Consider the following 137,382-nt stretch of genomic DNA (forward strand, 5'->3'; position numbering starts at 1 on the left):
AAGGGTGTGGCCAGGACAGCAGGGCCAGTTCAAAGTTAATGGCATTCAGAGATTTATGGGTAAAAATATGAGGTTCCTGGTTTATAGTGTGAGGTTGGTAGGTGGTGGTTCATAGTGCGAGGTTGGTAGGTGGTGGTTCATAGTGCGAGGTTGGTAGGTGGTGGTTCATAGTGTGAGGTTGGTAGGTGGTGGTTCATAGTGTGAGGTTGGTAGGTGGTGGTTCATAGTGCGAGGTTGGTAGGTGGTGGTTCATAGTGCGAGGTTGGTAGGTGGTGGTTCATAGTGTGAGGTTGGTAGGTGGTGGTTCATAGTGTGAGGTTGGTAGGTGGTGGTTCAGACCAGGGGGGGGATTTGCAGAGACCACAGGCCTTTTGTCCAAGTAGCTGTGACTTCCAGCTCTATGGTTAGGACTGTGTGGCAGCCAGGTAAGTGGGAGGGGCTCAGTGTATTTCTAGGCACAGGGTGATGATGTAAGCAGGGCTGTAACCTCCAGTGCCTGCTGAACTGTATCAGTGTGCAGACAGGAAGCTGGCTCAGTTCAGCAGGAACAGGAGTGGAGTCTAATGGTGTGTCATTACCTCATCACCTGCCAATCAGCATGCAGCAAGCCTGAAGGAATTCCATTGCATCATCAGTAACCAATCAGCATAAAGCAAGCCCAGTTGTATGAGTTCAGGAGAAGGGACCTTAATACCAGGCTCAGGGGACCATAATTCAGTCAGTGGTTTACATTACATTACATTACATTTATTTGGCAGACGCTTTTATCCAAAGCGACGTACAAAAGTGCATTTCATGGTCATAGACAACTGCTAAACACAGGTTCAGTAAGGTACAATACTTATTTTGTACAGCTATTTCTAGCCAAGAACACAGTTTAGTTCACACAGTGAACACTATTCAGACCTAACCTCTACAAAGCCAACTAAGCAGAAGAATAAGCTACAGTATTAGGACAAATATAAATTACCAAAAAGTGCTGGGATGGGGCAACATGTAACAAGTGTCGTGAAAAAAAAGGGGGGGGGGATTTAGGGTGAAATATACAGCGTGGTGGTGGTTAGTCTAGGTATAGTCTGAAGAGATGAGTCTTCAGGCCACGGCGGAAGATGGGTAGTGAGGGGGAGGTTCGGAGAGGGACAGGGAGTTTGTTCCACCACTGGGGAGCTAGGGTGGAGAAGCTCTGTGATCCCTTTGGGCGGGTGGGAGGGGTTACAAGGCGCCCTGCTGCCGCAGAGCGGAGTGGTCGAGCAGGCACATAGAATCGAGCCATGTCCTGCAAGTAGATGGGGGCTGTCCTGTTGGCAGCAGTGTAGGCAAGGGTCAGGGCTTTGAACCGGATCCTGGCAGCGACCAGTAGCCAGTGGCATGTGCATGCCAGAGCAAGATGGATGCTTGATATGGATTATTCATTATTTTACAGCAATAGTTACATATTCCAACCCACAGTTGCCTGTCCATTTTGTTGGATACTAAAATTTTTATTATGCATAATACTTTTGCCATTAATATTCCGTTAGATGCATCGTTCATGGGCAAAAACATCAAAGTTTGTCCATGTTCATGTTGCAGGGGAATGTTTGTGCAAATATGACTGTGAAGGAAAAAAAATAATTATGTATTTCTCCAGATTAAAGGAGTCAGGAGTGGACATCTTTTGCAATTTTGTAGCTTATATTTCCTTCATACAGAGCCTCGGTGGAGATAAAGCACTGGCTGCAGTTGTGACATTAGTCTTGAGTTCTAACTCAGGAATCACTGAATCGTAAATTCCATATCACTGGAACTTAAGTGTTGAGGTACGAGTCCAATCATGTAAAACATGGAGCAGAGCTCCTCTGGGATCAGGATGATAAACCGCGTCCATGTGCACATCAGTGGGGACTGGAGCACTGAGGACTGGAGGACTGGGGACTGAGGCCTGGAGAACTGGGGACTGAGGACTGGGGACTGAGGCCTGGAGGCCTGGAGGACTGGGGACTGAGGACTGGAGGACTGGGGACTGAGGACTGGAGGACTGTGGACTGGGGACTGAGGCCTGGAGGACTGGGGACTGAGGCCTGTAGGACTGGGGACTGAGGCCTGGAGAACTGGGGACTGAGGACTGGAGGACTGGGGACTGAGGCCTGGAGGACTGGGGACTGGGGACTGGAGGACTGGGGACTGAGGACTGGAGGACTGGAGGACTGGGGACTGGAGGACTGGGGACTGAGGACTGGGGACTGAGGACTGGAGGACTGGGGACTGAGGACTGGAGCACTGAGGACTGAGGACTGGAGGACTGGGGACTGAGGACTGGAGGACTGGGGACTGAGGACTGAGGACTTGAGGCCTGGAGGACTGAGGCCTGGAGGACTGGGGACTGAGGACTGGAGGACTGGGGACTGAGGACTGGAGGACTGTGGACTGGGGACTGGAGGACTGAGGCCTGGAGGACTGGAGGCCTGGAGGACTAGGGACTGGGGACTGGTACTCCAGACAAAAACTAAAGATGACAGACCCTTCTCTGTGAAGGCTCCCAAGCTCCCTGTTAACATTAGGAAAGCAGAGACAGTTGACAGTTGTTAGTCACTTTTGAAAAAGCATTTTTTTAGATTGACTTTAGGGTTATATTTAATGTTATTATTGTTTTACTTAATTGTGCATTTCACAGAACCTGGATCCCTGCCCCAGAGTACTCTCACAGAACCTGTATCCCTGCCCCAGAGTACTCTCACAATTTTTACGACCAGGCTTGATATGGTGTTAGATACTATCTAGTCTGTAGGTAATCAGAGCACTAGGTACAATGGTGAGCATTGTTGGGCTGAATGGCCTGTTCTCGTCATTATGTTATGCTATGCTATATTATGCTATGCTGTGATATGTTATGCTATGTTAGTAGAGTAGCATAAGGCTAATGGAATTAGGCTGGCATTTCCTCAGGTGATGTTCGATTCCCAGGTGTGCCATTTTAGCCTTAAGCAATGTAATTAACTTCATCTGTCTCAGTGGATGTCCACCTCTATAAATGGACTGCATGTGTACAAAACGGTAAACTGTACATTTGAGTGGGGTAATCTGAATAGCCCACGACTGACGAGCCCGATTGTGTCATTTCTTTGTCTGCCACTAGAGGCCGTTCTGCGCTCACAGGTGCGAGATGATTATCTCACACAATGCAACGGAAACAACCGAAGCAAGGGCCGTGCAGGGTGCACAACAAGGGCCTGTCCCTTCTAGCGTTTGTGCCCACTTCTGCTCTTATCATTAAATTAGCTCAATCATATTTTGAGCTGGTATTTGTATAAGCACCAGCTGCAGCCGCAGACTGCAAAGTGTATCCGAAAGTATTTACAGTGCTCACGTACAGAAGTGAACCAGCTTATAAAACTAAAGTAATTGATGGGAACAAAACCAGCGCACAGCCTGACCCTCAGGACCAGAGTTCTGCAAGCCTGGCATAAAAAAAATAAATTAAAAAAAAACACATTTTAACTGATTGTATATTTTCATGAGCTTTTCCATCAATATTGTTTAAATAGTTCTGATTCTCATCGTTGGAGCAAATGTTTACAGGAAAGACATCACCAAACGTCCACAATGTACCAGATCGTATAACATATGGAATAAAAGTTTGAGAAAACAAAGTTGCAATTTTACATATGTTTACAAGTAAATATAGCATATATAATGAAATGTGCAACCAATTATGTGAAGAACAAAATATGAAGAGGGGAAAAATATCAGATACGAACATAATTATTTTATATGTAACCGAGCATTAATCAATCAATTTATAGGTCCACGTGCTTATGTTAAGGTGTATGGATAGATCTTTGCCAGCTCAAGCACGCTTAGCTGAACGGAACGGGGTATTTCACGACACAGATTACTGGGCTAGCTGGATAACTGCGCTAAAACCCGGAACAGCTCCTTTTATTTCAGTTCATGTTTTAGATTTGAGAGGGTTCCGGGTTTATTCGGTGCAATTACCAAGCAAACTCGGTAACCCTCTTTCGTGAAAGATCCCCCTGATCTAAACCGAACAGAAAGCAGAGTCGTGTTGAATGATTCCACCCACTGAAGTATTGATCTGTTCACAAAACCAACGTTTGGGAACTGAACTATTCTGTAGCCCACCGTCCCAGTAATACGAGCTGAGCTGTATTATCGTAGGCACTGCACAAGGCGCTGATGGGTACGAATAATTGTAGTGCTCTCACGCCTATTATTTCATAGTTTCTTTTCTCTGCGTAAACAACATTTCAACCGCCTTCAGTTAATACGTGACAAGTATACACCAATTATCGACGAATGCGTGTCGGCGGCGAGGAGAAAAGAAACATCAACCTCAACTGTCTTTACGGCATTCCATTTAGTAGAAGCACAAGGAAGCAGAGAAGCTGTTGTAGCGAATCCAAAAGCCAGTCTCTGTGAATCGAAAACATTTGAAACTAGGTGTGATTTGTTCAGCTACTTCGTAAAACACAAAATAGCTTCTAATTCGCAGGTTTACATTCAGGATTTTGCTATAAAGTTCGTGCTGGGTATTTCCGACCAACACTTCCGAAAGCTTTGTTGCTTACCTGTAGCCGATAGTATTGCGTGAACGTTCGCCTGCTTACCTGTGCTCATTTGTCACTTGGAAGAGAAAGTAAACTTCTGGGTATTTCGTACCCATATGAGACTGAGATGACGACATTTTGAAACAGGGTAAGTTTGCGATTTTTGTGCATTATATTATTTCTGCTTATTTTATTGACTAGATTATTATCAAGTAAACTTCGCCAAACTTGTTTTTTTTTGGGATAGCCTTTTCTTTTCAGGCTAGACTGACTTTCTTCATGGAGACACTTTTTGATAGAAAGGCATTTTTAATATTAAGGCCGGTCGCGTGTTTCTCAGGGAAATTTTCGGGCACATTGACAGGAAAATAATTAACACGCCTGAGCTCGAGGGGTCCTGGACAGACCTAGGGAATATTTGATCCTCGAGACTGCACTTTTAACTAGGCTACATTACAAAAGTAAAAGTAATCTCCTGTATTTAGGTTATTTCTCTCATCTAAGGTATAAATAAAAACTCAACGGACCTGTACAGTGTGGATATTTGCATCAACGCTCAGAACGGATCGCAGTCCTCGCGATCATGCAAATGCATAGATTACCAGTTTCACCGGCGAAAAACGTTCTGTTTTACGCGTGGTTGTGATGCCAACGTCGCAGAATTTAAGTCGCGACGTTTTTTTTTATTTTTTAAATTGGCCTTTAAATCATAGGATATTCCTATGACAGCGGTACGAATATCGGGCAGTGAGTTTATAGCATTCTGAACACAACGATGAACGAAGTACGAGCCCCAGTGGTTATTGTTTTGTTTTCAGGAAATGCGTACAGGTGAAGTTGTAAGCGGCAAATTTTTTGGTGCCTGGTAAAAGTCGTCATTAATATCCTTATTTGCAGCTATGACCCCAAAAGGTTGCGTGGTATAGCTTGCATGTGAGAGGTGGATTGTGGGTAACGCGGCCTGCGTTGGTGTGTTTTGTAGATGAGGCTTATCTTGCACATGCCACAGATATCAGGCTAATCTCAGAGTCTGTGATGAAGGCAGAACCCAAAAGAACTGGTTTCTGTTCGTATTGAGAGGCTGAGGCCAGTTTTGATTGAAGGATAGATTCTTTTTAAAAGGTTAATACAGCAGACACTGACTCTTGTGTATTACCTGCAGAGTATTCCTCCATCAGTAACTAGAGAGTATCCCTCCATCAGTCTGTCACTCCATCACTCTGTCACTAGAGTATCCCTCCATCACTCTGTCATTCATCACTCTGTCACTAGAGTACTCCTCCATCACTCGGTCACTCCATCACTCTGTCACTAGAGTACCCCTCCATCACTCTGTCACTCATCACTCTGTCACTAGAGTACCCCTCCATCACTCTGTCAATCATCACTCTGTCACTAGAGTACCCCTCTGAGTAAAACACCAGGAGTTACTCTGGGGTCAGTAATGCAGGAGTCGTTCAAACCTAGCCCACAGTAGAGTTTGAATAGTAGATTTTAGACTGTTTAACCTTTGACTCTTTATGTCAGGCTGTTTTTTCTTCGGATTTAGCAGTGTAGTTGTGCATCTGAATGATGAATTCAGAATCTTTATTACAGCAAAGCACTACGACAATGAGCTTCTTCCAGTAAGAATATCACACTGCTTGTGTGCGTGCGTGCGTGCGTGCGTGCGTGCGCCATGTGTATGTGTGTATATTTAGACCTCTATTGGGGGTCCATAGGTTAATTCCTTTAGGAAATTTAAATATTTAAATATGAATATTTAGTGTGTTTTATATATTTTTCATTGATCCAGCAGTACTTGTGTGTGATGAAGAATATCTGATACAGACAGGCTTTATAATGGCTGGTGTAGGGCATCAGTAGGTTTGTGTTTTACAGTCAGAACATGAACCCCAAAGCAGCTTGTTCTGCTGTGCTGTGTTCCCAGATGATGTGCATATGAACATTTTACTTTGTTAGCAAACATAAAAATCTGTCTAGCTGCTGTCTGATGGGATCATTGCATTTAGCTGCAGTTTGGCCTGCAGTTTGATTGGTTTCTGGCATTTTACCACACTACGGCCTGCCGTCTGATTGGTTGGTGGGAGAGAGTGATGTTGTCAGCTTACACTTAATGTATATTCTACCTCATTACACCAGGGTGCAGCCACTGGCCAATCAGCTGCTGGTCAATCATGGGCTTACAGTCAGCAGCTGTAGTGGCTGCACAGCCCAATCGGCCATCTGCGCAGCCAGCTGGGCAGCCGTTGCAGGAGAAGCACACGCTGTCTGAACCCGTGAACCTGATCATTTCTGGGAAAAGCCTGTTAAATGATGTGTGTGTTCTAAGTGTTGCATGGGTCTGGAATGGCACAGGACTCAAGTTATTTATTGATCGAACGGCTGTGCGTTTCCTGGTGGGGAGAGGGGTGAAATGGGTTCAGAGAGGGAGAGAGCACACAGAACCATCTCTGATGGGAGAGCAAAGTTTCACCCGCTCCAAAGGGGTGGAGCTATGATTCACTCACTGTAGCTCATCAGCTTCAGCCAATCAAAACTTGATGCAGAGAACCACCTATTTCAGGGCTGCCCAAGCCCGTTCCTTGAGATCTACTGTCCTGTAGGTTTTCACTCCAACTTTAATCTGGCACACATGATTCTACTAATTAGCAGCTCAGCGAGAACGCTAACTGTTGAATGAGGTGTGCTTTGTTAGGGTTGGAGTGAAAACCTACAGGACGGTACATCTCCAGGAACAGGGTTGGGCAGCCGTGACCTATTTGGCTTCAAAAAGTCAGTGACTTCTGTGACACGGGAGCCTCACCCTATAAGGGGTTCACAAACCTGCCTGGCCCCTCAGTGCAGCGGTTCCCAACCCTGTTCCTGGAGATCAGCCGTCCTGCAGGTTTTCTCTCCAACCCTAACCAAGCACGTCTCATTCACCAGCTAAGATTTTGCTGAGCTGCTAGTGAGTAGAATCAGGTGTGCTGAATTAGAGTAAAAATGAAAAAATACAGGATGGTGGATCTCCAGGAACAGGGTTGGTTGCCCCTGCTTCACTCCCACGCACAAGCCGGTAGAATCGGGGAAACCTTTAAAAGTGGGGTGCCTTTATGGATAAGGCTCTGGTGTGGTCTTCAGCTGCAGTAGGAGCTTAAGCTGCTTTGTTCAGTTGGATTCCGCAGGGCTGGAAAGGGCCTGTTTGGGGCGGTTCTCCTGCCCTGCTGTGAGCGTGTCTGGACCTGCTGTCAACCCAACGGCTTGCCTACGTCACCAGCATTCCAACTACACTGTTGAATTCTGGGCAGGGCCCACAGCTGCAGCTTCATGCATTAGATTTCTCTCCACCACACAGCTCACCACCCTATCAGAGCCCAGAAAAGCCTATCAGAGCCCAGCAAAGCCCACCAGAGCCTATCAGAGCCCAGCAAAGCCCATCAGAGCCTATCAGAGCCCAGCAGACCCTATCAGAGCCCAGAAAAGCCCATCAGAACCCATCAGAGCCTATCAGAGCCCAGCAGAGCCTATCAGAACCCAGCAGAGCCTATCAGAGCCCAGCAAAGCCCATCAGAGCCCATCAGAGCCCAGCAAAGCCCATCAGAGCCCAGCAGAGCCCATCAGAACCCATCAAAGCCCAGCAAAGCCCAGCAAAGCCTATCAGAACCCAGAAGAACCCAGCAGAGCCTATCAGAGCCCAGCAAAGCCCATCAGAGCCCATCAGAGCCAATCAGAGCCCAGCAAAGCCCATCAGAGCCCAGCAGAGCCCAGCAAAGCCCAGCAAAGCCCATCAGAGCCTATCAGAGCCCAGCAAAGCCCAGCAGAGCCTATCAGAACCCAGCAGAACCCAGCAGAACCCAGCAGAGCCTATCAGAACCCAGCAGAACCCAGCAGAGCCTAACAACTTAACAGAACTTAACCGAATCTAGCAGAACCTAACGGTGTTTGTGTGTCTGTTTCTGTGAGATTAGGTGTGTGTGTGTGTGTGTGTGTGTGTGTGTACAGTATATTCTGAGTACTTGTGGCTTTGTGTATGTTTGCTTTTCATGGTCTTTACATGCAGGTTACACATCAGGCTCTGCAATAAGAACTCTGATTTGCACCACAAATTCTAAAGGTTAGCCACCTGTGTGTTCTCTGTTGTATTCTGTAATACTTAAAGAATCAGGCCCTGATTATTTTTAAAAAAAATTACTTAAGCAAAATCTTTCACTCTAGTGAACAAGCTCAGTTTTAATAATAGTGCACTGGTTGTAGACATCATATTTCCTAATAATATCAGTGATCATGTGTGCCTGTCTAATGCAGGATGTCCCCGTTATAATATCAGTGATCGTGTGTGCCTGTCTATCCCAGGGTGTCCCCATTATAATATCAGTGATCATGTGTGCCTGTCTATACCAGGGTGTCCCCATTATAATATCAGTGGTCATGTGTGCCTGTCTATCCCAGGGTGTCCCCATTATAATATCAGTGATCATGTGTGCCTGTCTAATGCAGGATGTCCCTGTTATAATATCAGTGATCATGTGTGCCTGTTTATCTCAGGTGCCTGATGGTGAGCCCGGAGGTGAAGAGTAATGCTGACGGTTCTCTGCAAGGGCCAGAATGAATGTGACCAATGGCAACACAGCATCAGAGGAGGGCGGGGCCAGTGGGGGGGGCTACGTCTTGTTCATCTACCCCAGACTTCAGGGGCACACGGCAGGCTGCTGCAAGCTGGTGGTCCCCCGGGGTGCGACAGCGATCAGTGTGGTGCAGGATGCTGTGGCAACGCTGGGGGTAGGCGGGGGGAAGCTGCATGAGCTGGTGGAGGTGAGGGAGGTGGGCGGAGTGCAGCATGTGCTGGAAGGGGCAGACTGCCCTGTGGAGAGGGTCCTCCTGTGGCCCCCCCACGCCCAGCAGCCACACCCCCAGAGTCAGGGGTACTACTTCCACCTGCAGGAGCGCAGCCATGGCAACAGTGACCATGGCGACTGCCCCCTCTCAGAGGAGGGCATCGACAACCTGTGCGACCTGCCCATCCTGACCGAGGCTAGCATCCTGGCCAACCTGCGAACCCGTTTCCACAGCAACCAGATCTACACCTACGCCGGCGGCGTCCTGCTGGCTGTTAACCCCTTCAGGTTCCTGCCGGTGTACAACCCCAAGTACGTGAAGCTGTACGACGGGCACCGGCCCGGGCAGCTGGCACCCCACGTGTTCGCCGTGGCGGACCTGGCCTTCTACAGCATGCTGCGCCAGGGCGCCAGCCAGTGCGTCGTCCTCACCGGGGAGAGCGGCTCCGGGAAGACACAGAGCGCCAACTTCCTGCTCCACTGCCTGACCGCGCTCAGCCGCAAGGGCTACGCCAATGGCGTGGAGCGCACCGTCCTGGGGGCGGGGCCTGTGCTGGAGGTAAGGGCTTGCTGCATTGTGTTACATCATCATATAGCATCACCACATTAAGCGTGTATGATGTGCGAGATTTGAATAACACACTTACAGGTAAAACACTACATTCCCCATCACGCCTATGGTTTGTGTTAGTGTGTGCTCTGGTTTCATTATATTAATTAATTGTGTTCTTTTGTAGAGAACAGTCCAGCTACGCTGTACTGTAAGCTGAGCTATAGCTTATACTGTTAGTACTGAAAGTACACTATATAACCAAAAGTATCTGGATACCCCTTGGGCTGTTTTTCATGGTTTAGGTTAGACAACCTAAGAAGACAGATCTTAATGCTACAGCATGCAATCACATTCTAGATGATTCTCTGCCTCCCCACCAGTTTGGGGAAGGCCCTATCTGCTGAATCAGATCAGTGTGCTGCTGTTCCAGACCAGTGTGCTGGTGATCAGCTCTGCACACAGGTCTGTGTTAACTGTTGGTTGTCAGGGTAACGCGTTTGGCGCGAGAGTGACAGCGCTGCCTGCAGAGGCTCTCTGAGCAGCAGGTTCTACCAGTTTCCCAGGATTCCCCCTGCGGAACTTTCACCTGATTGGCCTGTATCAGCCTCCCCCCCCGTGTGAGCTGTGGGGGAGGGAGCAGTGTTTTATAAGGGCTGCAGTGACCTGTTTCAGAACCTCTGTCTGACTCCTGTTTCAGAACTTCTCTCTGGCTCCTCCAGGGGGGTGGGGGGGAGGGATGTGGAGGGTAGCCTTCGGGGGGGGGGGGGGGGGTGAATGTGGAGGGAGGGGCCTGCAGGTGGGAGGGAGGTGCCTGCATTGGGGGGAGTGGGATGTTGAGGGAGGGGCCTTTGGGGGGGGGGGGGCCTGCATGGGGGGGAGGGGGATGTGAAGGGAGGGGCCTGCAGGTGGGAGGGAGGGGCCTGCATGGGGAGTAGGGGGATGTGGAAGGAGGGGCCTTTGGGGGGGAGGGAGGGATGTGGAGAGAGGGGCCTGCAGGTGGGAGGGAGGGGCCTGCAGGTGGGAGGGAGGGGCCTGCAGGGGGGGAGGGGCCTGCAGGTGGGAGGGAGGGGCCTGCAGGGATATTCTGCTGCAGTTTCCTGGATTCCGCTCATTTTCCTGCTCCTCTCAGGTAGCGTGTTGTAACCTGTCACTTGAGTAATGTCGGAGCTGGGTTTTACAGTCTCCCCCCCAGAGGCACCCACACACACACATGCCTGAGTCACTCAGTACAGAACAGAGCAGGGTTCTGCATCAGTCTCCCAGTACACCAACATATATTTTATTTTAGTTACTATGCAATGTTGCTCTCTTCCTAATTTAAAATGAACTACACAGTCCCCTGATCTCTCTCTCTCTCTCAACCCCCCCCCCCCCCCCCCCGCAGGCATTTGGCAATGCAAAGACGGCTCAAAATGACAACTCCAGCCGCTTTGGGAAGCTGATCCAGGCACACTACCTGGAGAGTGGAGTAGTACGAGGGTGTGTTACGTGTGTGTGTGTGTGTGTGTGTGTGTGTGTGTGTGTGCATTGTGCATGTGTCTGAGTGTGCGTGTGTGTGTGTGCGGACGTGTGTGTGCGTGTATTTGTGCATGCTTGTGTATGTGTGTATGTCGTGTGTATACATATGTCTGTGCTTGGGAAGGAGGATGGGGATGAATATAATATAGAGGGTTACAAACTCATTACAATGGATAGATCCAGTTAGAGAGGTAGCTCTTTATGTAAAAGAACATTTGAACAAGTGCAGGAAATTCCAGAAATTGATCCACAGAAGTTTGGGGAAGACCCTTTTCTGTTTCAACATGACAGTGCCCCAAGACACACAGTGAGGTTCGTATAGAGATGGTTTTGTCAAGATCTGTGTGGAAGAACTTGACTGGCCTGAAGAGAGCCCTGGTCTCAACCCCAACTAACACTTTTGGATCAGTTGGAAAGTCAACTGCGAGCAAGGCCTAATCGCCCAATCAGTGCCCGACATCACTAATGCTCTTCTGACTGAATGGAAACAAATTCCTGCAGTAATGCTCCAACATCTTGTGGAAAGCCTTCCCAGAAGAGTGGAGGTTGTTATAACAGCAAAGCGTGGACCAACTTTACATTAATGCCCATAATTTTGAATTTGTTATGTTTTGTTTTGTTATGTTATGTTAAACTGTGTGTGAAACTTTATCTTATCCAATGATTATCTTGTTGTTTTGTCTCAGGGCATTGCTTCACAGATACCTGCTGGAGAAGAGTCGTGTCGTCTCCAGGGAGCCCTGCGAAAGGTAAGGGGAGTGGGGCAGGGCCATTCCGGATTGTGTGTGTCTCTGCTGGTTGGGACTGTTTGTGGGCAAGCAGAATGCGGGGGTTTGAATACTTAAACCCCCCCCCCCCCCCCCCCCACAGGAATTACCACGTGTTCTACTACATGTTAGCTGGGGCGTCAGAGGAGGAGAGGCGGGAACTCAAGCTTCTACAGCCACAAGATTACCTGTATCTCACCCAGGTACTGATCCACGCCTGCCCTACACACACACACACACACACACACACTTACACACTCACACACACACACCTGTATCTCACCCAGGTACTGATCCACGCCTGCCCTACACACACACACACACACACACACTTACACACTCACACACACACACACACACCTGTATCTCACACCCAGGTACTGATCCACACCTGCCCTACACACCCACACACACACACACACTTACACACACAAACACACGCACACTCACACACACACACCTGTATCTCACCCAGGTACTGATCCATACCTGCCCTACACACACATAAACACACACACACACACGCACGTACACACTCACACACACACATACCTGTATCTCACCCAGGTAATGAGCCACACCTGCCCTACACACACACACACACTTACATGCACGCACACACACAAGCACTTACACATACACACATGCACACACACAGTCATGCACTTACACACACACACACCAACACACACACAAATACTCACACACAGCCTCTCTCTCTCTCTCATACATACACACTCACACGCGCACACATGATCACACACACATACACATACTCTCACATAGTGCGTTCCCTGTCCCAGGTGTCCCCTGTACAGGACTCATGTCTGGCTTCAGAGTATAACAGGCTGCAGCAGGCTATGGAGATGGTGGGATTCCTCCCTCCCACCAGGAGACAGTAAGTACTCTTTCTCTATCTCACTGTCTCTCTTTCCCCTTGCCTTTCTTTCACTCACCCTTTTTCTCTCTCCACCTCTTTTTTTCCCTGCATTTCTGTCCACCTTTCTCTCCTTCCATCTCTCCATCTCTCCCCCACTGTCTCCATCCCTCTCTCCTTCCGTCCCTCCACCTTTATGTGTTAGTAGAGGAGGTCTCAGGTTAGTGGTCCTTCATTATAAAGAGCCCTCTACACTACAGGGTTCTTGTGTCCTGGGAACACTGTGCTGGGAACACTGTGCTGTGTCCTGGGAACACTGTGCTAGGAACACTGTGCTGTGTTTATCTGTCTAACCTGGAATGTGCAGTGAGTAACAGTTAGTGTTAGACTATAACTGTGTAGCGAATGTCAGCATTAGACTGTAACTGTAGTGAAGGTCAGCGTTAGACTGAACTGTATAGTGAATGTTAGTGTTAGACTGTAACTGTACAGTGAAGGTTAGTGTTAGACTATAACTGTAGTGAAGGTTAGTGTTAGACTATAACTGTAGTGAAGGTTAGTGTTAGACTGAACTGTACAGTGAAGGTTAGTGTTAGACTGTAACTGTACAGTGAAGGTTAGCGTTAGACTGTAACTGTACAGTGAAGGTTAGTGTTAGACTATAACTGTAGTGAAGGTTAGCGTTAGACTGAACTGTACAGTGAAGGTTAGTGTTAGACTGTAACTGTACAGTGAAGGTTAGCGTTAGACTGTAACTGTACAGTGAAGGTTAGTGTTAGACTGAACTGTACAGTGAAGGTTAGTGTTAGACTGTAACTGTACAGTGAAGGTTAGTGTTAGACTATAACTGTAGTGAAGGTTAGGGTTAGAGTGTAACTGTACAGTGAAGGTTAGTGTTAGACTGCAACTGTGCAGTGAAGGTTAGTGTTAGACTGTAACTGTAGTGAAGGTTAGGGTTAGACTGTAACTGTACAGTGAAGGTTAGCGTTGGACTGTGCAGCAGTAGCAGAGCTCTTACGTCACCTCTCCGCGGCACAAACACGCTCCAACACATCACAGTGAAGGAGGAATTTGGAAGCGTGGAGAAATGCAGCAGGAATTTGAGTGACTGCCCATGAGGGCTCGGGCACAATTCTCCCAGTGGGGGTGTTGCTCAGGGGCACAGCCCATGCTCAGGGGGGTCCCATGCTCAGGGTGGGGGCTGTAATCAGGGTGGGGGCCTGTGCTTAGGGGGGGTCCCGTGCTCAGCGTGGGGGCCTGTGTCTGGGGTGGGGGCTCGTGCTCAGAGTTGGGACCGTGCTCAGGGTGGGGTCCTGTCCTCGGGGGGGGGGGGGGGGCTCGTTCTCAGGGTGGGGGCTGTACTCAGGGTGGGGGCTCATGCTCAGGGTGGGGGGGGGGCTCGTGCTCAGGGTGGGGGGGGGGCTCGTTCTCAGGGTGGGGGCTGTACTCAGGGTGGGGGTCTGTGCTCAGGAGGGGGGGGGTCCCGTGCTCAGGGTGGGGACTGTGCTCAGGGTGGGGGCTCGTGCTCAGGGTGGGGGCTGTGCTCAGGTTGGGGGGGGGGGTGGGGGGGCCTTGTTCTCAGGGTGGGGGCTGTACTCAGTGTGGGGGCTCGTGCTCAGGGTGGGGGCTGTGCTCAGGAGGGGGGGTCCCGTGCTCAGGGTGGGGTCTGTGCTCAGGAGGGGGGGGGTCCCGTGCTCAGGGTGGGGGCTCGTGGTCAGGGGGGGTCCCGTGCTCAGGGTGGGACTCGTGCTCAGGGTGGTGGGGTGTAGCTTGGGCCCCTGATGTTTGATATTGAATGGAAAATTGTACAGAACAGTTTGTATAAACAGTGTTTTATTGTGAGGGCTAGTTTTCATCCTGTAAAGGCTGATGGGGTGACAGCAGCAGGTGTACTAGTGTTATTATTATTTCAGGATTTTCTCAGTGCTGTCGGCCATCTTGTACCTGGGCAACCTGACTTACACCTGCAGAGAAACCGACACAGACCAGGGGCTGGAGGTGGGGCCAGGGGAGGCCCTCAACACACTGTCCCGCCTCCTGCAGGTAAACCCCCCCCCCCTTATTCACATACACCTGCTCCAGGTATAAACACTCCCCTTACTAACATACAACTGTCCAGGTAAGCTCCTCACCTGCACATACCCCTACTCCTACTTCAGGGAAGCTTCTCCCCTTGCCAAGCACTGCTTCTTTATCAATCAATCAATCAATCAATTTTTATTTGTATAGCGCTTTTAACAAAGGAGCTTTGTCACAAAGGGCAACAGTGGCAAGGACTGATAGCAGGAAGAAACCTTGAGCAGAACCGGACTGAGAGGGGGAACCCATCTGCCACGGGCAGGCACCGGTTTGTTATGGAAAATCAACAGTGGCAGGAGGCAGGGGTGCCCAGCTGGTCTAGGGCTGGAGCTCCGGGCCAGGGGGGAGGTGCTGGGGTTTCTCTAATCAGCCAAACGAAAAGATGCTCTGACTCAGGGTGGTGTAGGTGGTGCTCTGAGACTGAGGGTGGTGTAGATGGTGCTGTGACTCAGGGTGGTGTGGGTGGTGCTCTGAGACTGAGGGTGGTGTAGATGGTGCTCTGAGACTCAGGGTGGTGTAGGTGCTGGTCTGACTCAGGGTGGTGTAGGTGGTGGTTTGACTCAGGATGGTGTAGGTGCTGGTTTGACTCAGGGTGGTGTAGGTGCTGGTTTGACTCAGGGTGGTGTAGATGGTTCTGTGACTCAGGGTGGTGTGGGTGCTGGTCTGACTCAGGATGGTGTAGGTGCTGGTCTGACTCAGGGTGGTGTAGGTGGTGGTTTGACTCAGGGTGGTGTAGATGGTGCTGTGACTCAGGGTGGTGTAGGTGCTGGTCTGACTCAGGGTGGTGTACATGGTGCTGTGAATCAGGGTGGTGTAGGTGCTGGTCTGACTCAGGGTGGTGTAGATGGTGCTGTGACTCAGGGTGGTGTAGATGGTGCTGTGACTCAGGGTGGTGTAGGTGCTGGTCTGACTCAGGGTGGTGTAGATGGTTCTGTGAATCAGGGTGGTGTAGGTGCTGGTCTGACTCAGGGTGGTGTAAATGGTGCTGTGACTCAGGGTGGTGTAGATGGTGCTGTGACTCAGGGTGGTGTAGGTGCTGGTCTGACTCAGGGTGATGTACATGGTGCTGTGAATCAGGGTGGTGTAGGTGCTGGTCTGAGACTCAGGGTGGTGTAGATGGTGCTGTGACTCAGGGTGGTGTAGGTGCTGGTCTGAGACTCAGGGTGGTGTAGATGGTGCTGTGACTCAGGGTGGTGTAGATGGTGCTGTGACTCAGGGTGGTGTAGATGGTTCCGTGACTCAGGGTGGTGTAGATGGTGCTGTGACTCAGGGTGGTGTAGATGGTGCTGTGACTCAGGGTGGTGTAGGTGCTGGTCTGAGACTCAGGGTGGTGTAGATGGTGCTCTGACTCAGGGTGGTGTAGATGGTGCTGTGACTCAGGGTGGTGTAGGTGCTGGTCTGACTCAGGGTGGTGTAGATGGTGCTGTGACTCAGGGTGGTGTAGGTGCTGGTCTGAGACTCAGGGTGGTGTAGATGGTGCTCTGACTCAGGGTGGTGTAGGTGCTGGTCTGACTCAGGGTGGTGTAGGTGGTGGTTTGACTCAGGGTGGTGTAGATGGTGCTGTGACTCAGGGTGGTGTAGGTGCTGGTCTGTGACTCAGGGTGGTGTAGGTGCTGGTCTGAGACTCAGGGTGGTGTAGATGGTGCTGTGACTCAGGGTGGTGTAGATGGTGCTGTGACTCAGGGTGGTGTAGATGGTTCCGTGACTCAGGCTAAATGTGCAGTTTGTTGTTGCAGGTAAAACAGGAAATGCTGGTGGAGGTGCTGACTAAGAGGAAAATACTGAAGGCCAAAAACACACTCAGCTTTCCCTACAGCCAGAGCGAGGTAGGCGTCATCATCATCATCATGGAGGATCAGACACCTGCAGTCTGTCTGCCCTGCAGTGCAGTGTGGAGGGGTTGCTGTGCAGTAGTAGTTCTCCCTGGGTGTTTATGGTTCTCTGTGTATTTGCAGTTCTCTGTGTTTTCCTGTTCTCTGTGTTTATGGTTCTCTGTGTGTGCTTTATGGTTTTCTATGTATTTACAGTTCTGTCTGTGTGTTCATGGTTCTCTCTGTGTATTTACGGTTCTCTGTGTGTTTTTACGGTCCTGTCTGTGTATTTACGGTTCTCTGTGTGTATTTACGGTTCTCTGTGTGTATTTACGGTTCTGGCTGTGTATTTATAGTTCTGGCTGTGTAATTATGGTTCTGACTGTGTATTTACGGTCCTGTCTGTGTATTTACGGTTCTCTTTGTTTATTGCTTTGGAGGCCATTGCTGTTCGTGACTCTATGGCAAAGGCTCTATATAGCGCCTTGTTTGACAGGATCATCCTTCGCATCAACCACTCCCTGCTCAACAGGAAAGACATCACGGACCCTGCATTGGTGAGCTTCTCTTGTTCAAAACCAAATGACTGAGTGCGTGTCACAAGACTAATAACGGAGTGAGGTTATCTTGACTCAAAATCACTCATTCATTCATTTGATTTCATGTTTTCAGTTTGAGCACCAGTGTTTGTTCATTGGAATCCTGGACCTGTTTGGATTTGAGAAGTGCAGAGCCAATGGTTTCGAGCAGTTCTGTATTAACTACGCCAGTGAGCTGCTGCAGTACTACTTCAACCAACACATCTTTGAGCTGGAGCAGGTGAGTCAGACGTGCCAAACATTAAGTTAGTCTTTCAGCCTGTCTGAGAGCGATTAGTTTGGCCTGTCTGTTAGCGAATGATTAGCTTGACCTGCCTGTAAGAGAGTGATTCGTTTGGCCTGTCTGATGAAGGGATGAGCTTAGCCTGTCTGTTTGTTTGTGCAATTGGTTTATCCTGTTGTAAAGATTGACTGGGTTACCCTGTCTGTTATAGAGTGATTGTTTCAGCCTGTCTGTTACAGACAGTGATTGCTGTAGCCTGTGTGTTGCAGACATGGGTTGGTTTACCCTGCCTGCAAAAGACAGCGATTGCTTTTGCCTACCTGCAAAAGACGGCAATTGCTTTTGCCTGCCTGCTAGAGACAGCAATTGCTTTTTCCTGATTGATTTAGCCTGTGTGCTAGAGTGAACGATTGGTTTAGGCTGCCTATTAGAGACAGCAATTGTGTTTGCCTGTCTTTTCCAGACTGTGATTGGTTAATCTGCCTGTTTCAGACAGTGATTGGTTAGTCTGTCTGTTAGCGACTGTGATTGGTTAGTCTGTATGTTACAGACTGTTATTGGTTAGTTTGCCTGTTACAGACTGTGATTGGTTAGTCTGCCTGTTCCAGACTGTGATTGGTTAGTCTGCCTGTTCCAGACTGTGATTGGTTAGTCTGCCTGTTAGAGACTGTGATCGGTTAGTCTGCCTGTTACAGACTGTGATTGGTTAGTCTGCCTGTTCCAGACTGTGATTGGTTAGTCTGTCTGTTAGCGACTGTGATTGGTTAGTCTGTCTGTTACAGACTGTTATTGGTTAGTTTGCCTGTTACAGACTGTGATTGGTTAGTCTGCCTGTTCCAGACTGTGATTGGTTAGTCTGCCTGTTCCAGACTGTGATTGGTTAGTCTGCCTGTTAGAGACTGTGATTGGTTAGTCTGTCTGTTCCAGACTGTGATTGGTTAGTCTGCCTGTTAGAGACTGTGATTGGTTAGTCTGCCTGTTCCAGACTGTGATTGGTTAGTCTGCCTGTTACAGATTGTGATCGGTTAGTTTGCCTGTTACAGACTGTGATTGGTTAGTCTGCCTGTTGGAGACTGTGATTGGTTAGTCTGCCTGTTGGAGACTGTGATTGGTTAGTCTGCCTGCCTGTTCCAGACTGTGATTGGTTAGTCTGTCTGTTAGAGATACTCAGGGCTCAGCCGCTCTGTCTCGTGTTGATGGCAGGAGGAGTACCAGACAGAAGGACTTACCTGGCAGACCATCAACTACAGGGACAACAGTGGCTGCATCCACCTGTTCAACAGTCAGCCCCATGGCCTGATCCACCTGCTGTATGAGGAGAACAGGTCTGCCTGTCTGCCTCTCTGCCTGCCTGTCTGCCTGTTTGTATATCTGTCTAGCTATCTGTTTGTCTGTCTGCCTGTTTGCCTGCCTGTCTGCCTGTCTGTCTGTCTGTCTGTCTGCAAGTCTGTCTGTCTGTTTGTCTGTCTGTCTATTGAAATAATAATAATAATAATGATTTTCTCTCTCTCCCTCCCTCTCTCACCTTCCCCCTCTCTCTTCTGTCTCTCTCTCTCTAGCTCTCCTCAGGCCACAGATAGAACCCTCCTGGACAGATTTGAGCAGGAACACCATGGCAACCCCTTCTTCTGGGCCACGCCCACGGGAGAGCTAGCGTTCGTCATCCAGCACTTCCCCGGAAAAGTGAAATACCAGATCAAGGTAGAGGGGCAGGTACCAGGGGGCAGGTTTTTAAAAGCATTTTATTTAACCTTTATTTACCAGGGGGCAAGTACATGGGGGCAGGTACCAGGGGATCCAGAGGAGAGATCTGCATCATCTGTGGGGCCTAAAGCAGCCCAAATGTAGGCTGTGATTTTGTTGGTCAGATCAGGTACAGGCCTGTAGGTATTTTTCTCATAAGCGCTGCCAACCTGGAAGTTTACAAATCACTGCATAGCAACACTTGCTTAGTTTTTGTAGTATAAATTTATGGCCAACTAGAAAATCAAAGCAGCTGTATTTGACAGCACAGGAGCGACAAACTAATTAATGTCACATTTAACAGGGAAAACAGCCCTAGAGCTAGCTGGCTGGTCTGTTCTGATCTTTACAAACAGAACAATGTTAATTATTCCTCTATTTTACAAACATACATTTTGCAAACACAAAGACAGAATGAGGATGTGGTGCAACAAACAGAAGGAAAAACGTTTTTTGCTTTTTTTGCCATTTTTCTCCCATTTTCTCCCCAGTTTAGTCATTATACCAATTCCCCGTGTGTATCACGGTCCTGGTCAATGTGCTATCCTCTGTCGGTCTGGGGAGGGTGTAGACTACCACATGCCACCTCCGATACATGTGGAGTCGCCAGCCGCTTCTTTTCTCCTGACAGCGAGGAGTTTCACTGGGAGAGCGTAACGTGTGTGGAGGTTCACGCTATCTCCCCCAGATTCCCTCCCCTGCTGAACAGGTGCCCCGACCAACCAGTAGGAGTCGCTAATGCAACGATCAGGACTCATACCCTCACCGGCGTCCCACCCGCGAACGCTGCCAACTGTGTTCGCAGGGACGTCTGACCAAGCCGGGGATTGAACCTGGGTCTCTGCAGTCGTAATAATAATAATAATAATACATTTTATTTATATAGCGCTTTTCATCATACAGAGATGATCTCGAAGTGCTTTACAGAAGGCAACAATAAAACAAAGAACAAAAAATAAAAAATAATGTAAAATCACAGGACGATAGTAAAACAGTGCATTAATATAAAATATTTTATCTGTATCATGCAATGGATAGGCACACTGATAAAAATGGGTTTTAAGCCCGGCTTTGAATGCCGAGACTGACTGTGGCAGACGTAGGTGATCAGGCAGACTGTTCCAAAGGCGTGGTGCCATGGAGCAAAAAGCTTGATCACCTGCAGTACAGAGCCGAGTTCTCGGCACTGCTAAAAGGCTGCGATGGTAGGCGTGCTTATACCTCTACACTACCCAGACGGCCTGGAAAAATGTGTTAAAAAAAGCACGAAAGCTTGGTCCACTACAAAAGCAGGATAGATTGGCAGCATGTCCAGGGTGTATTCCTGCCTCTTGCCCAATGCATGCTGGGATAGGCTCCAGCACCCCCACAGATAGAGGTGTATATATTGGATGGATGGATAGATGGATGGACGTATGCTGCAGCTTTCCTGCAGGGAACACTGTGTCATTTCCATGCTGCTGTTGGCTTGTTAGTTGGGCTCGATGGTTCAGATCTGCGGTTCAAATCTGGCTAGACCTTGTCGGGCTGGTTCAGGTCAGGCTGTAAATATGTCCAGAATTTCTGGGCCCAGTCCTCATTTCTAGCCCAATGTAGGCCTCTAGTCCAGTGTCTGTGGTGTTTGGTTGGGGTTTGGCCAGGTTAGAGGGTGAATAACACTAGAAAATTTAACTCAACTTGGAATAACAGGCAAATTCACCCTCTGGTTACCTAACCAAAAATTAACCAAATTAATTGAGTTGGTGGAACATTGAGTGTGGTTTTGTTGTACTGTGAGAAATCCAGTGTTGTCTAAAGCAGTTAGCTTGCAGTGTGTAACACTGCGTAACATCTCCCGTCTCTGGCAGGATTTCCGGGTGAAGGATGCGGACCGTGTCCCGGCGGGTGTGATCGCACTGCTGAAGCACAGTGACCGGGCGTTTGTGAGGTCACTGGTGAGGACCGATCCCGTGGCCGTGTTCCGCTGGGGCGTGGTCCGAGCCATCGTCCGCATCATCGCTGCCTTTAAGCAGGCTGGCCTCCGCCTGGCTAATAGGAATGCAGGTACACCTGGGGACACCTGGAATTCTCAGTAACACAGGTACTATCAGGGGACCTCTGGCATTCTCAGTATCACAGGTACTAGCAGGGGACCCCTGGAATTCTCAGTATCACAGGTACTAGCAGGGGACACCTGGAATTCTCAGTATCACAGGTACTATCAGGGGACCCCTGGAATTCTCGGGGGTACTGAACTTGTCCTGGGCCAAATGAAAACTCTGTGCTGTGAACATTTAGACACCAGTAAAATTTCTGCAGATTACTGACAAATTTAAAAGAAACATTTATTTTTGCCAGTTTTCTTCTTTCATTATGATTGTGTGTTTAGGTTGGTTTTTGGTTTATATCCTAAGGGATCTGCAGCAGCACTTAATTTTTTTAATTTTTTTTTTTTATCAGCAATGAAAGAATTAAAGTATTTCAAATGTGATATTTATCTTTGACCAGGCCCTCCTTCTTAAGGAATGGATAATGGTAAATGTGATAGCTCTAGATTGACCAAACTTTACACAATACTGATTATATTCAACTGCTGAACAAACTCATAATGTGACAGATGAAACCATGGTTCATAAACCTGCATAGATGTTGCTTAAGGAAGAGCCAGTATGGTTTGGGATCGAATCCTGGTTTTGTCCCACAGGTCAGAGGTGGCGCGGGTCTCGGACTCCGATTGGGCAGCTGCGGAGGAAGTCCAGCACCATGGTGGAGCAGTTACAGAGGTACGCTAATGGGCGGGGTTCAGAAGCGGGGAGGAGGGGCCTGATCTCCTGTCCTGCTCTGTAATTGGTTTCCTGCTTTGCCTGCAGCCGCCGCTCTCTGCTGGAATTTTCCTTCGACCGGTCTGAGGATCACCCTCTGGAGATCATGGAGGACATCTTCGCCAGCTATGAGAGGAGGAAGTAAGGGGGAGGGGCCTGGAGTTCGGGCTGCAGGGTAGACGATGGGTTGTATCAATGTACAGTTTGAAAATAGATTGCAGGAATGAAAGGTTTGCTAATAGTTTGCAGCACTGTAAGGTTTGATAATGGATTGCAGTAGTGTAGGGTTTGATAATGGATTGCAGTAGCATAGGGTTTGATGGATTACACAGTGCCATGAAAAAAGTATGTATTTACCCCCTTCCTGATTTCCTCTATTATTGAATATTTGAATAACTGAATGGTTTCAGATCTTTAGACAAAATGAACAATTAAACAAAGTGAACACAAACTGAGTAAACACATTTTTTAAATTGTTATATCATTTATATAATGAACAAAGTTATCAAACACCCATATCACCCATGTGAAAAAGTAATTGCCCCGTTTATTACTCAGTCAACTAATTAACCAAATTGATTTAATTCATAGTTAGATTCAGCTGATTGAACACAGCCAGACTTAATTGCAGCCAGTCTTGTTCTAAACCTCACTCATATTGAACATTACCATCAGAGTGAAGTAGTCGCCTCAAAGTTTCTACGAGCACACTATGCCACAATCAAAGGAAATTCCAGAAAAGGTGAGAAAACAAATTGTTGAAATATCAGTCTGGAAGGTGTTACAAAGTCATTTTTAAGACTCTAGGACTCCACCATACCGCAGTGAGAGTCATTATTTCCAATGGGGAACCAGGAGTGGCTGTCCTGCCAAGGGTGCAGCGACAACTCATCCAGGAAGTCACAAAAGATCCCCTAAAGAACTGCAGGCCTCTCTAGCCTCAGCTAAGGTCAGTGTTCATGACCACATAATAAGAAAGAGACTGGGCAAGAGTGGAATTTATGGGAGAGTATCTTGACAGAAAACACTGCTAATCAAGATAAACATCAATGCTCATCTCACATTCACAGAAAAGCCCCTGGATGATCTCCAAGCCTTTTAGGATATTGTTCTATGAACAGATGAGTCAGAAGTGGAACTTTTAGACAACACTGGTCCCATTATGTCTGGTGTAAAGCAAGCAAGTACAGCACTTAAGCTAGTAAAAACATCATACCAACTGCCAAACACACTGGAAGTGTGATGGTGTGGGGATGCTTTGCTGTGATGGGATCTGGACGACTGGCCATCATTTTAGGAACCCTGAATTCTGCTCTGTACCAGAAAACTCTTAAGGAGAATGTATGGTCATCTGTCCGTGACCTGAAGCTGAAGAATAATTTGGTTATGCAGCAGGACAGTGATTCAAAACACAAAAGCAAGTCCACATCTGAATGGCTGAAAAGAAACTAAATTTAAGTTTTGGACTGGCCATGTCAAAGTCCTGACTTGAGCGCAATAGAAATGCTGTGGCAGGACCAGAAACGAGCAGTTCATATCTGAACTAACCCCAACCCTACCAGTTTGCCTGAATTAAAGCAGTTCTGCAAAAAGTGGGCTAAAATTCGTCTACAGCAATATGAAAGACTGATATCAAATTATAGGAAGCGTTTAGTTGCAATTATTGCTGCTAAAGGTGGTGCAACCAATTATTAAGCTTAGGGGGGCAATTCATTTTTCACATTAGTGAAATGAGTGTTTGATAACATTTTTCATTAAATGAAATTATTTTAAAAATGTGTCTTGTGTTTACTCAAGTTCCCTTTATTGCTTTTGTCTTAAGATCTGAAATCAAACTATTCAGTGTGACAAATATGCAATAATAGAGGAAATCAGGAAGGATGAAAATACCTTTTCATAGCACTGTAGGTAAGAGGGTGCTGCCCCGCTTGCTGCACCATAGGCCAGGACTGGAGATGTGTCTCTATTCAGGCCAGTCAGTAGGCAGTGGGTAAGGGATAAGGTTAAGGTTAAGGTTCAGGCCAGTCAGTAGGCAGTGGGTAAGGGATAAGGTTAAGGTTAAGGTTCAGGCCAGTCAGTAGGCAGTGGGTAAGGGTTAGGGTTATGGTTAAGGTTCAGGCCAGTCAGAAGGCAGTGGGTTAGGGTTAGGGTTAAGGTTCAGGCCAGTAGGTGTGCAGTGGTTTAGAGTTAGGGTTAAGGTACAGGCCAGTCAGTAGGCAGTGGGTTAGGGTTAGGGTTAAGGTTCAGGCCAGTAGGTGTGCAGTGGTTTAGAGTTAGGGTTAAGGTTCAGGCCAGTCAGTAGGCAGTGGGTTAAGGTTAAGGTTCAAGTTCAGGCCAGTCAGGAGGCAGTGGGTTAAGGTTAACGTTAAGGTTCAGGCCAGTCAGAAGGCAGTGGGTTAGGGTTAGGGTTAAGGTTCAGGCCAGTAGGTGTGCAGTGGTTTAGAGTTAGGGTTAAGGTACAGGCCAGTCAGTAGGCAGTGGGTTAGGGTTAGGGTTAAGGTTCAGGCCAGTAGGTGTGCAGTGGTTTAGAGTTAGGGTTAAGGTTCAGGCCAGTCAGTAGGCAGTGGGTAAGGGTTAGGGTTAAGGTTCAGGCCAGTAGGTGTGCAGTGGTTTAGAGTTAGGGTTAAGGTTCAGGCCAGTCAGTAGGCAGTGGGTAAGGGTTTGGGTTAAGGTTAAGGTACAGGCCAGTCAGTAGGCAGTGGCTTAGGGTTAGGGTTATAGAGGTGTGGCCTGCCTTGCTGCTCACGGTCAGCTCTCTCCCCCCCCCCCCCCCCCCCCCCCACAGGAAGAGTAAAGGCAACAGGCAGAAGCAGATCATTCCCAAGGTAAGGTCTGGACACGCCCACCCTTCTCAACACAGCACATTTATTAATACACACTTAACCTGAGCCATTTACCCACTGAGTGACAGAACTGACAGTGTGTGTGTGTGTGTGTGTGTGTGTGTGTATGTATCTGTGTGTGAGTGTGTGTGTATCAGTGTGTCAGTCTGTGTGTATCAATGTGTGAGTGTGTGTGTGTGTGTGTATCCGTGTGTGAGTGTGCATGTATCAGTGTGTCAGTCTGTGTGTATCAGTGTGTGAGTGTGTGTGTATCAGTGTGTGTGTGTATCAGTGTGTAAATCTGTGTGTCATTGTGTGAGTGTGTATGTCTATCAGTGTGTGTATCTGTGAGTGTGTGTCTCAGTGTGTCAGTCTGTGTGTATCTGTGTGAGTGCATGTGTGTGTATCAGTGTGTCTGTCTGTGTGTCAGTGTGTGAGTGTGTATGTGTCTATCAGTGTGTGAGTGTGTGTGTGTGTATCTGTGAGTGTGTGTGTGAGTGTGTGTCTCAGTGTGTCAGTCTGTGTGTATCTGTGTGAGTGCATGTGTGTGTGTGAGTGTGTGAGTCTGTGTGTATCAGAGAGTGTGTGTGTGTATCAGTGTGTGAGTGTGTGTGTATCAGTGTGTGTGTGTGTGTACCAGTGTGTGAGTGTGTGTGTGTGTATCAGTGTGTGAGTGTGTGAGTCTGTGTGTATCAGAGTGTGTGTGTGTGTGTGCGTGTGTGTGTATCAGTGTGTGTGTGTGTGCATGTGTGTGGCTGCTGATACTGTGTGCTGTTTTGCAGAATCTGATTAGCACGCGCTCCCTGCAGTGCATTGTGGGTTTGACGCTGCGTGACCCCACCATGCCCCTGCACATGCCCTGCACCAGTGCCCAGTTCCAGGTGAGGTTCCCTGCCTGACAAGGTGTCCCTGTGGGTGTGGCTGAGTGTGTGAGTGACAGCTGTGCTGTGTACCCCCTGCAGGTGTCCCTATGGGTGTGGCTGAATGTGTGAGTGACAGCTGTGCTGTGTACCCCCTGCAGGTGTCCCTATGGGTGTGGCTGAATGTGTGAGTGACAGCTGTGCTGTGTACCCCCTGCAGGTGTCCCTGTGTAAACTCCTGCAGACTCTGAAGCGAGCCCATCCTTTCTTTATCCAGTGCATCCGCTCCAATGCTGAGAAGGTACCTATTCACCTCTACCTGTAACCAAACACCAATACTTTTACACCCATGCCTATTCACCTATACCTGTACCCAAACACCCATGCTTATACACCCATACCTATTCACCTATGCCTGTGTGTGTGCACGTGCGTGTGTGTGCGTGCGGTGTGTGTGTGTGTGCGGTGCGGTGTGTGTGCATGCGTGCGTGCATGCATGCATGCGTGTGTGTGTGTGTGTGTGTGTTTCTGTGTGTGTGTGTGCGTGTCCCTGCAGAAGGAGATGTGCTTCGATGATGAGCTGGTTCTGGCCCAGCTGCAGTACTCAGGCCTGCTGCAGACAGTGCGCATGCAGAAGGCAGGATACAGCGCCAAGTTCACCTTCCAGGTGGGTGGGTCTAGCAGCTACAGGTGGGTGGGTCTAGCGGCTACAGGTGGGTGGGTCTAGCAGCTACAGGTGGGTGGGTCTAGCTGCTGCAGGTGGGTGGGTCTAGCTGCTGCAGGTGGGTGGGTCTAGCAGCTGCAGGTGGATGGGTCTAGCTGCTGCAGGTGGGTGGGTCTAGCTGCTGCAGGTGGGTGGGTCTAGCAGCTGCAGGTGGATGGGTCTAGCTGCTGCAGGTGGGTGGGTCTAGCTGCTGCAGGTGGGTGGGTCTAGCTGCTGCAGGTGGGTGGGTCTAGCGGCTACAGGTGGGTGGGTCTAGCTGCTGCAGGTGGGTGGGTCTAGCGGCTACAGGTGGGTGGGTCTAGCGGCTACAGGTGGGTGGGTCTAGCTGCTGCAGGTGGGTGGGTCTAGCGGCTACAGGTGGGTGGGTCTAGCTGCTGCAGGTGGGTGGGTCTAGCTGCTACAGGTGGATGGGGCAGCTAGGAGTTTTCAGGGTCTTTGTATTTGTGTCTATAGGGGTTTGCAGGGTTTGTGTGTTTGTGTCTATAGGGGTTTGCAGGGTCTCTGTGTTTGTGTCTATAGGGGTTTGCCAGGTCTCTGTGTTTGTGTTTATAGGGGTTTGCAGGGTTTGTGTGTTTGTGTCTATAGGAGTTTGCAGGGTTTGTGTGTTTGTGTCTATAGGAGTTTGCAGGGTTTGTGTGTTTGTGTCTATAGGGGTTTGCAGGGTCTCTGTGTTTGTGTCTATAGGGGTTTGCAGGGTTTGTGTGTTTGTGTTTATAGGAGTTCACAGAGACGTTCCAGGTGCTGCTGCCCAAAGCTCGTGCAGCTGAGCCCCAGAGAGACATCCTGGCCCTGCTACAGGAGGCCGGCTTGGACTCCTCCACCTATCAGATCGGCAAAACCAAGGTGCCACAGCCCCCACGGGCCCTCCTAACCCGAAACCCTCCATGTGACAGAGACCTTATGAAGGGGCTTCGTTCCTAACCGCTCACCCCAGCCTCAGGCCTGTCTGCTTCCTCTTGTACTTGATATGCGCTGGATCAGCACGGGGAGGGGTCCTGGTCTGTGTTATAATTGTGTTCTGTCTTTGCCGCCTGATTAATTATTTAAAACCTTGTTCACATGAAGCATATCTCTCTGGCTCCCATGTTGTTGCCTGTGTAAACATGCGTCCCCCCCCCCCCCCCCCCCCCCCCCCCGCAGGTGCTCCTGCGGGCGGCGCAGTGGCAGATGCTGCAGGAGAGGCAGAGTTTGGAGCTGCAGCGCATGATCGTCGTGCTGCAGCGCTGGTACCGCGCAAGACACGAGAGGAGGGAGTTCCAACGCAAGAGGGTGGCGGCCATCATTATCCAGGTACATGGATGTTTCCCAGCATCCTTTCTGTTCTTGCACTGCTGTAGTACCTGCACATGTGCATTACCCAGCAGATTCTGAGTGAGGTGTTAGTGTTCACTCTGATGTACCCCAGGCTGGGGCAGATTCTGAGTGAGGTGTTAGTGTTCACTCTGATGTACCCCAGGCTGGGGCAGATTCTGAGTGAGGTGTTAGTGTTCACTCTGATGTACCCCAGGCTGGGGCAGATTCTGAGTGAGGTGTTAGTGTTCACTCTGATGTACCCCAGGCTGGGGCAGATTCTGAGTGAGGTGTTAGTGTTCACTCTGATGTACCCCAGGCTGGGGCAGATTCTGAGTGAGGTGTTAGTGTTCACTCTGATGTACCCCAGGCTGGGGCAGATTCTGAGTGAGGTGTTAGTGTTCACTCTGATGTACCCCAGGCTGGGGCAGATTCTGAGTGAGGTGTTAGTGTTCACTCTGATGTACCCCAGGCTGGGGCAGATTCTGAGCGATGACTGGTCTCTGCCGCAGCGATGGTGGCGGGGCATCAGCGAGGAGAGCCGTCACCAGGCAGCTGCCATGATCCAGGCGCTGTGGCGCGGGTCCCAGCAGCGGGCGGGGTACCTAAAGCAGCGCGCCAGCATCATCAAGATGCAGGCTCTGGTGAGGGCCAGCTCAGCACGACGGAGGTACTGCCATAGCAACACACCAGCACTGACACCAGCACAGACATAAATACTGACACCAGCACAGACACCAGCACGTGGTAAATGGTAAATGGACTGCATTTTTATAGCGCTTTTATCCAAAGTGCTTTACAGTTGATGCCTCTCATTCACTAGAGCAATTAGGGATTAGGTGTCTTGCTCAGGGACACTTCGACACGCCCAGGGTGGGGATCGAACCGGCAACCCTCCGATTGCCAGACAACCGCTCTTACCTCCTGAGCTATGTCGCCCCCCAGCACAGACACCAGCACAGACATAAATACTGGCATCAGAACTGACATCAGCACTGATACCAGCACCGACACCAGCAGAGATATGAATACCAATATCTGGGTTAAAATACACCCACACTTTAATTTTGCTTTTGGCATTTTTACCGAGTTAAATGTTAGCTGGTTTGCTAACGAGTCGACAGAGCGAGCGAATAACATTAGCAGACATGTGAGTTGTGATTCGGTTCGCTTGCCACTGCTGCCTCTCTTGGCCAGGACACTTTTGCTAAATAGATTTTTAATCTCAATGAGGTTTTCCTGGTAAAGTAAAGGTTAAAAACTAAAATAAATAAATAAGTGCACTGAATGACAGTATGTAGTACATACTATATATTTATACTATGTGATTTTGGACGCAGCCCATGACTATGGATGACAGGGTCAGGGGTCAAGGGTCAAGGTTGCTGAACCCAGCTGTATGTTCTAGGTGCCAGTACCTGAAGAATGAGCAGGAGGGTGGGGCTCAGGATAAGGGGGCGGAGCCCGGAGAGGTAGGCATGGCCAGATCCCCACCACTCCAAAAGGCCTCTACCTCCCAGAGGACCCCAGAGGGGAAGGAACTCCAGCGGCAAGACAGCCTGGGGTACGAGGCCCCGCCCCCTCCACAGGTCAAAGGTCAGGGGGCCACCAATGCAGCAGAGACCAGAGCAGCACAGCTGGAGAAGGAGGAGGGGAAGAAGAGGGGAGAGATGGATGGCCCTCCCTGCCCTGCCTCCCCTGGTACCCTGCAGCGCTACTACAAGCATACCGCCATGAAGAAAAAGGCCGCCAAATGGAGGGAGAGAAGGAGTGAGGGAGGCTTCCTGGACTCCAGCCCTCAGATCCTCAACCTGAAGGACAAACGGACCGAAGACTTAATGTACACCTGTCTCCCCTCACCTGTCTCCCCTCACCTGTCTCACTTCACCTGTCTCCCCTCACCTGTCTCCCCTCACCTGTCTCACTTCACCTGTCTCCCCTCACCTGTCTCCCCTCACCTGTCTCCCCTCACCTGTCTCACCTTTATTTACAGATTAATTGATTGCATATTACTATTTAGTTGCATAATTTATTCATCTTTTATTTTTTCTTGTTTGTGTTGTTTATTTCTCATTTATTTCTCTATATCTCATTTTTACATGGTGAATCGTTTCGTTTCAGGTCTCGCGGTCTCTCCTTGTCTCTGGACAACGTTTCCACACTCAGCTCCTCTGAGTCTGACAGCCCAGCTACTGAAAAATCTACGGAAGAGGTACCAAGCACCCCATCTCCCAGTCCATCATCTCCCCAAACCAACATCCCCATCTCCCAGTCCATCATCTCCCCAAACCAACATCCCCATCTCCCAGTCTCCCTCATCTCCCCAAACCAACATCCCCATCTCCCGGTCTCCATCATCTCCCCAAACCAACATCCCCATCTCCCGGTCTCCATCATCTCCCCAAACCAACATCCCCATCTCCCAGTCTCCCTCATCTCCCCAAACCAACATTCCCATCTCCCAGTCTCCATCATCTCCCCAAACCAACATCCCCATCTCCCAGTCTCCCTCATCCCCCCAAACCAACATCCCCATCTCCCAGTCTCCCTCATCCCCCCAAACCAACATCCCCATCTCCCAGTCTCCATCATCTCCCCAAACTTAACATCCCCATCTCCCAGTCTCCATCATCTCCCCAAACCAACATCCCCATCTCCCGGTCTCCCTCATCCCCCCCAAACCAACATCCCCATCTCCCTGTCTCCCTCATCTCCCCAAACTTACATCCCCATCTCCCAGTCTCCATCATCTCCCCAAACCAACATTCCCATCTCCCAGTCTCCATCATCTCCCCAAACCAACATCCCCATCTCCCTGTCTCCCTCATCTCCCCAAACCAACATCCCCATCTCCCAGTCTCCCTCATCTCCCCAAACCAACATCCCCATCTCCCAGTCTCCCTCATCTCCCCAAACCAACATCCCCATCTCCCAGTCTCCATCATCTCCCCAAACTAACATCCCCATCTCCCAGTCTCCATCATCCCCCCAAACCAACATTCCCATCTCCCAGTCTCCATCATCTCCCCAAACCAACATCCCCATCTCCCTGTCTCCCTCATCTCCCCAAACCAACATCCCCATCTCCCAGTCTCCCTCATCTCCCCAAACCAACATCCCCATCTCCCAGTCTCCATCATCTCCCCAAACTTACAACCCCATCTCCCAGTCTCCATCATTCCCCTAAACTTACAACCCCATCTCCCAGTCTCCATCATCCCCCTAAACTTACATCCCCATCTCCCTGTCTCCATCATCTCCCCAAACTTACATCCTTATCTCCCAGTCAATTGACAAGAATAACAGACTTATTTTCAAAAAGCAGCTCTGTCTAAATTGTTCGTCACACCTCCCCTACTTATGTCCCACATTCCTGTGGGCGGGGTTCGAATAGATCTGGGCAGGGTCGGGATAGATCTGGGTTGGGTGGGGATGGATCTGGATGGGGTCGAGAGGGTTCTGGGTGAGGTTGATGATAGATCTGGGTCGGGTGGGGATGGATCTGGATGGGGTCGAGAGAGTACTGGGCGGGGTTTATGATCGATCTGGGAAGGGTCCGAACAGATCTGGGTGGGGTGGGGTGGGGATAGATTTGGGTGGGGTAGGGAGGGTTCTGGATGGAGTTGGGAGGGTTCTGGGCGGGATCAGGATTAGCTCTGGGTGTTGTCCGGGCTCCTGACGGTGTGTGTGGCCCGTCTCTATGGTGCCACAGGTGCGTGTGCGTCTTCGCCGGCGGTCGAAGCGTAAACGGCGCCTCGCTCATGCGCGTAGCGGCCTGATGTTTAAGAGTGTGGCGCTGGAGGACGCAGAGTGCTGGACCTTCCCCCTGCCACCCATCAGCCCTGCCCCCTCTGGCAAGCCCAACCCCCCCTCCCACAGCGAGCCCGATGGGCTGCCACACTCCAAGCCCTGCGTGCAGGTACCGCGACCGAGCGCCGCCAGCCCTGCATGTGCTGCCCAGACTAACGCAGCCCAGAGAAACCCACCGTGGCTCCGCCCCGGCCCCTCCCAAGCCCCTCCCCTCTCCCCGGGGCCGGGCGCTCCACGTGGTTTCTGACCTTTTTTGTCTTACTTTAGTCAGACACCCGCCCCCCCAGATAGACACCTCCCAATGCACTGACCTGATCCGCAGGTCTAACTAATCAGGCTCTGGTTGGGCCTCACTTTCCCATCAGTTCCTCCCCCTTACTACATCATTATCCCTCACCTACTGTAGTGCATTCTGGGATGCTGCAGCCATCATTAGTCCCACCTCCAAAAACACTTCTGCCTGCTGCTCTCAGCCTTGCCCGAGCGAGAAGGAGGCGGTGATCAGGGCAGGAGAAGCCCTGTGGCTAGTGACTAGCCTGTCCCCCTCATGTGAAATTAGGGGGCCATGTGGGGACATGGTATGCCTGTCCTGACTGTGCGTTGAGAGTAAACACACCTAGCAACTCTGTAGTCAGGGACAGAAAATACCCAAACACACCTGCAAAAAAGGTCAAAGTTCAGGTTGGTGGTACGTGGCTTCAGGGTATGGTGCATGGGAGGGGTTCCTAACCAATCGGGGGAAGCCGCGATGAACACGAAATGATCTGAGTGCTCGGGGTGGTGGGGTGGGGGCTGATGGGGTGTATTGGGGCAGCAGTGGGGTTGCAGGTTTCACGGTGATGCATGAGACACACCTGATGCCTGTCAGAAAGCTGCACCTTGTGCTGCTTTCATTCTCTCTCTCCCTCCTCTTCCTCTCACTGTTATTCCCTGCTTCCCTGCATCTGACTTGCACAGTGATGATTGGTTTCTATAAGTTAGCTGTTTTTTTTAACTTTAACTGTTGAAAGTGATGTTTTTTTATTTCAAGGCCAAATTCTAACTGTAGGACTTTTTCTTTTTTTCTTTAAGACCAAGTCCCTGCCAGAAGCAACTCCTGAAAGCTCAAAGGTCACGATCCCCAGGAGGAGGTCCAGTGGGAGTTCACCAGTCAGCCCAGGAAGGTATGACCCCCAACCAATCAAGCCATGCTTCAGAGATCTGTCCTGTGTGTCTGTGTGCGTATGTGTGTGTACATCTGTGTCTGCGTGCCTGTGTGTGTGTCTGTGTGTCTACATTACATACATAGGGGCGACATAGCTCAGGAGGTAAGACCGATTGTCTGGCAGTCGGAGGGTTGCCGGTTCAAACCCCGCCCTGGGCGTGTCGAAGTGTCCCTGAGCAAGACACCTAACCCCTAACTGCTCTGGCGAATGAGAGGCATCAATTGTAAAGCGCTTTGGATAAAAGCGCTATATAAACGCAGTCCATTTACCATTTACCATTTACATTATGTGTGTCTGTGTGCGTATGTGTATGTGTGTGTGTGTGTGTGTGAGTGGGTGTGTACAGTGTGTATGTGTGTGTGTGAGTGGGTGTGTACAGTGTGTATGTGTGTGTGTACAGTGTGTGTATGTGTGTGTGTACAGTGTGTGTATGTGTGTGTGAGTGGGTGTGTACAGTGTGTATGTGTGTGTGTATGTGTACAGTGTGTATGTGTGTGGGTGAGTGGGTGTGTACAGTGTGTATGTGTGTGGGTGAGTGGGTGTGTACAGTGTGTATGTGTGTGTGGGTGTGTACAGTGTGTATGTGTGTGTGTGAGTGGGTGTGTACAGTGTGTGTATGTGTGTGTGAGTGGGTGTGTACAGTGTGTATGTGTGTGTGTGTGTGAGTGAATGTGTACAGTGTGTGTGTTTTAATACGGACCCTGTGCTCACAGGCCAGGTTTTCTGAGTCGTCTTCTGAGGAAACGAACCAACAGAGAGCTGCACCACAGGCCTGTGGAACCTGCTGTGACCCCAACGCAGGCCAGAGGGCTGGGTAACTGAGCAATGGGGTGGGGTAATTCGGCAAATGGGGGTGGGGTAACTGATTAATGGGGTGGGGTAACTGAGCAATGGGGGTGAATGGGTGTAGTTGCTGTAGGTACAGGTGACCAGGTGGAGTTTCCTTGGGTGTAAGTGACAGGGTAGAGTTGCCTTTGGTGTAGATGACCAGATGGAGTTGCCTTGGGTGTAGGTGACCAGGTGGAGTTGCCTTGGGTGTAGGTGACAGGGTGGAGTTGCTGTAGGTGACAGGGTGAGGTCGCTGTAGGTATAGGTGTCAGGGTAGAGTATCTGTTGGTGTAGGTGTCAGGGTGAGGTTGGTGTAGGTGACAGGGTGAGGTTGTTGTAGGTGTCAGGGTGGAGTTGCTGTAGGTCTAGGTGACAGGATGGGGTTGCTGTAGGATAAAGGGCGGGGTTGCTGTGGGTGTAGGTGTCAGGGTGAGGTTGGTGTAGGTGACAGGGTGAGGTTGTTGTAGATGTCAGGGTGGAGTTGCTGTTGGTGTAGATGACAGGGTGAAGTTGTTGTAGGTGTCAGGGTGGAGTTGCTGTTGGTGTAGATGACAGGGTGAGGTTGTTGTAGGTGTCAGGGTGGAGTTGCCGTGGGTGTAGATGTCAGGGTGGAGTTGCCGTGGGTGTAGGTGTCAGGGTGAGGTTGGTGTAGGTGACAGGGTGAGGTTGTTGTAGGTGACAGGGTGGGGTTGCTGTGGGTGTAGGTGTCAGGGTGAGGTTGGTGTAGGTGTCAGAGTGAGGTTGTTGTAGGTGTCAGGGTGAGGTTGGTGTAGGTGACAGGGTGAGGTTGTTGTAGGTGTCAGGGTGGAGTTGCTGTTGGTGTAGATGACAGGGTGAGGTTGCTGTTTGTGTCAGGGTGGAGTTGCTGTTGGTGTATGTGACAGGGTGGGGTTGCTGTGGGTGTAGGTGTCAGGGTGAGGTTGGTGTAGGTGACAGGGTGAGGTTGTTGTAGGTGTCAGGGTGGAGTTGCCGTGGGTGTGGTTAAAGGTTGTGCCCCCCTCCACAGGTTGGAGTCCTGCTGCCCCCCTTCGGCCCTCCAGTGGGCACAGCCGCCGGAACCCCTCCATCCGGATCAGCCGCGCCACCCGCGTCTCCGAGCAGTGGAACGCGTCCCTGGAGCGTGAGATCACTAGCACCAGCGAGCTCTGGCACCTGGATGAGTTCCTCGGCAACCAGGTAGGGCCAACCATGGTCCTCAGAAACCAGGCTGGGCCTGACCGGGGGCCGTCCATGTGGGGTCCTGAAACTGGAGTGGGTCCTTGGTAATATGGAAAAATTCCATCCCAAATCCCATTATTTAGAAATGAAATGAGCCTTTTCTGGTTTGCACATCCTGGGTAACAGTATGAATGGTGTAAGTATTAAATATAAATGTGTGAGATCCAATGGATGTGAAGTCACAAGCACATTATGCATATCAGTGCATGTCACACTTACAGATGTCTCTAAAAATGCCTTCACTGTGCTTCTCTTTTAAGTATGAACATCATAGGTAAACTAATCCTCCCCCCTCTCTCTCCCCCTCTCTCTCCCCCTCTCTCTCTCTCTCTCTCCCTCCCTCCCTCTATAGGTGAATGAGCTTCGCTCTCGGGGCAAGCAGCTCTCTACAGCAGAGAATATCTTCCTCAGTGCCACCATGGCGTTTAGGGAGACTATTAAGGGCATGTACTCCCTATCGGTGAGTGAGTGCTCTTCTCCCTCAGCCGTTCCAGCGCTCAGACTCTAACAGAGCCACGTCTTTACACAATTGCACTTACATTCATGTGAAAAACACGGTGTGCACACACCAACAGGTTGACCCCTGACCCCTGGACATATGTGGGCTTCAACCTCGGGCTGTGTTCCAAACTGTATACTTGTGTTCTGTGTTCTCATGTTCCTGTAAGATCATGCCTCCAGGTACACTTACAAGACCACACTTATCAAGGGAAAGAATGCTTAAAATCTGTTCACTTTCAAACGTACTTGTACTTTGACATCACCACTACTGACCTCCAGTAACAATACTACAAAAATTGATAAATAAAATATACTCACAGAAAATCCTCCGGCCTTCTGTTGTCCATTATTCTTGGCTGAGTGAAAAAGTTCTTATTTGCCCTCAAATACAGAACAGAAAAGCAATGGCTACTGAGAAGGGAAAGCGTGGAAAAGTCTGCATTGAAGCGCACTTTGTTTTTTCATCCTCCAAAAACACGAAAAGAACCTCTCACATTCTTGCCTTGTTGCATTCTTGAGTTTGGAATGCACTTGGTCACATGACCTTTTTACTTCTGCAACCGCTTTATGCTCTAGACAGAACTTAAGAATAAGGTTTGTAACACAGCATAAGTCTTCTTGAGGTGGGGTTTGACCTCCTTGTTTAGATTCTGTCTGCACTTTATTTACACTTCTTGTGATGTTGTCCTGGTTAAGGGCTCTTTCAGTGTGGTGGCAGAGGCCGTGTCCTTGTCCATGATTTTAAACACAGCACCCCAACCAACCCTAACCCCAACCCTAACCCCCCCAGAAGCCACAGATCCGCTACAAAGGGCTGATGAGAAACTATAAGGACAAGGTGACCAGCCTGGCGGGACAGAAGCAGGAGGCCGAGGTCAAGCTGGTGTTGAACCTGTTCCAGTCCGTCCTGGATGGCTTCGTTCGCGGGGAGATGCGGAGAGAGGACTCCCTGCCCACTAAGGTGTGCCCTGCCCCAGGGCATAAGCCCCGCCCCAGGGCATAAGCCCCGCCCCAGGGCATTAGCCCCGCCCCAGGGCATTAGCCCCGCCCCAGAGCATAAGCCCCGCCCCAGGGCATTAGCCCCGCCCCAGAGCATAAGCCCCGCTCATTAATGTAGCACCCATCTCCAGTCCCAGCCTCACTGTACGTGTGAAACAGGCAGCTAGGATATGTAGCAGTACTGTGAAGCAGCGCTACATACTCTAGGATATGTAGCAGTGGTGTGAAGCAGGGCTGCATACTCTAGGGTAGTGCCATGTCTGCGTAGAAAATAAAGTATATTGTAAAATTCAGTGCCTCACAGTTTTCCTCTTTCAATGTGTTTTTTTCAGCCTTCAAAAAAAGAAAAGAGTTCATCAAAAGACAAGTTTGTAAGTACTGCACCTGCCCCTGGCTGGTGGTGTGGAGCTGAAGGAATGTTCTAGAGCTGCTCTCATAAACTGCAGCAGTGTGGCTGACACCTCATATATCTGCACCAGCGCAGCTCCAACGCAGCTCCATGTTATATCTGCACCAGCACAGTTCCATGTTATATCTGCACCAGCGCAGCTCCAGCGCAGCTCGATGTTATATCTGCACCAGCGCAGCTCCAGCGCAGCTCCATGTTATATCTGCACCAGCGTAGCACCAGCGCAGCTCCATGTTATATCTGCACCAGCGCAGCTCCAGCGCAGCTCCATGTTTTATCTGCACCAGCGCAGCTCCAGCGCAGCTCCATGTTATATCTGCACCAGCGCAGCTCCATGTTATATCTGCACCAGCGCAGCTCCATGTTACATCTGCACCAGCGCAGCTCCATGTTATATCTGCACCAGCGCAGCTCCATGTTACATCTGCACCAGCGCAGCTCCAGCGCAGCTCCATGTTATATCTGCACCAGCGCAGCTCCAGTGCAGCTCCATGTTATATCTGCACCAGCGCAGCTCCAGCGCAGCTCCATGTTATATCTGCACCAGCGCAGCTCCATGTTACATGTGCACCATCGCAGCTCCAGCGCAGCTCCATGCTTGATGGGAATATTTTGGTGAAAGTTAATCCACATGGGAAAAGGAATGTTTTTGTTTGCTTTGTACTTGGTGAAGTGTTGTATAATGGGTTAGAGAACTGTGCTTGTGTCTCAGAGGGTGCAGGGTCTGTTCTCAGGTGACCCTCTACTGTTGCACCCTGGAGTAAGTTGAATATCTGGCTATAGGTGGAACATGTGCATTAAAGGTATAAATGCCATGTGCTGAGGGACGTGTCAAATATCCTGTAAATATTTGTGGTGTCCAACCAGACCCCTTCCCTGGGTTTGTATGCTCAGCGAGAGTTGTCCCTGATGTTGGATATTAACCCAAACTCTTCCCTAGGAAAGTGTCCTTGACCACACCCTCCGGACCTATCAGGTCAACATCATGCAGTCATGTGACCAGTGTGGCTCCTACATCTGGGGCATGGAGAAGGCCTTCATGTGCTGCTGTACGTACATTACCCATCAGCCTCTGCATACCCCACACTGCCCACTGCCCACTCCACTGCTCACTGCCCACTCCACATTGCCCACTGCCCACTCCACATTGCCCACTGCCCACTCCACACTGCCCACTCCACACAGCTCACTGCCCACTGCCCACTCCACACAGCTCACTGCCCACTCCACTCTGCCCAATCCACTCTGCTCACTGCCCACTGCCCACTCCACACTGCCCACTGCCCACTCCACTCTGCTCACTGCCCACTGCCCACTCCACTCTGCCCAATCCACTCTGCCCACTGCCCACTCCACACTGCCCACTCCACATTGCCCACTGCCCACTCCACACAGCTCACTGCCCACTGCCCACTCCACACTGCCCACTCCACACAGCTCACTGCCCACTCCACACTCCACATGGCCCACTCCACACTGCCCACTCCACATTGCCCACTGCCCTCTTCACACTACCCACTGCCCACTCCACACAGCTCACTGCCCACTCCACACGGCCCACTGCCCACTCCACACTGCCCACTGCTCACTCCACATGGCCCACTTCCCACTCCACACTGCCCACTGCCCACTGCCCACTAACCATTCCACACTGCTCACTGCCCACTGCCATCTTCGCTTCTTACTTTTACTGTTTTCTGTTGTTTTCAGCTTGTAAAATGATTTGTCACAAGAAATGCTTGTCAAAGATCTCCACAGACTGTTCCACCCTTTGCGCCAAGAAAGTAAGTTGAAAAGGACATTTTATTAATCTTATTTTTATACTTTGGTTTCAATGAAATTTTTGTTGTTGAAAGGAATTAAAGCACATACTGTCGGTCTTAAGCTAGGAGAGTGTCCATCTAGCTCATCTAGAAGTGTGTGTGTGTGTGTGCATGTTTGTGTGAGTGTGTTTGTGTGTGCATGTATGTGTGTGTGTGTGTGTGAGTATGTGTGCATGTTTGTATGTGTGTGTGTGCGTGAGTGTGAGTGTGTGTGTGAGTGCATGTGCGTGTGTGTGTGTGTTTGCGTGTTTTTGAGTGTGTGTGTGTGAGTCTGTGAGTTTGAGTGTGTGTGTGTGTGTGAGTGAGTGTGTGTGCGTGTGTATGTGTGAGAGTGTGTGAGTATGTGTGTGTGTGTGAGTGTTAGAGTATGTGTGTGTGTGTGTGTGAGTGTGAGAGTATGTGTGTGTGTGTGAGTGTGTTAATCATCTTGTTGATGATTGTTGATGATTGACAGGTAACCGATTAACTGTTAACATCCCTTGTGTGTACATGAGTTTATGTTTGTATGTGTTTGTAAATGCATGTTTCTGATTTTATGTGTACGTGCATATGTTTGTTAATGTGAGTACACGCATGTGAAAGTTTTATGTGTTTCTGTACATGTGTAATCCTGTGTATGTGTATTTGTGTGCATGTCTGTATGTATGAGTACATACATGTGCATATTTGTATTTGTGTGAATGTTTGCATGTGTTTCAGTATGACGGTGAAACTGACACTCTGCAGTTTGGAGTGCGAGTGTCCCTCCTGATCAGCAGCTCGAACCCAGTGCCCATCGTCATGGAGAAGATGTTGGGGCATGTGGAGATGAACGGGCTGTACACCGAGGGCATCTACCGGAAATCCGGCTCTGCGAGCCGTGCCAGGGAGCTGCATCAGGTGCTGGACAGCGGTGAGAACTCTGACTGACTGAGCACGCCCACTCCACTGAGCACACCCACCTCACTGAGCACGCCCACTCCACTGAGCACACCCACCTTACTGAGCACGCCCACTCCACTGAGCATACCCACCTCACTGAGCACAACTACGTTACTGAGCACGCCCACCTCACTGAGCATACCCACCTTACTGAGCACGCCCACTCCACTGAGCATACCCACCACCCAGGTGTGAATGTGTATGAGTGTGAAGCAGGGCGTTGCTGCAAAAGAGCATCCGTGCTCAACGAACCTACCCTGGGTAAATAAAGGTTAAATAAAAAATTTTTTTAAACTGAGCATGCCTACCACACTGAGCACACCCACTGAACACCATGTGTGTTTGTTTAATGGAAATGTGTGTGTGTATGCATGTGTGTGTGTGTATGTGTACATGTGTGCGTACCTGTGCGTGCCTCTGTGTGTATGTGTGTGTGTGTTGTGTGTGTGTATGTTTGTGTGTGTGTGTGTGTGTGTGTGTGTTGTGTGTGTGCATGTGTGTATGTTTGTGTGTGCGTGTGTGTGTGCGCGTGTGTGTTTGTGTGTGTGCATGTGTGTATGTTTGTGTGTGCGTGTGTGTGTGTGCGCGTGTGTTTGTGTGTGTGTATGTGTGTGTGTGTGTGTGTGTACATGTGTGCGTGCCTGTGTATGTTTGTGTGTGCGTGTGTGTGTGCATGTGTGTGCGCGTGTGTGTGCATGTGTGTATGTTTGTGTGTGTGCGTGTGTGTGTGTGTGTGTGTGTAAGCAGACGTGCAGAGTGTTTGCCTGGAGGACTATCCCATCCACACCATCACCAGTCTGGTGAAAAAGTGGCTGAGGGAGCTTCCTGACCCCCTGATGACCTTCACCCACTATGATGACTTCCTGCGGGCTGTAGGTAGGTCCACACACCAGCGGCAGGTGTGGGCGGGGCCAGGGCATGTCACTCGCTGCACAGGTGTGGCCAGGGCTTGGGTGGGCCAATTATATGTAACAGATTAAGGAACATGACTGTAATATGTGATGTCTGAGTTGAGTTATAATGGTAGAAGGAGGGGACATGAATGGAAATTGGCAGACATTAGGAAGAATTTTTTCAGGCAGAGAGGTCAAGGTGTGGAACAGTCTGCCAGGTCACATAGCAGAGGCAGAAACTGGAGATTTTCAGGCTTGATAAGGTGTTGGATACTATCTAGTCTGTAGGTAATCAGAGCAGTAGGTACAATTTAGTCAGAAAAATGGCAAGCACTGTTGGGCTGAATGGCCTGTTCTCATCATTATGTTATGTTACCTGTGCAGCAGGAGGGACACTTTTAAGCTGTGAGGGCATCATGTGTCGATCGAACATCATCTGGAATCTTTAATTTTTATCAATAATGGCAGTTCTGTCGAGGAGAACCAGAGGCAAAGGAGGGAGTGAGGGAGGAAGAAGGAGACATAGAGAAATAGAGAGAGGTGGAGAGAAAGAGAAAGCAGACAGAGATGATGAGAGGGAGGGAAGTGACTGGTGGACTGTGAGATGAGAGAGGGAAGGATGTGACAGATGGATTGTGAGATGGAGAGAGGGAGGGATGTGACAGATGGATTGTGAGATGAGAGAGGGAGGGAAGTGTCTGATGGATTGTGAGATGGAGAGGGAGGGATGTGACAAATGGATTGTGAGATGGAGAGAGGGAGGGATGTGACAGATGGATTGTGAGATGGAGAGAGGGAGGGATGTGACAGATGGATTGTGAGATGGAGAGAGGGAGGGATGTGACAGATGGATTGTAAGATGGAGAGAGGGAGGGATGTGACAGATGGATTGATGTGTGTTCTCTCTCTCCAGAGCTGCCGGAAAAGCGTGAGAAGCTGCGCCGATTATACAAAGTGCTGGAGCAGCTTCCTCCTGCCAACTTCAACACTCTGGAGCGCCTCTTCTTCCACCTGGTCATGTACGAGACAGCTCGGCCTTCATTATCTCCCACAGCTCGGCCTTCATTATCTCCCACTGCTCGGCCTTCATTATCTCCCACTGTTCAGCCCCACTGCTCAGCCTTCATTACCTCCTTCAGCTCAGTCTTCATTATCTCCCACAGCTCAGCCTTCATTATCTCCTACTGCTCAGCCTTCATTATCTCCTTCAGCTCAGTCTTCATTATCTCCCACAGCTCAGCCTTCATTATCTCCTATTGCTCAGCCTTCATTATCTCCCACTGCTCAGTCTTCATTACCTCCCACTGCTTAGCCCCACTGCACAGCCTTCATTACCTCCCACTGCTCAGCCTTCATTATCTCCCACTGCTCAGCCTTCATTATCTCCCACAGTGTAGCCTTCATTATCTCCCACTGCTCAGAAGTGTGTTTGCGCTCTGTGGGGGGAATGTGGAGAAGGGCTCTTGCTGTAGCTGGATTCACTAGGTCATGTGACAGAATCTCAGAAATGTTGGTTGGTCTGCTTGCTTGTTTGTTGTCCGAGGTGATAATTCACCTCTTATGTGTTCCAGAGTGGCCAAAGAGGAGAAGCACAACCGCATGACCTCCAACTCGCTGGCCATCGTCTTTGCCCCCTGTCTCCTGCGCTCACCCAATACCTCTGACCCCTTCATGTGCATGAACGACATCGGGAAGACCACCATGTGAGACCCAACCCCCACACAGCCCTGCCCATAACCCTGCCCTGTTCCTCTGCAGCCCCACACACATTACATTCATTTCACAAACCACCCCGCACCCCACTCCCCACAGTCCCACCCACAACCCCACCCCCAAACCCCACAAACACTGGAATAAGAGTGTAATAAGCATTCTGTGTAATAAGCAGTAACACCATCATCATCACCTCTGCTCCTGCTTCACACTGCTTCATCAGCATAACTGCTCCCCTGACCCCTACCTGTGCTGCAGGTGTGTGGAGATGCTGATTAACGAGCAGTTGAGGAGGTATACTGAGAAGATGGGGGAGATCGAGCAGCTGGAGCTGGCTGAAGCCATGGCTATCAATCAATTGAAGAGACAGAACACTGTAGGTCCTTTACACACACACACACACGCACACACCATACACACACTCACACACACGCACACACCATACACACACTCACACACACACACCATACACACACTCACTCACACACACGCACACACCATACACACACTCACACACACACACGCACACACCATACACACACTCACTCACACACACGCACACACCATACACACACTCACTCACACACACGCACACACCATACACACACTCACTCACACACACGCGCACACCATACACACACTCACTCACACACACGCGCACACTTACTCACACACGTGCACACTGTACACACACTCACTCACACACACGCGCACACCATATACACACTGCCAGCAGCCATACCTCCATGCACTCTGCTCCTGCCAAATGGCTGAAGCTAAGCAGGTGTGGGCTTGGTTAGTACTTGGATGGGAGACCACCAGGGAATACTGAGTTGCTGCTGGAAGTGGTGTTGGCGGGCCAGCAGGGGGCAATCTTCCCTCTGGTACAAATAAACCCCAATGCCCCACGGCAGTGACGGGGACACTGTGCTGTAGGAGATGCCGTCTTTCGGATGAGACGTTAAACCGAGGTCCTGACTCTCTGTGGTCATTAAAGATCCCATGACACTTATCGCTAAGAGTAGGGGGTTCCCCGGTGTCCTGGCCAAATCCCAGATCTGGCTCTCACAAAAACTTGCCACTAAAAATCATCCCCAGATTTAATTGGCTAAATAAATGTTCTCTCCCTCTCCACCTTCGCTAATGTGTGGTGAGCGTTCTGGTGCAAAATGGCTGCCGTGCATCACCCAGGTGGGTGCTACACATTGGTGGTGGGTGAGGTGAGTTCCCCTTCACTGTAAAGCACTTTGAGCATCTGGAAAAGTGCTATATAAATGTAATTACTAATAATAATAATAATAATACTTACACGCACACACACACACACACACATACACATCGATGCACAGTACTATTTTCCCTCACAGTGAATTCCATTTACTTATTATTTCAGGGCATAAATGCTCTTTGTTCTAGCGTAGGGGATAAGTGTTTTGTTTCAGCGTAGGGGATGAGTGTTTTGTTCCAGTGTAGGGGATAAGTGTTTTGTTCCAGCATAGGTGTGTCTGATCCCCAGGTCCTGGAGAAGGCCCCAGAGGCTGCCACACTGGAGCCCCCTGACATGGAGGAGAGAAGCCTGATGGAACGCATCAAATCTATCAAGCAGGAGAAGTACGAGCTGCTTGGCTGCTGTTAGGGAGTTACGGGCTGTGGGTGTTGGGTTAGAGGCTGTAGGTGTTGGGTTAGAGGCTGTGGGTGTTAGGTTAGAGTCTGTGAGTGTTGGGTTAGGGGCTGTGGGTGTTGGGTTAGGGGCTGTAGGTGTTGGGTTAGGGCCTGTAGGTGTCGGGTTCGAGGCTGTGGTTGTTGGGTTAGAGGCCGTGGGGGTTGGGTTAAGGGCTGTGGGTGTTGATTTAGAGGCTGTTGGTGTTGGATTAGGGCTGTAAGTGTTTGGTTAGAGGCTGTGGGTGTTGGGTTAGAGGCTGTGGGTGTTGGGTTAGAGACTGTGGGTGTTAGGTTAGAGTCTTTGAGTGTTGGGTTAGAGGCTGTGGGCATTGGGTTAGGGGCTGTGGGTGTTAGGTTAGGGCTGTTGGTGTTTGGGGGCTGTGGGTCTTGGGTTAGAGGCTGTGGGTGTTGTAGGGCTGTGGGTGTTGGGTTAGAGGCTGTGGGTGTTGGGTTAGGGGCTGTGAGTGTTGGGTTAGAGGCTGTGGGTGTTAGGTTAGAGTCTGTGAGTGTTGGTTTAGAGGCTGTGGGTTTGGGTGAGGGGCTGTGGGTGTTGGGTTTAGGAGCTGCGGGTGTTGGGTGAGGGGCTGTGAGTGTTGGATTGTGGGATTGGGCTGGCTGGTTGACCCCCTGCTCTCTCGCTGCCTCAGGGACGAGCTGGCCTGTCGGCTGCCTGAGTTGGAGCAGCCGGGCTCTGACCATGAAAACCTGGACTCTGTGTCATTGCTCAGCTGTGAGAGCCTGCTGGACATCCGCTTCAGGAGCCCCTGCGCTGAGGGTCAGTACCCCCCTACACCCCCCTCTGCCCTCTATAACCCCCCTCTCTCCTGTATAACCCCCCCTTCCCTACAACCTTTTCTCCTGAGGAAGGACTTTGTTAGAACAGTGTTCTGTGTTGGTCACCTGGGCGCACTGTTGGCTTGCTAACCTAAAGGTTCTAAATCAGGGAAGGAGGTAACCAGTGGGACACCCCACCCCACCCCAGCAAGCAACCAGGAGCCGTCCAGACGACACGCTGTCCAATCCATGTATGTCACTCCCAGCCAAGGCCCCGCCTCAGAGGCCTGCAAGCCCGCCCAGCAGACTGGGAGGACCCTGTCTGAGACAGACATTCCCTACATAGATGAGGACATGTGACCCCAGACGGCCTGCCAACCAAGCTTATGAATACAGTGATGATGTATGTTGTATTTCTAGACTTTTTTTTATCAGCTTTTCATTTATACTACTGAAGGTGTCGTGTTGGCTCTCCCAGCACTTTCAGGTCTGTTATTGTATATGAAATGTAACCCGAAAACCTTCTGCTGCTTCAGCAGCTCCTGTTTATTTGGGTTTCTATGGCCCAACTTTCTCTCTCTCTCAAGGGATTTCTTGCTTATATTTATTTACAGGATTTCATAGCAAATTTATAGCAGATGACTCAAACCAATTAACTACAGTTTGGTGTTCCATTAAAGCTCTATCAAACCAGAATTAATGCTGCATTTTACGATTAGCATCCAATAACTGACATCAGTCATAACTGACACCAGTCAGAACTGAGACCAATCAGAACTGACCTGAGCCAGAACTGACCTCTGCCAGAATTGACCCCAGTCAGTACTGACACCAGTCAGACCTAGCCAGGACACACAGAGGCCCCAGGGATCAGGGCTGAGAGTCACTGGCTTAGTGAACCTTCCTCTTAAACTTTCACTTGCAAATTAATTCTGACTCAAATAATGATTTGAGTCGGTTCAGATTTGAGTTGATTCAGATTTGAGTCGGTTTAGAGCTGAACCATCAGTTTCAAGCCGGCAGGCTTCTGGTTGTAAGTCTAGCTCCTTAACCAGTGCAATGAACTATACACAGAATGTGACAGCACTGAGACTGGAAGAACACTGCCTGTCATCTTCCGCAGGAGAAAAATGATCTTTAAATAACCTGTACTGGTTCGCTGTCTGTCTTTGTGTGTTTGTCTCTTCTTGTCCAAGACCCCAAAGATGCATCATTGTGTAATATATGAATGGTATAGTAAGTGCATTATCATTCTCTTTTTATTTGTACTCATAATGTTGAGATTTTATTCTGTAAATTGCATTTTTTTTCCTTAAAAGTGCCAAAATAAAAACAAGCTGGTAGTACCGTGTTAGTCCGAGTTAATGCTGCTCTGTTGGCAGTCACATGATGTGAAGTTATGGTGAGTTTCATCACTACTGATGCAGTGAGGTCAGAGAGAGGGTCATCACTACTGATGCAGTGAGGTCAGAGAGAGGAGCAGGCTTTGCGCTCTGTTTCCTGATGCAGTCATCGGACCCCTTTCCCTGGGGGTTATTTTGTCTCAGTACTTACTACTCTTTAGGATTAAAAGTGCACATAAATGCTATAATAAGAGGGGAACATGCAACCAAAGACTCCTGTGCCCAAGGGAAGTACTGGTATGATACACGTAATATATATATATATATATGTCATATTTGTGTTTGGAATTGTGAATAAACACTAAAATGAACCTGTGTGTATGTGCAGTCTCTGAAAAACAGACCTCCACTCCTCTGAACATGCGCAAGGGAGGTCTGTCTGAAACGTCATTTGTTTTGTTAAAATGTAACGCTCTATGTTGATTGTGTTAGCAACATGGTTTCCAAAAGGCCAATACCAAATCACGGATATGTCATGGATAGTGTATGAGCATTGGTGCTTTCAGGATACAAAAAATATTTCTGAGTACAAACTGAGTATTTTTATAGTATGCTTTTTTTCTTGGTATATACTATTAAAACATGCTGCGATTGTACGGGGTTTGTAATGAATGAGATTGAGTAAGCGCATTCGCCCTATCCTATGCTTTGCAGGTGTTATATCACACTGCAACTTGATACGTTTATTTCAATTTAACATTTCATTGTTACATTCATCATCCTAATATTAAAAATATATGCACATCCGGGGTCTATGATAAATGCAAGTAAAGCTTGCAACATTGGAGTGCGCGCTTTAATCATCCTCACATCGTCACGCATTTTTAATTTACGGGAGTATATTTGTTTAGCTTGAAATTGCTTTCAACCTAAATATTTTACAACATTATAGGTTCACAAAATATTCGCTCAATATTTTCTTCCAAGTTCAATTTAGCTCCGCAAGACTGTCAACACAGTTCATGTACACAAGGGTGCGATAAAGAACAACACAACACATCACAGCAACATACCCCGAGCCAGAAGAAAACACTTCCGTTCTGTAGTTCCACTTCGTTTGTAAACTTCCGGTGCTCTGTCCAATATGGCACCGGCTCGGCTGGAGGTGAATTTCGTTAGACTGTTATCTCGATGTGAGTATATCACATTGGAGAAACAAGGGGAAACCGAGTGGAGACTAGAGAAGGTGAGTCAGAGGGATGTTTGATTAAAAGCGTGCTTGAAAAACAAGTTTGACAGGAAAGCTTAACCGCTTGCCTCTCCAGTCTGTGATGATAACCGACTGTCCGTTGTAGTTAGTTACCGTTAGACTATGGCATTAGCGCTAGTGTACTGTATAACAACTAGATAACATACTTGAGTCTCAATTTAGAATAACATACGGTGAGTAACGGTTGTGTGCCACCGGTATACGGTAGCATGATCACAGTAACACAGTAGCTAACAGTCGTTCTGTAAATAGACCTGTGTCCCCGGCTTAATTGAAATGTGTCATTTAAAAAAAAAAGATGTAACGTTAAATTACTTGGTCCGTATACGCTAGTGTATGACACCGTCAAAAACGGACTGACAGTGTTGATGGATTACAGCAGAATCTCGTCTCCGAGAATGGCCTCTGCTAAGCAAGTGAGTGAAGTGACTAATGAGTGAAGTGGCAAATATTAATGTGTTTAATTTCCTGTAGTATGTTGGCGCCCTCGAAGATATGTTGCGTGCTTTGAAGAGGAGTTCAAGGTAATGTACTGTATACCATTGAGTTTAATCGAAATGTTCATCTCATCTACTTAACATAGAAGTATTGCGTTGATGTGTTGAATTATTATTTGATATATATATATATCACAATGGAGGATACAAATTCAGGCGTTGCCCGTTACAGGGTGTTAGTGGGGTTTTTGGAGCTACTCGTTGCGGGATTAACGATAGAAGAATCATAACGGTTACAAAGGAATGTGTGGAAGAAAAATGTAAGAGCACAGAAATAGGCCAAGGTTCCTTTGAATGTGATTTATTAAGATTATCAAAATAGTGTGTATCTGTTCAAATATTTTTTCCTGGTTATCACCTGTCTTGCTTCCTGCTTCATTTGCGTAGTGGTTAACCAGACCTGACTGATGTGTGTCTGTTACGCTGTCAGTGGAGTGTGCTGTGAATTTCATATGAAGCGACATCTCTGCGTGTTATGTGTCCCTCCAGCAAACCGACAGCAGACGTACTGAAAGGCTACCGGCGCAAAGTGGATTATCTGAAGGGACTGTTAAACGCTGAAAAACTGGTGGGATTTTTTAAATGAATTTGTGTTTTATTGGTGCTGCTTTTTTCATAATAGCTGTGATTATTAATATAAAAGTGAAGATGGCATTTCAATGAGTTTCTGAAGTTTGATTAAAACTTAATGAAAAAGCATTATTCCCGTGCATTATAGCAGTCCTTAAAGGAGACTGGCAGACAGCGTCCAGGACCTGGCCGAAACCTTATCGCAGCCAATGAGAAGACGCCAGTCACCAGGAAGTTCCATGTGCAGAGGAAGGCACGCTCTTGTGGGGACGGGGGGTGTGAGCTGCAGGCAGCTGTAAGATGGCTTTTTCATACCAACTGTAGCCATGTTCTTAGTGCTCACCATTGGAGCTACCTGCAGGGCAGTGTAGTTACTGCACCAGTCAAACCTAGTGGAAAGGATGTGTCCGTATTAAAGGCCGGTTCAGGCCAAAGATTCATGAGGTGACGAGCTGCAGCTGACACCTCTTTGCAAATCTCATGGTTTGCAGCATTCTAAAACTGACCCATTCACATCAAAGTGATGAGATAAGACATTACTGGTTACCATAATGATTCTCTGAACTTCCTTATTTACCGTTTCTTTCTTGGCTAATATCTAGGTCAATACAGCGATAATGGAGGACAGCAGCAGCGATAGTGCGATGCTTGCTGTAGCAGCAGTACTGCTAATAAGAGCAAGGCTTCGTGAGAGTGCTTGGAGGTGGTCAGCGCCCGGGACACGGAGCGTACGCACGGTTGTGCAAGGACCTCAATTTACCTCCGTTTCTTAATTTCACCTGTCTTTTCCATGAGCTCTCCTGATTGGTTAGAAAAACGTAACCATAGCAAGTGACATACGCTGTATTCTAATATTCGCCTCCTGTGATTGGACAAGATGAATCGCCTGCAACAGCAAGAGCCGACATCAGACATTCTGAGACGGGATAGTGGAGCTTCTAACCATTTTTTCATCGGCTGAGTGTGAATAGCTGTTAGTGAGGCTGATTAAGTAAATTAAATCTTTTATTTAACTTTAATCAATTATATTCCTGTTTTCAAACAGCAGCCTTCCGAAACAGGTAAATATCCTTCAGTATTGGGTTGTATAGAGCAGAAATTCAGTGTGTTAGTTATGGATATTTTCTGGATTATAGTAATTAAACATAAGTGTTGTATTTTAAAATTGCATTGTGTTTTCTATGTATAGCTTGTGTTGCATATATCATGTTTTAATCTTGTGCATCATTGTATATGTTGTATATAGTGTATCCTGTGGTGTAAAGTGCTTTGAATGTGTTATATAGTGTATCCTGTGGTGTAAAGTGCTTTGTATGTGTTATATAGTGTATCCTGTGGTGTAAAGTGCTTTGTATGTGTTATATAGTGTATCCTGTGGTGTAAAGTGCTTTGTATGTGTTATATAGTGTATCCTGTGGTGTAAAGTGCTTTGAATGTGTTATATAGTGTATCCTGTGGTGTAAAGTGCATTGTATGTGTTATATAGCATTTCTGTTTTGCAGGTACCACGGAAACAGACATGCGAAAGAGAAGGTGAGCGGATGGCAGAGATCTGTCCATTTTGGTTTGCGTTTGGGATTTGAGCTGGTCGTTATGGTAACGGTTGCGGGTGCGTTCCACAGGGCGTTGCGGCTGGAGGATTGGCGGTCGGGGGCGGAGCTAGACGCCATGTTGCAGCAGCAGCAGCACCTGGCGGAGGACATCCTACACCTGGCGCGCAACTTGAGGAAGAGCACACTGGCCTCCCAACGACTCCTCCCGCATGACACCCAGGTGAGTAGCCGCACTGCATTCTGGGTAGAGTGTACTGGCCTTGTCTGCAGTCTACAGCATGCTAACCTGCCGATGTAGGTTAAATCTGTCACATCAGCAGGTGTGTGCGCAGTAAGACACTGCTTTGAAGCTGCAGCTGTTGCACTGAACCCCAGTGGCTTTAACTAGGGCAGAACAGCTGTAACCCCAGCCATCTCTCTCCCCACCAAACCAGACTCTATGTGTTACCACATGCTGCCTGTAGGGGGCAGCAGAGTTATTTATATTAGATATGCGAGTGGTTTCTCTGGCATGAAATTGTTCAGAAAAGGCAGAAAAGGGTCCCCTTCGTTTCCTTTTGAGGAGAGAGGCTTTCCTTGGATTAGTAATGTTTTTAACAGGTGACTGAGTCCCACTGTGTGTGCAGAAAGTTGAGTGAAATTAAAGAACATGCTGTGTGTGTGGCTCTGAGTGCAGTTGCCATGGTTTTGCAGGTGCTGTCTTGCAGGCCGAAGCAGGATGTATGTGAGAAAAAGTGGGCGGAGTCAGAACCACGATACCTTCTCTGGCTGGGCCTTGTCCTGGTCACCTTCATCAGCACCATCCTCTTCATCAGACTCTTCCCCGAACTGTGGTGAAAATGCCACCCTGGGTGCGCATCACAACCAGTTGGCACAGGAATTTGGGGATGTGGCTTACTGCTGGGAGCAGTGCCTTGAACGTGTCTATTTATGCAACGCTGAAGCGCATCTGTTTACGCAGCGATCACACAGCGTCACAGGGTCCAGCTGCCTTGAACCCCACCCCAAAAACCACTTACCATCGACTAATTAGAACTCCATGACAGTGTCTACCACTTCCCTGGTTACATGTTGGCCCACAGTGACTGGCATGTGGCCACCCTGATCCAATCAGAAAACAGCCGGACCTAGACCAATTCCCATTGTTTTTACATTGGCTTCACCTGCAGTACTACTGCTCTGCATTTCAGTGAACCCCAGGGCAGGGGGTAGAGGTCATAGGTCATCCGTATCGTGGCTCAGTCCTGGAGGTCATAGGTCATCCGTATCGTGGCTCAGTCCTGGAGGTCGTAGGTCATCCGTATCGTGGCTCAGGCCTGGAGGTCGTAGGTCATCCGTATCGTGGCTCAGGCCTGCTGTGCACGTAGCCGGATGCTCTGTGGGCTGACTAACATTGATGGCTGGGTGAAGTGAGGATGGATGCTGTGAAATGTTGAAGAAACAGAAGGAGTATTTTACATTTCCCATTTAACCCTGACCTGCTCTGGCCTTTACACATTAGAACTTCAAAACTCACCCTCAGTGTTTCCTACCTGAAAATGTTCTATTTTATTAAATTATTTATGAAACCCTGTCTTGTGTCTTTTAAGTACAGTATGCACCTCAGTCATATGCAGTTATCAGTCAGATTGTTATCAATCTATCTGTGGTAGTAAGGTTGTTATCTATGGTAGTCAGATTATCTATGGTAGTCTGATTGATTTGTGGTAACAGTGGGAGATGGGCGGCTGGTGTCCCCCTTGCAATTGGGTCACCTTACATTTTGGATTTACTGCTGAAGGACTTGGTCATCACCATGGTTACATGGCTTTAATATTATCTTGGGATATGCAGAGAAACAATCCTGAGTTTCATATTAGCTCGCTCACTCCTTATAATTATGAAGTGCATGAGTTTCCAATCTTACAGACCACACAACACTACAGGAGAGCCAATGACTATTTTACACCCTACAGACCACACACAGCACTACAGGAGAGCCAGTGATTATTTTACACCCTACAGACCACACACAGCACTACAGGAGAGCCAGTGATTATTTTACACCCTACAGACCACACACAGCACTACAGGAGAGCCAGTGACTATTTTACACCCTACAGACCACACAGCACTACAGGAGAGCCAGTGACTATTTTATACCCTACAGACCACACACAGCACTACAGGAGAGCCAATGACTATTTTACACCCTACAGACCACACAGCACTACAGGAGAGCCAATGACTATTTTACACCCTATAGGCCACACAGCACTACAGGAGAGCCAATGACTATTTTACACCCTACACACCACACAGCACTACAGGAGAGCCAATGACTATTTTGCACCCTACAGACCACACACAGCACTACTGGAGAGCCAGTGACTATTTTACACCATATAGGCCACACAGCACTACAGGAGAGCCAATGACTATTTTACACCCTACAGACCACACAGCACTACAGGAGAGCCAATGACTATTTTACACCCTATAGGCCACACAGCACTACAGGAGAGCCAATGACTATTTTACACCCTACACACCACACAGCACTACAGGAGAGCCAGTGACTATTTTACACCATATAGGCCACACAGCACTACAGGAGAGCCAATGACTATTTTACACCCTACAGGCCACACAGCACTACAGGAGAGCCAATGACTATTTTACACCCTACAGACCACACACAGCACTACAGGAGAGCCAGTGACTATTTTACACCCTACAGGCCACACAGCACTACAGGAGAGTCAGGCTAGATGGTAATTAGGGTTCGGACCAAAAACAGTACTACAGGAGAACCAGTGTGCAGTTCTGGGGACAGTACTACAAGAACAATATAGAGGCTCTGGAAAAGGTTCAAAACGAGCAACCAAATTGATTCCTGGTATGTAACATGTTACATGCACCTCCATCCAGCACTTATTGTACTTTGTATCATTATCTTGATGTTTTAGTTTGTCATGCCTCCTAGTTTTACTTAGCATAGGTTAGGTCAGAGTAATGTTTACTGTATGAACTGGACTTAATGTCTTCATGGCTAGGATTACCTGTTACAAAATGAGTATCGTACCTTATCGGACCTATGCTTTGTAGTTGTTCCACTGACCTTTGGTATGCACTTGTTGTACATCGCTTTGGATGAAAGTGTCTGCCAAAAAAAAAAGATAAAACCTATGATTTTCAAGACCAGTCTTGACACTGTAAGATCTGCAGGTAATCAGAGCACTAGGTACAGTTTAGTCAGACAAATGGCGAGCATTGTTGTGCTGAATGGCCTGTTATTGTCATGTTATTTTATGTTTCCATTTTCGTTTTTTAAACTGTGGTACCAAAAGATAAGATAGATAGTTTGTCTTCAAGAGGAAATTCCTTTCAGTTAGGTACAGACATAGCTACATGTGGAATGGAATGGAATTTCGAAGCATCAAGACCGAATTTCGGCAACAGACAGAGAAACAGAGAAGGGAAGTGTGTATTTTATTAATTTCCTCAGACCTCAGTGATAAAGCTGGTGTGGCAGCTGGCAGGTAAAGATAACGGGTTTAGGTTTAGTGGATGACTACATTGATGGACATGCTTATCTCTTTCTTTCTTGGCGAATCATTTACGGCGCATTACATTCCCCTGGCCCAGGGCAGCCTGGACGTTAACAACAACAACAACCCTTACCAAGATGTTTATAAGTTTGCCTTATCAATGGTTTATAAGTTTGGAAATATATCAATGGTTTGTCAAGCATCCAAACTTTAAAGGGAACTCAACAGCCTCGGCAGCTGGCTAAAGGCGGCATAATGCAAGCTGTCCTAAAAGCTAAAACAATTATTATTTTAATTATTACTACATATGAACATGGTCAACGTGTCCCATGCGCGGGACTCCCGACCCTGAATTTCCATCAGTGCCATTAGCTAATCCAGCCCATGATTTCCTCTGCACCCCCGTTTCGCTGCATCTGACGGCCGGCTCTTGTTTACGGACGCAGGGACGAACAGGGGGAACTGGAGTAAGAGGTGCTCTTATGAGCTCTTTGCTAGCTCTGCGGACAAGCTTTCAGTCGTAGAGGTAAAATATTTTTGTGGAACTTTGAAGTTCTGCATCTTGTTGGAGGTTGTGTATTTCCAGTCCTGCTCTTGGGAGTTCGCAGTGTCCGAAGCATTCTGCTTGTGATACGTGCAAATTGGGAGTAGCGACGATTTAAAAAATCCCTTCTTGTGGAAATCATTGTCGAACAAAGTCGTGAAAGAGTTAAAGGATATCTTCACAGAAACTAAAAATACGTTTCTAAAACGCTATCTTGAGGTATGAATAGGATGTACCGACCAGCTTTTTTAAAACCCTTATTTTCCCATGACAGGGAAAATCAGGATGTTGGACATTTAGTACATCTGTTGTTTATCAAAGGAGGCGATCCGTGGATGCATTAACGCCAACAACCGGGACTGCAGTTCAGGACAAGATAACTGGGATTTATGGTGGAACGGATAGTATAAATACGTTTATTCCTAAACCAAAAATAATTGGCTTTGTCCCTCCGAATTTATGGATGTGAGAATTACTGGATCTTCTGAACGAACTGCCTAGTATTCACAAAAAACACCAAAGTTTCCTATCTGGATGTTTAGACAGCCAGCTAACGTCACCAGCTGCCTGCTAGACAGCATGGGGGATTGGTATTTCTGGACTAAAGGAGGATATTGTCAAACAAACTTTAACCGATGAGAAAAAAAAATCGATTCGACAACTTTATGGAAAATGAAGCTTACTGTTTGATTAAGTATTGCCAGAAAACAAGATGACGTTTCTCAGGGGCCGATTTGCCCTTGCTGAGGAATAGCAGGGAGAATATTTGCGAATTGGCCACAAACGCCTTAATTCAGCCCTTCTGGGGGTGACCAGTTTTCAGGTTTCAGTATTTGCAAAGCTTATAAACTAAACTGAATTTATTTGCAATTCTGGATTTATAAGTTGTTCGCCACGCACCTGGGTATATAGGCTACTTACCATCAGACTGGCTCGCGAGCTGGCCAAAGCCAGAATTCAGGATGCAGGTCAAGATTTCTGCGCCGGTGGTTTTGGTCACTGTTGTCTACTTGGTGCTGAGTTGCCAGTTAACTAATGGGGAAAGTAAGTAACTTTAGTCATACAGTAAACAATTGTGCATGTCCTGCGTAAATGTTTGCCTTATCGATAGGTGGCCAATGTTAGCGCCATGCCAAACAGCGAATAATCAAACCAGCAATAACATAACATAGCAGGCTATTGCTAGTTAACTAGGACAGTAGGCGCGTAAATTACTCCCACAAGTACAGAAAACATAGGATTTCGCGTAGCCAATTTTGATTAACCGAATATAAATTATATCAGAGGTGTTTGAAACTTGCTGCATGTGGACTAATCGCTCCATCTCGTTAGCCATGTGGCTATCTAACAGTGTGGCAGTAGTGGCTAACATTCACTAGCTCAGTTAATTATTTTGACAATCGGCTGGCGCTAACCGTCGCTAATTGGTTAGCTGTTTCGCAGTAAAGATATTTTTGTGTTGCCATATATACTATATGTTTGTTTTTAAGCTGACGATATCTAAATTGACGGTAGCTAAGATAATGCTAACTATGTCATCCCGCAGCTAGACTGCCACTCGCTACTGGATAACGCAGGTCTATTTGCGCAAAGCTAAACTGGAAGGTGCGGGATTTGTTTGCAGGCAAAGGCCCCTGAACTGACTGGGAATCTAATTTGTAAACAAATTGGATGGCGGATAGATCAAAGAGCCCGATAATAGGGGAATTCCGTATTTATAGCGCTCTCCGTAGTGTTTTTACTCTATGATATGGTGCGAGTTAGCTTACTGGCTGATTTTAGCCGGCAGATCTGCTTCTGAAGCGAGCCTGGTGATGTTACCACACTTTCAGCACGCTTAAATTCTATTTTCGCATCCATCCATTAATGTGTTTATACATCAGGGTTACATTTCAAACGGCTGCATTTTACACGTTGGCCATAACCATTTTCAACCCAGAGGAACCTGAACATAGCCAGCTAGCTCATTTTCACATTCTACAGAATCCAATAAATTAAGTCTTAAAATCAAGTTAGGTTTGCTGTGTATTTTAACTTCAAGGGTTCGGTTTATATGTCAATCACGGAGAACATTTATTACCTGTCAAATTATTACCACGATTAATTGATTGATCATAATGTAATTTGTTTTGGCAGACATAGTAGGCTATCATTTAAATAGCAGAATTTAATTTGTGCCTGCCTAACGGATTGTAGCCCGATTTCATTCTGTAAGAAAGTTGATGCATGTTCTAAAAAGCCCAAGAACAAATAAATTAGATTTTCAGAGTTGTTACTTTGCCAATACAGTATTTTACTTTTTTTAGACCTCACTCACGTGAACTGCAGTCTGGTACAGACCACACTCACACAGAACTGCAGTCTGGTACAGACCTCACTCACACACAACTGCAGTTTGGTACAGCTAAAATACAACTATTGCTTAACCTGCCAAGTTACAGAAAGAAGCATTTTGTACTGTGATTGAATGTGCTGAGTGTTAGATGGATTTTCCTAGCATGAGTCACAGTTTGAGATGTGCAGGGATGTCCTGGAAACCGTCCGCTGTCGGAGAGGGCTTGGAGCTGTCCTCAAAAACACATTCCACAAATATTCCACAATTTAGTGGGCTATGGCTCTAATGGCATAGCTGTCTGGTGCTGTAGGATATGCATTACAGCAATATTCATAGCTTTCAGACTTGACTACGTTCAGATGTCCTCCTTCAAGGCATCTTACATTGCTTACATTCACATTTACTAGCTTATATTACTGCATGTATGCAAATGCAGCCTTTTGATTGTGAAAATCTGGAAGGCTAGTCACATCACAGATTGGAAGTGTGGGGTCAGAGGTCAGTCAGTGCTGATTGCTGCAGTGTGAGGTCAGAGGTTAGTCAGTGCTGATTACAGCAGTGTGAGGTCAGTGTGTGCTGATTGCTGCAGTGTGAGGTCAGAGGTCAGTCTGGGCTGATTACAGCAGTGTGAGGTCAGAGGTCAGTCAGTGCTGATTGCTGCAGTGTGAGGTCAGAGGTCAGTCAGTGCTGATTGCTGCAGTGTGAGGTCAGAGGTCAGTCAGTGCTGATTGCAGCAGTGTGAGGTCAGAGGTCAGTCAGTGCTGATTGCAGCAGTGTGAGGCCAGAGGTCAGTCAGTGCTGATTGCAGCAGTGTGAGGTCAGAGGTCAGTCAGTGCTGATTACATCAGTGTGAGGTCAGTCAGTGCTGATTGCAGCAGTGTGAGGTCAGTCAGTGCTGATTACAGCAGTGTGAGGTCAGTCAGTGCTGATTACAGCAGTGTGAGGTCAGTCTGTGCTGATTGCAGCAGTGTGAGGTCAGTCAGTGCTGATTACAGCAGTGTGAGGTCAGTCTGTGCTTATTACAGCAACGTGAGGTCAGTCTGTGCTGATTACAGCAGTGTGAGGTCAGTCAGTGCTGATTGCATCAGTGTGAGGTAAGTCAGTGCTGATTGCTGCAGTGTGAGGTCAGAAGTCAGTCTGTGCTGATTGCAGCAGTGTGAGATCAGAGGTCGGTCTGTGCTGATTGCTGCAGTGTGAAGTCAGAGGTCAGTCTGTGCTGATTACAGCAGTGTGAGGTCAGAGGTCGGTCTGTGCTGATTGCTGCAGTGTGAGGTCGGTCTGTGCTGATTACAGCAGTGTGAGGTCAGAGGTCAGTCTGTGCTGATTGCTCCAGTGTGAGGTCAGAGGTCAGTCAGTGCTGATTACAGCAGTGTGAGGTCAGTCAGTGCTGATTGCAGCTCACTGATGGTTCTGGCCTCCTGTTCCCACCCTGTCAGTTTGCCAGAGCACGGACATCCGGAACAACGTGACCAACATGCGTGTGCTGGAGAACTGCACGGTGATCGAGGGCCATCTGAAGATCCTGCTCATCTTCAAAGCCAAACCCGAGGACTTCCGGCACCTGAGCTTCCCACGGCTGGCCGTGATCACGGACTACCTGCTGCTGTTCCGTGTGTACGGCCTGGAGAGCCTGTACGGCCTGTTCCCCAACCTGAGCGTCATCCGCGGGAACAACCTGTTCTTCAACTATGCACTGGTGATGTTTGAGGTGCTGCAGCTGAAGGAGCTAGGCCTGGCCTCCCTCACCAACATCACACGCGGCTCTGTGCGCATCGAGAAGAATCCCAACCTCTGCTACCTATCCACCCTGGACTGGTCCAAGATCCTGGACTCGGTGGAGGATAACTATGTGGTGGCCAATAAGAACGAGCGGGAATGTGGGGATGTGTGTCCCGGTGTGGCTCAGGGCAAGAGCAGCTGCCAGTCAACCACCATCAACGGGCACTTCAGCGCCCGCTGCTGGACCCAGAGCCACTGCCAGCGCAGTGAGTACACCTTTACCTGCTTACTGAACACATACAGCACACCTTTACCTGCTTACTGAACACATACAGCACATCTTTACCTGCTTACTGAACACATACAGCACACCTTTACCTGCTTACTGAACACACACAGCACACCTTAATCTGCTTACTGAACACATACAGCACACCTTTACCTGCTTACTGAGCACACACAGCACACCTTAATCTTCTTACTGAACACATACAGCACACCTTAATCTGCTTACTGAACACATACAGCACACCTTAATCTGCTTACTGAGCACACACAGCACACCTTTACCTTCTTACTGAGCACATACAGCACACCTTAATCTGCTTACTGAACACATACAGCACACCTTAAGATACTTACTGAACCCATACAGCACACCTTAATCTGCTTACTGAACACACACAGCACACCTTAAGCTACTTACTGAACCCATACAGCACACCTTAATCTGCTTACTGAACACATACAGCACACCTTTACCTGCTTACTGAGCACATACAGCACACCTTAACCTGCTTACTGAGCACATACAGCACACCTTTATCTGCTTACTGAACACATACAGCACACCTTTACCTGCTTACTGAACACATACAGCAAACCTTAACCTGCTTACTGAACACATACAGCACACCTTTACCTGCTTACTGAGCACATACAGCACAGCTTAACCTGCTTACTGAGCACATACAGCACACCTTTATCTGCTTACTGAACACATACAGCACACCTTTACCTGCTTACTGAACACATACAGCAAACCTTAACCTGCTTACTGAACACATACAGCACACATTTACCTGCTTACTGAACACATACAGCACACCTTTACCTGCTTACTGAGCACATACATCACACCTTTATCTGCTTACTGAACACATACAGCACACCTTTACCTGCTTACTGAGCACATACAGCACACCTTTATCTGCTTACTGAACACATACAGCACACCTTTACCTGCTTACTGAACACATACAGCACACCTTTACCTTCTTACTGAAGACATACAGCACACCTTTACCTGCTTACTGAACACATACAGCACACCTTAATCTGCTTACTGAACACATACAGCACACCTTAATCTGCTTACGGAACATATACATCACTCCTTAACCTGCTTACTTAACCTCCCTCCCCCTCCTCCTCCTCCCCCCTCCCCCCTCCCCCCTCCCTCTCCCTCTCCCTCCTCCTCCCCCCTCCCTCTCCCTCCCCTCCCCCTCCCTCTCTCCCCCCCTCCCCCCTCCCCCCTCCCCCCTCCCTCCTCCCTCTCTTCTCCCTCCTCCCCCCCCCCAGTGTGCCCGGCCTCCTGTAAGCAGCGGGCCTGCACCAGGGAGGGGCAGTGCTGTGCTGAGGAGTGTCTGGGCGGGTGTGCTGCTCCTGCTTCCTCCGGTGAGTGTGTGGCATGCCGGCACTTCCTGCTGCGGGGCCGGTGTGTGGACCGCTGCCCTCCCGGCTCCTACGCCTTCAGGGGCTGGCGCTGCGTCAGCTTCCGCTTCTGCCAGGACCTGCACCGGCACTGCGGCAGCAGCCAGGCTGGCAACTGCCCCGAGCACGTCATCCACAACGGGGCCTGTATCCCAGAATGCCCCTCTGGCTACACCACTGTCAACTCCACCACGTAAGCACCTCCTCCTTAACTGCACCCAGTACCGCCAACAGCACTTAATCTACACCCACCTTACCCACACCCATCTTACCCCCTCCCATCTTACCCACACCCACCTTACCCACACCCACCTTACCCACGGCTGTGTGTGTGTGTGTGTGTGTGTGTGTGCGTGCGTGTGTATGTGTGTGTGTAAACTGTGTGCGTGCATGCGTGTGTGTGCACTGTGTGCGTGCGTGTGTGTGTATGTGTGCGCTATGTGCGTGTGTGTGTGTGTGTGCGTGTTCTGACCATGGTTGCGCCCCCTGCAGGCTGAGCTGCAGGCCGTGCGCGGGGCTGTGTCCGAAGGTGTGCGCGGGTTTGAAGATGGTCGACTCAGTGACGGCGGCTCAGGCGCTGCTCGGCTGCACCGTCCTCAACGGCAGCCTGATCATCAACATCCGCGGCGGCAGTAAGTACTGACCCGGCCCTGGCCCCGCCCCCGCCCACTCCTCCCCGACCCTGCCCACTCATCCCTGGCCCCGCCCACTCACCCCTCCCTGGCCCCGGCCCCACCCGCTCACCTCACCTTGACCATGTCCTCAGGCCTGGCCCTGCCCTCCCAGCACTGATTGGCTGTTTCTCTGGTGCAGATAACATTGCTGCAGAGCTGGAGGCCAGCCTGGGCCAGCTGGAGGAGATCACTGGCTACCTGATGGTACGCCGCTCCTACGCCCTGGTGTCCCTCTCCTTCCTGCGAAAGCTGCGACTCATCCGTGGGGACACCCTGGAAGTCGGGTGGGTGACTCCTCCCCTTCCTGTCTAGCTGATGGATGTTTTTAGGCTTGTCTGTATGTACAGATGTCTAACCCCATAACAGGATCTCTGCTGGGTCTCTGGACCCTCTGTTGGTCTGGTTTGGCTCAACCTCTCGGTTCTTCGCTCTCAGGAACTACTCGTTCTATGCCCTGGACAACCAGAATCTGCGGCAGCTGTGGGACTGGAGGAAACACAACCTCACCATCCTGCAGGGCCGCATGCTCTTCCACTACAACTCCAAGCTCTGCATGTCCCAGATTCGCAAGATGGAGGAGGTCACTGGGACTAAGGACCGCCAGACCAAGAATGAAATTGCCTCCAAGACCAATGGGGACCAGGCCTCCTGTAAGATCACTTAGTACCACTGGCATGTACACTCACTTGGAACCACTGGCCTGTAAGATCACTTTGTACCACAGACCTGTATTAGAACCACTGGCCTGTGTGGTCATTTAGAATGACAGACTTGCAAGGACACTTAGAGCACTAAGCATAAATGGGGATGAAATTAACTGAACTGAAATTTCGGTGCTCCTCTCTCTCTCTCTCCCTCTCTCTCTCTCAGGTGAAAACCAGGTGCTGAGGTTCACACAGGTGCGAACATTATCTGATAAGATCATCATAAAGTGGGAACCCTTCTGGCCTTCAGATTTCCGAGATCTTCTGGGGTTCATGGTCCTGTACAGAGAGGCGTGAGTGGCAGCTTAATCAGCCAATAGAATGAGTCCAAAATGTGAAATCCGAAATGGCAGTGTTTGTGTCTGCCCTCAGGCCCTTCCGGAACGTGACTGAGTTTGACGGGCAGGACGCGTGCGGCTCGAACAGCTGGGTGATCGCAGATGTGGACCCGCCCCCCCGCCCTACAGAGGGGAAGGAGCAACAGGAGCCGGGTCACCTCATCCACCCCCTCAAACCCTGGACGCAGTACGCCATCTTCGTCAAGACCCTGCTGTCTGCCTCCGACGAGCACCAGGTCCACGGCGCCAAGAGCCAGATCATCTACGTCCGCACCAACGCCACCAGTGAGCCCCGCCCACATCACAAGCATTCAGCCCCGCCCACATCACCCCAAATCTCATATTACATCACAATCATTTAGCCTCGCCCACATCACCCCAAATCTCATATTACATCACAAGCATTCAGCCCTGCCCACATCACCCCAAATCTCATACTACATCACAATCATTTAGCCCCGGGAACAGACAGCTAACCTTCTCAGAGCCTGTAACAGGGTAACAGGATGTCTCTCTCCTTCTCTCTCCCCCTCTCTTTCTCTCACCTTTTCTCCCTCACTCCCCCTCTCTCTGTCTCTCCCTCTCTCTCCCCCCTCTCTTTCTCTTTCTCTCTCTGTCTCTCCCTCTCTCTTTCTCTCGCCTTCTCTCTCTCGCTCCCCCTCTCTCTCTCTCTCAGAGCCCTCTGTTCCGCTGGATCCCATCTCCTCCTCTAACTCCTCCTCTCAGATCATCCTGAAGTGGCGCCCTCCCTCCGATCCCAACGGCAACATCACGCACTACCTGCTGTTCTGCCAGCAGCAGCCGGAGGCCCCCCAGCTCCTCAGATACGACTACTGCCAGCAGGGTGAGCAGCCAATCGGAGCGCTGTGGGGAGGGGCATAGGAGTCTGATCCCAGGTGGCACATCTGGCTATGAACATAGACCAAGCCTGCAGTCGTCCTCCCTACCTGTGCGCTAACCTTCCCTACCTGCACTAACCCTTTCAACTTGTGTGCTAACCGACTCTACCTGTGCGGTAACCCGCTCTACTTGTGTGCTAACCCGCTCTACCTGTGCTAAACCGCTCTACCTGTGCTAAACCGCTCTACCTGTGCTAACCCTCCGTATCTGTGGTAACCCACTCTACCTGTGTGCTAATCCACTCTACCTGTGCGCTAACTCACTCTACCTGTGCTAACCCGCTCCACCTGCGTTAACCCGTTCTACCTGTGCTAACCCTCTCTACCTGTGCTAACCCGCTGTACCTGTGCTAACCCTCTCTACCTGTGCTAACCCTTTCTATCCGTGCTAACCCACTCTACTTGTGTGCTAACCCTCTCTACCTGTGCTAACCCGCTGTACCTGTACTAACCCTCTCTACCTGTGCTAACCTCCTGTACCTGTGCTAACTCTCTCTATCTGTGCTAACCCGCTCTACTTGTGTGCTAACCCTCTCTACCTGTATGACAGGTATGAAGCTGCCGTCACGCGCTCCTACGCTCGTTGACAGCGAGGAGGAGCAGAAATGGAACCAGACGGACAATCAGGGCCGGGGGGGGCGCTGCTGTGGCTGTCCCAAAACCGACAAGCAGCTGAAGAAGGAGGCCGAGGAGTCAGAGTACCGCAAGACCTTCGAGAACTACCTGCACAACGAGGTGTTCAGGATCAGGTACGGCACAACGAGGTGTTCAGGATCAGGTACGGCACAGCCAGGTGTTCAGGATCAGGTACGGCACAGCCAGGTGTTCAGGATCAGGTACGGCACAGCCAGGTGTTCAGAGTCATGTACGGGAGACCTGCATTACTTGTCTCCCCCCGTCCCCCCCCAGGCCCTCCAGACGGCGCAGGTCTGTAGTGGGCGTGGCCAATGCGACACAGCCCCACCTCCTGGCCACACCCTCTGGCTTGTCCAACGCCTCAGTCGCCAGCGGGCCGGAGGAAGAGGAGGGGAGGAAGCTGGTTCTGCCCGTGGACAAAGAGTGGACCGTCATCTCCAACCTGCACCACTTCACCAGCTACCAGATCGAGATTCACGCCTGCAACCACCCGACTGACCCCGCCCGCTGCAGCATGGCGGCCTATGTCAGCGCTCGCACCATGCCTGAGGGTAACTCCGCCCCTTTACTGAGACCCACCTCTTAAATGTGGCCCGCCCCTAACTATAACCTTGCCTCTTAACTGTGACCCCACCCCTTAACTGTGACCCCACCCTTTAACTGTGACCCCTCCCCTTAACTGTGACCCCGACCCCTTAACTGTGACCTCACCCTTTGAGTGTGTGTGTGTAACAGTGTGTGTGCGCGTGTGTGTGTGTGTGTGTATGTGCACGCGTGACTGCGCTGTGCATGTGTGAGTGTGTGTGTGTGTGTGTGCATGTATAAAGGGCTCTGGTTGTTTACTCTGTAGATAAAGCTGATGACATCACGGGGCCAATCAGCTGTGATGTGTCTGAGTACTCAGTGAGCGTCCGCTGGACCTCCCCCAGAGAGCCCAACGGCATGGTCCTCCTGTACGAGCTCATCTACAGGAGGCTAGGAGACTCTGAGGTACTGCACACACACTCACACACCCACACTCACACACACACTCAGTCACACTCACACACATGCACACACACACAGACACACACACACTCACACGCACACACACTCACACACACATGCACACACACACAGACACACACACACTCACACTCACACACACACACACACGCACACACACTCACACACACACACAGTCACACACACACACGCGCACACACACAGACACACACACACACTCACACACACGCACACACACTCACACACACAGTCACACGCACACACACACACACACACACACACACACACACACACAGTCACACACATGCACTCACACACACGCGCGCACACACACACACATCCAGTCACACTCACACACACACACAGACACACACGCACTCACACACACACGCACACACACACAGTCACACGCACACATGCACACACACACACAACCAGTCACACTCACACACACACACACATGCACACACACACGCACACTCACACACACACTCACACAGTCACACTCACACACTCACCACACACACACACACACAGTCACACACATGCACTCACACACACACACACACACACACGTGCAGTTATATAAATTAGTCCTTTATAGGCTCAGTGCTGTGTGTGTTTATGTGTTTGCGTGTGTGTGTGTGTGTTCTGCAGGAACAGCACCACTGTATTCCACAGAAGAGCTACATTGTGGATGGGGGCTGCAGCCTGAGAGTGGTGCACCCTGGGAACTACAGCCTGAGGATCCGTGCCACCTCGCTGGCAGGGAACGGGTCCTGGACCGAGCCCGCCTACTTCTACGTACAGGACCGGCGTGAGTCGCCCCGCCTGGCTCCGCCCCCAGCCCTGCCCTCTCCTCGCTTTGCCTCACCCCACCCCGCCCCACCCGACTCTGCCCCACCCGGCTCCGCCCTCACCCTCGTCCTGTCAGCATCCCTGACCCCTGTCCCTGAATGCTGCTGTGTTGTGTGCTCGACAGCCTTGTTTGTGTCAGTGTGATCCGGGTCCTGGGTGAAGGGTTGTGTTGCAGTGAATGACTGTTGAATAGTTCTGGTTGTCGTGAGAGGCTGGCGAACAGTTTGTGAATGGTTATGGAATGGTTGATGTTGAGGTAAACCTGGGTGCGGTTGTGTTGTGGTCCTGCAGGAAACGACCCGTTCAGCATTGCTAAGATCGTGGTTGGTCCAGTGGTCTGCGTGATTTTGCTCCTGGTCATGGTGGCAGGGGCCTTCCTGGCCTTCAAGAAAAAGTGAGTGTGTCATGTGAACGTTGCTATGGCAACCATGTATGGTGGGCGTAGCCATGGTCAGGAAAGCACAACGCTGAGCTCCTCCCCTGTTTGACCTGCCCCTCCCCCCCCCCCAGACAAACCCAGGGCCCCACGGGACCGCTCTACGCCTCCTCGAACCCGGAGTACCTGAGCGCCAACGATGGTGAGGAAACAGTGCCCCCTGCTGGCACATTAGAGTGTTCCTGCCTCCTGTTTTCTGTCCTGTGAAATCAGCCTATCATCTGAGTGAATGCCGATCGGCTCCAGCCTGTGTGTGTGACCACAGCGTATGCATGTCAGTGTTACGGGTGTGTGTGTGTGTGTGTGTGTGTGTGTGTGTGTGTGTGTGTGTGCATGTCCAGTTTGTGTGTGCGTGTGCGTGTGCGTGTGCGTGTGTGTGTGTGTGTGTGTGTAGTGGCATGTGTGTGTGTGTGTGTGTGTGTGTGTAATGGCATGTGTGCGTGTGTGTAACGGTGTCTCTATGTGTGTGTGTGTGTGTGTGTAATGGCATGTGTGCATGTGTGTAACGGTGTCTCTGTGTGTGTGTGTGTGTGTGTGTAGTGTACGTGGCGGATGACTGGGAGGTGCCGCGGGAGAAGATCGCGGTGATGCAGGAGCTGGGGCAGGGCTCCTTTGGCATGGTGTACGAGGGCGTGGCCAGGGACACGGTGAAGGGGGAGCCGGAGACGCGCGTGGCGGTGAAGACGGTGAACGAGTCGGCCAGCCTGCGCGAGAGGATCGAGTTCCTCAACGAGGCGTCCATTATGAAGGCCTTCAGCTGCCACCATGTGGTAAGGTCACAGGTCACAGGAAGTCACTGAGGCTTAATGGATGGATAAATTGGGTGAGCCTGGATACAGATACTCTAGACTGCACAGATAATCAACTCAGTGAGGTACAGGTGCAGAACCGTGAGGTACGAGTGTAGAACTGTGAGGTACAGGTGTAGAACCATGAGGTACGAGTGTAGAACTGTGAGGTACGAGTGTAGAACCGTGAGGTACGAGTGTAGAACCGTGAGGTACGAGTGTAGAACCGTGAGGTACGAGTGTAGAACAGTGAGGTACAGGTGTAGAACTATGAGGTACTGCTGCAGAACAGTGAGGTACGAGTATAGAACTGTGAGGTACAGGTGTAGAACCGTGAGGTACGAGTGTAGAACTGTGACGTACAGGTGTAGAACAGTGAGGTACGAGTGTAGAACAGTGAGGTACGAGTGTAGAACAGTGAGGTACGAGTGTAGAACTGTGAGGTACTGCTGTAGAACAGTGAGGTACGAGTGTAGAACAGTGAGGTACGAGTGTAGAACAGTGAGGTACAGGTGCAGAACCATGAGGTACGAGTGTAGAACCGTGAGGTACGAGTGTAGAACCGTGAGGTACGAGTGTAGAACAGTGAGGTACGAGTGTAGAACTGTGAGGTACGAGTGTAGAACTGTGAGGTACTGCTGCAGAACAGTGAGGTACGAGTATAGAACAGTGAGGTACAGGTGTAGAACAATGAGGCACTGCTGTAGAACAGTGAGGTACGAGTGCAGAACAGTGAGGTACGAGTGTAGAACTATGAGGTACAGGTGTAGAACAGTGAGGTACGAGTGTAGAACTGTGAGGTACAGGTGTATAACAGTGAGGCACTGCTGTAGAACTGTGAGGTACAGGTGCAGAACCATGAGGTACGAGTGTAGAACAGTGAGGTACGAGTGTAGAATTGTGAGGTACAGGTGTAGAACAGTGAGTTACAGGTATAGAACTGTCAAGTACAGGTGTAGAACGGTGAGGTTTAAAGGCAGAACGGTGAGTTGCAGGAGAGCTCTGCTTAAACGGCTGTGGTGTGTTGTGATTAGACAGGTAGATGGTTGTACGCTGGTTTACCTGTGCAGTGGTTTACCTGACCCTGCCCTATTGCAGGTGCGCCTGCTGGGTGTGGTCTCGAAGGGGCAGCCCACACTGGTGGTCATGGAGCTGATGACTCACGGTGATCTAAAGAGCTACTTGCGTAGCCTACGGCCTGAGGCTGAGGTACCACCCTACATGACCTTTAACCCCACCTTAAGCAGCATCCTAAACACCTAACACCATCCTAAGTACCACCCTAAGCACCCAACACCACCCAATGCACCACCTTTAACCCTACCTTAAGCATCACCCAGTGCACCAGCTTTAACACCACCCTAAACACCCAACACCACCCTAAGTACCACCCTAAGCACCCAACACCACCCAATGCACCACCTTTAACTCCACCTTAAGCACCACCCAATGCACCATCTTTAACCCCACCTTAAGCACCACCCAATGCACCATCTTTAACCCCACCTTAAGCACCACCCAGTGCACCATCTTTAACACCACCCTAAGTACCTAACATTACCTTTAACATCACATTTTGGTGCTCATGGGTGTGTGTGCATGTGTATTGCACCTGTATTGTCTCCGTCTGCGTGTTACACATGTGACCTGCACTGTCTCTGTCTGCATGTTACACATGTGACCTGCACTGTCTCTGTCTGCGTGTTACACGCGTGTGACCTGCGCCTGTGTGTCTCTGAGCAGCTGAACCCAGGGCGCCCTCCCCCCACCCTGAAGGAGATGATCCAGATGGCGGCTGAGATCGCAGACGGCATGGCGTACCTCAACGCCAAGAAGTTTGTTCACCGCGACCTGGCGGCTCGCAACTGCATGGTAGCGGAGGATCTGACCGTTAAAATCGGAGGTATGGGAAACGGGACTTTAACTGGAAACCAACCTTTATCAGCTCGGAGCTTATTAGCTAGGTGATGTTAGCTACCTATCACTTAATGGTAGTAGTAATGGTAACTGTTGACAGCATATGCGGTCGTGGTAATGGGTAGATTGAGAAGCTCTAAGTTGGTTTTGGCTCACTCTGTCATTCTCCAGACTTCGGCATGACCAGGGACATCTACGAGACGGATTACTACAGGAAGGGGGGCAAGGGGCTGCTGCCGGTGCGCTGGATGGCGCCCGAATCTCTGAAGGACGGAGTCTTCACTGCACACTCAGATTGCTGGTGAATTCCCTAGCCATAACCCAACCATAACACAGCCCAAACCAGCCATAACCCAACCATAACCCAGCCCAAACCAGCCATAACCCAACTGTAACCCAGCCCAAACCAACCATAAGCCAGCCCCAACCCACCCCAAACCAAGTATAACCAAGCCATAACCCAGCCCAAACCAGCCATAACCCAACCATAACCCAGCCCAAACCAACCATAACCCAGCCCAAACCAGCCATAACCCAACCATAACACAGCCCAAACCAGCCATAACCCAACCATAACCCAGCCCAAACCAGCCATAACCAAGCCCAAATCAGCCATAACCCAACCATAACCCAGCCCAAACCAGCCATAACCCAACCATAACCCAGCCCAAACCAGCCATAACCCAACTGTAACCCAGCCCAAACCAGCCATAGCCCAGCCCAAATCAGCCATAACCCAACCATAACCCAGCCCAAACCAGCCATAACCCAACTGTAACCCAGCCCAAACCAACCATAAGCCAGCCCCAACCCACCCCAAACCAAGTATAACCAAGCCATAACCCAGCCCAAACCAGCCATAACCCAACCATAACCCAGCCCAAACCAGCCATAACCCGACCATAACCCAGCCCAAACCAGCCATAACCCAACCATAACCCAGCCTTAGCCAGCCATAACCTAACCATAACCCAGCCCAAACCAGCCATAACCTAGCCATAACCCAGCCCAAATCAGCCATAACCCAACCATAACCCAGCTCAAACCAGCCCTAACCCAGCCCCAACCCACCCCAAAACAGGCATAACCCAACCATAACCCAGCCCAATCAGCCATATCCCAGCCCCAACCCACTCCAAACCAGTCATAACCCAACCATAACCCAGCCCAAACCAGACATAACCCAACCATAACCCAGCACAAACCAGCCATAACCCAGCCCCAACCCACCTCAAATCAGCCATAACCCAACCATAACCCAGCCCAAACCCAGTCCAAACCAGCCATAAACCAGCCCAAATCTAGCCCAAACCCAATGCAGAAAAACCCAGTCCAAACCCAGCCAGCAGGGGTCCTCACATTGTAGGGGTGCAGTATGTCCCATGTCTTTTGGAATGGTGCTGGTTTGACTCTCTCAGTCTCTCCCTGCAGGTCCTTTGGGGTGGTGCTGTGGGAGATCAGCACATTGGCTGAGCAGCCCTATCAGGGACTGTCTAATGAGCAGGTCCTCAAATTCATCATGGATGGAGGGTACCTGGACCGGCCCGACAACTGTGCAGACCAGCTGTAAGTAATCTTACCAAACACAGCTGCACAGCCCAGCTGTAAGTAATCTTACCAAACACAGCTGCTCAGCCCAGCTGTAAGTAATCTTACCAAACACAGCTGCACAGCCCAGCTGTAAGTAATCTTACCAAACACAGCTGCACAGCCCAGCTGTAAGTAATCTTGCCAAATACAGCTGCTCAGCCCAGCTGTAAGTAATCTTACCAAACACAGCTGTACAGCCCAGCTGTAAGTAATCTTACCAAACACAGCTGCTCAGCCCAGCTGTAAGTAATCTTACCAAACACAGCTGCACAGCCCAGCTGTAAGTAATCTTACCAAACACAGCTGCACAGCCCAGCTGTAAGTAATCTTGCCAAATACAGCTGCTCAGCCCAGCTGTAAGTAATCTTACCAAACACAGCTGCACAGCCCAGCTATAAGTAATCCTACCAAACACAGCTGCACAGACCGGCTGTAAGTAATCTTACCAAACACAGCTGCACAGGCCAGCTGTAAGTAATCTTACCAAACACAGCTGCACAGACCAGCTGTAAGTAATCTTACCAAGCACAGCTGCCACAGGCCAGCTGTAAGTAATCTTTCCAAACACAGCTGCACAGACCAGCTGTAAGTAATGTTACCAAGCACAGCTGCCACAGGCCAGCTGTAAGTAATTTTACCAAACACAGCTGCACAGCCCAGCTGTAAGTAATCTTACCAAACACAGCTGCACAGCCCAGCTGTAAGTAATCTTACCAAACACAGCTGCACAGCCCAGCTGTAAGTAATCTTGCCAAATACAGCTGCTCAGCCCAGCTGTAAGTAATCTTACCAAACACAGCTGCACAGCCCAGCTATAAGTAATCCTACCAAACACAGCTGCACAGACCGGCTGTAAGTAATCTTACCAAACACAGCTGCACAGGCCAGCTGTAAGTAATCTTACCAAACACAGCTGCACAGACCAGCTGTAAGTAATCTTACCAAGCACAGCTGCCACAGGCCAGCTGTAAGTAATCTTTCCAAACACAGCTGCACAGACCAGCTGTAAGTAATGTTACCAAGCACAGCTGCCACAGGCCAGCTGTAAGTAATTTTACCAAACACAGCTGCACAGCCCAGCTGTAAGTAATCTTACCAAACACAGCTGCACATCCAAGCTGTAAGTAATCTTACCAAGCACAACTGCACAGGCCAGCTGTAATCTTACTGACGGGTGGTGTACAGAAGTGTGCCCCATTTCAGATCCCCAGAGGAAAGCAGACTCTGTTTGTGCTGAGTGGGAGTCAGCTGGTGTGATGGAGACAGTGCTCAGTTGCAAAACATCAGCATGAAATAAACCTTGTCTTCAATTATACAGTGTAATCATGTTTGGTATTGTTGGAAGGCTGATGCCATGGGGAACAACACTAGTGCCGTCGCAAAGATACGTAAGGGGTTTCTACCTTATAAATCATGGTAAATGGTTGTTACGCCCCCCCCCCCCCCCCCCCCCCCCCCCCCCCCCCCCGCAGGCACAGCCTGATGCAGATGTGCTGGCAGTACAACCCCAAGATGCGGCCCATATTCCAGGAGGTGATAGAGATGCTGAAGGAGGAGCTGCACCCCTCCTTTCAGGAGGTGTCCTTCTTCTACAGTGAGGAGAACAAGCCGCCCAAAACCGAGGAGCTGGAGCTGGAGAACATGGAGAGCGTCCCGCTGGACCCAGAGTCCAGCCCCGCCAGAGACGCTGCACAGCGGGGGAACTACGACCAACACCTGCCCTACACACACATGAACGGAGGCAAGAAAAACGGGCGAATCCTGTCCTTACCGCCATCCAGCCCATCCTAACGCAGAGCGCCAAGTATTGTTGTGTTTATTCAGAGGCCCTTTGGGGGAAGCAAACTAACAAACGATCAATGTCTCAGGACTTTTCCTTCTTTCTCCGCACGCAGGAGGATTATTTTTTCTCTGGGTGAAATGGGTCACCCCCTCGCCTCTTATGTGCGTTTCATTGGGGTCACGGCGATGTCTGTGGGTTAGGGTCACCACAGACTGAGTGGTACTCTGAATCGGACCTTTGACCCCTGGCTGCTCGCCCCCGACCCGTCTCCACACTGAGGCCCTCTGCCCTCCTTCGGAGATGCTGGATGGCTGAATCTGTTTGGAGATGCTGGGTGGCTGAACCTGTTTGGAGATGCTGGATGGCTGAATCTGTTTGGAGATGCTGGATGGCTGAGTCTGTTTGCAGATGCTGGATGGCTGAATCTGTTTGCAGATGCTGGGTGGCTGAACCTGTTTGGAGATGCTGGATGGCTGAATCTGTTTGGAGATGCTGGATGGCTGAATCTGTTTGGAGATACTGGATGGCTGAACCTGTTTGGAGATGCTGGATGGCTGAATCTGTTTGGAGATGCTGGATGGCTGAATTGGTTTGCAGATGCTGGATGGCTGAATCTGTTTGCAGATGCTGGATGGCTGAATCTGTTTGCAGATGCTGGATGGCTGAATCTGTTTGCAGATGCTGGGTGGCTGAACCTGTTTGGAGAAGCTGGATGGCTGAATCTGTTTGGAGATGCTGGATGGCTGAATCTGTTTGGAGATGCTGGATGGCTGAATTTGTTTGGAGATGCTGGATGGCTGAACCTGTTTGGAGAAGCTGGATGGCTGAATCTGTTTGGAGATGCTGGATGGCTGAATCTGTTTGGAGATGCTGGATGGCTGAATCGATTTGCAGATGCTGGATGGCTGAATCTGTTTGGAGATGCTGGATGGCTGAATCTGTTTGCAGATGCTGGATGGCTGAATCTGTTTGCAGATGCTGGATGGCTGAACCTGTTTGGAGATGCTGGATGGCTGAATTGGTTTGCAGATGCTGGATGGCTGAATCTGTTTGCAGATGCTGGATGGCTGAACCTGTTTGGAGATGGCGTAGGGAGCCGACTCCTCTCAGAACACACTAGTGTGATCTTTTCACACTAAACACTCTTGTTTAGTTTTGTTTTTCTGCCAGGCTGCGGAGCTTCAGACGGTTTGTTAGAGGTGATTTATGTCTGATCTCTGTTCTCACGTCACACTGAAGGTTTTTTAAAGTTATTTTTTTATGATAATAAACCTGTAGATGTGACTCAGATGTGACTAATAGCAGCTCCATTGATACATATTTTTGTTGATATAGAAGATATTGTATATAGAAAATATACGGTATATATATATTATTGATGTTTTTGTACATAGTTGATATTTTTAATGTTTTCATTCATGAGGTTTTTTGCTGGTTGTAGAAACATTTTTACAAGTGTCATTTAATATTTTTTTCTAAAACAAAAAAGAAACATCACACTAAACCTTCAAAATCTTTCTTTAGCAAACCGCCTGTTTTTGCTGTTGTACTTACAGGAGAACTAAATTGCTTTTGGCGAATGTAGACCTGAAATGTAAAGACTGAATAAAGTAGAATGAAATGTGACAGAGAAGCAAGTGGAATGAACTGGTGCACTGCTGCCTTTCGCCAACCCGCCCCCCCCCCCCATCACGCCCCCCCACCGCCAACCCACCCTGCCCCCCCCAGGTTCTTCCTCAGCCTAAAAGTTAAAAATTAGCATGTAGTTTCTATTCTAAAGCACAGCTCTCTCCTTTAGCTTCATCAGTGCTGTAGATGAGCTATTCTAAAGCACAGCTCTTTCCATTACATCAATTAATGGGGATATTATAAAGAGGAATGGATTTTAGATTCCAGCTCTGGATCTGTGTGTGAATCCTGTTTGTAAGGGAGGGTGTGTGCTTGAGATTAGCTGGGGAATGAGATTCCATTTGGATTAACACACATGAGAGAGAACTGACAGAACCTGAAGAACAGGGCTGGAGCAAAACTGCTGGCAGATCAGCCCACTCAGACCTCAGCGGTACAATGCTGCCCCCTGGAGGAAGTGCTGTGTGATAATCTGGTGTGTCTAACAGGGAGAGGGAAGTACGGTTTCTCACACACAGGCGTGTTAGATACACCTATGATTTCACTGTAAATTTTGAAATGAAGGAACTTCTTATAATATTAACTAAAGAATAAAAACAGATTGAGAAGTACAGAGATTTGGGACGAATTTAAAGACCGTCTCTTTTACCTACAGTTTACAGTATACAGCAGTAAGTAAAAGTGAAACTAAACTACAGATTTAGCAGAAGTCATTAGCCTACTGAGCACAGATCTGAGAAAGACAGAATGGCGTCTGGATCTTCTCTCCTGGATGAGGAGCTCTCCTGTCCTGTGTGCGCTGAAATCTTCAGGGATCCTGTTGTCCTGAGTTGCAGTCACAGCTTCTGTAAGGCCTGTCTGCAGCAGTACTGGGAACAGAAGGGATCTCGGGAGTGCCCAGTTTGCAGGAGGAGATCTATGGATGAACCTCTCTGTAACCTGTCTCTGAGGAATACCTGTGAGGCGTTCTTAAAGGAGAGAAGTCAGAGAGCTAAAGCAGGATCTGAAGTGCTCTGCAGTCTGCACAGTGAAAAACTCAAACTCTTCTGTTTGGTGGATCAAATACCCGTCTGCCTTGTCTGTCAAACTTCAAGAAAACATAAAAACCATGAACTGCTACCAGTTCAGGAGGCTGCAGAAGAGTATAAGGTAACTGTTTAATAACAGAATTCAGATTTTATTTATCTCATATTTCATTGTTTACAATCAGTATTAATTGCCCATACATTGCTAATTTTATTTGTAAATACGTAGTGATTAAAAATAATTTCTTCTTCATCTAAACTAAGTTTATCAAACAGCTGAACTGGAGTCAAGATAAACCATTTGTGTCAGAAATATAATTCATAGTGAGTATGAATTTATTTTTAATGATTTAGAATTTCTAATGAAGTAGTTACTATAGAGTCATGATCTGCAGAAGGAGCCATTTTAGTTCCGAGGCCTGACAGCAGTTTGAGCTCCTGACCACGTGTCACATGACTGACAGAGAGAGACAGGAGGGGCAGGAGTGTGGAGACATTCTCAGAGCTGTGTTAGGGAGCAGTGCTCAGCATGGGACAGTAGGGGTCAAAGTTCATGGCTCTTATGTGTGTCTGACACAATGTGGACTTAGAGGACAGATCACTGTTAATGTGTTACTAAAGATACAGCACATTAACCTTGGGTCATTTTCATTTAAAAAGTTTTGTAAATGTAGTTTTTACTCTGCAACAGAATATTAGTGTTGTAATTTGCTGCAGTTATACTTGTTTACCAGGCATGTCCTGTCATAGAGGCAATACACTGACATGTGTCTCTGTGAACACATTGTTTTTACATCAGCAGTGACCTGAGTCTCCTTTCTAGCTCCCCTCTGTCTGAGCAGGGGCTCTTGTGTTGTCTGTGTAGGCAGTGAAATTTACTGTTGGTCTGTTTCCTCAGTAAAGTGTGGACTCTGTCATTTTTTTCCAGGAGAAACTTAGGACTGCACTGGCTCCATTGCAGGAGAAGCTAAATGCCTTTAATGCAGTGAAACTAATCTGTGATCAAACAGCAGAGCACATCAAGGTACTGTACTGAGGCCTTTAAATCACAGTGTTGAAAATGCAGCACTGGACTGTGCTGAAATGATGGTGAATAATGTTTATTTCAGAGCCAGGCCCAGCGCACAGAGAGCCAGATAAAGATGGAGTTTGAGAAACTTCAGCAGTTCCTAAAAGATGAAGAGGCAGCCAGGATCACTGTACTGAGGAAGGAAGAGGAGCAGACGAGTCAGATGATGAAGGAGAAGATTGAGAAAATGACAAAAGATATATCATCGCTTTCAGAGCAAATCAGAGCCATAGAACAGGAGCTGGGAGCTGAAGACGTCTCATTCCTGCAGGTAAGACCTGTTGACTCTGTGTCTGTAGGACTCTATACAAACTGCTGTTAATGCTCACAAACATTCATTTATGGAATGTAGTATTAACTAAACCCCCATTTCTGTGAACTTGTTAATATCATCAAATCTCTTCAAAGCTTTATTAAACAGTAGAATTATAGTCTTAGTTTTGCATGCAAAGTGTCTTTCTCATATTCACAAGTTTATCATCATCCTACATCCGCACAATGTGCACATTTATACCTGCTGAAGCTGCATATTTAGCTTTCTACGTCATATGTCATAGATAAACCATGTTCAGTACCATACAGTCAGATACTACTGTGGTTTCTAACAGTAGTAATGTACAGTGTATTGGATACAGTGGGAATAAATAAATTTCCTTATTTCAGAGACACAAGGACACACAAAACAGGTAAGTAAACTCCATCCTCTGTCATCACGTTAAATATTAAAAGTAGTTTATTAGCCCTGTAGTGTTCTGTCAGTGATCTACTGTGTTTGAAATGCCCCTCTCTCTCAATAATAATTTCTGCTGCTTTAATAATGACTGTATTTGGAGCATTTAAGAATATTAAAGTAATTAAATGAATATTTCCCCTCTAATATAAATACCACCCCCCTCACACTCCTGTGAGTGTGTGTCCCTCAGTGGGGTCGGGCTGCTTCATATTTGGCAGTCAGTGGGGCTGTGTGGCAGAACACTGGGAGGGATGGAGACATTTTTTTATAGAATAAAGATCTGATGTTGCTGCTGATAATCTTCTATGGTATTGAAGCCACGCCCACAGCACAAGTGACTCCTGAATATTATTGCAGAGCCCAGTGCACACTGGCGGATCCAGAGAAGGTCTCAGGAGTGCTGATTGATGTGGCCAAGCACCTGGGCAATCTGAAGTACAGAGTGTGGGAGAAGATACGTGGGACTGTTCAATACAGTGAGTACTGGGGATAGGGAGCTCCACATTGTCACTGTACAGGGGGAATCTTCAACATCTTTTCCACAAGCTGATAAAGCCAGTCAGAGTCATATTGGTCCTGTCTGTGTAAGAGCCCTGGAGTGAAGAGACTGAGCACCAGTCCTTAATGTCACTGATGCTCATAATAAAATGCTGCTTTAAGAGTGATACTGTATTTAAGGGGAAGGACAGGAGCTACACAAACACTGACAGGCTTTGCTCCCTCTTATAAGGATTTTACAATGTGTGACTTATGAAATATTTTTATCTTTTAGTTCTGGTGTTTCTCTCACACATGTATCTGAGACAGTAAAGGTTGTTTTAGTGAAACCCAGTTTACATCATTAGGAGCCCATTGTGTCTGATGGTTTCTCTTTGTGCAGATCAGTGCTGACGTCTCATTCTCTGTCCCTTCAGCTCCTGTGACTCTGGACCCAAACACAGCACATCCCAAACTCTCACTGTCTGAGGATCTGACCAGTGTGAGATACAGTGGTGAGAGACAGCAGGTTCTTGATAATCCAGAGAGATTTGATACAGGGTTGTGTGTGCTGGGCTCTGAGGGATTCAGTTCAGGGAGACACTGCTGGGATGTAGATGTGGGAGGTGATGAGAACTGGTGGGTGGGTGTGGCTGAAGAGTCCACCAGCAGGAAAGGGCCTGTGGATCTGAGCCCAAGAAAAGGAGTGTGGTGTATATATCACTACAAGGGGAAATACAAAACCATGACCTCCCCATCTACACTCCTCGCTGTGCAGAGGAAACTCCAGAGGGTCAGAGTACAGTTGGACTGGGACAGGGGGGAGGTGTCATTCTCTGACCCCAGTGACAACACTCCTCTCTACACTTTGCAACACTCGTTCACTGAGAGAGTCTTTCCACTTTTTGCTCGTGATGTAAGGGGATCGCATTTGCAGATCTGTCCACTGAAGGTGTCTGTAACAGTGGAATAGTACTGTGGGATTGTGGGTAAAGATCAGGGGCCTCATTTATAAAACGGACTTACGATCAATTTTGATCTTAAGCATGACTTACGCAGAAAACCACGTATAAGTAGTTATTTATAAAACCTTACTTTGACGAGGAAATGATCTTATAACTGCGTAAATTCCAGACTTGACGCAAGTAATTTTCCTGCTGGTTATGTAGGGGTATTGCAGTTTTGGACGCAAATGTGTCCAAGCCTGTGGTGAACTTTGCATTAGCTTTATGAACAATTTGATATCAATTAAAGGTGTGAGGAATTAATTGCCAGACGCAAGGTTTTGAATTAAAAACAGGATGGATGTTCTATAAATAGTGTGTCAAATTAAAAAAAAGTAACCTTGGCTGTTCTTGCGTTATTGGAAGACATTGAAAACCGTGCTTTTAGAAGGGACAGAGTTTTCAGAGACCGGAATGACTTTTTTGCGCATGATGATCTTCCAAAAAATTTACTTTTCTTTTTTGGTCCATGGTTATTCCTGACTAAACCCTCATTTGTGCTAGCATTATATAAGGGGAAATCGCTGATTGTAAGGCACATTCAGGTGCCATCAATTTTAAGTTAATTTGAGATTTATAGATCACAAGTGCGTAAGTTACAAATGGGCTTCTTAGAACCTGCGTAAGCAAGGTTTTTTATGCTCAGTATCTTTTATGAATCGAACAGCGTCGGAAATGATCTTAAGACTAAGTTCAAGTATAAATTTAAGAGCATTTTTATAAATGAGGCCCCAGATCTAATTGATTCTGTGTTTGCAGACCGTATTGGCATTCAGATATTAATCTAGTAAAGAAATGTTTATTTAATGATAAGTGTGTTGTTTCTTTGACATAGTCTCATAATGTTAATTTAGTGAGTAAAGCATTTAATTGCATGTTGAGCTGAGTGGTCGTACCTGCAGCACAGTACCCTGAGTACAGAGGAGAGACTGAGTCTCAGAGCACTGCAGGGAGATCAGAGCTTTTCACTGCTTACCTGCATCATGGACCAGCACTGCATGGTTACTGAGCAACATGATAGAACATCAACAGATAAGAGGTCCTGCTGTACTTATGAAACACTGCACAAATAAACTGCTGTACCTCATCAACATATGCAGTCTGTCTGTCCATCTGTCTGTCTGTATCAGTGTATGCAGTCTGTCTGTCTTTCTTTCTGGGACCAAGAGAGACTGAACCCCAGAGAGAGAGACTGAACTCCTGTGAGAGAGACTGAACCCCTGTGAGAGAGACTGAACCCCTGTGAGAGAGACTGAACTCCTGTGAGAGAGACTGAACCCCCTGTGAGAGAGACTGAACTCCTGTGAGAGAGACTGAACCCCTGTGAGAGAGACTGAACCCCTGTGAGAGAGACTGAACTCCTGTGAGAGAGACTGAACCCCTGTGAGAGAGACTGAACCCCTGTGAGAGAGACTGAACCCCTGTGAGAGAGACTGAACCCCTGTGAGAGAGACTGAACTCCTGTGAGAGAGACTGAACCCCTGTGAGAGAGACTGAACCCCTGAGAGAGAGACTGAACCCCTGTGAGAGAGACTGAACCCCTGTGAGAGAGACTGAACTCCTGTGAGAGAGACTGAACCCCTGAGAGAGAGACTGAACCCCTGAGAGAGAGACTGAACTCCTGTGAGAGAGACTGAACTCCTGTGAGAGAGACTGAACCCCTGAGAGAGAGACTGAACTCCTGTGAGAGAGACTGAACCCCTGTGAGAGAGACTGAACCCCTGTGAGAGAGACTGAACTCCTGTGAGAGAGACTGAACCCCTGTGAGAGAGACTGAACCCCTGAGAGAGAGAGACTGAAACCCCTGAGAGAGAGACTGAACCCCTGTGAGAGAGACTGAACCCCTGAGAGAGAGACTGATCCCCTGTGAGAGAGACTGAACCTCTGAGAGAGAGACTGAACCCCTGTGAGAGAGACTGAACCCCTGTGAGAGAGACTGAACCCCTGAGAGAGAGAGACTGAACCCCTGAGAGAGAGACTGATCCAGTGGACAGCCAGGGCGATTGATAGTGGCTTGGAGGATACGGAACACCAAATGGGTCTCAATTCTGCAAGCCGCTTTCACCTGAGCTCGCTGCACACTGGACGGGCTTACAGGGGTGAGTCTGCAGCAAGAGAGAGAGAATAACTCTGCCATCATATTTTCAATTGTGAGCTCCACCCACCTGCCCCATGCACACCTGTGAGAAGGGAGAGAAAGAGAACACAGAAGGGCAGGAGCGTAACACCTACCTTATTTACTTTTTCATGCCATACAACTCCCACATGGGCCAGAACCCATAAAAATCCTATTCTAACCCCGACTTCCCTATTCTAAAGAGACATAACAGAGCCTCACTAATTAAGTCAGGTCAAGCCTTAGATTATCTCCCCTTTATAGTGTTCGGAGCAGCCTGGTCTGGACAGGCTGGGCCTGCCTTCCACCCTAATGGCCAGGTAAGCGCCATATACTCAGCAGAGAATCCTCAGAGCCTTCTGCCCAGGTGACCCGCCCACATTCCAAATCCTGCTCTTCCTGTTTCTGGATCTTTAGACCCATTGGTATAAATCCACAAGGGGGACCCCCTCACCTGCCACAAAAACTCATCAGCTAAAACATCCATTACATTACATTACATTACATTACATTACATTCATTTGGCAGACGCTTTTATCCAAAGCGACGTACAAAAGTGCATTTTCATGATCGTAGACAACTGCTGAACACGGGTTCAGTAAGGTACAATTACTTATTTTGAACAGCTATTTCTAGCCGAGAACAATGAACACTATCCTGGTCTAACATCTGCAAAGCCAAACTAGGCAGAAGAATAAGCTACAGTATTAGGACGAATACAATTTACCAAGAAGTGCAGGGATGGGGCAACATGTAACAAGTGACAGGAAAAAGGGTTTTTTTTTAAAAAAATTTTAAAAATATATACAGCGTGGTGGTGGTTATTCTAGGTATAGTTCAAGTCATCAATCTCTCAAGCAAAGACATGTCCATTTCTGGCCCATTCAGGTGATATGAAAGAACGGTCCTCTTAAAAAATACCTCTCAGAGAGTTAAAGCTGAATGTCACTCAGCTTCCTACAGCTTAACACTGAGAAATCTGAAGTCTGGATTATTGGACCTCCTGAAATCAGTACAGCCATTAAATCTAATATTTCAGTGCTAAATTAATCCTCCTCAGCCTCACTGCACACTTAATGCTTTTGCTTGTATTACATTTGGTCTCTCAAAGGTAGTGCTAGTAGGCGGGCTATGAAGGACATTGATCACAGTGAATCTAGGGATTTCTCCGTATCTAAAAATATGCCAACTACAGCTTCTTATGTGAGATGGCCTTTCCGGATATCATGATTTAATACCAGTGCATTTTTGACAGCTGTCAATTCGATGCAAGACATTGCTGCTCCACCAATCTGAAACCTTGTAGACCTTCCATCATTAATGACTAATTATCCAAATTTATCCAGTAGCTCCTTGATGACCATGCCATTTGCATCTTGTGTTGTACTTCCCCACAATGGGCTGTAAACATTAAAATCACCAATTCACTCTACAGGCTTTTGGACTTTCTCAAAAACATCCCCTAACTCATTAACAGATTCAATACAGGGATTATAAAAACTGATCACAGTAATCCTCCCTCTAAATCTACATGTCTTCACCATAACAGGCTGAAGTTTAGAAATAATGTGAACTGTGGACAGGAAGTAAACGGACAGAAGTTTGTAAAGCAGATTCTCCTCACACTACATTGTGCAAGTGGTCCATTCCCCGTAAGAGAATGAAAACTATTCCCCTCGAGCCCGTGTCCACACGTGGACTATATTTCGTATGCTCACCTGTCACCACAATACGTCATTAAAATCCGCGAGCCCGCAGTCCGTGACTCCAGGGGGCTCTGCATAGGCGATGAAGCACCAAAGCTTGTGCACCGACGCCCTCTAGTGCCAACAGATGTGTACTGCCTTTTCCCAAGGAGTCGTAGCAGCAACGCTAAGTCACAAAGTTTAGTATATGGCCGGATAAAGAAGGCCATGCTTTGGTTTCCTAATCCTAGCATCATATGCTATTATTCAAAATGTATGAAACAGTTTATTGCAGGCCTATTATTCATTTAAATGTGGGATTACGTATATGCTAAATGGATGCATTCCCCCTGTGTAGGCTACCTTTATTTTACTTGCACACATTTTGTAAAGTATTAATCCAGCTAGGTTTTACTTTTCACTTGGGTTTCAAACCTGTGACTGTAGGGGCCCTATAGCTATAAACAGCCTAATCACACTCCACAGTCTCTTTCGCTGTCATCAAGATTCACGTATGTTTTCTACTGTTATTGTCATAAATCGATCGTATTTAGAATTGATATCTTGTACATTGCGGGTTAGTTTAAAACGTGTAGCCATATGTACGTGTTGCCATTTTTAAGTTTTAAAACTTCCAGGTTCTGTTTTTAACGTCCACAATGCCTTCTTAGTCAAATTCACGATTGTGCCTTTAATTTGGTAAACCAGCCCAGGTAGTGGGTGGGTAGTGAGTAAGATCCCAGCATGCCGCGAGGAAGAGAAACGGGCTCTGCCGCTGCACTGACGCCTATGCACGCCGGACTGGGCGCTAGCCCCGGGATCTGGAGCGCTGAAACTTTTGTAAACAAGAAGAGAAAACACCGCACTGTTTGAGAGAGAGAGAGAGAGAGGGGCGTGTGGTTCCAGCAAACATCGACCACCACTGCTAGTTGTTTCGGGTAGGTTTGCGGAAGAAGTAGGTTTTTAGTTGTTCTTTATTAATAATCCAGTCGTTCTTCTCGTTGACATGCAGACCGGGGTCGTCCCGGTAAATCACGGCAGCGGCACAAAGTATCAGTCGCTGATGATTGTCCTACTGGCTAAGTAGTACATTTTCATGGATATCCACTAGAACATATCATTGGTGTAAAGTTCCTCTGAGTTACCGTGGGAATAATGTTAGCCTACTTGTTAAGTTACCTGTCTTTTGAGTAAGTCAAAACTTGGAACCAGAAATAAAAGCTACTGATGACATCTTGTTAGCTATATTTATAATTTGCCAAAGCGAATGACTCAATTAAAGCGATACAATTTAACTGTTATAAATTATTATTATCATATTATTGAGGTCGATATGTGAGGTACGCTCGATCAGCTGCGTTAGCGCCATTATCTATGTAATGTTCTGTCTTTTATATGGACATTGATTCTGAAATATAGTTTTGATTGATTGATTGATTGATTACTGTTTTGCTGGACACTTATTTTCACATCCGTAATTATATTTTGCTGACAGTCGTGCGCATGATGTCCCTGGCTATCCAGCTAAAACGTGTCCTGCCTTGTTGGTTATCGTTGGTTGCCCGGCTAGTGGCCACAACAAGCGTAGTTCAGCATCCAGCTTTATTTAGCATGTCGCTGGGCTGGGTAAATAGCGCTAAGCTGCGTTACATTGTAAGCTAATGTGTGCAATGTTAAAGCTACCTGCTGCAGCACTTGTCAGGAAAAAGGGAATTGCTGTCACTAACTTACTAATGTTGGTCATCTGAACAGATCGCTGAAGCTAGTAGACGTACTCGTTTGTTAACATTAGCTTAAGCTTTAGCAAGCGAAACAAAGTAGCTGGCCAGCTAGTGACGTGTATTTTGAAACGAGTTCAGGAAAGACTCCATCGTACCGTGCTGTTTTTATTGAACTTCCAGGAAAAGTAGCTCTTCGGCTTCAGAATCGATGTTGTATAAGCTGCTTTGAGGTGGATATAATAATTTAGCTTACTAGTTAGGTCGCTAAACGAGTGCTTATTACTAAATAAAAGATTTCTGTGCCGCGCTCTCAGAAATATTACGGAAGGTGTTCCCGTGATCCTGCAGGTATACACGTTTAAACAGGTCAACACAGTCAGGCTGTATGGCAAAATAAAAAGCAAAAGCAATTCGTTGTAATTTATGTAGTCTGTACGTAATGTTCTGCGTTACAGTGTTAAGTGTGAAGCTTTTGTTAAAAATGCCGGTTAGCTCATTTCCACATTCCTTTAATGGGAGCGATTCTTTTTTTTGCGTTGGTGGGATTCGATCTGAAATAACTTGCATCAGTCTGTATGCTGTTTTATCTGTTGTCTGGCGATTCTTGCGTGCAGATGTTTGCTGAAAACTGCTGACTGCTGTTTGAAGTTGATGCCTGAAATTATTACTTTTTAATCAATTTATGCTTAGATTTATTAATTATTACTAATCATTCTCACCTTAAGGAGGAGTTATACCAGAAATGTCCATACAATTATCACGTTGTTTTGAGAGCTAGTAAGATGTTTCCTCCTTATGAAAGACCCATGGCCCTCTTTTAGAATGTCTTTCTCCATATAGCGAAGCACTGATCATCATCAGACTGTGCTTAGATGCTGATGTTTCCTTCTGAGGATCTGGGAGCTTCTTCCCTCTCGGAGGGTGAAGTGGAGCTACATTTTTGTCCTTTAAGGGACAGATTTCCCAAATGTACCCCGAAAGTGCAATAATGTTCAATTTGGGCACTAAAGTACATTTCACAAGCAAAAAAGGTACAAATGAATTATGTATTGCAGGCTAGGGGTATGCGTTTGGAGCATGTTGGAACATTGCTGCAGGGATTTGCTTCCATTCAGCCAGAAGAGCATTAGTGAGGTTTGGCACTGATTGGGCGATAAGGCCTGGCTTACAGTTAGGTTTCCAATTGATCCCAGGTTTTGGATAGGGTCGAGGTCAAGACTCTGTGCAGGCCAGTCAAGTTCTTCCACTCCAATCTCGACAAAACCATTTCTACATGGACCTCGTTGTGTACCCAGGGGCATTGTCATTCTGGAACAGGAAAGGGTCTTCCTGAAACTGTTGGGGAAGCACATAATTGTCTAGAATGTGATTGTGTGCTGCAGCATTAAGATTGGCCTTCACTGGAACCTAGGGGCCTAGCCAAAACCATGAAGAACAGCCCCAGACCAAGGGGTGTCCAGATACTTTCAGTCATATAGTGTATCGAGGGCTGGGCAATATATTGCATTGATAATTGCCGAATGCAATAATGATCATTGCCTCCATGTGGCATAGTGCCATCCAAGCTTCAGTGGCTACTGCTTCCCTGTAATTGACAAGAACATCACATGATCACATGGAAGCTGCTAGGCCTTGGTGCTGATTGGCTTATTAAGACCCAATGGATAACAGTGGTAATGTGTTTTTTTCCCAAAAGCATTTCAGTCGCCTCTGAAGTTTGGATGTTTGCTTCCTCATCAGGTGTGCTTAAAGAAAAAAACACTAAAGGGAAGGCAGTAGAGGAGCACGGAAGTATGCATTTTGGAGTGCGGCTGTGTGGAGCTCTGTCACTGCTCGTATGTGTGTGTGCGCGCATGTATGTGTGTGTGTTTGTGTGTGTGTGTGTGTGCGTTTGTGTGTGTGTGTGCGTGCGCATGTATGTGTGTGTGTGTGTGTGGACAGTGTACTGTGCTAGTGTCCCAGCTTGTGTGTGTGCATGTGCGTGCCTGTGTATGTGTGCGGGTATGTGTGTGTGCGTGTGTGTGTATGTGTGTGTGTGTGCGTGTGCGTGCGTGTGTATGTGTGTGCGTGCGCATGTATGTGTGTGTGTGTGTGTGGACAGTGTACTGTGCTAGTGTCACAGCTTTTGTGTGTGCATGTGCGTGCCTGTGTATGTGTGCGGGTATGTGTGTGTGTGCGTGTGCGTGCGTGTGTATGTGTGTGCGGGTGTGTGTGTGTTTGTGTGCGTGTGTGTGTGTGGATAGTGTACTGTGCTCTGTCACAGGTTGTGTGTGTATGTGTGCGTGTGTGTCCGCGTGCGTGTGTATGTGTGTGCGGGTGTGTGTGCGTGTGTGTGTATGTGTGTGTGTGTGTGTGTGTGTGTGTGTGTGTGTGTTTGTGTGTGTGGACAGTGTACTGTGCTCTGTCACAGGTTGTGTGTGTATGTGTGTGTGTGCGTGTGCGTGCGTGTGTATGTGTGTGCGGGTGTGTGTGTGTTTGTGTGCGTGTGTGTGTGGACAGTGTACTGTGCTCTGTCACAGCTCATATGTAGACACTAAGGCGTGGCACTGGTATCTTCAGCTGTGCTTTCACTGAGCGTCTCAGGCCTGCTGCGTCAAACTGACCTTTCTGGTTTGGGGTGGCCCCCCCCACCCAGTGACAGACCTGTCTTTCCTGCTCTGAGTGAGGTGAAACAGGGGTGTGGCCCCACCTGCGTGCCTGGCAACAGGTCTGTGTGTGTGTGTGTTTATGTCTGGGTGCTTGTGGTTGTGATTTCTCACAGGAAAATTCCCACCAGGGAAGTAAGACAGGATTCCTCCTCAGGCAAAATCAGCTTCTGAATGACCTGTAAACTGAAACTTTTACCATCTGAATATTTGGAACTCTAAAATTTTAAACTCGCTAAGGCTTAAACTTGCTAACGCTTAAACTCGCTAAGGCTTCAAACTCGCTAACACTTTAAACTTGCTAACGCTTTAAACTCGCTAACGCTTTAAACTCGCTAAAGCTTTAAACTCATTATCACTTAAACTTGCTATGGCTTTAAACTTGCTAAGGCTTTAAACTCACTATCGCTTTAAACTAGCTAAGGCTTAAACTCACTAACGCTTAAACTCGCTAACGCTTAAACTCGCTAAGGCTTTAAACTCACTATCGCTTTAAACTCGCTAAGGCTTAAACTCGCTAACTCTTAAACTCGCTAAAGCTTTAAACTCGCTAACGCTTTAAACTCATTATCACTTAAACTCGCTAAAGCTTTAAACTCACTATCGCTTTAAACTAGCTAAGGCTTAAACTCACTAACGCTTAAACTCGCTAACGCTTAAACTCGCTAAGGCTTTAAACTCACTATCGCTTTAAACTCGCTAAGGCTTAAACTCGCTAACGCTTAAACTCGCTAAAGCTTTAAACTCGCTAACGCTTTAAACTCATTATCACTTAAACTTGCTAAGGCTTTAAACTCGCTAACGCTTTAAACTCGCTAAGGCTTTAAACTCACTAAGGCTTTAAACTCGCTAACGCTTTAAATTTGCTAACGCTTTAAATTTGCTAACGCTTTAAACTTGCTAAAGCTTTAAACTTGCTAAAGCTTTAAATTCGCTAACGCTTTAAACTCATTATCGCTTAAACTCGCTAATGCTTAAACTTGCTAAAGCTTTAAATTCGCTAACGTTTTAAACATGCTAATGTTTTAAACTCCCAATGCTATAGGCAGTATAGACTGTTTAAAGCCATAGGCACCGTATAAAGACCATTGTAATGGATTAAAGACAGTTTATGAACTGGTGGTGCCTGTTTAACCATCCAGTGGGGACATTGGGGCATTGTGCTGGAACAGGAAAGGGCCTTCTCCAAATTGTGTGCCCGGGGGCATTGTGCTGGAACAGGAAAGAGCCATCCCCAAACTGTGTGTCCAGGGGCATTGTTCTGGAACAGGAAAGGGCATTCCCCAAACTGTGTGCCCGGGGGAGTTGTGCTGGAACAGAAAAGGGCCTTCCCCGAACTGTGCGTTCTGATTCCTGTTCCTCTGTGGTTCTCTACAGGAGCAGCAGCTCATACCTCATGGACACACCGGCGCCCCCCTGAGGCCAGACATGACCTTCACCCCTCAAAGACCCAGTAAACTGCCAAATACTGCCCCTACCCAACTGCTCTGGAGTGCTAGGTCTGTACCCCACAACCCCTACCCAACCGGTCTGTACCCCACAACCCCTACCCAACCGGTCTGTACCCCACAACCCCTACCCAACCGCTTTGTACCCCACAACCCCTACCCAACCGCTCTGTACCCCACAACCCCTACCCAACCGCTCTGTACCCCACAACCTCTACCCAACCGGTCTGTACCCCACAACACCTACCCAACCGCTCTGTGTCCCACAACCCCTACCCAGCCGGTCTGTGTCCCACAACCCCTACCCAACCGGTCTGTACCCCACAACCCCTACCCAACCACTCTGTACCCCACAACCCCTACCCAACCGGTCTGTACCCCACAACCCCTACCCAACCGCTCTGTGTCCCACAACCCCTACCCAGCCGGTCTGTGTCCCACAACCCCTACCCAACCGGTCTGTACCCCACAACCCCTACCCAACCGCTCTGTGTCCCACAACCCCTACCCTGCCGGTCTGTGTCCCACAACCCCTACCCAACCGGTCTGTACCCCACAACCCCTACCCAACCGCTCTGTGTCCCACAACCCCTACCCAGCCGGTCTGTACCCCACAACCCCTTCCCAACCTCTCTGTACCCCACAACCCCTACCCAACCGGTCTGTACCCCACAACCCCTACCCAACCGGTCTGTACCCCACAACCCCTACCCAACCGGTCTGTACCCCACAACCCCTACCCAACCACTTTGTACCCCACAACCCCTACCCAACCGCTCTGTACCCCACAACCTCTACCCAACCGGTCTGTACCCCACAACCCCTACCCAACCGCTCTGTGTCCCACAACCCCTACCCAGCCGGTCTGTGTCCCACAACCCCTACCCAACCGGTCTGTACCCCACAACCCCTACCCAACCGCTCTGTACCCCACAACCCCTACCCAACCGGTCTGTACCCCACAACCCCTACCCAACCGCTCTGTGTCCCACAACCCCTACCCAGCCGGTCTGTGTCCCACAACCCCTACCCAACCGGTCTGTACCCCACAACCCCTACCCAACCGCTCTGTGTCCCACAACCCCTACCCAGCTGGTCTGTGTCCCACAACCCCTACCCAACCGGTCTGTACCCCACAACCCCTACCCAACCGCTCTGTGTCCCACAACCCCTACCCAGCCGGTCTGTACCCCACAACCCCTACCCAACCGGTCTGTACCCCACAACCCCTACCCAACCGGTCTGTATCCCACGACTCCTATCCAATCAGTCTGCAGCAGCTGATCTGTACCCCACAAATACACCATTTCTCTGCCCCGAAACCCCCTCCCATCCTCCTGAATTTCTGCCTTCATCTTGGTCCTTCTCTATTTCTGGTTTTACATGGGTAATCCTGTTGTGCGTCTTTCCCTACCCTACCTCTGCTTACAGTTTACCTCGATAGTCCTGTATTTCAGTCCCTCTCCCCGGAAGCTGGAGTTGTGTCTCTGTGCTCAGTCTCAGGTGAGATGGACGAGGTGGACACCCTCAGAATCAAGCGCCTTTCTGATGACAGACTCTCTCTGCCAGCCAGCGCGGAATCCACCCCTCTGCAAGGTGAGTCCTGCCCTCGTCCTGCTGAGCAGCCTGCTCTGTCTCACCTGCACCTGTAGCATACCTGTGCATGTATCTGTGGTTATACCTGTACCTGTGTCACACCTATACCTGTAGCATATTTGTGCATGTATCTGTGGTTATACCTGTGTCACACCTATACCTGTAGCATATTTGTGCATGTATCTGTGGTTATACCTGTGTCACACCTGTACCTGTAGCATACCTGTGCATGTATCTGTGGTTATACCTGTATCTGTGTCCCACCTGTACCTGTAGCATACCTGTGCATGTATCTGTGGTTATACCTGTATCTGTGTCCCACCTCTACCTGTAGCATACCTGTGCATGTATCTGTGGTTATACCTGTATCTGTGTCCCACCTCTACCTGTAGCATACCTGTGCATGTATCTGTGGTTATACCTGTATATGTGTCCCACCTCTACCTGTAGCATATAGCATAATCTCTCCATGCTATTTGGAGAGGCTGATGGAAAGTGTAGTCCAGGGCTTGGCTGAGAGTAATCCGCTTCCTGTTTTTAGATGGGGAGTATGCTGCTTTAAAGGCAGAGCTGGAATTGGACGCCCAGGACATTGAGGCGGAGTCCTGGAGCAGCGATGTAGACCCGCAGTTCCTGAAGACCTACCAGAAGGAGGCGATAAAGAGGCAGGATGTGATCTATGGTGAGTGCGCCATCATGACACCCGTTAAAGTGCACAGACTCAAGGTGATGCCTGTGTTACACCCTGTAGTAGGGTGGTAGTATAGTGTTAGTGTTAGATACTGTAGTGGGGTGGTAGTATAGTGACTGTGTTAGATACTGTAGTGGGGTGGTAGTATAGTGTTAGTGTTAGATACTGTAGTGGGGTGGTAGTATAGTGACAGCGTTTGATACTGTAGTGGGGTGGTAGTTAATTGGTGTAAATGATGGTCAGAATTATCACACTGGGGAAAGCAAGGAAGCGAAAATACTGGTTAATGGTAAGAGTGATATCGTGATAGTAGTTGTGATGTTGTGTCATGGCAGTGAGGATGTCATGATAGTGATGATGTTGTGATAGTGATGCTGTCTTGATAGTGATGATGTTGTGAAAGTGATGGTGTTGTGATAGTTATGCAGTCATGTCAGTGACAAGTGATAATGTGATTATGATGATGTCATGTCTGTGATGATATTGATGTTGTTATAGTGATGATGTGATAATAATAATGTTGTGATACTGACGATTGATGTTGTAATAGTGATGATGTTGTGGTAGTGAGGATGTTGTCATAGTGATGATGTTGTGATAGTGGGGATGTTGTGACAATGATGACATTGTGATAATGCTGTGATGTGGTTGTGATAGTGAAGAGGTGGTGACTGTGATCACTTTGTGCTGATGCTGATTTTGTGATAGTGATGATGTCATGATAATGTTGATGTCTTGGCAGTGAGGATGTTGTGATAGTGATGTCATGATAGTGATGATGTTGTGAAAGTGATCATGTCATGATAGTGATGATGCTGTGATAGTGATGATGTTGTGAAAGTTATGGTGTTGTGATAGTGATGTTGTGATAATGATGATGTCGTGATAGTGATGCTGTCTTGATAGTGATGATGTTGTGAAAGTGATGCTGTCTTGATAGTGATGATGTTGTGAAAGTGATAATTTTGTGATAGTGATGATGTTGTGAAAGTTATGATGTTGTGATAGTGGGGATGTTGTGATATTGATGATGTTGTGAAAGCGATGATGTGATAGTGATGATGTTGTGAAAGCGATGATGTGATAGTGATGATGTTGTGAAAGTGATGATGTGATAGTGATGATGATGTGATAGTGAGGATGTTGTGATATTGATGATGTGATAGTGATGTGATGTTAATGTCAGCATTAACACAACATAAACATTATCACAACATTATCTCTATCACAAAATCAGCATTAGCACAAAGCGATAACAGTCACATCCTCATCACTATCACAACCACATCACATCATTATCACATTGTCATCACTGTCACAATATCCCCACTATCACAACGTCATCACCATCACAACATCAACACCACTATCATAGTGTTGTGACAGTGTTGTGATATTGATGATGTTGTGATGTGATGTGATGTTAATGTTGTGGCAGTGAGGATGTTGTGATTGTGATGTTGATGTTGTGGCAGTGATGATGTTGTAATAGTGGTGTTTATGTTGTGATGGTGATGATGTTGTGATAGTGATGCGATGTTGATGTCGTGATAGTGATGATGTGACTGGGCCCCCATACAGAGCTGGTGCAGACGGAGGTGCACCACGTGCGCACGCTGAAGCTGATGCTGCGGGTATATGCGCATGCACTGCGGGAGGGCCTGCAGATGGAGGAGGAGAAGGTGGAGCGACTCTTCCCTCAGGTGGAGAACCTGCTGGAGATCCACCAGCACTTCCTGCTCCGCCTGAAAGAGCGGCGGCACCTGGCCCTGGAGCCTGGGAGCGAGCGCAACTACGCCATCAACAGGCTGGGAGACATCCTGACCGCACAGGTACCTCCCCGTCTGCCCAATAGCCCCGCCTTCCCCCTTAGACCCGGCAGCATGCAGCACTTCAGTAAATTTGGGTCTGTGTTCCTCTGCAGTTTTTGGGGCAGTGGGGGGGCAGTGGGGGGCAGTGCGGTGGCAGGACATGGCGCTGCAGTAAATGTGGGTCTGTGTTCCTCTGCAGTTTTCGGGGCAGTGGGGGGGGCAGAACGCGGCACTGCAGTAAATTTGGGTCTGTGTTCTTCTGCAGTTTTCAGGGCATTGGGGAGACAGGATGGTGGAAAGCTACGGAGAGTTCTGCAGTCACTATGGCGACGCAGTCAGCTTCTACAAAGAGCAGCTCCAGAGCAACAAGAGGTTTCAGAGCCTGATACGGGTGAGAGGAGGAGAGGCGGTCGAAGCTTTTGCATCACGCATGCCTGCATGGACATTACGCATGCCTGCATGAGCATTTTGCATGCCTGCACGGGCATCACGCATGCCTGCATAAGCATCACGCATGCCTGCACGAGCATCACGCATGCCTGCACGAGCATCACGCCTGCCTGCATGGGCATTACGCATGCCTGCACGAGCATCATGCATGCCTGCATGGGCATCACGCATGCCTGCACAAGCATCACGCATGCCTGCATGGGCATCACGCATGCCTGCACAAGCATCACGCATGCCTGCACGGGCATCACTTATGCCTACACAAGCATTACGCTTGCCTGCATGGGAATTACGCATGCCTGCATGGGCATCACGCGTGCCTGCATGGGCTTTACGAATTCCTGCATGGGCATTACGCATGCCTGCACGAGCATTACGCATGCCTGCATGGGCATTACGCATGCCTGCACGAGCATCACGCATGCCTGCACGAGCATTAAGCCTGCCTGCATGGACATTACGCATTTTTGCATGGGCATTATGCATGCCTGCACAGGCATTACATATGCCTGCATGGGCACAGAATCCATCAGAAACATGACGCCAGTGTATAAAACTGAGATTATTAACACATCGTTACCTGAGTGTGCTATAGGCAGGGACAGTAGATGTTCATGAGTCCCATCTGACAGAGGATTCACTCTTGTTTGTTTGTTTCACATCATGAGTGCTGTTTTTCTGTCTAATTGCTACTGTATTGTTGTTTTTTGTGCTTGTACGGATTTGTTAAAAAATATTTATATGCAGTGTATGAGGTGGCTACTGTTGCACTGGTGTACTGTGTTTGAGATTTAAGGATTTAGATGGTAAATACATGTGAATTGAAATTATTCTGGGTCATGTGCCCTAGATTAGCTGGGGTCCCTAGCTACAGGCAATGAAGCTAAATTCCAAAATCAAAACACAGTACAAGTTCTACAACACTCATTTAATATATGAATATATGCAAATATAGCGCTGGTATTCTGGTATAAAGTAAGGCTATAGAGAAATCACAAGTTTATTTTCTCTCCAAGAAAATCGGTACCTTGGCCATTGTGCAGAGGCTAGGGATCCCAGAGTGCCTCCTGCTGGTCACCCAGCGCATAACTAAGTATCCCGTTCTGCTGGAGCGCATTCTGAACAATACTGCAGGTACTGGAACCCCTGTGTGCACCTGTCTCACTCCTGTCAGTCTAGTGTTGTAAATGAGAAGTTGTTCTCAATCACTTTTACCTGGTTACATTACATTACATTACATTATAGGCATTTAGCAGACGCTCTTATCCAGAGCGACTTACACAACTTTTTACATAGCACTTTACATTGTATCCATTTATACAGCTGGATATATACTGAAGCAACGCAGGTTAAGTACCTTGCTCAAGGGTACAACGGCAGTGTCCTTACCCGGGATTCGAACCTGCGACCTTTCGGTTACGAGCGCAGTTCCTTACCCACTGTGCCACACTCCGTCCCACTTTATGGTTAAATAAAGGTTTAATAAATACATTAATTAATTAACCCCTGCACACCTGTCAGTCTACAGTTACCTCTGCAAACCTGTCAGTCTAGATTAACCCCTGCACACCTGTCAGCCACTTTTTTAAATGTTAAAGTTTTCTTCACATTTCTTCAACATGGTTTGACAAGGTCATTCTCAAGATTGAATGTGGTTAACTGTGGTAACTGTGTATGTGTGGCTGTGGTTAATGAGGTAATTGGGTGGGCGTGGCTGTGGTTAATGAGGTAATTGGGTGGGCGTGGCTGTGGTTAATGAGGTAATTGGGTGAGCATGGCTGTGGTTAATGAGGAAATTGGGTGGGCGTGGCTGTGGTTAATGAGGTAATTGGGTTGGCGTGGCTGTGGTTAATGAGGTAATTGGGTGGGATTGGCTGTGGTTAATGAGGTAATTGGATATGCGTGGCTGTGGTTAATGAGGTAATTGGGTGAGAGTGGCTGTGGTTAATGAGGTAATTGGGTGGGCGTGGCTGTGGTTAATGAGGTAATTGGGTGAGAGTGGCTGTGGTTAATGAGGTAATTGGGTGGGCGTGGCTGTGGTTAATGAGGTAATTGGGTGGGATTGGTTGTGGTTAATGAGGTAATTGGGTGGGCGTGGCTGTGGTTAATGAGGTAATTGGGTGGGCGTGGCTGTGGTTGATGAGGTAATTGGGTGGGCGTGGCTGTGGTTAATGAGGTAATTGGGTGGGTGTGGCTGTGGTTAATGAGGTAATTGGGTGGGTATGGCTGTGGTTAATGAGGTAATTGGGTTGGCGTGGCTGTGGTTAATGAGATAATTTGGTGGGTGTGGCTGTTGTTAATATGCTAATTGTGTGGGTGTGGCTGTGATTGATATGCTAATTGAGTGGGCATGGCTGTGGTTAATATGCTAATTGCGTGGGCCTGGCTGTTGTTAATATTCTAATTGAGTGGGCGTGGCCGTTGTTAATATGCTAATTGAGTGGGCGTGGCTGTTGTTAATATGCTAATTGTGTGGGTATGACTGTGGTTAATATGCTAATTGTATGGACGTGGCTATGGTTAATATGCTAATTGTGTGGGCGTGGCTGTGGTTAATATGCTAATTGTGTGGGCGTGACTGTGGCTAATATGCTAATTCAGTGGGCCTGGCTGTTGTTAATATGCTAATTGTGTGGGCGTGGCTGTGGTTAATATGCTAATTGTGTGGGCGTGACTCTGGTTAATATGCTAATTGGGTGGGCGTGGCTGTGGTTAATGTGTTAATTGGGTGGGCGTGTCTGTGGTTAATATGCTAATTGTGTGGGCGTGACTGTGGTTAATATGCGAATTGGGTGGGCGTGGCTATGGTTAATATGCTAATTGGGTGGGCGTGACTGTGGTTTATATGTGAATTGGGTGGGCCTGGCTGTGGTTAATATTCCAATTGGGTGGGTGTGACTGTGGTTAATATGCTAATTGTGTGAGCGTGGCTGTGGTTAATATGCTAATTGTGTGGGCGTGACTGTGGTTAATATGCTAATAGTGTGGGCATGGCTGTGGTTAATATGCTAATTGGGTGGGCGTGGCTGTGGTTAATATGCTAATTGGGTGGGCGTGGCTGTGGTTAATATGCTAATTGGGTGGGCGTGGCTGTGGTTAATATGCTAATTGTGTGGGCTTGGCTGTGGTTAATATGCTAATTGTGTGGGCTTGGCTGTGGTTAATGTGTTCATGTGTCCAGCTGGGACGGTGGAGCAGCAGGAGTTGGGGCGGGCCCTGGTGCTGATTAAGGAGCTGATTGGCCAGGTGGACGGGCAGGTGTGCGTGTTCGAGCGTGCTGCGCGGTTGCGTGACATTGCCAGCCGGCTGGAGTCGCGGTCCGCGGGCCGGATGAAGGACGGGCGGCTGTTCCGGCGGGAGGACCTGGCGATGGGCCGGCGCTCGCTGCTGCACCAGGGCGCTGTGGCCTGGAAGGCGGCCTCCGGCCGCCTCAGAGACATCCTGGCCGTGCTCTGCTCTGACGTGCTGCTGCTCCTGCAGGAGAAGGACCAGAAGTACAGCTTCTCTGTGGTGGTGCGCGTCTGTCTGTCTGTCTGTCTGCCTGTCTGTCTGAGCATCTGCCTGCCTGTCTGTCCGTCCGTCTCTCTGTCTGTCTGTCTGTCTGTCTGAGCATCTGCCTGCCTGTCTGTCCGTCCGTCTCTCTGTCTGTCTGTCTGTCTGTGCATCTGTCTGTCTGCCTGTTTGTCTGTCTGTCTGACTGTCTGTGCATCTGCCTGTCTGTCTGCCCGTCTGTCTGTTTTGCTGCCTGTCTCTCTGTTGACCAGCCCGCATGTCTGTGTGTCTGTCCTGCAGGATGGCAAGCCGTCTGTGATCTCCCTGCAGAAGCTGATTGTGCGGGAGGTGGCTCATGAAGAGAAGGCCATGTTCCTGATCTGCGCCTCCTCTGCTGAGCCGGAGATGTATGAGATCCACACCTCCTCAAAGGAGGACTGCCATGCCTGGATGGCCCTGATTCGCCAGGCTGTGGAGAGGTGGGGTCTCCTGGCAACTCAGCTACGCCCCCTCCCAATCAATTGAACAACCAACCACATACGCTGCTTTAACAGCTGCTCCCCCTTAGCCACACCCCTCCTGTTTTAACTCCTCCCCCGCCCCTTTCCTCGCCCCCAGCTGCCCAGATGTGGAGGAGGAGCTCTTCAGTGAGCAGGAGGAAGCCAGAGCCATCACACTGCGGCAGTTCCAGGGTAAGACCTGTCTGTCTGTCTGTGTCTGTCTGTGTCTGTGCTCACGTCTGTCTGTCTGTCTGTCTGTCTGTGCTCACGTCTGTCTCTCTGTCTGTCTGTCTGTGTCTGTCTGGCTGTCTGTCTGTCTGTGCTCACGTCTGTCTGCCTGTCTGTCTGTCTGTGCTCACGTCTGTCTGGCTGTCTGTCTATCTGTCTGTCTGTCTGTGCTCACGTCTGTCTGTGTCTGGCTGTCTGTCTATCTGTCTGTCTGTGCTCACGTCTGTCTGTCTGTCTGTCTGTCTGTCTGTGTCTTTCTGTCTGTGCTTACGTCTGTCTATCTGTCTGTGTCTGGCTGTCTGCCTGTCTGTCTGCCTGTGTTCACGTCTGTCTGTCTGTCTGTCTGTCTGTGTTCACGTCTCTGTCTGTCTGTACTCGTGACTGTCTGTCTGTCTGTGTCTGGCTGTCTGTCTGGCTGTGTTCACGTCTCTGTCTGTCTGTCTGTACTCATGTCTGTTTGTCTGTCTTTCTGTCTGTCTGTGTTCATGGCTGAATGTCTGTGTTCACAGAGGTATGTCAGTTTTAGGAGTAGTATTTTGATCAGTTCTGTATGTGTGCATGTGCATGTGCGCGTGCCCGTACGTGTGTGTGTGTGTGTGTGTGTGTGCATGTGCGCGTGTGCATATGTATGTATGTATGTGTGTGTGTGTGTGTGTGTGTGTGTGTGTGTGTGTGTATGCATGTGCGCGTGTGCATATGTATGTATGTGTGTGTGTGTATGCATGTGCACGTGTGCATATGTATGTATGTGTGTGTGCATGTGCGCGTGTGCATATGTGTGTGTGTGCGTGTGTGTGTGTGTGTGTGTGTGTGTGTATGCATGTGCGCGTGTGCATATGTATGTATGTGTGTGTGTGTATGCATGTGCACGTGTGCATATGTATGTATGTGTGTGTGTGCATGTGCGCGTGTGCATATGTGTGTGTGTGTGTGTGTGTGCATGTGTGCGTGTGCATATGTATGTGTGTGTGTGCGTGTGTGTGCATGTGCACGTGTGCATATGTATGTGTGTGTGTGCAGAGCGGTTGTTGGTGAAAGATGCGGAGGTTGCACAGGTTCTGTCGGAGAAGCTGCAGATGTTTGCAGAGCTGACGGAGGCGCTGACGGGGGTGCAGGACACCCCCACCCGCTCCCGCTTATTGCTGCACTGCGATTCCTCTGACCTCCAGCAGGGGGAGCAGCTGCTGACGGGGGCCATCGCTGAGGGTAACTCGTCCTTTGTTTAGTCGCTCTCTCTCTCTGCAGCTCAGTGTGAGCGTGCGGTCCTGCTTCTCCCCGCACTGGCCACTGAGCTGGCTTACATCACGACCCACCTACCAGCGGTCAGGAGTCAGCAGACACAGTGACTGACCTGGTCAGGCTCACAGTATTGTAAGGTTAACCGGGTCAGACTCATAGTACTGTAAGGTTAACCTGGTCAGGCTCATAGTACTGTAAGGGTAACCTGGTCAGGCTCATATTACTGTAAGGTTAACCTGGTCAGACTCATAGTACTGTAAGGTTAACCTGGTCAGGCTCACAGTACTGTAAGGTTAACCTGGTCAGGCTCATAGTACTGTAAGGTTAACCTGGTCAGGCTCATAGTACTGTAAGGTTAACCTGGTCAGGCTCATAGTACTGTAAGGTTAACCTGGTCAGGCTCATAGTACTGTAAGGTTAACCTGGTCAGGCTCATAGTGCTGTAAGGTTAACCTGGTCATGCTCACAGTACTGTAAGGTTAACCTGGTCATTCTCATAGTACTGTAAGGTTAACCTGGTCAGGCTCATAGTACTGTAAGGTTAACCTGGTCATGCTCATAGTACTGTAAGTTTAACTTGGTCAGGCTCATAGTACTGTAAGGTTAAGCTGGTCAGGCTCATAGTACTGTAAGATAGGGTTGGGTGATATACCCCAGTAATAATAAATTAGATAATTAAGGATAATTTGTTTTTTCTTTTTAATTATATCTGAAGCTGTTGTAAACAGCCAAAATAAAGAATGTTTACAGAGAAAAGAATGTTGCCACTGTTGTCAGTTGGGTGTTGACGGCCAATCAGCAGCAAGGTTGTCCAGTTGCGATTTGTTTTGTCAATCACATGGAAGCTGCATAGCAACAGTGCAGTGCAGTATATAACAGTCCAGTGCATTAACCCTAACACTAACCCTAACCCTAACCCCTCTAACCCTAACCCTAACCCTAACCCTAAAAAACCTTTCACGAGGCCTCTTAAGTGTGGTTGTTTACCTCAGGATCGGGTATAATTAAAGAGTATAATTTGATAATTGTCATGGCCATATATATCCCAGCCCTACCATAAGATTAACCTAGAAAAGTCTGACAGCCTCAGATTTCCCTGTCCTAATTCCCCCCCACCCCCCTCTCCCCCCCTTTCAGTGGAGAACCTGCAGGCCTTCCTGTTGGGGGGTGTGAGGGAGGAGATGCTGAATAATGCCTGTGATGAGGAAGATACAGCTGTGGAGGGCATGGCTGTGGAGGGCGTGGCTGTGGAGGGTGTGGCTGTGGAGGGCCTGGAAAGGGACAGGATCCTGACCTCTGTCCCCCAGCTGAATGAGCTCAGCGGCACTGACATCCTGGAGCAGCTGGTGGGTCTCTCTACATGCGCTACGCTCACATGCAGTTGCACCATCTGGTTTCCCCATGGTGATGTCACTGTCAGGCGTTCCATTACATTATATTACATCACAGGCATTTGGCAGACGCTCTTATCCAGAGTGATGTACAACAAAGTGTATAACCATAACCAGGAACAAGTGTGTTGAAAACCCTAGAGGGAAGTATAGTTCGAAGCGCAGGTAACGACCGCATAGTTTAACTTGGACCCTGTAGGTTAATCTTATTAACACAACAAAAACTGCAACAAAACAGTCTATGCAAATAGAACAAGCAATAGCTGAGTAGGCACAAGTGTAATAAATAAGTCAACTAAGATAAACAGCTTACCTAGCTACAACCCTAAGATTATATAGTCAATTAGAGGTAGGGAAGGATGTGGAGAGGTGCAGCCTGAAGAGGTGAGTCTTCAGTCGTCGTTTGAAGGTGGTCAGGGTCTCAGCTGTTCTGACTTCCACGGGAAGGTCATTCCACCATTGTGGGGCCAGAACAGACAGGAGACGTGTTCGGGAAGCGCAGGTGTGAAGAGGGGGAGGTGCCAGGTGTCCTGAGGTAGCTGAACAGAGGGGTCTGGCTGGCATGTAGGGTTTGAAGATCTTGTGGAGGTATGCTGGGGCTGATCCCTTGACTGCCTGGTATGCTAGGACCAATGTTTTGATTTTGATGCGAGCCATAACGGGCAGCCAGTGGAGGGTAGTGAGCAGGGGGGTGACATGGGAGTGTCTGGGAAGGTTGAAGACCAGACGAGCTGCAGCATTCTGAATGAGTTGCAGGGGTCCGATGGCAGATGCTGGAAGGCCAGCCAGAAGAGAGTTGCAGTAGTCTAGGCGGGATAGTCCCATTGCTTGGACCAGGAGCTGGGTTGAGTAGGTGGTGAGAAAGGGGCAGATTCTCCGGATGTTATACAGGAAAAATCTGCACGCCCGGCTTACCACTGCGATGTTCTTGGAGAGGGACAGCCTGTTGTTCATCACCACTTCGAGATTCTTGGTACAGGGTGATGTCCGGTGTCCCCGAAGGAAATGGAAAAATCAAGGAGGGGAGAGGTTAGAGCAGGAATAAAGATTAGCTCCGTCTTACCCAGGTTGAGCTTCAGGTGGTGATTGTCCATCCAGCTCTGCATGTCCCTCAGGCAGGCGGAGATGCGGGCAGGGACCTGTGTGTCCGATGGGGAGAAGGAGAGAAAGAGTTGTGTGTCGTCAGCATAGCAGTGATAAGACAAGCCATGGGCAGAGATTACAGGGCCAAGCGATTTGGTGTATAAGGAGAAGAGGAGGGGACCGAGGACTAAGCCCTGGGGAACTCCCGTGACAAGGGTGCAGGGCAGAGATACTCTACCAGCCCAGGCAACCAGGAAGGAGCGATCGGAGAGAAAGGACTCAATCCAGTCAAGGGCTGTGCCACAAATCCCTGTTGCTGCCAGGGAGGACAGGAGGATGGAGTGCTCCACAGTGTCGAAAGCAGCTGAGAGATCTAGCAGAATCAGGACAGAGGAGAGGGAGGCTGCTCGTGCGGCATGAAGTGACTCACTGACCGAGAGGAGTGCAGTCTGTCGAGTGGCCAGGCGTGAAGCCGGACTGATTACAGCAACTCTATGTGCCTGGACGAATTATACACTTACTTACACTTACATCACGTTAGTGATGTCACTGTCAGGCATTCCATTAGTGATGTCACTGTAAGGCATTCCATTAGTGATGTCACTGTCAGGCGTTCCATTAGTGATGTCCCTGTCAGGCGTTCCATTAGTGATGTCACTGTCAGGCGTTCCATTAGTGATGTCACTGTCAGGCGTTCCATTAGTGATGTCACTGTCAGGCATTCCACTGGTGATGTCACTGTCAGGTGTTCCACTGGTGATGTCACTGTCAGGTGTTGCATTGATGATGTCACTGTCAGGCATTCCATTAATGATGTCACTGTCAGGCCTTGCATTGATGATGTCACTGTCAGGCATTCCATTAGTGATGTCACTGTCAGGTTTTCCATTTGTGATGTCACTGTCAGGTTTTCCATTCGTGATGTCACTGTCAGGTGTTCCATTTGTGATGTCACTGTCAGGTTTTCCATTCGTGATGTCACTGTCAGGTGTTCCATTAGTGATGTCACTGTCAGGTTTTCCATTTGTGATGCCTCCATCAGACATCCCACATTTATGTAGTAACTGTGGCTCTCCTTCTCTCCCTTTCTTTCCCTCTGTTCCTAACCCCTCTCTTTTTCCCTCCCTCTCTCTCTCTTTCCCTCTCTCTCCCTCTCACTCTCTCTCTCCCTAACCCCTCTCTCTTTTTCCCTCCCTCTCTCTCATTCTCTCTCTTTCTCTCTCTTGCTGTCTCTCTACCTAACCCCTCTCTCTTTTCCCTCCCTCTCTCTCATTCTCTCTCTTTCCCTCTCTCGCTGTCTCTCTCCCTAACCCCTCTCTCTTTTCCCTCCCTCTCTCTATTTCTCTCTTTCCCTCTCTCGCTGTCTCTCTCCCTAACCCCTCTCTCTCCCTCCCCTCAGGTTGATGAGAACGCACAGACCAGGCGGAGCCGTTCTGACTCAAACACCTTTCCTGTGGCAGAGGTGGGAAATGATCAGTAAGACTGAACCTCCTTTAGCTGCAGTGAGACTGAACCTCCTTTAGCTGCAGTTAGACTGAACCTCCTTTAGCTGCAGAGAGACTGAACCTCCTTTAGCTGCAGTGAGACTGAACCTCCTTTAGCTGCAGTGAGACTGAACCTCCTTTAGCTGCAGTGAGACTGAACCTCCTTTAGCTGCAGAGAGACTGAACCTCCTTTAGCTGCAGTGAGACTGAACCTCCTTTAGCTGCAGTTAGACTGAACCTCCTTTAGCTGCAGAGAGACTGAACCTCCTTTAGCTGCAGTGAGACTGAACCTCCTTTAGCTGCAGTGAGACTGAACCTCCTTTAGCAGCAGTGAGACTGAACCTCCTTTAGCTGCAGTGAGACTGAACCTCCTTTAGCTGCAGAGAGACTGAACCTCCTTTAGCTGCAGAGAGACTGAACCTCCTTTAGCTGCAGTGAGACTGAACCTCCTTTAGCTGCAGTGAGACTGAACCTCCTTTAGCTGCAGTGAGACTGAACCTCCTTTAGCTGCAGTGAGACTGAACCTCCTTTAGCTGCAGTGAGACTGAACCTCCTTTAGCTGCAGTGAGACTGAACCTCCTTTAGCTGCAGTGAGACTGAACCTCCTTTCGCTGCAGTGAGACTGAACCTCCTTTAGCTGCAGTGAGACTGAACCTCCTTTAGCTGCAGTGAGACTGAACCTCCTTTAGCTGCAGTGAGACTGAACCTCCTTTAGCTGCAGTGAGACTGAACCTCCTTTCGCTGCAGTATGTGTGTGTGTATACAGGTAAGTTTGACATGTTGTTGGTTGATTTGTGTAAATGTGGATGTGAATTCATGACCTTTTATTTATGTTAGTTTTTTGGCAGAGTCCTGAAGTTGTCGCAGAGGCTGTATACTCTACAGGTAGGAGCATTCACCTGTGTGAATTTATCATGCACACTCCACTGCTATTGGCTGAACACTCAACTGAACACTCAAGCCCGCCATTGGCTGAACATTCAGCTGAACACTCAAGCCCGCCATTGGCTGAACATTCAGCTGAACACTCAAGCCCGCCATTGGCTGAACACTCGGCTGTACAGTCATCATCAAGCCAGCCATTGGCTGAAAAGTTTTGGTGCTTGTGTGACAGACATGAGGAAACAGGAGGCAGATCTTTATCAGAGCTTCCTCTGCATATACAGTCCAACCTCCAGCATGAAGGGGCAGAATATTCAGCCACTGAAGCTGTTCTTGTGGCCTGTTTTTGCTTGTTTAGCATTTTCCTTTGTGTTTGGGTGTTTGGTGGGAGTTTGGTTAAAGATTGGTGGCTGTGCTTCGACTGTGGTGGACGGGTTGCAGGTAGGCTGACGTTTGATGGATGTTTGGCTATAGGTAGGCTGACTTTGGTGGATGCATGGCTGCAGGTAGGCTGGTGTTTTAGTGGATGTTTGGTTGCAGTTAGGCTGGTGTTTGGTGGATGTTTGGTTGCAGTTAGGCTGGTGTTTGGTGGATGTTTGGTTGCAGTTCGGCTGGTGTTTGGTGGATGTTTGGTTGCAGCTAGGCTGGTGTTGGGTGGATGCTTAGTGGATGTTTGGTTGCAGTTAGGCTGGTGTTTGGTGGATGTTTGTTTGCAGTTAGGCTGGTGTTGGGTGAATGTTTGATGGATGTTGCAGTTAGGCTGGTGTTTGGTGAATGTTTATTTGCAGTTAGGCTCGTGTTGGGTGGATGTTTGGTGTATGTTTGGCTGCAGCTAGGCAGGTTTTTGGTGGATGTTTGGCTGTGGCTAGGCGGGTTTTTTGTTTGATGTTTGGCTGCAGCTAGGCGGGTTTTTGGTGGATGTTTGGCTGCAGCTAGGCGGGTTTTTGGTGGATGTTTGGCTGCAGTTAGGCGGGTTTTTGTTTGATGTTTGGCTGCAGTTAGGCGGGTATCTGGTGGTTGTTTGGCTGCAGTTAGGCGGGTTTTTGTTGGATGTTTGGCTGCAGTTAGGCTGGTTTTTGTTTGATGTTTAGCTGCAGTTAGGCGGGTGTTTGGTGGATGTTTGGCTGCAGTTAGGCGGGTTTCTGTTGGATGTTTGGTGGTTGTTTGGTGGATGTTTGTTAGCATTGGGTCGTAATTTGTGCTGCTGTTCTCCCACAGGCGGTCGTGGTGCAGCAGGACTCTCACATCGAGCTGCAGCGAGCGGCAGCGCTGGAGGGGGCGGGGGGGCGGTCGGGGCGTGGGCGGGGGGCGGGGGGATCCCTGCTGGAGCAGGAGAAGCAGCGGAACCTGGAGCGGCAGCGGGAGGAGATGGCGAGTTTCCAGCGGCTGCGCAGCCAGCAGCGGCAGGAGCAGGAGCGCTGGCAGCGCGAGTGTGAGCAGCAGCGGCTGCAGCTGCAGGCCCAGGAGGAGGCGCTGCAGAGCCGGCAGGAGGAGGCGCTGCAGCAGGAGGCGCGGCTGCAGGAGGAGCAGAGGAATCTGCAGGCCCAGAGGGAGCAGTACCAGCAGGACCTGGAGAGGCTGCGCGAGTCGATCCGCGCCGTGGAGAAGGAGCGCGAGTGGCTGGAGCAGCAGAACCAGCTGAGGAAGAGCAAGACCAGCCCCGCCCTGCATGCCCTGCACCCCACACAGGTCAGCCTTGCCCTGCACGCCCTGCACCCCACACAGGCCAACCCTGCTCTGCACCCCACACAGGCCAACCCCGCTCTGCACCCCACACAGCTCAGCCCCGCCCTGCATGCCCTGCACCCCACACAGGTCAGCCTCGCCCTGCACGCCCTGCACCCCACACAGGCCAACCCTGCTCTGCACCCCACACAGGCCAACCCCGCTCTGCACCGCACACAGCTCAGCCCCGCCCTGCACGCCCTGCACCCCATACAGGTCAGCCTCGCCCTGCATGCCCTGCACCCCACACAGGCCAACCCCTCCCTGCACCCCACACAGCTCAGCCCCGCCCTGCACGCCCTGCACCCCACACAGCTCAGCCCCGCCCTGCACGCCCTGTACCCCACACAGGTCAGCCCCATCCTGCACGCCCTGCACCCTACACAGGCCAACCCTGCTCTGCATCTCACACAGCTCAGCCCCGCCCTGCAGGCCCTGCACCCCACACAGGTCAGCCTCTCTCTCTACCTGCACAGTTGTGACTGACTCTTGCCTGCCCCACCCTTAGGCCCTCTTCAATGGGGAATTCCCTTTCCCCCAACCCTTCCTGTGCCCCCCCCTGCCCGTTGCCCCTGACGAGCAGGACGAGCGCCCCCCCACAGTACCCCCACGGCGGGAGAGCATGCTCAACCCCGCCCCCAAGACAGAGCTTCCCATCCACCTGATCAGCGCCACCAATCAGCACAAGCAGGGCGGAGTCCAGCAGCAGATCCCCACCAAACTGGCCCTGAGCAAGAGCAAGGAGAAGAGGGACAAGAGCAAACACCAGCGCTCTGACAGCTCCGGTACCTGTGCACACCTGCACACACCTGTACACACACACACACACACACACACACCTGTACACACGCACACACCTGTACACACCTGCACACACACCTGTACACACACACACCCACACCTGTACACACACCCACCTGTACACACCTGTACACACACACACACCCACCTGTACACACGCACACACCTGTACACACCTGCACACACACCTGTACACACACACACCCACACCTGTACACACACCCACCTGTACACACCTGTATACACACACACCTGTACACACACACACACACACACACACACCCACCTGTACACACACACACACACACACACCTGTACACACCTGTACACACATACACACACACCTGTGCACACCTGTACACACACACACACCTGTACACACCGTTACACACACACACACACACACCTGTGCACACCTGCACACACCTGTACGCACACACCCACACCTGTACACACACACACACCTGCACACACACACACACACACACCCCTGTACACACCTGTACACATACACACACACACCTGTGCACACCTGTACACACCTGTACACACAGTTATGAAAGCACATTTTCATGGTCTACCCTCAGAAAAGACAAGTCTCTCTCTCTCTCACTCTCTCTCTCTCAGCGTCTGTGGACCTGAGACATATCGTGCCGATGAAGATCTCGGGGAAAGATGATGGCAGTCTGAGAGGAAGGAGGTCTGTCAGTCCTCACCAGATCTGGCAGCCAGGTGAGCCCCAACTCCCTCCCCCCTCCCCTTTTCCAGTCTGCCACAGGATCAGCCTGACTGACTCTTCCTCCTCTGTCTCTCTGTCTCACTCACTCACTCACTCACTCTCTCTCTCACACACCCCCCCTCTCCCTCTCTTTCAGATGTGTTCCCTGAGCTCCCACCCCCTCCCCCTGCCCACACACCCAGTTTCCATGGAAACTCAGTCCCCCCACGGTCTCATAAAGACGTCGGCAGCACCACCAAGGAGGATGTCTTCTTCTTCTGACCACCACGCCCACCGCTGTGCATTATGGGACATGAAGTCCCAACAGGAACAGGGCAGGGTGTGGCCTCCTCTGCACTGCTCAGGGGTTTTAATGCTTCTTTTTTAAAACTACAGCCGTTAAAAGGTTGCCATGGTGATTCACAGACTGCTCACCGTTGCTCTGGTCCAGGTGAGAGAGGTCACCTGTGTTGTGATGAGCCGCATACGGCTCTGCAGAAAGTTCCAGAAATGGACGTATTTGTGTGTAAGTGCAGGTGAGGCTTTATTAGCAACCATCCTGTGTGTGACCTCCGGGGCCTACAATCTGACCTCCGGGGCCTACAATCTGACCTCCGGGGCCTACAATCTGACCTCCGGGGCCTACAATCTGACCTCCGGGGCCTACAATCTGACCTCCGGGGCCTACAATCTGACCTCCGGGGCCTACAATCTGACCTCCGGGGCCTACAATCTGACCTCCGGGGCCTACAATCTGACCTCCGGGGCCTACAATCTGACCTCCGGGGCCTACAATCTGACATCTTACTGACCGCTCCAGTTGCTCTAAACGCTGCGTGAAAATGCAGTGTGTGCGTGATTCATGTGTATTAATGCAGTGTGTGTGTGATTCATGTGTATTAATGCAGTGTGTGTGTGATTCATGTGTATTAATGCAGTGTGTGTGTGATTCATGTGTATTAATGCAGTGTGTGTGTGATTCATGTGTATTAATGCAGTGTGTGTGTGATTCATGTGTATTAATGCAGTGTGTGTGTGATTCATGTGTATTAATGCAGTGTGTGTGTGATTCATGTGTATTAATGCAGTGTGTGTGTGATTCATGTGTATTAATGCAGTGTGTGTGTGATTAATGTGTATTAATGCAGTGTGTGTGTGATTCATGTGTATTAATGCAGTGTGTGTGTGATTCATGTGTATTAATGCAGTGTGTGTGTGATTCATGTGTATTAATGCAGTGTGTGCGTGATTCATGTGTATTAATGCAGTGTGTGTGTGATTAATGTGTATTAATGCAGTGTGTGTGTGATTAATGTGTATTAATGCAGTGTGTGCGTGATTAATGTGTATTAATGCAGTGTGTGCGTGATTCATGTGTATTAATGCAGTGTGTGTGTGATTCATGTGTATTAATGCAGTGTGTGTGTGATTCATGTGTATTAATGCAGTGTTTATGTGATATACAGCTAAATGCAAAGTGTTTGGACAGTGGCGCATGTTGTTGAGTTGGCTGTGCACTTCAGCACGCTGGATCTGAAGTGAAAGCAGGAATGTGGGGTTAGTGAGGCTGCCGGGTTTAGCCGGAGGGTACGCACGTATCAGCCGATCTGTGTGCGATTCACCAGCCTTTTCATACACAGTCCCATTTTAGGGGAACACAAGTAACTGGAAGAATTAACGTTGTCTGAAATAAGATTGTCATGTTTAGTGCGGGGTTGGTTGCATTTGTCATGTTTAGTGCGCAGTTGGTTGCATTTGTCATGTTTAGTGCGCAGTTGGTTGCAAATCCTTTGCATTTGATGACTGCCTGGAGTCTTGAACCCATAGACATCAGCAGGCACTGGCTGTCTTCCCTGGTGATGCTGTACCTGGCCTGTATGGCAGCCATCTTCAGTTCCTGTTTATTTCTGGGGCTTTTTGCTTTCAGTCTCATCTTCCGCAAGTGAAACACATGCTCAGGTGTATTCAGGTCAGGTGATTGACTTAGCCAGTCAAGAACGTTCCAGTTTTTAGCTTTGATAAAGTCCTTGGTTGCTTTAGCAGTATGTTTGGGTTCATTGTCCTGCTGCAGGCAGAAGTTCTGAGCCATTTGGATGGATCTGAGTGGATGTTTCTCTGCACTTCAGAATTCATCCTGCTGCTGCCATCAGCGGTTGCATCATCAGTGTGTATGAAAAGGGCTGTAGTTCCTACACAGATCACCTGAGGATGTAAATGCCCTCAAATTAAAGCAGACAGTCTGCACGTTTTGTTTGTTTTATTTCCAAACCAATGTGCTGTAAATATTGTATGTGAAGATTAGACGTGCATGTTTTAAAAACTCTCACGCGTGTGAAGAAGGCAGAATGTGGGGCCTGTATTTTAACCATTAATGTGTTCTCTACAAACAAAAATCTCCCTGCTTACCTGCCACACACACCGGTCACCGTGTGTGTGTTTGAATGTGTGTGTGTGGGTGCGTGCATGCCTGCCTGCCTGTGTGTGGTTGTGTGTGTTTGTGTGTGTGTGTATGTGTGTGTGTATGTCAAAACTTAGCAAATACTTAAATCTGCCGAATGTTGAACAATGATTTTTTTTCATATGTAATTTTTCAACGTTTTACCCAGATATGCAAATCATGGGAAAATACAATCAAGATGCCTTAAAGTGGAAAAAATCTTTTTTTTGGCAATAAAATCAAAAGTATATGTTTAGTCTGTCTGTGCAGTGATTTATTTAACCCAGTAGGGAGCAGCATATGGACAGGGTCACATTAATCATTACAGGCTTTGGAATGCAGTGAGTCAAGAACAGTCTCTTCTAGAGTATTGTTTTGGGTGGTTTGTGCCACCTGGTGGTCAGCACACGTAGTCGCAGTCATGAATGACGTGGTGGAGCACTGGGTCGGTATCTGGCAGGTGTGATGTGGTGTCTCTCACTATGGTGGATCAGTAGGTCACTATTGGGCAGGCACTGTCTCCTGGCAACTCCTCATATCCTTATATGGAAGGTGCTGTATGCAGGAGACAGAGAGTCCACCATATTTTCAGTGCCAGGCTAGTAACCATAGTAACCATGTTTTAGGTTAGGTACATGTGGTTCACACCAATCCTAGGTGGTGTGACAAATGTGCATGTGTGTGTGTGAGTGAGTGTGAGCATGTGTGTGTGTGTGTGTGTGTGTGTGAGAGTGAGTGTGACTGTGTGTGTGTGTGTGTGAGTGTGAGCATGTGTGAGTGTGTGCATGTGTGTGTGAGCATGTGTGTGTGTGAGTGTGCGCATGTGTGTGTGTGAGCAGGTGTGTGCGTGTGTGCCTGTGTGTAAGCATGTGTGTGAGTGAGTGTCTTTGTGTGTGTGAGCATGTGTCTGTGAGTGTGTGTGTGTGTCTGTGTGTGTGTGTGAGAAAGAGAGAGACTGTGTGTGTGTGCGTGAGTGAGTGTGTGTGTGTGTGTGTGAGCATGTGTGTGAGTGAGTGTCTGTGTGTGTGTGAGCATGTGTCTGTGAGTGTGTGTGTGTGTGTGTGTGTGTGCGTGAGTGAGTGTGTGTGTGTGCGTGAGTGAGTGTGTGTGTGTGTGTGAGCATGTGTCTGTGAGTGTGTGTGTGTGTGTGTGTGTGTGTGAGAAAGAGAGAGACTGTGTGTGTGTGCATGAGTATGTGTGTGTGAGTGAGTGTCTGTGTGTGTGTGTGCATGTGTCTTTAAGTGTGTACACACACCTGAGGAAGTCAGGTGCTCCGGCTATCATGTGCTGGAAGTCCTCCAGGGACAGGCGGCCGTCGTTGTCCAGGTCGGCCTCGTCGATCACCTTCTGGCAGACCATGCGCACCTGACCCAGCGACAGCTCGTTCTGCGTCAGCTTGTTCAGCGTTTTCTCCAGGTCCCTCTGGCAGATGTAGTCATCGTTGTTGAAGTCTGGGGGGGGGGGTTAGCAGTAAGTTTGGGCCTAGGGTGAGATGAACTGTTTAACCTGTACATACTAAGGCTGCGGAACTCCAACCCTGAATGGTTTAATGTTCCAGTAGATTTCTCTTTGAGTTATTTATTATCTCCGCCAGGCATGAGCCTGGAGGGGATTATGCGTTTGGTCGCGTGTCTGTGTGTGTGTTTGTGCGTGTGTTTGTGTATTTGTCCGCAGCTAATCTCGCATACTACTGGGGCGATCGGCCCAATACTTGTTGTGCATGCTGGCAGCAGGCCAAGGACCTGAATTCTCAAATATTTTGCAAATCGGTCAACGACAAGCATTTTATTTGAATTAATTTCCATCATTGTCCATTGAAATACATTCGGTTTTAACTCCTAACTCCTCCTAACCGGCCGGTAGGGGCCGCAAGTGAACAACTGCTTCCGTTTGGAATGAAAGACCAGTGATGTAGAATGTCAATTTCAATGTGAAAATGCCAACAAAACAATCCGCCAACTAACGGGGTACGTTAATGTTTGAATCTGTGGCAATTATTTTGTTGGCATTTTCACGTTGCAATTAACATTTTACATTTTACATCGCTGGTCTTTTGGAATTGTTCCTGTCCACATTGTTCCTGTCCAGATTTGAAAATAAAGTGCCAGACTATAACGTCAATGTTTGCACTGTTTAACACATCATGGCTGATATGAATGAAATTAGCTAACGTGTCACCACCTTTAGCATTTCTTCACTGAATCAGTGATTTTGGGATTTTCAGTGGCACATGGTAAAAACTGGTTGCATTGATTGTGTAGCCTCTATTGTTGCATCAGCAAAGCTAACATGCCTGGTGGAGATCTGCACTCTACTGAGTGCACTCTTCTAGTCTTAAGTGGGTCAGAGACAGTGATTATAAATGGAAGCTTACAGACCTCCAGACCTATACATAAAAAAAAGGAAAAATACTGACCATAGATCTTACATTACATTACATACTCTTATCCAGAGCAACTTACATTGTATCCAATTATACAGCTGGATATATACTGGAGAAATGCAGGTTAAGTAACTTGCTCAAGGGTACAATGGCAGTGTTCTACCGGGATATCGAACCCGCAACTTTAGGCTACAAGACCAACTCCTTAGCCATTATACTACACCGCCACTGCGGTGGCGTAATAATACTCACCGTAGATCTGAAAGGTGTAATAATACTCAGCATAGATCTTAAAGGCATAATAACAGTCAGCATAGATCTTAAAGGCGTAATAATACTGACCGTAGATCTTAAAGGCGTAATAATACTCACCGTAGATCTGAAAGGTGTAATAATACTCAGCATAGATCTTAAAGGCATAATAACAATCAGCATAGATCTTAAAGGCGTAATAATACTCATCGTAGATCTTAAAGGCGTAATAATACTCACCGTAGATCTTAAAGGTGAAATAATACTCACCGTAGATCTTAAAGGTGTAATAATACTCACCGTCGATCTTAAAGGGGTAATAATACTCACAGTCGATCTTAAAGGCGTAATAATACTCACCGTAGATCTTAAAGGTGCCATAATACTGACCGTAGATCTTAAAGGCGTCATAATACTCACCATAGATCTTAAAGGCATAGTAGGCTTTTAGGTCCCTGGGTGCCATCTCACTCAGCACAGAGAACATGTCCAGGAAATCATCCAGAGTCATATTCCCGTTTCCATCCTCGGAGAAAACCTCTGCGATCCGCTGGCGAAAGGGGTTATCCTGCACCACGGCCAGCAAAGGAAAGCCATTCAGAACAAAACTACAGCCCCATGGTGCTGTTTATTACAGATTACAAAATAACATACAACCCCATGGTGCTGTTTATTACAGATTACAAAATAACATACAGCCCCACGATACTGTTTATTACAGATTACAAAATAACATACAGCCCCATGATACTGTTTATTACAGATTACAAAATAACATACAGCCCCATGATACTGTTTATTACAGATTACAAAATAACATACAGCCCCATGATACTGTTTATTACAGATTACAAAATAACATACAGCCCCATGATACTGTTTATTACAGATTACAAAATAACATACAGCCCCATGATACTGCTTATTATAGATTACAAAATAACATACAGCCCCATGGTGCTGCTTATTATAGATTACAAAATAACATACAGCCCCATGATACTGTTTATTACAGATTACAAAATAACATACAGCCCCATGGTGCTGCTTATTATAGATTACAAAGACTACAACCCCATGGTGTGGTGCTGCTGGGACAGGTGTGGGGACATTAATGCTGTGTTCCCAGTAGGATTTAGGATTTAAATGGGTTCCCGGGGAATTCCCACCCAAACTATTTCCAGTTTCCAGAGAAATATAATGACAGGAAAATATTTTTCATTACCTTACACCAGTGCTGTTATTTTACTAAATTTATGAGATTTACTTTTGTGAAAACATCTGCAACAGTTGTTTGACCTGCTTGCTACGATCCAGGCTACATCTGTGGAGGCGGAGAGAGTGGTTTCTGTGTTTCTGGCTGTGGACAGTTCAGTGCAAAGATCAGAAATGGCTTGAAGGTAGAGCCCATCGATGCTCTCTGCTTCTTGGAAGCACACTTCCAAAGGGAACAAGTCATGTTATTATAGGCCTGTGCATCTGTTCCCAGGAGAGCAAAGGTTTTATTTTTGGGAACAATACAAATCCCTGATCACACAGGTGTGTAGTGCCCCTTCTCTACAGAGTGGGGGCGTTTATGGCTGAAAGGGATCGGGTGACTAATCCCCCCCCAATACTCCGGCTAATTAGTGTCTGATTAAATATTGAGGGGCACCCTGTGGTGTGCGGATGCGGTTTGGGGTACCTTCAGTTCCGGCATGCTGCTGATGAGCTGGTACGGCAGCTTCACGTCGGGCTGGCAGGTGTAGTCGAGGGGAACCACCTGAGGGGCCAGGTCTCTGTAGCGCTGGAACAGCCTGAACACAGAGGTCTGCCACGCCTTAACAAACACACCTGTATGCATGTCTGTGTGAATACTGTCCAAGAGACAGTCAGTAATGAGCTAGCATGGTAAGACAGTCTGAAGAGCACATCTTAGTGCAGGACTGCCCAACCCTGTTCCTGCAGATCTACTGTCCTATAGGCTTTCATTTCAACTCTAATTTGACGCACCTGATTGTGGTAATTGGCAGCTTGACAAGATCTCTAGCAGTTGAATAGGGCGTGCTTGGTTAGGGTTGGAGTGAAAACCTGCAGGATGGTAGACCTCCAGGAACAGGGTTGGACAGCCCTGCTCTTGCTGTTGAATGAGGTGTGCTTTATGTAGATTGGAGTGATAACCTACAGGAAGGTATATCTCGAGGAAGAGGGTTTGGCAGCCCTGCTCTAGCTGTTGAATGAGCTATCAAATGTTACACAAGTTTTGTTTGGGTTGGAGTGAAAACCTACAAGTCTGTAGATCTCCTGGAACAGGGTCCTGAAAGGTCTTCTGCACTTATATACATTTATCCAGGGCAACTTGCACAACATTTTACAGAGCATTTATACTGCATCCTTTTATACAGCTGGATATATACTGAAGTAATGCAGGTTAAGTACGTTGCTCAAGGATGCAATGGTAGTGTCCCACCCAGGAATCAAACATATTCCATACCCATTATACTACACTGCCGCTTTTGGGGATCCCTACTCAGTGGGGAGTTTGTTTCCAGCTGGATTTGTGCTAAAAACGCTCTTTGACCAGATTGTACACAAGGAGAATCCTGAAGTCACAAATGCAGGTAACCATGACAACCATGAATATGAGAACAATACATACTGTCAATAACATCTGATGATCTGAGAGGATTATTCACAGGGTTGTGTAATTCCTTTACCTTAAAATTTCCTTTCTGGTAAAAAATGTACAGTCCTACAAAAAGACATACAAAAACACGCACACACACACAAACCAGTCAGATAACCTGCAACTGTATAACACACACACACACACACACACACACACACACACACACACACTTTAACACATGGCTTCACTAAACACACACTTCAACATGTAACTTTACTGAAGACACACATTAACACACACAAACACACATACACAAACCAGTCAGATAACATGCTACTGTATAACACACACACACACACACTTATCACATGGCTTCACTAAACACACACTTCAACATGCAACTTTACTGAAAACACACATTAACACACACACACAAACCAGTCAGATAATCTGCTACTGTATAACACACACACGCACACACACTTTAACACATGGCTTCACTAAACACACACTTCTACATGCATCTTTACTGAAGACACACAATTACACACACACACACACATAACGCACAGCTTCACTGAAGTGCAAACCAGTGTATGAAGCAGTGTCTCGTGGTACTCACCTGGTAGGCATCCAGTTGCTGTGGAGTGAATGTAGTCTGTTTGTTTCCCATTCTTACTCACACACACACACACACACACACACCCCACTGTCCCATGGCAGACTGGGGGAGATGAGAGGCTTAGACCTGCGCTGCTTCAGATATGAAATGCAGGGGGGGGGGGGGGCAGGCGGGGGGATCGGGTGTCTGTTTTATTGGCTTCTGTGCTTCAGCTCCTGTTATAATGAGGTTTATTAAGCCATGAATCCATTCCAGTGTTTTCACTCGTCTGAGTGACAGGTCCTTTCAGAATGAGGAGGGAAGCCAGCCAACATCATGTGAGCAGGTAACCATGGGTAACGGGCAGGTAACCATAGGAAACAAGCAGGCGAGAACAGCTGTGAGCAGGTAACCATAGGTAACCGATAGATGAGAAGAGTTATTAGCAGGTAACCATAGGTGACGGGCAGGTGGAACAGAGATTAGCAGGTAACCATAGGAAAAGGGCAGATGAGAACAAGGAGATCTGGGTTGTAGTATTTAGTCATTATGGTGTAGTTTGTGGAAATTGTGTAATAAATAAACGTTGAATGATCCAGACAGAGACAGAGACAGACAGACACAGATTAGCACATGCTGATTAACACATGCTGATTAACACAGGCTGATTAGAACATGCTGATTAACACATGCTGATTAACACAAGCTGATTAGAACATGCTGATTAACACAAGCTGATTAGAACATGCTGATTAGAACATGCTGATTAACACATGCTGATTAGCACGTGCTGATTAACACATGCTGATTGACACAGGCTGATTAGCACAGGCTGATTAGAACATGCTGATTAACACATGCTGATTAGCACATGCTGATTAGCACATGCTGATTAACACATGCTGATTAGCACATGCTGATTAACACATGCTGATTAGAACATGCTGATTAGAACATGCTGATTAACACATGCTGATTAGAACATGCTGATTAAAACAGGCTGATTAGACCATGCTGATTAGCACGTGCTGATTAACACATGCTGATTGACACAGGCTGATTAGAACATGCTGATTAACACATGCTGATTAGAACATGCTGATTAACACATGCTGATTAGAACATGCTGATTAACACATGCTGATTAGAACATGCTGATTAACACAGGCTGATTAGACCATGCTGATTAGCACGTGCTGATTAACACATGCTGATTAGCACATGCTGATTAACACATGCTGATTAGAACATGCTGATTAACACATGCTGATTAGAACATGCTGATTAGCACGTGCTGATTAACACATGCTGATTGACACAGGCTGATTAGCACAGTGAACATGCTCCTATTCACACCCCTGGCCCAGCAGATGAACTCATGATGGATCCACAGCTGCCAGGTAAGCTTAAAATATCTTCCTGGAAAGCCACAAAGTTCTATCATTGTTGAAGCAGTAAATGCTCTAATGAAGCAATGTGGATTACAGCCTGATGAATGCCTAGCTAAATGTGGCCGTGTGTTTCTGTCTTCAAACAGGTTGGATCTCAGGTGGGGTCTCAGGTGTGTGGGGTCTCAGACAGGTGGGCTCTCAGGTGTGTGGGGTCTCAGCTGGGTGGAGTCTCAGATGGGGTCTCAGACAGGTGGGGGTCTCAGGTGGGTAGGGGTCTCAGTTTGTTTCTGCTCACTGTGTCCTTAAAACCCAAATTTCCTTGTTATTATATCCAAAGACTGTAATTCATTTCCTGTGGTATATTCCACACTGCTTAAACTGCCACACCAGACAGACTAAAAACCAAAATCCTTGCTGTTTAGTCCACATATTAATGAAAAACATGCCTTCTATTCCGTATTCACTCAATACAATACAAGCTGTTTGACTTTCTTTTTTGCTGTGCTGTAATCTCCAGTGAGCGACGTCTTTCAGCACTCGAACCCTCAGCGCTCAAACCCTGGACACAACCCCCCCTCCCCCGCCCCCCCCCCCCCCCCCTTCCTCCCCAGTGGAAAGACATTTTAGTCAGACAGTAATGCCCCTTCTGGGCTCTGGGAGATTGTCTATTTCTGTACAGTTATTGTTTCTTCCACTAGGTGGCAGCCTGTGTCAGATTTTGATGATAAAGGCGCTTCCTGGGGAAGATGCTGAATAAAGCAGTTACACTGCAGTGCCCAGCTGGAGCAGCTCGCGCTCTGCTGCTCAGCTGTGCTTCCACTCATTTGGCCGATGTTGGTAAAATCCCAGCATGCAATATTGTGCACTGAGCTGAGACGCCGAGGTCTAGAATTTTCTTTGCTAAAAAACATAAAGAATTCCAGCATTCCAAAATGAAACTCCTCCCCCCTGAGGTCACATGACTAGGCGAGGACGTCCACAGTGGCACAGGGAGTTGTCACAGGGGCAGGGTTGTCGGGGCAACCATAAAGGAGTTAGAGGGGAAGCCCTGGCGTGGGACAGAGACGTTGGCGGTAAGGGGCACGGCACAGCAGTCTCCAGGGCAACGCACAGCGTTTGAGAGGGTCCTGTATGACAGGACTCACAGTGACAGTGATGCTGTCTCCAGGGCAACGCACGCCGTTTGAGAGGGTCCTGTATGACAGGACTCACAGTGACAGTGATGCTGTCTCCAGGGCAACGCACAGCGTTTGAGAGGGTGCTGTATGACAGGACTCACAGTGACAGTGATGCTGTCTCACAGTCATGTTAACACAGTGTTTGAGAGGGTCCTGTATTTTTTATTTATTTTATTTAAACCTTTATTTAGCCAGGGAAGGTCCCATTGAGATTAAAAATCTCCTTTTCAAGGGAGCCCTGATCAAGACAGGCAGCAGCACATAAATGTTGCAAATAAGACAAAACAGTACAACAAACAATTAGCACTACAATATAAAACAATCAACAACAGTGTGCAATAAAAGCAACACATTAAAACTCAGTTTAAACGCCAACATCCTATCGATTCCGCCTCCAGTTCTTTCATCGTGGATTTAAAACCATTCAACGAAATCAAAATTAAGCTTTAAGTCATTTTGCTACTTATTCCAGTCCGAAGGTGCAGAATATATAAATGCCTTTTTCCAGTCTCTGTACGGGCACTTGAGACAGAAAGCATAAAAAAGTCCTGAGATCGCAAGGCATACTGTTCAATATTTTTCTGCGATATAAATATACGGAGATACGATGGGAGCAGACCAAGAATTGCCTTGTATATAAAAGTACACCAATGAACAAGTCGACGGGTTGCCAAAGCAGGCCATCCTACCCGAGAGTTTAGCTCACAATGGTGATTCAAGGCTTTGCAATTTGTAATAAATCTCAGGGAAGCATGGTAAGCTGTGTCAAGCATGTGAAGAGATTGAGCAGAGGCATGCATATATAAAAGATCACCATAGTCCAACACTGGCAGAAAGGTGGCAGCAACAAGTCTCTTTTTGATGTTAAAAGAAAAACACAGTGACAGTGATGCTGTCGCACAGTCGTGTTAACACAGTGGCTAGATCTGTTAGATAGCCTGCCAGCTGACTAGTCAGGCTTTGTGTTTGCTATGTCTGGCGGCAGTAGAGTTGAATGAGAGTTGGGAGAAGTTGTAGGAGTTGAAGAGTCTGAAGGAACTATTTTTGTTGGCTGAGCTGAATAAATGATAAAATTATATTCTATTGTCTAAAATTACTATTATTTGATGAAGAGCCTTGTTTGCAGAACTGCTGTATAATTGCAATATCACACTCGAAGTTATGCTGTATATGAGCATGTCTGTGATTATCTATTACTGAACCACGGCTGTGCTGATACACAGTATAACAGCACTCCCTATCGGCTGATATTGCTTAAATAATAATGCTTATGTGGTTTTTCCTGTTCAGTGAGAGCACACACACACATGCATACACACATGCGCACACACACACACATGCACGCATACACACGGACACATGCACATACGCCTACACACACATGCGCACACATACAATATGTGTGCACAGACACACACGCATGAGCGCGCACACTCGCGCATATGCACGCATGCACACACATACGCACACATGCACATACACATGCACCCACTCATACGCACACACATACATGTGTGCGCACACACACATAAATGCACATATGTGCACAGACTGAGAAATACATTTCTGGTGAATTCTGTTGACAATTCAAACAGAAAGAAATGTACACACAAGTCAAGCTAAGGCAGAACAGAACAAGAGCATTCAGGACAGCTGAACTGTATTTCCAGGCGTGCAGGTTGTGCTGCTAGACGTGTAAGGAAATGATGATCAATCATTAGGCTGCAATCACAAGCCAAAAACATCACAACTTATCCCAATCAGCCTGAACGAAGCAGTAATTAGCAAGGAGATGCACACACACACCCAGTTCCTGTCTGGGGTCACCTGGATTACTGCAATATCTGTCACTTCAGGTGTTGGTGCTTTCTGATGATTCCCCTGGGCAGGTGGAGTTTGGATGTTTCTCCTGGGCTGGTGGAGTTTGGATGTTTCTCCTGGGCTGGTGGAGTTTGGATGTTTCTCCTAGGCAGGTGGAGTTTGGATGTTTCTCCTGGGCAGGTGGAGTTTGGATGTTTCTCCTGGGCATGTGGAGTTCGGATGTTTCTCCTGGGCAGGTGGAGTTTGGATGTGTCCCCTGGGCAGGTGGAGTTTGGATGTTCCTCCTAGGCAGGTGGAGTTTGGATGTGTCCCCTGGGCATGTGAAGTTTGGTTGTGCCCCTGGGCAGGTGGAGTTTGGATGTGTCCCCTGGGCATGTGAAGTTTGGATGTTTGTTATGTTCGAGAACATTAAACTCCTGTTGTAAAATCTAACTCATTGGAGCTGACATGTTTTCTTCATTATTTATTTCAGGAAGGGTTTAGTTGCTTTTGATTGATACGAAGTGAGTTATTCCTGATATGTTCATGCCAAGACCTGTTTAGGATGGATTTGCTCTCCAGATAAATAAATCCTCAATTTGCCATAAGAGGCAAAGTTTCAGGGAAGCCGTTAACCACAGCATGTTTCAGGTATTTGCTCTAAAAATACCCTGAGGCAGTGGCAGGGGGAGGTTCTTCATTTATGATTATTTTTTGTACCTGAATACCTGAAGATTTATGGCTCAGGTAATCAGTGTACCCTGTGTATGCTGGGTCCTGGATGTTCTCTTTGTTTTTCTCGAGGTGTGTTGCTTCTCAGTGTGTATTAGAAAGACAGCGTTCTGTACCATTTCAGTGTGCGTTAGACAGCATTCTGCGCCATTTTCATTCCGTTGTTGAGCTGATCTGAGCTCATCAAGTTTCTATTTGCCAGTTCAGAACTCCACGGTTTGAGTCTCAGTTCATAACATCACAGTTTACTGACGTCTGTAGATTAGCCCCCACAGACCCAGTGCTTTAGAGGTGTCTGTAGATTAGCCCCCACAGACCCAGTGCTTTAGAGGTGTCTGTAGATTAGCCCCCACAGACCCAGTGCTTTAGAGGTGTCTGTAGATTAGCCCCCACAGACCCAGTGCTTTACAGGTGTCTGTAGATTAGCCCCCACAGACCCAGTGCTTTACAGGTGTCTGTAGATTAGCCCCCACAGACCCAGTGCTTTACAGGTGTCTGTAGATTAGCCCCCACAGACCCAGTGCTTTACAGGTGTCTGTAGATTAGCCCCCACAGACCCAGTGCCCTTAGAGATGTCTGTAGATTAGAGTTAGGGTTTGGGTTAGTTCTCTGATACTTGATGTGGCACAACTAACTCAGGGGTGTTTGTTTGTTACCAAGACAGGAGTTTGTTACTAATCTGCAACATAAATTGACTTTTTTTTTTTTTTTCATAACCATTCAATCTCCAATCAAATCAAATTAAAATGTATTAATATTGCACATTTCACAAACTATTGTCACAATACACCTCACAGACAACCCTAGCCTAAACTCCCGCAGGAGCAAGCCTATATTATGCCCATATCATGTACACACACACACATACGCAGGCATGCACACACACACGCATATGAATATGCCTGAAAACAGAAACAGATGCAAACACAAGCCCACACACATGCATATGCCCACACACACACACACACACATACACACACACAGACCCAGTTCCTGTTAAATACAGTACTTATCCACTCAAGGTTTTTTGTGCTGTTTCAAGGTTACCGAAGTAGCCAGACTAAGTTTGTTGTTTCAACTTTTTTCTTCTGTCTTCTTAAATATTTCAGTGGCAGCCCTGGTTGAATGGGTTCTTATAGATATCTGGAAACTGGTGGTAACACATTTCTAAAATAAAAGTGCTCTTGTAAGTTTGCATGTTTAGACAGCTGGGAAGGTGCATGAGGAGGATGTAGATCCCAGGGGCAGGTTTTACCCAGGATGCACTGTGACAGCAAAACTGCCCTTCTGCCCCACTGCCCCACTCACAGAGCTCTACTGCCTGCCCCGCCCCCTGTCTCTGCCTCGCCCCCTGTCTCTGCCCCGCCCCCTGTCTCTGTCCTGCCCCCTGTTTCTGCCCTGCCCCCTGTCTCTGCCCTGCCCCCTGTCTCTGCCCTGCCCCCTGTCTCTGCCCCGCCCCCTGTCTCTGCCCCGCCCCCTGTCTCTGCCCCGCCCCCTGTCTCTGTCCTGCCCCTCATCCCTGCCCCACCCCCATGTACAGAAAGAACAGGTGATGTACAGGTAATGTAAGCACAGGTAATGTACAAGTAATGGGAATCTTTCATGCTAATTTTTCAGTTCATGAATTGAATTTTTCATTTTTATCTCAATTATATCCTTATTCACACAAGTAAATCCCAGACTGTGTCCTTAATCACATGGCTTTATCTCAGATAATCTGCATTTTACAAAGAGTGATTTGACAGGTAGTTATTCATATGGCTGCCCATGCCCCTGAGACAGGACACCTGTGGCCCGCCTGGGGTTTGGTTTGAGCCTGCAAGCCCACAGTTTTGGTCCAGAGCTCTGCTCTGGGTATGTCAGCTACTGTGAAACACACCTCCTCCTCCGCCCAGGCAGGAAAATGGCGCTCTTTCAGTAAGGCACAGGCGAGCCTTAGCCTGTCTGTAGCCGTGGAGACAGAGATAACCTTCCCAAGGTGCATCACCTCGGAGGTGCATGCGGCCTGGGCCGTATATCACTAATTAGTTTGTCAAAGGCAATTCAGGCCTGTGTGTAAATTTCACTGCCTTTGACCCCTGAAAGAGAGTAAACCAAAAACACACTGGGGATTGTTGTTCTAAACTGAAAGTATAAAGGTCACGTTTAGGGCGGAGAGAGAGATAGCCTCTTCATGTCGTAAAAACGAGTGGAGAAATGGTGGCTTTCATAACTGCACGACTGAAATGGGCTGTTCTGTCTGTGTTCAGGGTTAGTGTGAGACCATTGAGCAAACCTAATTTACTGTACCTGACATATACCTAATTTACTGTACCTGACATATACCTAATTTACTGTACCTGACATATATCTAACTTAGCCTGCTTACTTGCTTGCTTACTTACTTGCTTACGGTTGTCCGTTGTGCCTGACGATGACAATCCTGCCTTTGCTGCTTGTGAGTCTCCTGTGGCTGTGTACTTTTTTGCAATATATATTAATATTATCTCAATTTTAAATAATTGACAAGTTAATTGGAGGTCCTTAACAATAAACATCCCAACTCAGGAGTTTATATTCCATTAACAGACATCACATGACAGGAAATTCAATCAGATAAACAGGAAGTGAGAGGGCACTCAGTTCATGGTTTTATTGATCATAAAGCGCAGTTGTAAAACAATTAGGTTCAGAAATACATAATACAGAACCACATGCTTATCAGGTGGCAAACATAATGTACCTGCAGTAAAACCACTGATAAAAAAAGCAAACAAAAGCAACATAAAATACAGAGTCATGCAGTACCTTAATGAAAAACTGTATAATAAATCTGTCATAAAGTGGCTCAGTAAATCAGCGTTAAGCTTCATAACTCTACACAGATCATGAGCGCACCCATCAAACCTTGGGTCTGAACGAAACTGCCTTCAACACTTCTGCATAAACACCTCAATTCAGCCATTCAGACAACAACATAAAAAAACATCTTTGCATTCTTTTTTTCTGTTCATGCTGCAAAAAATAATTCTGTGAATGTGGAATTTTGGATCTTGGATTAGAATTGTCTTGTAAAAAAATAAACAGAAGTAAAACACAGAGACAATCAGCAAATGGAGAGATTTGTAAAGAGACATGAGACCTGCCCTGAGCTATCCTGCTAAACCCCAGGATTCTGCTTAAAGCTTTAAAGCAAACCATGTGACCTGCAGCTCCTCCCACACCTCCCCCTCAGACCGCTGCATGCCAGAAGGAGCGGGACGGTCTACCTGCTGTCAAGGAGCTGGGCTTGTAACCAAAAGGTTGCAGGTTCGATTCCCCACTAGGGCACTGCCGTTGTACCCTTGAGCAAGGTACTTAACCTGCATTGCTTCAGTATATATCCAGCTGTATAAATGGATGCAATGTAAACGCTGTGTAAGTTGCTCTGGATAAGAACGTCTGCTAAATTCCTGTAATGTAATGTAATATAATGTAGTGTGAGGTAATGTGATGTAGTGTAAGGTAATGTAATGTAATGTAGTGTAATGTAATGTAGTGTAAGGTAATGTAATGTAATGTAGTGTAAGGTAATGTAATGTAGTGTAAGATAATGTAATGTAATGTAATGTAATGGATAACGGGTATTCTGCACTGTTTCCCAGGGTGCTCAGCGGCCGTGGCACGAGGTGAGAGGGATCAGGCAGCGAGGGTGGATGGGTGAGGCTGACTAGGTGGGAGGGGCTGAGTAGAAATGAGGGCAGGGTTTAGCATGCGGTGGGTGGGGCAGGCAGGCAGGTGGGCAGGGCTGGCAGGTGGGTGGGTGGGTGGGTGGGCGGGGCGGTTTGGCTGGGCTGGCAGGCAGGTGAGTGGAGCTGGCAGGCGGGTGGGCGGTGCTGAGCAGCTGGGTGGGCTGTTCTGGGATCTGGAATTAGATGATGGCCCCCCTCTCTGGGATGGGAGCAGGCTGTTCTGAGATCAGTGAAAGCGTGATTGCCAGTGTCAGACATGTCGCTATCCAACACCGAGCTCTGCTGGGACTGAGGGCAGAGAGGGTGGGGGAGGGGCTCTCCATGCAGCTTAGCCCTGCCTCATCTGCTTTTTAAGGTGCTGTGGGGGTGGGGAGAAGATCAAAGGCTCAAACAAACATCCTTCATGGTGACTTCCATATCACATGTTACGTGTTAAAGCACAGTTTGGTAAACTATGTACAGTAACATATGTAATATAGTGCCACAAACAATATAATGTAATGTCATGTTAATTAATTTCTTTCCCAGGGTAAACAGGAAGTGGAGGAGGAAGTACCTTGCGACTGTTGATCCTCTTTATCAGGTCCACCGCCCAGCGGTGACTGGGGTCAGCACAGAACATCCTGCCCCTTCTCAAGGTGAACCTGAGAGAATGAGAGAGAGAGAGAGAGAGTGGGAGAGGGGGAGAGGGAGAGAGAGAGAGAGACAGACAGATAATCATCACACACCCACGCAATCAGTACTGCTACTGTTTGTTATTGTGACAGGCACCACTGGAGAGTTGCAGGTTCAAATCCCCGGAAGAGCACTGCCAATTTAGCAAGGTGCCGTGCCAGAAAGGCGCTATAAAACATTCAGCTGTATGAACAAAACGTTCACAAATTCATATCAGATTGCCAAATTATTAAGGATTTCAAATCTCCAAATAATTTTACAGCACTTTTTAGTCAAAGAACAACTGCAAAAATTTTCTTTAAAAGCCTTAAGTAGCCTCATGTTTAAAAACAGGGTGAAGAGATTTATTCAATGTGCCGCGCATTCACACACGTCTTGCAGGGGCAGCATAAAGTAAATCGCCCGGTTACAGGCATGTTGGAAACATTTGGAGATAATGACTTATTCTAGAAAACATCGACACCAAAGCACCCGGTGCTTTCAGCGGTGTTCGGCTTTGTCGTTGTCGTGCGTAGGGATTTGTATGTATGACCCAAATGAACCGAGCGCTTAACCCGCCATTGATGCAGAACTGCGGCGGCACTCACACGATCGCCGGGATGTTGCAGCCACCGTCGGTCTCTTGTAGCCGGTATGCCGCAGCCATACGGTAGATCTTCTTGGGGACAAATTTGGCATACTTCAGACAGCAATCCTCATAGGAGCCTGCAAGAGAGGTTGTGGCGGGTGTTTCCATCACCCGCCACACCGACCCAGATTCACTCGCGCATGAAGCGGCACGTTCTAATGGAATGCTTAATTAAGGCTTTTGTTGCTGTAATTTTCGTGTTCCTGAGCAATAAGATTTGTTATGCTGTCGGCCTTAATGTCACGTCAGTCACTAGTGTTAGGCTGTTTGTTAGCACTTCCACTGTGCAAATACTTTTATCGGCTGCCAAGCGTGATTTATTAACCAAGCGATCTAGATCAAATAGCCTGTCCTCGTTTTGGCTCTGGGATAAGATAAATATAAGCCTTGGAATAAGTTTTCTTTCAGATTTGCTTTTCTGATCTCTGAAGCCTATAATTGTTCAGAGAATTGTGTCAAGTTTGTATTTCATAGCCGGGGTGAAGACAGTGCGTGGCGTTTACACATAATTTAACTGCACTGACAGGAACCACACGTGTCCAAGGAACCAATCACCGGCGCAGCATTACTATGAATGTGTGCGTGGCATTTAGTAAGCTACACAGTAAAATGTTCTGTGTTAAATCACCTCTGACGGAACAAATTTGCTGTACATTTAATCCCATTTGGGATACTAAACCCATTAGCATTAAATTAACACTGAATATTGTACTGTGCGGATTTGTTCCAGAGATGGTGGGGGCGACATAGCTCAGGAGGTAAGACCGATTGTCTGGCAGTCGGAGGGTTGTCGGTTCAAACCCCGCCCTGGGCATGTCGAAGTGTCCTTGAGCAAGACACCTAACCCCCAACTGCTCTGGCGAATGAGAGGCATCAATTGTAAAGCGCTTTGGATAAAAGCGCTTTGGATAAAAGCGCTATATAAATGCAGTCCATTTACCATTTAGATTATACCAGCAATGGGAACCGAGAATCTTTACCTGCCACCTGGCTGGTTAGGTGTGGAGTGTGGGGTGTGTGTGCCCACCTTGTGCCAGCGTGAGGTAGATGCAGGCGAGGAGCAGGAGGAAGACCAGGCCACCAAAGCGCATGTCTGCAGTCTGGGCACACAGCAGAGAGATCCGGAACGTGGGCACAGAGCGGAATGGTCCGGAACGTGGGCACAGAGCGGAGCGGTCTGGAACGTGGGCACACAGCAGAGAGATCCGGAACGTGGGCACAGAGTGGAGCGGTCTGGAACGTGGGCACACAGCAGAGAGATCCGGAACGTGGGCACAGAGCGGAGCGGTCTGGAACGTGGGCACAGAGCGGAACGGTCTGGAACGGGGGCACAGAGCGGAATGATCTGTCGTATGGAGAGAGAGAGCCCACAACACACACTCGCTATGCCCAACCCATAAGCCTTATCTCCTCTCCTCTCTTTATCGCCCTTCTTCAGGAATCACCAGTCCCTCCTTCATTCCGTTCTGGGGAACCTTGAACCTTGGAGGAGACTCTTGCCAAATTTCTCAGTCCCCTGTGAACCAGAAGCACCTGAGAGTGGAGCGGCATGAACTATGGCGGACATTTTCACTGTCCTAGGACACGGCTGTCTTCAGCAAAAAAACTCCTAAAAACAAAAACACAACACAAAAACAACAACTGCGCTGATTCACCTGTAGGCGCTCTGCACTCCTTTACCTGAGTCTCACCTGCTCCCTGCAGGTAGGATTGTAAATAATCCTGGTTCATTTCTAAAGTAAATGTGCTCAGATCCCTGAATGTATAAAAGCTAAATATGTTTCATTCTATAACTGACATTGCATTGTGCAAACCTGAAAAGAGGCTGTTGCACTGAAGGAGAGAATGTTCTCTCGCTTTCGATTTCTCATTGTGTTCGCTGATAATCGCACCCTCGTTCAACCAGATATCACTGTGCTGTTTCTTTAGCCCTTTTCCCCATAACAGAGGACCGTGTGGTACAATACCCGCATCTGCACTCATTCATTATGCTACAGATTCATTATTCTACAGATTCATTATTCTACAGATTCATTATGTTACAGATTCATTATTCTACAGATTCATTATGCTACAGATTCATTATTCTATGGATTCATTATGCTACAGATTCATTATTCTACGGATTCATTATGGTACAGATTCACTATGCATTATGCATTATGCAGAGCTATGTACAGAAGTCCGTAGAGATGGCGAGCAGAGCCAGTACTGAGTCCTCCGTGTCAGAAACAGAGTACCGAGAGCACAGAACTGTGCGATATGATGCTAATGCCACGGTGGGCACAGGAGGGAGATTCAGTCTCTGGCTTCTGTGCAGTCATGTCAGAAACAGGATGAGGGTTTGCTGTGAGGCTTAAAAGCCTGTGCAGCTGTGCTAACGGAGGTGCGCTCCTACCTGCTCTTACCTTTGGGGGACGTGGGCTGACGGTAGCTCTCAGGTCTCTGCTGGGAGTTCTCAAGTCTGGTCTGGTCTGGCACCTGGGGTGCCAGCGAGCTTATATAGAGACCCAGAGAACATGACTCCGCCCCCTCTTCCCCTCCCCTCTCTGGGGATGGCTTTCCCGTCAGGACGGACAGATGGCTCTGTGGCTCTTTCTCTGGATCACAACTGTACTTTCACCTTTTGGGCAGGCAGCCGGGCCTGAGGATGCGGGTGCAGACCTGGCTCTGTGCTCAGGTGAGGTACTTCTCGGGTACAGGTGTACAGGTGTGTCGCGTCAGCCCCTGCACAGGCCCAGAATGCACTCTTCTATGTGTGTGAGTATATGCATTCAAAGACATGCATGTTAGGTGTACTCCTGCATTTGCCCTTTACCAAGGCACTGGCCTCAGAACTGGAGTTGGTCCCTGGGCGCTGCACTGTGGCTGCCCACTGCTGCTAAGTAGCTAGGATGGGTTAAATGCAGAGGACAAATTACCCCACGGGGTTCAATAAAGTATATCTATTATCTAAATTGGGAATGTGTGTGTGTCCATGTGTATGTGTGTATATGAGTATGAGTATGAGTGTGCATGCACCTGTGAGTATGTGGATTGGGAGTGTGTGTGTGTCTATGTGTATGTGTGTATATGAGTATGAGTATGAGTGTGCATGCACCTGTGAGTATGTGGATTGGGAGTGTGTGTGTGTCCATGTGTATGTGTGTATATGAGTATGAGTATGAGTATGAGTGTGCATGCACCTGTGAGTATGTGGATTGGGAGTGTGTGTGTGTCCATGTGTATGTGTGTATATGAGTATGAGTATGAGTGTGCATGCACCTGTGAGTATGTGGATTGGGAGTGTGTGTGTGTCCATGTGTATGTGTGTATATGAGTATGAGTATGAGTGTGCATGCACCTGTGAGTATGTGGATTGGGAGTGTGTGTGTGTCCATGTGTATGTGTGTATATGAGTATGAGTATGAGTGTGCATGCACCTGTGAGTATGTGGATTGGGAGTGTGTGTGTGTCCATGTGTATGTGTGTATATGAGTATGAGTATGAGTGTGCATGCACCTGTGAGTATGTGGATTGGGAGTGTGTGTGTGTCCATTTGTATGTGTGTATATGAGTATGAGTATGAGTGTGCATGCACCTGTGAGTATGTGGATTGGGAGTGTGTGTGTGTCCATGTGTATGTGTGTATATGAGTATGAGTATGAGTGTGCATGCACCTGTGAGTATGTGGATTGGGAGTGTGTGTGTGTGCGCATGTGTGTAATGAAACATTTCAGAATGTGGCATAAACATCTGATCTGACGGCAGTTTGGCGGGTGGAGGAAACTTCACAGCTTAAGATTGTTCCAGCTTGGCTGCCCTTCATCATCACTCTGCATCTGCAGCTTTCTGGGTTTTTATTCAGTTCACGTGTTTTATTTTGACTTATAAATCACTTACGCTGTTTTTCCCATCACAAACAAATTTAGGCAAATGCAGTATTTCATGTTCATCCAGGGTCTGTGTGAGAACGACGTCCTCCTTGCACGCCACTTAATTTCATGTCCTGCCCAAGAGATTAAATTTCCAAACTGATGTCATTTTCAAACAAAACAGAGAAAACACATAAAACAGACATTAAACAGAAAAGGGTACACCTCTACGAAAATATATATATATATATATATATATATTGTTTTTTGGGCAAAAACACCAGTGATGCTGGCCTTCAGCCCAAAGAATGCAATGTTGACCAAATCGTCATGGATATTGTTGCTACAATATAATAACATAGAATGTTCCTACAGCTTTCCTTTTTCTCCCCAGTCTGGAGGGGCCAGCTGTGCTCATCGCTGAAGCCTCAGTCTGGGAGAGCGACAAGCACACGGTCTCCTCGGCAACAGGTGATGTCAGCTGCTGCTCCCTGTCACCCTACAGTTTGTACAGGTTCATGAGTTGGACAGAGATACTGTACTTCATGTGTCCCAGGTCCAGACCCGGTTCTGCTGGGACTGCAGTCAGCAATAACACGGTCCAGACCCGGTTCTGCTGGGACTGCAGTCAGCAATAACACGGTCCAAACCCGGTCCAGACCCGGTTCTGCTGGGACTGCAGTCAGCAATAACACGGTCCAGACCCGGTTCTGCTGGGACTGCAGTCAGCAATAACACGGTCCAGACCCGGTTCTGCTGGGACTGCAGTCAGCAATAACCCCCCCCCCCCACCTTGTAGTGGGCCAGTTGCAGATAACATTGCTTGCCTACCACCTAATCCAATTAAATTCACTCCCTTTGTTATGTAGTACCTTTGTGTGATATCCTCTACCCCCTACTTCAGTCCAATTCCCCCACACCTTGTTTCTTCGCCCCCAAATGTCTGATTACCCCCCTTTTTCCTGTGCTGCGTATTTATTGAAGGCAATGACCATTTGGCCCTCTATTTCCTTGAAGGAACAGGGCATACGTATTCACTGTCTCTGTCAATTGTTGGTTCTTTGTTTATCTGTACTTGGGTAACAGACCCACTAGTTCCTTTGCTACATTAAACTACCTGTTTCCAATCGAAGACATGCCTGCATTTATTTTTCTACTTACAAAAGTACGGCGGAATAAATTGAACTCTTAAAAATTCCACATTATTGGCGAGCCAGCCCAAATCCGTCGTTCTTGTTGCGTTTTTCAAAAAAAAAAAAACAACAACTGGGGAGGCTGACATTCGCGTGTGACACTAGCCGGCAGAAGAGACTTTCTTTTTTACGTTGACGCCGAATTCAAGAAAGGATTACAGCAAGAGGAGGGCTGTTTTGGAAGCCGTTTGCCAACGCTGAAGGAAAAACGGATTGAAGGCACGGAACGGACCACGTACATTTGTGAGTATGAAATATTTATATATGTAATATTGTAGAGGAATAGTTACGAAAATGGTGTAATGTTTTAAAATACAAGTGGCTAGAATTGATTGTACATGTGTACAGTGTTCTAGGTAGGGGCTTGTATAAAGTTACACAGACCTTGGACAATTTCAAGTACCAAAAGTTTGTTTGTCCGTTGTACAGGAGTTTCGGAATGGCAGTGAGTGGTTGGAAATCGTGGGCCGCTAGGTGGTTGGCCAAACATTGTAAGGAGGATTCTTATAACGTACCACAGGAAGTGGATGTTGTTGAATATCTTCAGACTGCTTGTGAACAGCGCAATGAAAATGAGAAAAATAAGAAAAGGAGACAGGCTAACTGCGTGATGGCTATGGTCCAAACAATTAAGTTACTGAAAGATAAAGTTGCACAGATTCCTAAATTGCGATGTGAAATTGAAAGTTTGAAGAACAAATTGGAAATAAATGCAAGGGCGTTGGAGGAATCTGTTGCAGAACGCATGGCACAGGCCACAGCACACTTAGAATTTAGTAAGGAAATTTGTCAGACAAGGGAGATACTGAGTAGGCCTACTACTGCGGCAGCATTGGCTAAAACGCAGGAACCGCTACGGGACATGCAGATAGCATTTAAAGACGTATCTAACGTGTCTGGAGAAAACAAGGATAGGGCCATAGTACAAAAGTTCAGGTTGCTGAAAGAAAAAATGTCAAAGCAAAAACTTGCAAATACCATAATGAAACGGCGAGTGACAGTGATTTTAAGGACATTAGAGGTGCAGAGTGAGTCAGTATACAGTTCTGATGATGACGAATGGGAAGTCAGACAGACAAACTGCCAAGCAGCTCCTTTGTGAGATGTGGATGATGAAGGAAGTGATAATGAAATTTTAGATGAGGAGCCGGGGTTTCATAGGCCTACTGGGAGGACAGAACGTAATGCATCTATTACCAATTCACTTCTTTCTAATTGCCGAAGGTTGGTTTCCAGAAGTTCTACATCACAAAAAGCAACTAAATCAGTCGGGACAAAAAACATCGCACCAATAATAACACGCAGAGTTCGTACAAGCGGAACACAAAATCCTGTCAATGGGGCTATCACATATGAATATGCAGATCAACAGGTGGATCGCAATCTTACACTTTCAGAGTTGATTACACTGCAACAACAACTTCCCACATGGGACGGAGTTAGTGACCCGACCGCAGTTGTTGAAAAGGTGCAAACGCTGCAGCGAATACACTCGCTAACTGACAAGGACTGTTGTAAATTATTGCAATCTGTGCTCCCTACATCGGTTACTATTCCGTTAGAATTCATACAGGGTCAGGGAAACCCTGTTGTTTTCCCCAATCATGCCGCAAGGCTAAGGCTAATGAGCGAGCCTGTGGGTTATCGCGTTATAGCTGACATGAATAAAATTCTTGAGTTTTTACCTAAGAAAGGGCAGCATCCCACTGATTTTCTTAGAACATTTGTAATTGTGTTCAATCGAAACATAGGTGGAGGGAACAGAGCACTACTGACAGGTGACGATCCAATGTTCTGGAGTTTGGTAATTAATAAATACAAAGATCTCGTCTCTCCTATTTGCCAACATTTATTGTTACAATTGAATAGAGAACTGGGTGCACAGCCAGTCAGACAGCACATAGGCAGGGATATTCAAGACTGTTTAACTGTGTGGAATGAGTCGCAACTCACTTCACTGAGCCCTAAACAGAGCTCTAGAAAAAGGGTTGCTGTGCTAGCATCTAATAAGGGCCAGGCCAAATTTCATTGTTTTAACTGTGGGAAGCCAGGCCACATTCAGAATGAGTGTAGAAGCCAATTGCAAGCGCGTTGGCCATTTGAAGCGACAGTGCTGGGTAAAAGGAGGAGGGATGGAAGGAAAAGGGCCAAAACTGCTGCGTGCACAGCAGCCTCAGACAGAACAGCCCCAGATTGAAGGCACTCTTAAGGCACATGCTGAGCAGAGCAGCCAGAAAGGCTCTGAGAATCCCTTTCACAGTCCAACCCCACATACAGAGTGACTTTTCAAATTGGGGATGCTTAACAAAATAATAATAGAAAATAAAAAAAATAAAAGGGGGAGGCTGGGAAGCAAACTGAGAAGGTTCATAAGAAGTTATGAACAAACTTGGTGAAACAAATTTGAAATTGGTGATACAAAAGCCGGGTAGGGCAATACAGTATTTCTGATATCATTGGGACCAATGCAGATTATACAACAAAGCTGAACGTGATACCAATGTCAATGTGAAAAAATGATTTAAACTGCATAAGGATATACACTCACACTTGGTCTTTCTCTCCCCTACAGAACTAATTGAGATGAGGACGAGGCTCCCGGTATTCTGGAGCCGGCTGGGGGTCAGTACTAAGTGGGATGTTCCTGTCATATTCATAAACGACACACAATGTGTCAAGGACAATACACGCAGTTGCAGTTGGATTCACCAAATGGACATCAGACAGGTGGAAAGACAATGAAGCATTGACAACAGAGGACACATGGAATGTGTCAAGCGAATCTTCATATAGATCACATATGATTGAGAGTGGAAGACCATTTCCAAGAATACAAGAATTTATTGTGACTGTAAAAGCATGTAAATGGACACATTATGATAACACAATAACTAGTTGGGATGAGGGACAGGATAACCGGGAAGATGGGTCGTGGAGCCTGAATCAACATATTACCCTGGTCTGACAATGATGCATCTAAATTTATACGGTTAAAAAATAATAATAATACACATGTATGAGACTACATTTGAGAGTAGATGATGTCAACCTCTAAAGGAATGGGAAGACTCAAGCAGTTGGACTGAGTAGTACTACCCTCTGGGCCCACAATCGTACATATACATTTACTGAAAGTATATATGAAATAGAAAAATGTCCTCCACTGCACCCTATTTCTAAAGAAGGCATCATTTTTGTACCAGAAGACAGTCGGTTTCATATGATGTAAATATGGTACTTACGCATGCTGTTTATTATTTAGCTAATGTTATTGTTGTGTTTGATCATTAATGTGGAAGGTTTAAACTGGTAAGGCTGAAATAGATTATACACAGTACATGCGGCTATGATACAAGCACCCGTGAATGTTATGCAATTTATCAACTGTAATGAACTTCCTACAGAGATGAAAGTTCACCTTTCAGTGGAGGTGGAGAGGGTGATACTGGTGGAACAGTATCACTGGGGTATTCTGAGTAACCTCACAGGATTTCCTTATGATAATATAAGGTATAAATCACCCCCTGGTTTCGGATTTACACCAGCATACACTGTTCAGATGGGGAACATTCGTTTACCTACTAATGAGGCCAGTGAGTCCAATGTCTTGGCCACGTGGCATGATGCCTACCTGGCTCCTGAGTCAAATGTGTTTGCAGGTATCCACGCTCAGGTGAAGAAAGCTCTAATGGAGAGTGATTCAACACTACTCAAAGCAAAAATGGAGGTGAACTTGGCCCAGGCAGAGGCCACAGTCCTGAAGCGACAAGGATGGTCTGATGAGAACACATTTTTTGGAACTGGATATTTCTGGCAATTGTAGGTCTAATAGTAATTCTTGTCCTCAGGAATCTAACACAGTGTTATTGCTGGCATAAACAGAAAAAACAGTTGGAGAAAGTCGTTGATAGAAATGAAACTGTAGGATGGCTCAGAAATGACCTCTGTAAAACTTTCTGTTTTGTTTTTTAAATTTTTTTTATTTTGCTTTTTTGCTTTGCTTTGTACATACCTTTACATATGAAAGACTTTCTTTTTTTTTTAAAGTAGGGAATGTTGGAAAACATGGGAGCCACAGTTTACCCCCCCTCCCCCCCCCGGGACCAATGCAGATTATACAACAAAGCTGAACGTGATACCAATGTCAATGTGAAAAATGATTAAAACTGCATAAGGATATACACTCACACTTGGTCTTTCTCTCCCTTACAGAACTAATTGAGATGAGGACGAGGCTCCCAGTATTCTGGAGCCGGCTGGGGGTCAGTACTAAGTAGGATGTTCCTGTCATATTCATAAACGACATACAATGTGTCAAGGACAATACACGCAGTTGCAGTTGGATTCACCAAATGGACATCAGACAGGTGGAAAGACAATGAAGCATTGACAACAGAGGACACATGGAATGTGTCAAGCGAATCTTCATATAGATCACATATGATTGAGAGTGGAAGACCATTTCCAAGAATACAAGAATTTATTGTGACTGTAAAAGCATGTAAATGGACACATTATGATAACACAATAACTAGTTGGGATGAGGGACAGGATAACCGGGAAGATGGGTCGTGGAGCCTGAATCAACATATTACCCTGGTCTGACAATGATGCATCTAAATTTATACGGTTAAAAAATAATAATAATACACATGTATGAGACTACATTTGAGAGTAGATGATGTCAACCTCTAAAGGAATGGGAAGACTCAAGCAGTTGGACTGAGTAGTACTACCCTCTGGGCCCACAATAGTACATATACATTTACTGAAAGTATATATGAAATAGAAAAATGAAGCAAATGTCCTCCACTGCACCCTATTCCTAGAGAAGGCATCATTTTTGTACCAGAAGACAGTCGGTTTCATATGATGTAAATATGGTACTTACGCATGCTGTTTATTATTTAGCTAATGTTATTGTTGTGTTTGATCATTAATGTGGAAGGTTTAAACTGGTAAGGCTGAAATAGATTATACACAGTACATGCAGCTATGATACAAACACCCGTGAATGTTATGCAATTTATCAACTGTAATGAACTTCCTACAGAGATGAAAGTTCACCTTTCAGTGGAGGTGGAGAGGGTGATACTGGTGGAACAGTATCACTGGGGTATTCTGAGTAACCTCACAGGATTTCCTTATGGTAATATAAGGTGTAAATCACCCCCTGGTTTCGGATTTACACCAGCATACACTGTTCAGATGGGGAACATTCATTTACCTGCTACTGAGGCCAGTGAGTCCAATGTCTTGGCGACGTAGCATGATGCCTACCTGGCTCCTGAGTCAAATGTGTTTGCAGGTATCCACGCTCAGGTGAAGAAAGCTCTAATGGAGAGTGATTCAACACTACTCAAAGCAAAAATGGAGGTGAGCTTGGCCCAGGCAGAGGCCACAGTCCTGAAGCGACAAGGATGCTCTGATGAGAACACATTTTTTGGAACTGGATATTCCTGGCAATTGTAGGTCTAATAGTAATTCTTGTCCTAATTCTTGTTGGAGAAAGTCATTGATAGAAATGAAACTGTAGGATGGCTCAGAAATGACCTCTGTAATACTTTCTGTTTTGTTTTTTTTGCTTTTGTGCTTTGCTTTGTACATACCTTTGAATATTTAAAAAAAAACAAAAAAAAGTAGGGAATGTTGGAAAACATGGGAGCAGTTTAACATTGCTTGCCTACCACCTAATCCAATTAAATTCACTCCCTTTGTTATGTAGTACCTTTGTGTGATATCCTCTACCCCCTACTTCAGTTCAATTCCCCCACAACTTGTTTCTTCCCCCCCAAAAGTCTGATTACCCCCCCTTTTCCTGTGATGCGTATTTATTTAAGGCAATGACCATTTGGCCCTTTGTTTCCTTGAAGGAACAGGGCATAAGTATTCACTGTCTCTGTCAATTGTTGGTTCTTTGTTTATCTGTACTTGGGTAACAGACCCACTAGTTCCTTTGCTACATTAAACTACCTGTTTCCAATCGAAGACATGCCTGCATTTATTTTTCTACTCGCAAAAGTACGGCGGAATACTCTTAAAAATTCCACACTAACCTTAACCCCTCACCTAACCCTAACCCCACACCTAACCCTAATCCCTTACCTAACCTTTAACCTCACACCTAACCTTAACCCCACACCTAACCCCTGACTGATGAGAGTCAACCGTGGCCCTTCAGAGCCACCTGGCTCACCTGGACACACCTGAATCCACTCTGTTTGGCTTAATGCCGCTTTCTGCTGGGACGAGATGGCAGGTACGAGACGAGATAAGGACCCAGATTCCCAGAATGCACTGTGCTGTCCTGCGGCCTGGGCCTTTCCTTTCTTTACAGTCTATATTCACTCGTCAATACACTTATAGCAGATAATAATAATAGCCGTTTCCTCATTTCAGTGCAAATATGAGAAACATCGTAAGTAGAAGGAGCTTTCTGACTTGGTCAGGTGTGTTTATGGGCAGCACCGTGAGCACAGAGACCGTAACGGGCGTGGCAGCCATAACAGGAGCAGTCTGGGCCTTCGCCCCAGGAGAGCAGAACTGAGGGGATACCGGAGTGTGAAAAAGAGCAGCGGCTTCCCACCACTCTCTCCAGCAGAAACCTGCATCAGTCCACAGACTCGCTTATTTCGGCTTATATTCTTGGATGCGTTTTACTTTTTTAAATTTTTTACCTGTGGTGAAACTATTTTCCGGGCTCCAGGTTTTGACGTGCGCTCAGGTTGTGTCATGCCCTGACTCCGGAGGGGCTCTCAGATTTAGGAGGTGTCATTCCGTTAGCGTGGCGTTCAGGCGGCAGGCCCTCCGGCGCGGTGTGCTCGGATCCGGTTGCCCTTCGCAGGCGGCAGCGCGTCGGCCTCAGTTTTGGGAGACTCTGGCGTCCCTCAGCAGGAGTCCCGCTCTGTCACACCTCCGTCTCTCTTTCACTTTTAAAAGCTTTTCCACGCGGCCCAGCGGGCCGGCCAGGGAACAGATCCGCTTCATGTGACTCTTGTCTTGTTTTGAGTCAGGGTTGGTGCCTCTGGAGTCATCCTTGAAGCTGTTTTGATATTATGATTTCAGAAACCCCCCCACACCTTTAGTTGGACTGACTCAATGAGCTATGGGTATTCTTCATGTCTGCTCTGTCGCTAGGACAGCGCTCTGTCAGCAAATCAGCGGCTATTGTGCTCAGGAGACTAAAGTGTGTGGAGTCGCCGTGGGCAACACTGTGTGCGCTCTTTGAAATCGATCCAACTGGGAGGAAATTTGAGACATGGAAGAGTGCTTTTACCTGCCCTTCTGCTGCTATCACAGGGGATATCACTTTCCTGTCAGGGACAGAGACCGATGGCTTCTCATTATGGAGCCAAAGAACAGAGCCAGCTGCATGCCCCAGTGCATCTGCTCCTGTTGCTATAAACGGCAATAACAGGAAACGTGAGCTATTGCTCTTTCAGAAGCACAGTGGAATGTATGTTGAGATTAGTAATGTGTTCATTTGTTCTTTGACTGTATTATAGGAATGCATAGTTGATACGGGTTTGTCTTGTTGTTAGCATTAGCCTGGGGGTTGTCTTGTTGTTAGCGTTAGCCTGGGGGTTGTCTTGTTGTTAGCGTTACCTGGGGGTTGTCTTATTGTTAGTGTTAGCCTGGGGGTTGTCTTGTTGTTAGCGTTAGCCTGGGGGTTGTCTTGTTGTTAGCGTTAGCCTGGGGGTTGTCTTGTTGTTAGTGTTAGCCTGGGGGTTGTGTTTGCCATTGCCTGGTGTATTGGTGCAGTGCCAATGGTCTCAGGTGTATAGGTGCAGTGTTAATGGTCTCAGGTGTATAGGTGCAGTGTTAGTGGTCTCAGGTGTATAGGTGCAGTGTTAATGGTCTCAGGTGTATAGGTGCAGTGTTAATGGTCTCAGGTGTATAGGTGCAGTGTTAGTGGTCTCAGGTGTATAGGTGCAGTGTTAGTGGTCTCAGGTGTATAGGTGCAGTGTTAATGGTCTCAGGTGTATAGGTGCAGTGTTAATGGTCTCAGGTGTATAGGTGCAGTGTTAGTGGTCTCAGGTGTATAGGTGCAGTGTTAATGGTCTCAGGTGTATAGGTGCAGTGTTAATGGTCTCAGGTGTATAGGTGCAGTGTTAGTGGTCTCAGGTGTATAGGTGCAGTGTTAGTGGTCTCAGGTGTATAGGTGCAGTGTTAGTGGTCTCAGGTGTATAGGTGCAGTCTTAGTGGTCTCAGGTGTATAGGTGCAGTGTTAATGGTCTCAGGTGTATAGGTGCAGTGTTAATGGTCTCAGGTGTATAGGTGCAGTGTTAATGGTCTCTGGTGTATAGGTGCAGTGTTAGTGGTCTCAGGTGTATAGGTGCAGTGCCAATGGTCTCAGGTGTATAGGTGCAGTGTTAGTGGTCTCATGTGTATAGGTGCAGTGTTAGTGGTCTCAGGTGTATAGGTGCAGTGTTAATGGTCTCAGGTGTATAGGTGCAGTGTTAGTGGTCTCATGTGTATAGGTGCAGTGTTAGTGGTCTCAGGTGTATAGGTGCAGTGTTAATGGTCTCAGGTGTATAGGTGCAGTGTTAGTGGTCTCAGGTGTATAGGTGCAGTGTTAGTGGTCTCAGGTGTATAGGTGCAGTGTTAATGGTCTCAGGTGTATTGGCGGATTGTACTTGACCCTGCCCCTCAGTGCAACTATTAGGAAAATGCTAATTTAGAGACACTACTTTCAGCTTTACCATGTGATTCGTTTGGAGCAATGCCAGGCTCTTGTGGGTGGGTACATGTGTGCTCCTGTCATTACCTCCTGTTTATGAAATGAGATTAATTACACAATGGCCTGAT

The 137,382-nt window shown here is 48.0% G+C and overlaps 7 protein-coding genes and 1 long non-coding RNA gene across 20 annotated transcripts; 6 read left to right on the forward strand and 2 right to left on the reverse strand.

Annotated features, from left to right (window-relative positions):
- The first annotated feature begins 3,720 nt into the window (after positions 1-3,720).
- Positions 3,721-46,138, forward strand: LOC118229710 (unconventional myosin-IXb-like). Of its 4 annotated transcripts, XM_035421956.1 has the most exons (42): positions 3,721-4,695; positions 8,590-8,643; positions 9,075-9,923; positions 11,302-11,396; positions 12,122-12,184; positions 12,306-12,405; positions 13,006-13,100; positions 14,993-15,122; positions 16,895-16,984; positions 17,410-17,526; positions 17,642-17,788; positions 18,995-19,116; positions 19,351-19,492; positions 21,382-21,577; positions 22,218-22,296; positions 22,384-22,476; positions 25,121-25,160; positions 25,940-26,038; positions 26,238-26,318; positions 26,574-26,684; positions 27,459-27,584; positions 27,882-28,031; positions 28,544-28,701; positions 29,440-29,871; positions 30,153-30,243; positions 31,744-31,950; positions 32,913-33,004; positions 33,760-33,860; positions 34,881-35,050; positions 35,445-35,552; positions 36,384-36,554; positions 36,925-36,963; positions 37,942-38,050; positions 38,712-38,785; positions 39,524-39,716; positions 40,493-40,621; positions 41,552-41,657; positions 42,210-42,341; positions 42,610-42,727; positions 43,868-43,962; positions 44,661-44,788; positions 44,945-46,138. In XM_035421956.1, the coding sequence occupies exons 3-42, from the start codon at positions 9,135-9,137 to the stop codon at positions 45,145-45,147; spliced, it is 5,721 nt and encodes a 1,906-aa protein (XP_035277847.1). In that variant the 5' UTR covers positions 3,721-4,695; positions 8,590-8,643; positions 9,075-9,134; the 3' UTR covers positions 45,148-46,138. The 4 variants fall into 4 exon arrangements, with proteins under 4 accessions (XP_035277847.1, XP_035277846.1, XP_035277849.1 ...); XM_035421955.1 differs by lacking the exon at positions 8,590-8,643 and having other exon boundaries at positions 3,723-4,695; XM_035421957.1 differs by lacking the exon at positions 8,590-8,643 and having other exon boundaries at positions 3,730-4,695; positions 44,957-46,138.
- Positions 46,139-47,115: 977 nt separating this feature from the next.
- Positions 47,116-51,591, forward strand: LOC118229711 (vesicle transport protein USE1-like). 2 transcript variants are annotated; one of them, XM_035421961.1, is made up of 8 exons: positions 47,116-47,376; positions 47,875-47,924; positions 48,387-48,465; positions 48,619-48,762; positions 49,513-49,528; positions 49,970-50,000; positions 50,090-50,240; positions 50,714-51,591. In XM_035421961.1, exons 1-8 carry the CDS (start codon positions 47,275-47,277, stop codon positions 50,855-50,857), a joined length of 717 nt encoding a protein of 238 aa, XP_035277852.1. In that variant the 5' UTR covers positions 47,116-47,274; the 3' UTR covers positions 50,858-51,591. The 2 variants fall into 2 exon arrangements, with proteins under 2 accessions (XP_035277852.1, XP_035277850.1); XM_035421959.1 differs by having other exon boundaries at positions 47,141-47,376; positions 48,616-48,762.
- Positions 51,592-53,905: 2,314 nt separating this feature from the next.
- On the forward strand, positions 53,906-73,117 carry LOC118229991 (insulin receptor-like). 2 transcript variants are annotated; one of them, XM_035422629.1, is made up of 21 exons: positions 53,906-54,076; positions 57,866-58,414; positions 59,730-60,054; positions 60,354-60,493; positions 60,675-60,819; positions 60,971-61,185; positions 61,406-61,532; positions 61,612-61,862; positions 62,254-62,421; positions 63,027-63,225; positions 63,386-63,663; positions 63,963-64,102; positions 64,775-64,934; positions 65,267-65,369; positions 65,486-65,553; positions 65,952-66,181; positions 67,298-67,408; positions 67,943-68,102; positions 68,288-68,417; positions 69,548-69,682; positions 71,179-73,117. In XM_035422629.1, the coding sequence occupies exons 2-21, from the start codon at positions 57,904-57,906 to the stop codon at positions 71,495-71,497; spliced, it is 3,915 nt and encodes a 1,304-aa protein (XP_035278520.1). In that variant the 5' UTR covers positions 53,906-54,076; positions 57,866-57,903; the 3' UTR covers positions 71,498-73,117. The 2 variants fall into 2 exon arrangements, with proteins under 2 accessions (XP_035278520.1, XP_035278519.1); XM_035422628.1 differs by having other exon boundaries at positions 53,907-55,138.
- A 140-nt stretch (positions 73,118-73,257) lies between these two features.
- LOC118229992 (tripartite motif-containing protein 35-like) lies at positions 73,258-78,519 on the forward strand. Its single transcript, XM_035422630.1, has 6 exons — positions 73,258-74,267; positions 75,072-75,167; positions 75,253-75,483; positions 75,876-75,898; positions 76,303-76,421; positions 76,860-78,519. Exons 1-6 carry the CDS (start codon positions 73,866-73,868, stop codon positions 77,393-77,395), a joined length of 1,407 nt encoding a protein of 468 aa, XP_035278521.1. The 5' UTR covers positions 73,258-73,865; the 3' UTR covers positions 77,396-78,519.
- Positions 78,520-81,951: 3,432 nt separating this feature from the next.
- Positions 81,952-106,095, forward strand: LOC118230644 (rho guanine nucleotide exchange factor 18-like). 5 transcript variants are annotated; one of them, XM_035423828.1, is made up of 18 exons: positions 81,952-82,165; positions 86,971-87,092; positions 88,473-88,637; positions 89,179-89,319; positions 90,910-91,160; positions 91,405-91,530; positions 92,606-92,723; positions 94,771-95,102; positions 95,382-95,560; positions 95,700-95,773; positions 96,830-97,015; positions 98,186-98,394; positions 100,922-100,984; positions 101,844-101,891; positions 103,107-103,577; positions 104,122-104,398; positions 105,042-105,146; positions 105,290-106,095. In XM_035423828.1, the coding sequence occupies exons 3-18, from the start codon at positions 88,550-88,552 to the stop codon at positions 105,412-105,414; spliced, it is 2,793 nt and encodes a 930-aa protein (XP_035279719.1). In that variant the 5' UTR covers positions 81,952-82,165; positions 86,971-87,092; positions 88,473-88,549; the 3' UTR covers positions 105,415-106,095. The 5 variants fall into 5 exon arrangements, with proteins under 5 accessions (XP_035279719.1, XP_035279722.1, XP_035279720.1 ...); XM_035423831.1 differs by having other exon boundaries at positions 88,499-88,637; XM_035423829.1 differs by having other exon boundaries at positions 81,953-82,165; positions 88,539-88,637.
- Positions 106,096-107,828: 1,733 nt separating this feature from the next.
- LOC118230645 (calcium and integrin-binding family member 3-like) lies at positions 107,829-113,491 on the reverse strand. Its single transcript, XM_035423834.1, has 5 exons — positions 113,435-113,491; positions 111,889-112,014; positions 110,625-110,772; positions 108,825-109,020; positions 107,829-108,124 (listed from the first exon to the last, which is right to left on the reverse strand). The coding sequence occupies exons 1-5, from the start codon at positions 113,483-113,485 to the stop codon at positions 108,103-108,105; spliced, it is 543 nt and encodes a 180-aa protein (XP_035279725.1). The 5' UTR covers positions 113,486-113,491; the 3' UTR covers positions 107,829-108,102.
- Positions 113,492-114,756: 1,265 nt separating this feature from the next.
- Positions 114,757-122,830, forward strand: LOC118229354. Its single transcript, XR_004765653.1, has 3 exons — positions 114,757-114,813; positions 114,951-115,067; positions 122,753-122,830. It is a non-coding gene; the product is annotated as an uncharacterized LOC118229354 (long non-coding RNA).
- On the reverse strand, positions 122,300-125,997 carry LOC118229353 (C-C motif chemokine 25-like). Of its 4 annotated transcripts, none has more exons than XM_035421254.1 (5): positions 125,926-125,997; positions 124,555-124,676; positions 123,487-123,604; positions 122,781-122,868; positions 122,300-122,582 (listed from the first exon to the last, which is right to left on the reverse strand). In XM_035421254.1, the coding sequence occupies exons 2-5, from the start codon at positions 124,616-124,618 to the stop codon at positions 122,553-122,555; spliced, it is 300 nt and encodes a 99-aa protein (XP_035277145.1). In that variant the 5' UTR covers positions 124,619-124,676; positions 125,926-125,997; the 3' UTR covers positions 122,300-122,552. The 4 variants fall into 4 exon arrangements, with proteins under 4 accessions (XP_035277145.1, XP_035277147.1, XP_035277144.1 ...); XM_035421256.1 differs by having other exon boundaries at positions 124,555-124,816; positions 125,936-125,994; XM_035421253.1 differs by having other exon boundaries at positions 124,555-124,816; positions 125,926-125,990.
- Between the last annotated feature and the right edge of the window lie 11,385 nt (positions 125,998-137,382).

This window comes from Anguilla anguilla, chromosome 6 (assembly GCF_013347855.1).
Source record: "Anguilla anguilla isolate fAngAng1 chromosome 6, fAngAng1.pri, whole genome shotgun sequence".
Classification (NCBI taxonomy): domain Eukaryota; kingdom Metazoa; phylum Chordata; class Actinopteri; order Anguilliformes; family Anguillidae; genus Anguilla; species Anguilla anguilla.

Coding starts and splice junctions, on each gene's coding strand:
- LOC118229710 (XM_035421956.1), top strand. CDS start 9,135: ATGAATGTGACCAATGGCAACACAGCATCAGAGGAGGGCGGGGCCAGT. Junction 17,789..18,994: donor ACATCTTTGAGCTGGAGCAG/GTGAGTCAGACG, acceptor TGTTGATGGCAG/GAGGAGTACCAGACAGAAGG. Junction 36,555..36,924: donor AGGACTCCCTGCCCACTAAG/GTGTGCCCTGCC, acceptor TGTTTTTTTCAG/CCTTCAAAAAAAGAAAAGAG.
- LOC118229711 (XM_035421959.1), top strand. CDS start 47,275: ATGGCACCGGCTCGGCTGGAGGTGAATTTCGTTAGACTGTTATCTCGA. Junction 47,377..47,874: donor CCGAGTGGAGACTAGAGAAG/GTGAGTCAGAGG, acceptor AATTTCCTGTAG/TATGTTGGCGCCCTCGAAGA. Junction 50,241..50,713: donor TCCTCCCGCATGACACCCAG/GTGAGTAGCCGC, acceptor ATGGTTTTGCAG/GTGCTGTCTTGCAGGCCGAA.
- LOC118229991 (XM_035422628.1), top strand. CDS start 55,057: ATGCAGGTCAAGATTTCTGCGCCGGTGGTTTTGGTCACTGTTGTCTAC. Junction 61,186..61,405: donor CAATGGGGACCAGGCCTCCT/GTAAGATCACTT, acceptor TCTCTCTCTCAG/GTGAAAACCAGGTGCTGAGG. Junction 69,683..71,178: donor GACAACTGTGCAGACCAGCT/GTAAGTAATCTT, acceptor CCCCCCCCGCAG/GCACAGCCTGATGCAGATGT.
- LOC118229992 (XM_035422630.1), top strand. CDS start 73,866: ATGGCGTCTGGATCTTCTCTCCTGGATGAGGAGCTCTCCTGTCCTGTG. Junction 74,268..75,071: donor AGGCTGCAGAAGAGTATAAG/GTAACTGTTTAA, acceptor ATTTTTTTCCAG/GAGAAACTTAGGACTGCACT. Junction 75,168..75,252: donor AAACAGCAGAGCACATCAAG/GTACTGTACTGA, acceptor TGTTTATTTCAG/AGCCAGGCCCAGCGCACAGA.
- LOC118230644 (XM_035423828.1), top strand. CDS start 88,550: ATGGACGAGGTGGACACCCTCAGAATCAAGCGCCTTTCTGATGACAGA. Junction 95,103..95,381: donor AGTACAGCTTCTCTGTGGTG/GTGCGCGTCTGT, acceptor TCTGTCCTGCAG/GATGGCAAGCCGTCTGTGAT. Junction 105,147..105,289: donor TCACCAGATCTGGCAGCCAG/GTGAGCCCCAAC, acceptor CCTCTCTTTCAG/ATGTGTTCCCTGAGCTCCCA.
- LOC118230645 (XM_035423834.1), bottom strand. CDS start 113,485: ATGGGAAACAAACAGACTACATTCACTCCACAGCAACTGGATGCCTAC. Junction 112,015..113,434: donor AGCAACTGGATGCCTACCAG/GTGAGTACCACG, acceptor AAGGCGTGGCAG/ACCTCTGTGTTCAGGCTGTT. Junction 110,773..111,888: donor GCAGCATGCCGGAACTGAAG/GTACCCCAAACC, acceptor GCCGTGGTGCAG/GATAACCCCTTTCGCCAGCG.
- LOC118229353 (XM_035421254.1), bottom strand. CDS start 124,618: ATGCGCTTTGGTGGCCTGGTCTTCCTCCTGCTCCTCGCCTGCATCTAC. Junction 123,605..124,554: donor CTACCTCACGCTGGCACAAG/GTGGGCACACAC, acceptor CCTCTCTTGCAG/GCTCCTATGAGGATTGCTGT. Junction 122,869..123,486: donor TGCAACATCCCGGCGATCGT/GTGAGTGCCGCC, acceptor TCATTCTCTCAG/GTTCACCTTGAGAAGGGGCA.